This window comes from Cynocephalus volans, chromosome 2 (assembly GCF_027409185.1).
Source record: "Cynocephalus volans isolate mCynVol1 chromosome 2, mCynVol1.pri, whole genome shotgun sequence".
NCBI classification, from domain to species: Eukaryota; Metazoa; Chordata; class Mammalia; order Dermoptera; family Cynocephalidae; genus Cynocephalus; species Cynocephalus volans.
In genome coordinates, this window is record NC_084461.1 from 131622849 (window position 1) to 131767027 (window position 144179).

At 43.5% G+C, this 144179-nt stretch overlaps 1 protein-coding gene across 2 annotated transcripts; it reads left to right on the top strand.

Moving 5' to 3' along the window:
• Positions 1-9068: 9068 nt before the first annotated feature.
• Positions 9069-114036, top strand: ADRB2 (adrenoceptor beta 2). 2 transcript variants are annotated; one of them, XM_063086670.1, is made up of 2 exons: positions 9069-11161; positions 17250-17297. In XM_063086670.1, the coding sequence occupies exon 1, from the start codon at positions 9284-9286 to the stop codon at positions 10544-10546; it is 1263 nt and encodes a 420-aa protein (XP_062942740.1). In that variant the 5' UTR covers positions 9069-9283; the 3' UTR covers positions 10547-11161; positions 17250-17297. The 2 variants fall into 2 exon arrangements, with proteins under 2 accessions (XP_062942740.1, XP_062942739.1); XM_063086669.1 differs by lacking the exon at positions 17250-17297 and adding an exon at positions 114005-114036 and having other exon boundaries at positions 9186-11161.
• The last annotated feature ends 30143 nt before the right edge of the window (positions 114037-144179 follow it).

Here is a 144179-nt window from a genome sequence, read left to right on the forward strand (position 1 = left end):
TCATGTGACCGGAGCTGGTGGCTTTCTAAGAAAAGGATGAGACCTGAGCTAGCACATAAATACACTCTTGCTAACTTGGGGCTCTGCAGAGTCCCCACCAGCAAGGAGGCCCTCACCAGATGCACCCCCTCCACCTTGGCACCACGTTGAACTGCTAACTATGCCCCCTAGAGCTTATAGCAGGACCTGGAAGTGGTGGATTAATGGTGCCCCAAAACTCCAGTATAAATGTTTTGGGTTTTTTTTTAACATAACAAAAATGGAATCATTTTATACAATCTAGTACACAATTTGCTTTTTTATCTTAATGATAAAGTGAGAACAACTTCCTGAGTCAGTGCTTTTAGATCTATTTCATTCTTTTTAATAACTACACATCATAATATATGGGTTTCTTCTAATTTATTTAGCCATCTTCTCTTTCTGAACATAGTTTTTTATAATTTTTTCTTTATTACAAACAAAATTGAAACAATATCTTTACATATACACCTGACATTTAAGGAACAAGTTTCTAGCAATGGAATTTCTAGGTAAAAGAATATATATTCATACACTTCACATTTTAATAAATTCAGCCAAATTACTCTCCAAATAGCCATGCCAACATGTTTTCTTTTTAAAAATCCCACTAGTCTCTTGGCTGAAGACTCCTTGTTATCTGATGTTCACCTGCTCTTCTTGGAAGCCTTCCCCATGCCTCCTCCACAGTGTTTATGTGGGGAGGCGGGGTACTAAATTAATTCTCTGTCACCCATAAAATTAAGTTCCTAGTTCTATCATAGTATTTATTACATTACATAGAAGTCAAGTTTATGGACTAATCCCCACTACCAGCCTGTGAGTTTCATAAAAACAAGGACTTTGCCTCCTTGTTCATTTCTTTATATCCCTTAGCCTTTCACATAGTACTTTAAGAACATCTAGGTTACTCTGTGTGTGTGTGTGTGTGTGTGTGTGTGTGTGTGTGTGTGTGTGTGTGTGTGTGTGTTTGCATGCCCATGCATGTTTGGTATTTGCCTTGGTGTGTTGGGGAGATATAAAGATGAATAAAGTTGTGTTAACAAGCAAATTGGCGAATAATAATATAGGATAAGTGCTACTGTGAGGCCAGTGTATGGTGTGATATAAAAGCATACATAGGAGGCATCTAACCCAGCCTTATACTCAACAAGTCTTCCTGGAGGAGGCTGACCAAGGGTGAGTGCACACTTTCATGCATGTGTTTGTGTGTGCATGTGCATGTGTGTGGTGTATGCATGTGTGTGTCATGTGCACGCATGTGGGTGTGTGCGTGCATGTGGGTGTATGTGCATATGTATGAGTGTGTGTGCGTGTGTGTGAGTGTATGTGCATGTATGTGGGTATATTGAGGGTGGGGATCAGTGCAGGAGATGAGGGCAGAAGAAAAGGAGGTGAACTGCGGAGAGTGCTGTGAGCAGAGGAAAGGGCATGGGCAAAGCCAAGAGGATCATGGCCAATGACTTACAAGCTCAAATATCCTCCCTCTTTTTTTAGAAATCATGACCAGGGTGCTTTGCCCAAAATCTTGGTCATTTGGCCTTTTTCCCGTACGTGATTGGAAGCTGCCATCTCTTTGTTCCAGTAGTCTGGTAAAACTCAGCTGCAAGACCCTGACAACCAGGGCACCTCCTCCTCAGCAGCCTGAACATGCAGCCCTCATATTGAGCCTGGATTGTTGCATGTGAATCCTGTGTTAGTGGCTCAGAGTGAGGTTTTTGTTCAGATGCATCTAAGTCTGAAGCCCTTGTCCTCCAATTACCTACACTGTAACCTGGGACAGGCTGCTTAATCTCTTTATACCTAGCTTTTCTCATCTGTAAAATGGGGATAATCTCATAAGATTGTACAGAAATAAGAATAAAAGAAGAGAGAATGCATGTGAGGTGCCAGGCCCAGCTCCTGATATATAATACACGCATAATGAACAAAAGCTATACTCATTGTCTTTCAGATCACTTAACCACCAACAACTGACTACGATGTGCCAGGCACTGATCTTAAAGATCACTTGATTCAATTTTATCACTTTACATATGTGGAAACTGGGGTCTGGTGGCAGGGAGAGGGCAGTCACACAGGAGGTGGGAGGGCCAGGACAGGACTCGCCTTCCTCCATGCCCAGGGCACCTTCCACCACCCTACAGTGATTAGACTTAGCTGGGGCACCTTGACCTCGTCTCCTTGACCCAGTGAGCTCTTTCCCTCTGCGTCCCCCCAGCAGAAGGCACTGCTTTGGAGAGAGGCCTCCCTGTTTCCTTTGCTGAGCAGACTAAATGCTCTTCTTTTCCTTTGTCCTTCTTCAGCCATTGTCAGTTTCATCTTCTATTGTTTCCCCTTCAGCCCTGCTTCTTGTCCTCCCCTTCTCCAGCAGATACTGCTTGATCCCCACAACCATGTCACTTCTTTCCTCAAGGGCCCACAAGACACTGGGCACTTCCTTTTCTTATGCTGCAGCATGGGGAAGTTTGCACTTAGTGGTTCTTCAGGCCAAAAAGTTGCACAAACAATCTCTTCCTTGTGGGAGGTTTCCGGAGTGCTATGGCTAAGAGACCCTTCCACAGCTCCCCTAGGTTTAATATCAATAATTACTTGAGCACTGAGAACTATGTGCCAGGCCAGTTCTAACCACTCTATAGATGTTAACTCATTGGATCCTCATAGCAACCCCATGAGGTTGTGAGATAGTATCAGCAGCCCCAATTAACAGATAAGGAAAGTGATACACAGGAAGATTAAGGAACTTGTTCAGGGTTTTACAGCCAAGAATTGGAGGAGCAGCTGGCTCCAGAGCTGCTCTTAGGTCAGGCTATGCCGGGGCTTTGCCCTGCTTCTCCTACTCCCTGATTGGTTTCTCTTGGGAGCCTTTCCTTCCTCAACCACTTGCACACAAATCCTCATCTCAGAGGCAGCTACTAGGGAATATAACCTAAGACATGCCCCAAATCCACTTCAAAGGTTAACACTGTTAGTAATTTGATGTATACAAAGGATTTTTTTCCTTGTTGGAAAATGTATTTGTTCATTTAAAAGACTGCTTTTAGAAAAGACATTATAATTTCCTGAAATTGAAGCTGTCCTTGAAAATCCAAGATGATGATGATGAGGATGACAACAATGATAAACACTTTTTTTTTGAAACACTGTGCCAAGTTCCTTATATGCATTATTTCATTTAACCATCCAAAGCCTCCTCTGAGAATACTGCTACTCAGGGAATGCTTTCACCATAATGATGACCACCCACAGACACATCACTCCAAATCTATTTATCTCCTTACCATTAGGATATTTTTAGCGTCCATTTTGATGTCCAACCAAGACCTCAAATTTGATATAGTCATATCTGAATTCATCACCCATTCCTGTCCTATGGCCACACTCAGATCACCACTGTCCTCGTACCCTGTTTGGTAATAGCCCATGCCTTTGACTCCTCCCCCACAGCCCACAGCCAATCCAAGTTATGCTGATTTGTTCTGTTGTCATGTCTCTTGGTTCTTTTCCTTCCTTTCTAAACCTGATGTTTCATTCATTCTTTGCATTTCCTCAAAAATCATCCAAAGCATTTATCTTCATTTTATATATGAGCACTCTAAAGCCCAGAGGCTAAAGCATATTGCCGGAAGCCCACAGCTGATGAAGGGCAGAGTCAAAACTGGAGCTCAGATCCACCTGGCTCCAAAGCTCACGCTCTTTCTATCACAGAAGGGTGTCGCATTAGCACAAGTGCACGGCTGAGATACTTAAGTATAATAAGAGATTATTTTAAATAATTTAGTACATTAAATAACAGTGTACTACTTAGGAGTTATTCCCTTCTCAATTCTCTTTCAATGTTTTAAAATAGATGGAGAAAGTCCCATTTGGTACTATAATGCCATTAATATCTCTCTAGCATTTGCTATTCTTTCCTTTCAATAAAAAGAGAGGAGGCCTCAGGCTCATAACTTTGGCAGGCAATAAAGTCGAGCTTAAATTTGCTAACATTGTTTTGTTTTCATGGTTTCTTTCTATTTATGGCAAATGACATCAATGTTCCACATGTGGTAATAGCAGTAGTATAAAATTTTCTTTAAAAATAAATGTATTTGAGTTTTAAAAGTGAGTCATTAATTTAGAAAATCATAGTACACCTGCTACTCAGAATATCAGATCATGATGGTGAAATGTGAATAGTTGAAATATGAGGAAAAAAACCATGATCAAGTTGTTTTGCAAGACACTGGCAATTTTTGCTTGCTAACCTTACAGCAGCTCTTCAGAGTCAGAACTGACATCCTCAATGGCTCTCAAGGTGCTTCCTTCCTATTATGGGCTTATTTAGTTTAGGACAGAAAGGCCCTCAGATGTCACCAAGCCCAACCTACCATTTGACAGATGAAGATTGAGGTTCAAAGAAAGAAGGTGACTTATTTAAGGACAAGAACCTAGGTATCCTGGTCCCTCATCTGTGCTCTCTCTTCTGCACCAAACTGCTTCCATCACATGCAGACATCACATCACATACATTCATCATCTCACACTGTTCATTTCTGTACCAATAGGGATTGTTCAAGCAATCCCTCTTAGATGCAGCAACAGAATTAAGCACTGTGCTCCAAGACATTCATTATATTTCGTGTAATGACTTAATTTCTCTTTTATGTCCCTAGAAGAGTCATAACTATATACCATCCGTAAGACAATTGGGAATAACAGTCACTCAAATAACCCTTGCAAAATCCCAATTGGCAAAAGCTGCTAGAGTGTAGCACCTCTGAATGATTGATTCTCTTCAGGCCAAGGAGTTCTTTGTATGGCCAACTGAAGTCTCCCCTGCTTTAATTTAATGCCATCTCTCTTTGTTCGGTGCCCCTGAGATGTGGAGAATTTATTAGCATGTCTCTCATAAAACTCTAGCATAGCAGGAAATTAAATTCATCTGGTATAATCAGCTATTTGGAAAGCTTTGCTGGTTGCTCTGCTCTACTTTATGGTTGCCAAGGTGATTGCAAATGGATTGTTTGATAATTTGTTCTAGGATCTTTCCAGATATTGATGTTAAGTTTAGACATCAAGAAACCCAAGCATGAATAAAAGAGAACTTCCATAATGGTAAAGGGGACTCTAGACCCAAGGGTACAAGGAAAATTTAACCTGAAGTGCAGAAGGCTCAGGAGAACTTTAAGGGGTTCTCCCAAAAGCTCAAGTATAGTCTTAGAGAGGAGAGAGAAGACTTGTTTTGAGTAGCCTCAAGGGGGCAGACTTAAGAGCCATGGGTAGAAGTTGTAAGGAAATGGATTTCAGTTCACTATCTGGACAGTCAGAGAAATACACCTATGAGAGGGGCTGGTGAGCTTGCCCTCACTAGAGATGGATTGTGTAAGGAGCTGACTAGACTGTTGAAGCTTCATTCAAAAACCACTGACATCCATCTAGTTAAAGAACTCAATGATAATGGTAATCTTCAGAATCATTCTTCTAAGGAACCAAATTTTGTTCCTTTTTTTATTATTTTTTCATGGCAATTCACATAAAAAATAAATTACCCATTATCCACGCTCAAAGGGTCCTTTCAGACGATAATCTGATAGGAACAGCATGCATTCCATATACACATTTTCATTCAAAAATAAGAAAACAGTAACAGCTATCTCTTTTCTAAGGCAGCACGATAAGCACTTTACATGCATTCAATTTCATTTCATCTAAATTTAATGAGATAATGCTGTACAGAGATATTAAAGACAGACATTATGAACCGTCATTTAGAAAGAAATCTAAGGATGTTTCTCTGCTCAAGTATCATAAAGATGGAAGGATTCTTTTCTAAGCAAAGACACAGGATAAGATTTTCCTAAGCCATCCAGCTGTCAGTGGGACAGCATTCTCTGGCACCACAAAAGTTTACTTCCATTCCAGCATCCATCAGGTCAATCAAAATATGTGTTTGTGCGTGTGTGCGTGAGTGCGCGTGTTTCCCCATTTGGCAGGCAGGAAATGATAAATCAGGGTCTTAAGGGATTGACAAAATATTGAATTAGATGCTATCGATCACCATAAAACAGCCTGCTTTTTCTTCCATCAGATAAAGGTACATTTATTTTATTAAGAAGTTTCTAGTTCAACTGAAGCGTTAACTCTAAGGCCTCGAGCACAGGAAGCAGTGCTAGTCGAAGTCTCCTGCTTGGAAATGCAACAACACTGTTGGGCAGTGAAAATATGCAAGGCCATGGGGGCAGACCTGGACTCCTGGTTCTCCCTCCCGCCTGGGGCTGGACGCCTCTCATTTCCTCACTTCAGTTTCGTCATTTGCAAACTGGGGAGAATAAATTCAATGATGTCCTCAACTCTTTCCCATTTTAACTTTCTCTAATCCTAGAATTCTAAAAGGAGGTCAGGAGAAAAGAGTCTTGAAAAAGACAACATCTTGAAATTCCTACCAGCTTGGTGATGCAGTAGAGAAAGAGCTCTTGTCCATTTGTCAAGGCGTGGGGGCAAAGGCCTGGAACTTTCTAGTTGGCATAAGCAGTTTCCCTTCTTGATTTCGTGTTTGTGAGTTTTTTAAAAAAATACTGTTTCCCAAAATATTCAGTTAAACTTTTAAGTGACTAATACGTATATCTAAATAAATGATTAATTAAATTAATGTTTGTCCTTAAAAGGATTTTCTTTGTTCTTTTTTTGTTATGGGAAAGTTAAACAATAGGCTTACTTATTCTATAGCTTCACAAACAGGAAGGGGGTTTTAAATGGGTTAGTTCCACAATTCAGGGTAGATGTGTATTTAAAGAAACGTTGTTGCATAACAAACACTGCCTCTTCCTAAAATGTATCATACCAGAGCCAATTTTGGAAAACAGAAATATGAGGTGGGTATATTTTGAAAACTATGTGAACATAATAGATCCTTAATTAATACTTGTGGCTTGCATGGAAAATATTGTGTTTTTTAAGGCATCTGTCTTGCAAAAGGGCAAGTTACTGCTACTGAAGGAAGTTACAGGGCGTGTAGGTTAAATTTTGTTTCTGAGCTTTACTTCTAGAGTATACGCCCAACTTACTTTTGTCCTAAGTATTTTATTATTCTGGTAGAGAAGACTAATAATATGTTCTAAACTACTGAGTGATTTATATAAACTTCACTTACAACCCATATTTGTGTGACATTTATATGTGCAAAAACACTTTCACATTTACACCATTTGATTCTCACTCACTCCAATGAAAGTGACTTTATTATTCTCCCTTCAGAAGTGGAGGAAATTAAGATACCTCTTTCTGATTTGCCTAAGGAAAGTAAAATAGAAAGTTCCAAGTCAGGTAAGTCTGGAACCTGGCCACTTCAATTCCAGTTATAATGTGTCTTCTCTATCCCTTACTCTTTTCTGCAGGTAATGATACAGTACATTGAAAAGATTAAAAGCTGGGTCTTAAAGTCAGACAAACCTGGGTCCAAGTCCAAGTTCTGGCACTGCCTGGCCATTGCCGGTGGCTAAGCTATTTTCTTCTTTGAGCCCCCTGTGTGAATTAAGCTAAAAATAGTTCCCCCCACTCTGTGGGTCTGTGGGAAGGATGAAATGGACTAATGCATGAAAAGCACATAGCAAAATGTTCCATAAATGTTAGCCATTGTTATGTTGTTATGTAATCTGCAAAGTATGTTTGGTTACACCGCATGAAATACTTTCAGTTTTTCAAAGACACCACTATTTCATGTGAAATTAAACCCTGAATATTAATTTCTTTTTAGCAGTAGTCATATGATGCAAAAGATAGTATTTCATGGACAAAGAACTTAGTTCTAAGGCTTGGTCTAACATTTTTTATTGTTAAAGGAAGAATTATCTTGTGCTTTCTGCAGTTTCAAAATATTTTTAATATTAACATATTCTTAATACTCTGAACCAGATGAAGTTGCCATTTTTGTAGGTTAGAGGTGGTCAAACTGCGGCAATTTCATACAGCTCAACCCGATGGATAAACAATCCAGCAGATGAAAGGATTTTTGTTGTTGTTGCAGTGAGGTTACCAAAGAAATTGTGTTTGAGAGATTATTCCATTTTCAATGCATTTCCAGATAACACGCGAGTGATGCCACACTCCCAAGAATTAGAAAGAAAAGCATACAACTTTTTCTCTCCATCCCGAAATACATGCATGCATACCCCAGCTCCGAATGAAATTCGGAGGGTAATGCCTGTAAATTCCCAAAGAGGACACCAAAAGCAGTCGACAGCCAGTGTGCTGAGGAAATTGGCAGCTGTTTAAGTCACCTCCTGTGGTCTTGCCAAATGTTTGAAAGGGAATATACCAGGTGTCTTTTGGGGGAGGAAAGAGGGAGTGTCATTTGTGAGTGCTTGGGTGAGGGGGATTTGTGAGTACCTGGATGGGAACATCCGTGTCTGTGTCGCCCTGAATGCTCCAAGTGAGTGTTAGTGTGTGCGTCCATGCCTTTGTGCTTCTGGGTGTCTCTGGTTTTGTTTCTAGACGCGTCTCTGTGTCGGACGGGGGTGACTTTGTGCCTGTCGGCTTCTGGCTTCTGTGTGAGCGCGCGCGTGCATGTCGGCGCGCTGGGCGGGTGTGTCTCAGTGGCTGTGGCTGTGGCTGCGTATAAGTCTGAGCATGTCTGTCGGGGTGCATTTGTGCCTGTATGTGCGTGTCTCGTTGGGCACTCTCTTGTCTCTGTTTCCTAATGTGAGGGAGTGCCCGTGTGCTGCCCTCTGCCCTGAGACCTCAGGCCACAAAGGCGCCCAAGGCAAACAGGTAGCAGCCACAGAAGGGCCCACAGCTCCCGGGTTGGCTGGTAAGCACGCCAGCCCCAGCTTTAGCCCTCTGGGACCAGCCTGGGTAGCTGGGAGGGAGTGGTGGCCCGCCTCCCCGGGGAGCAGTTGGGCCCCGCCCGGGCCAGCTCCAAGAGGGGGCGGGTGAGGGGAGGGAAGTGTGCCTCGCCCCTTCGGGGCTGCGGGCGCGCCATTGGCCGAAAGTTACCGCACGTCACGGGGAGGGCAGTGCCCCTAAAGTCCTGTGCACATAACGGGCAGCCGGCACTCCGAGGAGGCTTCTCCAGAGCGCAGGCTGGAGCTGGCGGACACGGCGAGCCCAGAGCACCCCACAGGCTGAGTGTGCAGGACGCGCGCCCGCCGCACCCACCACACCCACCCAACGGCCGGTGAATGAGGCTTCCAGGCGTCCGCTCGCGGCCCGCGGCGCCCCGCCGGAGGTCCGCCCGCTGAGGCGCCTGCGGCAGCCGGTGCGCTCACCTGCCAGCCTGCGGGCCATGGGGCAACCCGGCAACAGCAGCGTCTTCTTCCTGGTGCCCAACGGGAGCCACGCTCCGGACCACGACGGCACGGAGGAACGGGACGAGGCGTGGGTGGTGGGCATGGGCATCTTCATGTCGCTCATTGTCCTGGCCATCGTGTTCGGTAACGTGCTGGTCATCACAGCCATCGCCAAGTTTGAGCGTCTGCAGACGGTCACCAACTACTTCATCACTTCGTTGGCCTGTGCTGACCTGGTCATGGGCCTGGCGGTGGTGCCCTTTGGAGCCAGCCACATCCTCATGAAAATGTGGACTTTTGGCAACTTCTGGTGCGAGTTTTGGACTTCCATTGATGTGTTGTGCGTCACGGCCAGCATTGAGACCCTGTGCGTGATCGCAGTGGATCGCTACTTGGCCATCACGTCACCCTTCAAGTACCAGAGGCTGCTGACCAAGAATAAGGCTCGGGTTGTCATTTTGATGGTGTGGATAGTGTCAGGCCTTACTTCCTTCTTGCCCATCCAGATGCACTGGTATCGGGCCACCCACCCGGAAGCCATCAGGTGCTATGCCAAGGAGACCTGCTGTGACTTCTTCACGAACCAACCCTATGCTATTGCTTCCTCCATCGTGTCCTTCTACTTGCCCCTGGTGGTCATGGTCTTCGTCTACTCCAGGGTCTTCCTGGTGGCCAAAAGGCAGCTCCAGAAGATTGACAAATCTGAGGGCCGCTTCCATGCCCCAAATCTCAGCCAGGTGGAGCAGGATGGGCGGAGCGGGCATGGGCATGGACTTCGCAGGGCCTCCAAATTCTGTTTGAAGGAACACAAAGCCATCAAGACATTAGGCATCATCATGGGCACTTTCACCCTCTGCTGGCTGCCCTTCTTCATCGTCAATATTGTGCATGTGATCAAGGATAACCTCATCCCTAAGGAAGTTTACATCTTCCTAAACTGGGTGGGCTATGTCAATTCTGGTTTCAATCCCCTTATCTACTGCCGGAGCCCAGATTTCAGGATTGCCTTCCAGGAGCTTCTGTGCCTGCGCAGGTCTTCTTTGAAGGCCTGTGGGAATGGCTACTCTAACAACAGCAATGGAAAAAGTGACCACACTGGGGAGCAGAGTGGATATCAACTGGAGCAGGAGAAAGAAAGCAAACTGATGTGTGAGGACCCCCCAGGCATGGAAGACTTTGTGAACTGTCAAGGTACTGTGCCTAACGATAGCATTGATTCACAAGGGAGGAACTGTAGTACAAATGACTCACTGCTGTAATGCAGTTTTTCTACTTTTTAAGATCCCCCCACCCCAACAGAACACTAAACAGACTATTTAACTTGAGTGTAATAAATTTAGAATAAAATTGTATAGAGATATGCAGGAGGAAGGGTATCCTTCTGCCATTTTTTTTCTATTTTTTTAAGCTGTAAAAAAAGAGAAAACCTATTTGAGTGATTATTTGTTTTTGTACAGTTCAGTTCCTCTTTGCACGGAACTTGTGAGTATATGTCTGAAGGGCTTTTGTCCTAGAGGACCTGGGTCTGCTATGTTTTGATGACTTTTTGTGTATCTACCTCATTAGTCAAGTATTAGGTGTAATATATTGCTGCTGGTAGTTTGTATCTGAAGGAGATTTTCCTTCCTGCACCTTCGGACTTAAGGAACTTAACTATCTCGGACCTTTCAGCTGTGAATAAGGACTCTCCCCCGCTCCTCTTATTGGCTGGAATGGAGTGTTGTAGGCAGGGATTTGAGGGGCAGCTTCAGTTGTTTTCCTGAGCAAAGTCTAAAGTTTACAGTAAATAAATTGTTTGACCACGACTTCATTGCACCTGTCTCTCCAAAACCCCTTGACTGGAGTGTCCTTGCCTCCCCCACTGGAAACCGCAGGTAACTATTTGTAATAACTGCCCAGTGACTTAATACAGAATGATACAAGAATGGCATGCACTGATTGCTTAACCCTTTCATTTCCCTTTGAATCTGCTGCTGCAAACCTGTATCTCTCCTAACACTTGTGCCCCAAGTCGGTTCTGCCTGCTCTCAGCGTAGCTCGGCTGGTAAGCCCTGACTCATAGAAATGGAGTATATGTTTTGTCCCTCTATGTGCCCCCACCACCCACCTTCCTGTTCTACTTGTTTAATAACTGCTTATATTTATATCTTTGCCATGTCTTATAGTGGAGCTCTTTGTACTGCATTAGGGCTTGGTATTTTAAGCATAGGGAAGATGTTCTTGTGAAAAAGCTACTCTACTCAAACATGGCCCCATAATTCCCAGGGAAAATAAAAGGGCATTGGTCACAGAGAGTAGAGCTGGAAAACACATAACTGATGAATACCTCATGACCTAGAAAGAGGATTTTAACCCCTCCTCCTTCTTTACTTCTGTCTCTTTTTTCCTCTCCCTTTTACTCTCTCCTCCCTTCAGTATAAATCAAGGTTTCTCAATCTCAGCTCTGTTAACATTTTGGACCAGGTAACTCTTTGCTGTGGAGGCTGTCCCCATGCATTGTCGGATATTTAGAAGCATCTCTCTGTCTATTAGATGCCACTAGCACCCCCAAGGGATGACTACCCAAAATGCCTACAGATGTTGCCAGATACCCTTTGAAGAGTGAAATAGCCCCTGGTTGATTGCTGCTGTCATAAACTTTAAAACTCTAAACAGATTTTTAGATTCTGTCTCATGCAAGCACTTTATTTTGCAGGGGCTCAGAGAGGGATTTTCACTGTTCACTCACGCAGTGAGGGACCCTAGGCTAGCACAGCACACTTTCTGCTCCATCATGCTGCCTCATAAACTTGCTTTCCAGCCAGCGCCCCGAGAGTGAGCGGGAGATGCGGGTAGGAAAGGCTTCAGGTCTGTTCATGCATTGTTTGGGAGGGCTTGTCAACGGAGGTGAGGCCGTGGGCTGGGCCGTTACTGCCTGTTTGTGGAGAGATTATAATACTGTTGAGAGGTGCAGGAGGGGAAATCACAAAAGTAAACACATTTCTTCTCCCAGCCCCTTTCTATTTTTGCCCGTGTGTCTGAGCCAGCGCTTGGCCCAGGTTTGGCTGAGCGTCTCATCCTCCTTGGCAGCGCCAGGCTGAGGCGGATCAGCCCTCAGGGTTCATTGCCATTTCACTCGCTCGTGAAGCTGACTCCACTCCTCTCTTCCCTTCTGTCCCAGCCAAGGTCCCCAACCAGAAAAGCATTGGCCTTCACTGCTTCCTGTCAGTTCGGGGATGGAGCATCTGGGCAAGCCACTGAGCTCAGAAGTATGTCAGGCGCCTGTGTTTTCGAAATGTGCTGTAGCAAATTGGAGAGTGGGTGACATTCGGTGCTTTTACTTTCTCTCCAAGGGTTTTCATACCTATTATCACATTCTCTTCCTACTGCTCTGGGCCCTATACCCAGAAATTTGGGCAACCTCTCCAGCTCATCTTCACAATCCTTGTAACCTCATGGGATCTCAGACTTGGAGGAGCGCATAGAAAGCATTTGACATCTGAAGAGATCGAAAGCCAGTGGGGGTGGGGGGTGGGATGACCTGGCCAAGGTAAGCTGCTGAGGATGCCGGAGCAGGGCTAAAGCCAGGGAACCACCTGCTGTTCCAGGAACTGCTGCATTCCCTCCACTACATTGTTGCTGAGTTCTCCTCTCACCATTCTGGGGCAGTAACATAGAATAATTTCAGCAGATGTTTTTATTTCTTTTGGGGTTTTAACACAAATGCAGGGAATAAACCAATAATCTGCAATAGGATCAAGAGAAAGAATTGCTCGTTTTACTCAGCAAGAGTCCACTAGGATATCCTCTGCATTTAGAGAAGCTGGGAAATTCCTTAACTCTTTATGACCTGCCAGGAATTTCAAACCCTTCCAGGTAGAGATTTCTAATAGTCTTGTTTCAAAAAAAAAAAAAAGGTTGGAAACTTGCCTGTCATCATTTCTAAGTCAATAAATATTATTCGTAAACAATGTCAATATTGTGTATACACTCGTTTAAAGGGACGCCTACTGTAATTTTAGTTAAAAATTCAACTGTAAATGTTAATTCAGATTCCCAGCTAAAAAGGGAGTTTAACTGTATTCAGATCTCTTTAGGAATATTTTATTTGTTTTTTTGGAGGCTGGCTGTTATGATCCAAACTGTTGGCCTTGGTGTTACAACACTGCACTCTAACCAACTGAGCCAACCAGCCAGCTCCTAGAAATACTTTAAATACAAGAATTTTCATCAGCTTTAAGGGTCTTGACAAACAAGAGCATTCTAGGCACATCTCGTTCTCTCGCTTTCTGCTTTCTCTGTTGTCGCTTTGTTTCTTTTGGGGGACAGGCTTTTTTCAGTGTCCCTCAGCTTATTGGCATCCTAGTTACATAAGGTTTGTGCTGGATTCATCGCCATAAAGTTTTCTTCGCCTGAACAACAAGTTCTTGGAATCTGTCAGATGAGAACTTTATCTGAGATGCAAGGTAACAGGTGTTAACAGTGGCAGGACAGTGTGGGCCTTTACACTGAGATAGTTATTGGAAGAACAAATCTGGGCAAAAGGGAACTTGGGAACAGGAACTGTTTTTACATGATGCTTAGAATGGTGAACCTACTGCCAAATGGAGCCTAGACCAGAATTCATCAAGGGGTATTTATTGAGCATCTGCTGTGTTCAGCATGAGAAAAGTATAGGTTTCAGCTTCTGCTGTCTGGTCCATAATATTGATAATACTAGACAGATACTTTTTATGGAATTTTATTAAATGTTAGGGACTGTATTAGACACCTGTTGCCCTGTGTCATCTTCCCAACCTTATGATATAGGTGGCATAATTGTCCTCATCTAACAAATGAGGGAACTGAGGTTCAGAGAGGTTAAGTAACTTTCCAAAGCCACACAACCAGCTAGTTGCAGAGTCAGGACTAGAACCCAGGCCTGTGTGATTCCAGCGCCCGTGGAGCGTAGCACCCATGCAAACCAGGAAGCAGCATGAGGCAGCTTACAATCTGTGCCAGCACAAGTGTAAGAACTGGAAATGCAATACCTTGTTGAGAAGAGAGGGAGATTGCTGTGGGTTGGGGCAGGGAGGAATGTTCTCTTTGAAGCATATGACTGCAGGGTTGCTGAGGATTGGGACAATCACTGAAGTGCCTAGTTTGCTACTCTGAGTCTTTGCTTTGTCTTTTCATCAGAGAATCAGGCCAAATGGGAAAGAGGATATGAAACTACAAAATGAGCAGTGTATGGTAAAGCAGAAACACAGGCTGTCTCACGTCCTGGCAAACTCATTCACAGTTCCAAAGTTGGGAAGGTCTCCCTCTAAATTCAGTGGGTAGCTGGACCTTATGGAAATTTGGCAGGCCTAGGTGTCCCTATAGGTGTGCTGATTATTTTGAACTAATGTTCTAGGGTAACGGAGATGATTTCCTGACAGGAGAGAGCAAAGAGGGTTAATCCCCTTTGAATGATACTTTTCATTGACAGTTTAACCTCTACTAAATTCAATTCTGTGCTATTCCCTGCTTCATTGGCAGCATAAATATAATTTGACAGAGGAATTTTTGACATACCTAAGAGAATAAACTTCCCAGGCACATTGAAGGACTTGAGAAATGCTGGTGTCTTAGGATTATTCCTAAGGAGGGCCAGGTAAGGTGAAAATAGCACTGGATAGACATTCCTACAATGAGGCTTCAGGTCTCAACTCGGCCTCTCTCCCTTTCTTTCTCTTCCTCTCTCTGAAATTGGGTAAGGCAATTTTCCTCAATGGGCCTCAGTTTGCTCATCTGTAAAATAATGAGGCCAATAAATTGGTGTCTAAGCTCCGATCAGCTTTGAATTTATACAAAGTTAATTCAGTGACTAATTAGAGACAGCTGTTTATATTTCTAATTAGAGTTGACGACATTTGTCATATAAATAATGGTTGAATATTCTAGGGATGGTTAACCTGCAGAAGAAAACACTGTGAAAGACTATTTGGTGCATGATAATTGCTTTCAAATATTTGTGGCCCATCTCAGGAAAAAGGAAATACCAGTTCTCTATGAATACCAGAGGGCAAGCAGGACCTTACAGAAAGGATGACTTTTCAAAGAGTGAAATAGATTATCAGAATAGTGAGCCTCCTGTCTTTGGAAGCATTCAAGAGAAGCCCAGATGAAGCACAGGGTCTCCTGCATTGAACAGGAGGATGGAATAGGCTCCTCCCAAACCTTTGATCCTATGTCCTTGAAAACAATAGACCTGAATGTCCTTAAAAAGTATTCACACTGTTCCCTAATTCCAGCTGGCCTTCTCCCCAATTCCTCTGAATTTCAGAGGTTTTATTTCATTCCTAAATGGGAAACCTCCCGGGGAAATCAGGATCTCAACAGTCCTTGGCCATGGGGGGAAATCCAGAAATAGAGCTATAAGGTTAAGCAGTTTTCCAGACTATTAGACCTTTTCATCAGCTGCTCTTCCCATGCCTTTTGCAAATGACCTACTAACTCCCAGAGAGAGGATAATGAGAGCTGCAAAGTCCTCTCTGCAAAGGCTATTACATCCTTCTCCACCCTTAGAATCGTTGCACTTCCTGTGGTCTTTCTGTCACCCTCACAGGACTGGAAGAAAGGGAGGCAGTTCCCTGTCCAGCACAGAACATTTCAGAGGCCTCTAGCCCCAAAGCCTGAAGACTTGGAGTATATTGTAGCCCAGCCACTAACAGTCTGAGTGACCTCATGCAGGCCACTTCCCTTCTCTAGACCTGTCTCATCATCTCTAAGGAGAGACACTTTGGTTTACATGAGTCCTATGTTTCTTTCTCCAAAATTCTGTAAGATTTCAGGAAGTCTTCAGTGCCGCGCATCTGGTTGCATTGCTTTTATTTTAAAAGCACATTTTTCTTCTCTTTAAATGAGTGATAGATGCTTTTACGGAACATTTAAAAGTATATGAAAGCACAATGTGAAATAAATTACACAACATTACCACCTAGAGACAACCATTGTTAAATTTGATGTATATGTTTCCAGTCTCTGATCTGCATGGCGTTCTGCGTGGCTATACAAATGTATATAAATATATTTTAAATAAATGTGGAATTATTCATATTGTTTTGGATCCACTGCTAATACTTTTACAAACAACCCCTTGAGTATATTTTTATGTATACTGTGATCCAGATATCATAATTACTGCTGGTCCTTTGGCCTGGTAATATAGAGTGTTTAGCAGTTCTCAAACTTTAGGGTGCAAAGAATCACTACTCCCAAGAGTATGAATCAGGAGGTCTCAGCTGGGGCCCAAAAATCTGCATTTTGGCAAGTTTCCCCAGGTTTTTCCCCCGAGGTTTTTTTCTTCAACTCACATTTTGAGGAATGAAGTTACAAAGATGCAAACTTTGTAAAGTAAACAGATTGCTCCCCTCTCTTGCTAGTGGATGAAAGAGATGTTTCTGTACTTGACTTGTTGAAATCATGCTTTCTGCACCTGGACTCTAATCTGCTTTCAGAGCATGGTAAACTAACCACTGAGCTCCCAGGACAGGGTTCTTTCAACATCGTTGAATGCCTTCACCCAAGCCTGTTGACTTGTGTTAAAATTCAAGTCTATTCAAGTGACCAATACCTACAACTCAAAAAGTGCAACAGGAGGTTTCTATTCCGATAGAGCACCTCTTATGATAATAGTAATGGCTAACAGCTACAGAGTGATTTCTTGAGCCAAGAACTGCATTGGGCAATTTTCATGCCTGGTCTCATTTAATACTCTCAGCAACCCTACAAAGTAGTACTATTATGTTTGTTGTCATTTTATAAGTAAGGAAACTGAGACTTGAAGAAGTTAATAACGAAGTTGCCCAAGATCACACAATGCATTGGAGTGAAACTCAGGTATCCTGAGCTCATGTACTTTGCTGCTAGGATAGGCTGTCTGTCTTTCCTTTATCAGGTAAGAGAGAAGGAGGGAGAAGATAATGGGAGGATGTTTTTAATGGGTGCATTTTGTTCTAGTTCTCCAGGAATTCTTTTCAGAAGGGCCTGATTAATTTCTGACGCTGGGAACTAGGAAGCCAGCCCATGCTATCTAGGTAAGTCGTGACTAAATGTAAACTGGGAGACCAGATTGCACTGGGAGTCAGCATCACTGTCTTTCACTATTCCTCAGGCACAGTTTGAGTGAGCTTCCCCTAACGGGTAGGAGAGCAGAGGGAGGCACCTGGTGGCAGCACACTGGTGTGCGCGACTCAAATTGCCACTTTCGGGTCAGGAAGCCCTTGACATCTGAAAACCAGGTGCTCTTCCCATTTCTCTGCCCAGGTCTGTGTCAGCATCTGAGGTTTCTCATCAGAGAACATCAGGGCCAGGCAGGGCATGACAGAGCCAATTAACCCTTTAGTGCCCTGGCTGCAAAACCCAGGCTCAAAGCAGCCAGATCAGCAGGCAAGGTGGTACAGGGGCTCATAGAGTACAGTCTCTCCTGGCTCGTTTTATTATTTTTTCTTCCAGTGCTTTGAGGGGAAGACTGGAGCTTCTAAATGTATTCATTTATCCAGGAAGTGAAAGCAGTTTTTAAAATCACAACAGCAACATCCATGACAAAGCAAAAGTGGGATCCTAGGGAACACCCACTTTCTTTTCAACCACACCATATTGGTTTTGCAGCCTAAGGCCTGTGCCCAAAAGCCGCAACTGCCTTTGTCTGGGGATTTTTCTTCACTATCCCAATTCTGTCTCTATTCTGCTGCCTTGTTTTCTCTTTATAAAAATCCTTTTAGATGTTTCTAAATATTGCAGACAACCCTATCTGTTGGAGAGTTGTGTTATTTTGTTTTGTTTGAGAGGTACTCACAGTTCTCATGATATGTATGTATTGCAACAAAAAGTATATTCTGCTCACAAACATTCAGACTCTGTTTCTTGTTTCATTTCCCGCAATGTCTCTCTGTAAATCCAAATGCTCACCCAGCATCCTCAACCTAAAAGAATGAAGGGTCAACCTCAAGAGCATCCATTAGTTTACCAGCCTTGGAATTCTGTTTTTACAGAATCGTGGAAGGGTTAGTGGTATCAGTTTAGGTATGAGTTTCTTGACATTATTTTATTTTATCGACTTGGGTCCCAAAACTTACAGAGCACAAAAATGATTTGGGGAACTTCTGAGAAATTACACATTCCTGACACCCATCCCTTAGATTCTGATCTAACAGAACTGTAGTTGGGGGCCAGAAATATGTATTTTGCCACAATTTCCCCAGAAGATTGTGAAGCAGGTTCTCCAAGGACCCCAGGTGGGGCTCTGGAGATCACACTGTCTTCTCCTCTTTCTTCTTGAGAGTGCAAAAGGTGGGCATGTAAACACTGATCCTGTACAACTGCATGCATTCACACAAATAGTCATTCTGTCAGATAAACAGAATCCTAATTTTCCTGTTATCCAATAAAACAATGTAGATAAAAAACAATTTATAAATGATAAAACATTACCATAAAAGAGAAAGGTGATAAAGTGCCTCAAGCAATTAGGCATTTGATTAGAAATGTGTTTCCATGGGAATCAATTTGCCTAATGTACATAAGCCCTCCTACTTAGAAATCTGAAGTTGGACCCACCCAGCTGCTGAGAAGAATATGACTCACATGTATACCTGCACCTCCACAGATGCACACACCCAAATAAACTCACACAAACTTTACATTGATGCCTACACCCATATCAACACAAATGCACACACATGCACTTTCACATAGGTATATGGACACATTTAGGTTCTTTTGTATATACTCCCATATGAATATGTACACACCTGTAGAACACAGACATACTCAGACCTAAACATTCTCCTGTAGATATATATACACACATATGGATTCCTAAGCATACTTGTGTGTGATCCAAGTGAGCAAATGCCCTGTCATGTAATCATGGTCACACTGACATCCAAGTACACACAGGTTCATATGCTGACCCCTTCTGTGTCAGTATTATATACACCTTGATTCGATACACATCTATTGAGTTGTTATGATGTGCCAGGAACTGTTAGGTACTGAAGGTCAGTGGGTGACCAAAACCAGTTTATCTTTGCCCTTACTAAGTTGGTGTGGAAAGGAAGAGATAAATTTTTCAAAATTGAGACAAAATTGCAACTGTTGTCGATGCTACGAAAGAGATAAAGGGTGTTTTGAGGGAGTACAACTGATTCTGAGAGGTCAGTAAGGGTTCCCCCAATGAAGTAAAGTTTTGGCTGAGAGCTGAGGGATAACTAGCTAATTCCTAGGAAACCTCAAGCATAAGAAAGACTGAGTGAAGTTCCTTGTAGCTGGTGAGTAGGAAGAGGGAGGGCACATTGGTGTGGAGAAAGAGCCTGCAAGAGGCAGGCAGTGGCCACACTATGATGAGCCTTTTAATCTGCACTAAGGATTTTGAAAGACATTGATGTATTTGCAGCAAAAATCAGATTTGTATTTTGAGAGAATATCTCTGAAGGTACGTTTATTTATGCAAAAGCAGTCTCATATAGATAAGTGCAGACGTATGGGTTCATGTGGACACTTGTGTGTTTTCTTGGAAATGTATGTTTTTCTGTATGTCTTCATGCATAAACTCTGCCTCTAGGAACACATGCCTGTGTATTTATATGCATGGCATAAATAATCCAGTGGGTGTTGGGAGGCAGGGAAACACCCTCCTCATTGGGCACCATCAGGCCTAAGCCAGTCCTTGGGGTCGGGACTAGGAAAATGGTGTGTCCAACCTGAACCCTCTACCTTTGGAGCTTCCTCCAGGTTTTGCTGCTTGGCCTCATGCATGTGCCACCAGCTCTGCTCCCCCTCCTCTTGGCTCAGAGCATCCAGTGGCAAGGTGTGGTTTCTTCCAGAACATGATCATTGACTATTCTTGGCCCGGGCAAAGATGGGAGGATGGGCAGATCAGGTTGCATAAAGATTGCCTTGTGCTCTCCCAGAATTGTAAGCAGAGCCTCTGCCCAGCTCCAAGCCTGGAGTACCCTTTGCATAGAGTCGGCAATACCAAGAAGTGAACATAAGTAACCATGGGGGAAATCAGAGGTCTTCAGAGCCTGGTGGGGACTGTGGTGAGACAAGTAGTGCGTCTCATAAGCAAACACTGCGTGTAATGTGACACTGGAGGAAGAAACAGACAAAGCCTGGTAGGAAAGCCTACTCAAGACAAGATGTCTGTCTGTGTTTCTTATTGCCTTGGCACAGTAAACACATGTGCACACATATTTACACATTAGCCAATTTTCCTCCAGTGGGTGGAGCATCTCACAGCAAAGGAAGTAACAAGTAATTTTTCAGCCACAACACCCTGCATTATTATCCCTCCAATGAAGTAGAACTATCCTTGTGTACATTTTGCTTCTCTTTAACAGCAAAGCCAGCAAGAGCCTTGACCAGAGCCAGTGACAGAGTCCAGGGAGGTAAATAGAAACATTTGTGCAGAATTGAAGGCTCACCTAGAGCCTTACATCTTCTGGCCATAAAGATGTTCCCAGTGTTTATATATATATATAGATAGATAGATAGATAGATAGATAGATAGATAGATAGATAGATAGATAGATATTCTAAACACTCCTACCCACTGAGATTTTGTTTTCCAACATGAGCTTGGAAAATGTTTTATTCCACAGTTAAAAGGAATTCTATAATGTAAGTCGAAGTTCTTTTCATCTTGCTTCTGTTTATGTAGGTGACATGCTTCTTTTACCCCAGTTTGGTATTCTTTTATGCTGTCCTGGCACAAGCTTCCAGATCCATCAAGCCACTGAAGACCAGTGTCGTAATAACAGTCCCTCATACTGATCCAGCAATTGGCACAAAGGGCTTTTCTATCTGCAACTGTGTCTCACCTCATCTTCTCAACAGCTCTGAGGGTAGCATGGTTGTCCCCATTTCACAGATACAAAGACTGAGGCTAACAAGGACATGGAGCTGATAATACATGGCAAGGTTGGGACTTAGATTCAGGTCTTCATGCTCATATTCAGAAAGCAACATGTTTACTGAACTCTGCTACCCTTCTAAGACCTGGGGCTCTTCTCACTAGATTTCTCTGCCTTCTGCTCCATTTTATCTTATAAAGTCAGGGTTCACACTCCCCACAGTGAAGCCACAGCTGCCAAACTGCAGATAAGCAATTGTCTGCTTCAGGGACAGTCCCTGGGATGCTTTCAATGCTGACAAGCCCCATGCTTTGGTGAGCTTGTGCTGGCAGTGGGCAGCAGCAAGCTCTATCAACATAGCTTAGAGCAAAAGCTCCAAGACTTTTGGGTTCCTTGTGCCGATCACCAGCTGCACCATCAGCAAGTCAAACTATGGGATCATGTGTCCTGCTTCCCATACCCATCCTGCTAACAGCTCAGGCTCTTCTGAGGCTGTCCTTGGTCACTTTGCTTAATTCCTCTTGCATCAGGATGTTTCTGTGGGAAGACCTGGTATGATTTGCCCCAATCCCATACCCATTGGACACTGCCCAGCCTGTTTTAAGGGCCAAGCTCCACACCTCAGTAAAAATTGCAGGCTCTGGGAAGTAATTCAATTTCTTGAAAACAACTTGTGTTTGGTAGAAATGTTTTATTTTAGTCATAGCAATTATATGTTCTTGTTTTGCACACACATACTCCAACTGGATTGCCTTCAGCACAGGTGATGAGCATGGAATGGTTTGGGGACAGCTTGGGATAGATGACAAATCCCAAGCACAAGGAAAGCTGTTGGAAATTTCTTCTCCTCTGTGTGTCACTTTATCTAGTGTACTTAGCTTTCCAAGCAGTGTTGTGATTTATTTACTCATTCATTAAAAATTTTTGAAACACTTGTATGTACCAGAACCTGTGCTAACTACCAGGGATATAGTGGTGACTGAGATAGACACGGTTAGTTCCTGTGTTTGAGTTTCTTACAGTCTAATGGAGAAGACAGACAATAAAAAGGGAATTATAAATAGTATTTGGATCTCGTTCCCTAATACTTTACATTCAGGGAAACTTAAATATGCTTTTGAACAGGGCAAGGCTTCTGGATTTTGATAGCAGATTCAAAAAGATATCTGGTATCTGTCAACCTCAAACTGGCCTCTAATCATCCATAAAAATATAATTATCTTCCCTTTAAAAATGCCTCAGGGAAGGTGCGCCCAAGGTTCTCAATGTCTCAGTCGTGGTCTGTCTCTGGAATATTGTATCCAGTTTTAAGGGTCTCATTTTTTAAGGGAAGGAGGCATTTGGGGCCCTTTATGATTGACAGATTTAATGAATAAAAATAAAGAGCACCCAGTTAAATTTAAATTTCAGATAAACAATATGCAATTGTTTGTATAATTATGTAACCATACAATATTTGGAGCACACTTACATGAAAAATGTATTTGTTGCTAACTTGAAATTCAAATTTAACTGGGAATTCTGTATTTTAATCTGATGGCCTTAGTAGAAAACTATAGCAGAGATAGTGAGAAAACCTCAATACCCTGTCTCAAAATGAATGATTAGAGGAGCTTGGCTTTTAAAGCTTGGAAACAATAATAGTAAAAAGCCTAGATCTGAGTGGGGAAGAATTTTCCGAACATTGCTTCTAATAGTATATACGGAAAATAGTAAAAGGTACACTGGAAAGGAAGAAAAGAAAAAAAAATGTTTTGAAGTCAAAAGTTTGGGAGGTCAAAAGTTTGGGAAACATTGCATATCCAGTATTTCCCTTTTGGAGTTCATGCTATGCAGTAGCACAGTAAGAGTTCTGAGAAGTCTCACAGGAAGCATACATACCTGGTTGACCTGGTTTAACCTGGCTTGCCCACAAAATGCTATTTATGGTTTTTTGTCTATTTGCTTTGGTATGTTTGTTTTATTAGGACACCTAGTAACATAGTGCAAACTTACTACTCTGCTCAGCACACTTTGGGGAACACTGGTATAAAAAAATAAAAGCTGTCTTCAAATATCCAGGGTCTGATGGCTTGGGAGGAAGTGGACTCAGTCTTTGTAAACCAAAGGGCAGATATGGACCTAAGGTATTGACATATCTGGGAGGCAGATTTTTGGCTTAATATGAAGACTAGAACTTTCTAACAATTACCATAGTCTAAAAGGTAATGAGCTCCCTGTTTCTAGAGACATTAAAATGGAAATGGAATGCCTTCAGGGACACTGGAGGAAATTCTTGCTATGTGTAGGAAGTTCTCTGGGTCTGCTGTGTAAAACACATTCATGTAAAACATGGAGGAGCCTCCACTGGCAAACTTTCTTTAAAACTATGCCCCATCTTCTATACCTTCTCTGTAGTCTAAGTCCATCTCTTCTACACCCACACTTAATATGTTCTCTTCACATGCCAAGTGTGTGTCTTTTACACCCCTCAAGGTGAGTAGTCCTCAAAAGTGAATCAGTTTTGCTCTGATCTGGACCTTTTTGTAGCCTAGTCCAGCTACCCTAGGTCACTCACCCTGAGCCTCTAGGAGGAGTTTATAAAACTTAGATGTAACTTAGAGCTCACAGCAGAACTTAGCAGCTCAAAAGAGCAAGGATCCAGAGAAACCAGGCCCCACTCTACTCTGGGCTTGTAAGACTGCCCCATGCAGTGTCCATGGCATACTGAGGCCCACGGCATAATGGAATCCATCAGAGTCAAATCCCAACTCTGCCCTTGTTAGAGTCTATGACCTGGAAAAAGTGTTTCAGCCTCTCCAAGCTTTATTTCCTTTTGTGAAAAACATGGGAATGATAATACGTGCATCATAGTGTTCTGAACATTAAAAAAGATTAAAAGTACATGAAGGACCCAGCAGAGTACCCAGTATATAGTAGACATTCAGTAAATGTGTACTTTATGGATGACTGTGATCGTCACCATCACCGTAGTAGCAAACTTCCAAAGAAGTCAAAGGACTTCTTTAGAAACATTAATCAGTGTGTCAAAATTTCAGGCCCCAGCCGAAGTAATAAGCTGGAAATTGTCTAGATCTCCAACACCTTCCTTTCAAGAATATGTGCTTGAAAACAGAAACTAGGCATCTGTATTAAACAACATGGTTTTCCTTCCTACAATCTAGAAAGAGCACTGGGATTAGGGGCAGGTTGCTTTGGCTCTTGGCTTAAGTTAATTTTGCAGCCTCATCCATTGTGAACTCCAGTCCTAATCTGTAAAATAAAAGGGTTGGACTAGGATTGCTTCTGTGTTCGGTGAGCTGTGCCTTTGATTTGCTGCGGTAAGTGCAGACATAGTGAAGAGAAGAGACCTCACCAAACCTAAAGCTGTGTGTGTGTGTGTGTGTGTGTGTGTGTGTGTGTGTGTGTGTGTGTGTGTGTGTGTGTGTGTGTGTGTGTGTGTGTGTGAAGATGCTTTGAAATCACTTTGATTTTCCCCTGCTCTTGGACCTGCTGTAGGTTTGGTAAATAAAGAGTTAGACTCAGAATTCGTGGTGAGGGAGTGAGAAGACCACTGACTCAGAACGGGGAGAGCTAGGTTCAAGTCCCAATTCTGAGTCTGCTGGCAAAGTTCGCTTTCCATCGCCAGGTTGGGACACTTGCATCCCTCCCTGCTCTTGCCTCCCCATCTTTCAGGAGGGGGGTTTGGTTCCAGAATCTCCAAGCTCTGTGTCTCTTGGGAAAGTGTCTGATCTATTTTTGTTTGGATTTGCATGCTCTCCACATGGATTATCATCTGGCTGACTCAAATTCTGCTTATTTCTTTTGTTTGAGCTGCTCTGGTTTCATAACAAAAGCTCTATAGCCAATTTTAGCCCTTCTTGGATTATAGGAGTGCCAAAATTAAGGGATTAGAGCATTTGTCACGGTTTCTGCCGAGGACATTTGTCCCCCACCCCCCACCCCCTGGTGTTCCTCTTCATCTGGCACAGGCAAAAACCCTCCCTCCCCCTAGATGACTCCCTAAGTGGAGTCTGGTTTTCACATTAGCCGAGAGAGGAGGCCCTGAAGTCAGAAATCCTCAGCATATGAGTCACTTTGTTTCTTTGTGCCTCATTTCCCCCAACTATAAATAGGTGGAGTCTCACACTTTCTCACCTCCCAGTGTTTCAGAGCCTGCCATGGAGGTGGTTTTGTGCAGATCAAGGGCTCCTTCCCCACTGGCAAGTCTCTGCTTTCTCAGGGATACTCTAATAAACAATGCGTCTTTCTGTCTCCCTGCTTCTACTCCTGGCCTCTTCCAGACTCCCCTTCTTTATTGCCTGCTTGAACTTTCTAAAAACCAAGTCAGCCTTCGCTAGAAAGCCTTTGGTGACTCCCTATTACCTTCAGGATAAAGTCCCCAGCAGGTGCGTCTGCAGGGAAGCACAGCCAGAACTCACCTTGAGGACCAATAGCACACAAACACATCCCAGCCAGCGTACAGCATACGTATCTGTTTGGACTTACAAGTGCAAGGCAGTGTGCTGGGGATAAAGCGAAGGGTAAGGCTTGGCTGCTTTGTTTGAGAAGCTTACATGCTTTTCGAAAAGGTAAACAAATGCACAAAAATAATAATGCTTTTATTTTTAAGGACTAGACAGGCCTCAAAAATCATTGGCCTTGCCCAAATACCTTATTTCACAGTTGTGAAAACTGAGGTAATGGAATTGACTGATTATTAGGAAAAATGTGTTTTCTAGTAGGTCCCCCTGCTTCCATTCTGCCTCTACCACCAGGAGCACCTCCCACCATACAGCCAGAGTCGCCCTTCTGAGAGGCACACTACCTTGTCACTCCCCACATTAAGCCGTTCTGTCCTCCCACTACATGTAGACAGAAGCCAAACTTCTTCCCCGGCCTTGCTTGCCCGGCGTGGTCAGCTCCCTGCAACCGCAGCTAGTCCTCCTCGCATGCTGCGCTTCAGCTACCTTGGCCTGCCTGCTGCATGAACTCACTGAGCCTTAAGCCTTGCCGTTCCCTCTGGCTGGAAAGCTCTGCTCCCAGATCTTCAGGCTTCCGTCTGTCTTCAGTGTCAACTCACAGGACACCTCCTCAGGGCTGCCCTCCCTGACAATACATCACCATCCATGGCAGATGAATGAGCCTCTTCACTCTTTCCCATCAACCTGATCAGATGCCTTCACTGCTTATTTATTCATTGTTCTTGTTTATTGTCTAAGTCCACTCACTAAGCAAAAACTACGGGAAGGCTGGGATTTGCCTCTATCTCCAGTGTCTAGAATGCAATTGGTTCACAGTTCATACATAAAAAATATTTGCTGAATGACTAAATAAATAAATGCATATATCTTGAAAGATTTGAAAATGCAGAACAGTATAAAGAAGCAAATAAAAATCACCCATACTTCCTCCTGGATATCACTTCTGTTCTCACTGTAGAGCATTTTTTTTTCAAGTCTTTTTTTCTTTTCTATGTGGATATATAGTGTATGTTTATATTTAATAAAATTGAGATTATGCTAAATTATGGTCTGTATCCTGCTTTTTTTTAACTTACCATTATATCAGATTTCCACTTGTTAGGAAATAGTCTTGAAAAATGCTATTTTGAAGACTGCAGAACATTTCATATGAATGTATCAAGATTAAGCATTTCCCTATTGTTGGGCACTGGTAACTTAATTTTTTTCTAACTGACCTACCCACTTGTGAAGGTTAATCCTAGGTGTCAACTTCATTAGATGAAGGAATGCCGAGAAACCTGGTAAAGCTATCTTTTTAGGTGTGTTCGTGAGGGTGTTTCCAGCAGAGTATTAGTCTGACAGTCTGAGTGGACTGGGTGGGAAAGTCCCACCCTCAGTGTGGACGGGAACCATCCAATCCATTGGGGACCTGGAGAGAACAAAAAAGAGAGAAAAAGGGTGAATCTCTGTCTTCGCTGGAACTGGAATACACTCTTCTCTCCAGTCCACGGACATCAGAACTTGATACTCTTCAGCTTTTGGGTTGCAGAGCTTACACCAAGGACACCATCAGTTTCCCTGGTTTTCAGGCCTTCAGAGTTGGACTGAGCCATGCTACCAGCATCAAGTTTGCAGACGGCCTATGGCGGGACTTCTCTTCACAACTGGATCAGCTAATTCGCCTAATAAATCCCCTCTCGTATATTTATAACATATCCTACTGATTCTGTCTCTCTGGAGAACCCTGACTAATACACCTCGGTTCAAACCGTTCTAATAGAACCTGGCTTTTAGAATGCTTGTGGTAACTGTTTCTAGCTGTGAGTAGTTGTGTAGAAGACGTTACTTTCTTTCCAGGAAATATCAACGGGCCCATCCTTAATTTTGTGTGTTTCCTGTGGCCTCTTTCAGTAGGAGATTGACTTAGCTGATGATCTAGTTAAGTCAAAGTTTTGTGGTTAGTAAAGGGTTGTGTTTCTAAAACTTTCTGGTTGAAAGATAAAACAACAAAAGTATTCATGGGGGAATGGGGGAAGAAAGAAGGGCCCTCCCCACATCTATTTTTTTAACCTTTTTTTTATTGTAACATAATTGAATGTACATATCTGTAGGTACAGAGTTGAATATCAATATCTGTGTGTAATATGTGATGCGCAAATCAGGAAAATATACACATTATAAATTTAATCAACATTATAAATGTAATCATTTTTTGTGGCCCTTTACCAATTCCTGCCCATATCTAATGCAAGCTTTTAACCCAGGAACGTTTCCTGTTGAAATTAATTAACACTTGGGAAGGAAGATTAAAGAGTTTCCAAATACTCATAGACTTGTAAAATCTTAGTAAACCAAAAGGAATATTAAAAATAACCATCTCCGTCTCTTTAAGAAGGGCACTGAGGCTCACAGAGGGGCACCTTTTTACTCAGGGTCCCATAGCAAATAATGGTGGAGCCCGAACCAGAAGAGCCAACACACCTCTTCCCACTCCAGGCCAGAGTAATTTCCATGCAGATAAACTGAGATCCTGCAGTATAATGAGTTTCATGCTGGAGGTGACCATGTTAAAAGACAGAGATTTGAATTATAATATTTTAGAGAAATCCATTAGGAAACCTCGTAGCTGATTGTCCAATTATTAAGCTCACTTAGCTGGGATACCCTAGATCTTAGTCTCCACACTTTTCTGAAGATAGACCCTTATCAGTAAAAATTTGTTAGCAAACCCCTAATATGTATATATGCATGTGCCCAGAATATACATACTACTATAATAATATACTATGCATATTTTAAAATATTCACAAGAAATAAACATTTTACCAGAATGAAAGAAAAACAATAAAAATAGTTGTTCTATTATTTTTCCCTTTATCTCAGTAAGTTGTCTTTTGTACTCTCTGAGGGGCCTACAGTACATTCTGGAAACCACTGCTCAACATCATTATTTTCCACACGAAGGAGCATGAATCAGTGAGTCAAGAGTCAATTCAGCAGTTTACAACTACCATGTCTTGAATAAACTGTAATACAACAGACAGAAAGTAGCGAGTGGATTGCAAGTGATAAGGGTTACTATTGCTTAGTGGAGAATTTTTTCAGTTATTTGTGTGAATAAATGTATGTGTGGTTTGGGTGGGGGGAGGTGGTGTACTGGGGGCTCTGTAAAGTGTGAACCCAACCAAATCAACAGTTTGATGTATATTAGAGCCATTCCCATATTACTTCCATAATCTGTAACCTCACCACCCATCATCAAATTGATCAGTTGTTACCAATATGACTACTCTTTATTAATCTACAGTTAAACAATAATCTGATTGCTTTTCTATTCAGATACCCACAATGGCTCTCCACTGCCTGCAGGGTGGAGTTCTGTCTTCTCAGGTCTGAGATCCTCCAAAATGGATCCTAAACTACCTTCCTAGTCCCTAGTCCAATCATCTCCCCACTTCCCTTCACAGGCCCTGGGCCTTAGTCACACTGACTGCTATTTCCATAATTTAATCAGAATCCTCCCCACCCCCATTTTGATCCACTGTGAATCTCCACACCTTATCCCTTCTCCACATTTTGAAATCCAACCCCTTCTTTCAGCTTCCCTCTACAATGTGGCCTTCTCTATGAAATCCCCAGTATCTTTCCATCCTTTGAATTAACTGCATGCACTAAAGAAAATCATTTTTTTTTCTATAACCTATAGCTACATGAACATGGTCTGATAAGGAACTACAAGAGAGAGAGAGGCCTAGAATCACACCCATTGGTTCCCAAAATTCTCTCTCGGATGCTCCCTCCTCAGCACTGGACACACACACATACCCCATTTTCATACTGAGATTCCAGATCCACTTCTGGGATATAAGGATATCATAACCCATTCAGATTCATAGAGAATATGTGAAGGAGCTCTTGGAGGTCAATTTATACAGTTCTTTCATTTCATTGATGCTGACAATAACAGTAGCAAAAATGCAAGTACCAGGCTGTGTGCTCAAATGTTTATGAGTATCTCATTTAATCCACGCAACATCCTTGTGATATAGATAGCATTACTCGCATTAGGAAGACGATCAAACTGGGGCAGAGAGAAGTTGAATAACTTGCCCATGTTTGTAAAGCTCAGTGCATCCAGGATTTAGAAAGCTGAATCCACAGCTGCTGCTGGACCACCATGAAAACTGCAGCTCACATAGCTGCAAAAGGGGTGCAGAGGAAAGTCTCAGTCACAGGCAGGGTCCCACCTGCCAATCAAGTTCATTAGTTCAGTCTTCTTTCCTTCCTGCCTTCTTTCCTGCTCTTGCTTGTCAACTTTCCTTTTTCCACCTCTTTCTTTCCCCTCCTTTTCTCCCTCTGTCCCTTCTTTCCTCCTTTCAGTATTAGTTTTTCATGAACTAGATTTCAGAAATGATTTCACAGAGCTGGAAGGGAACTTCAAGATGAACTTCTCCAACCTCTTGATTTTTAAAGATGAGAAAATGGAGGTCCAGACAGGGGGAGGGCATTATACCAGATACCACGAGCTTGTGGCAGGGCTGAGGTGAGAACCCACTTCCTCTTCCTCCTCATCCATCCGTCTTTCCACTGCCCCAGCATCATGGGGCCCTATAAACAGTCAACACTTAGCAGAGTCTGCCCTTGGGCTCTCTTTCCTTGAGTGCTAAGAAAAAGTCATGTTATTCCACATATTCCACATACAGAATTAAAGCCAACCAAACTTTGCAGAGTATTGTTGTGAGCATTACACCATGATAACACTGGTGATAAAACAATACGTGCACCTTAACATTCCTTTCTTGTCAATCCCCAGCCTCACCCTGCTTTATGCACCCTTGGAGCACATAGACCCCTCCTTCTTTGCCCTTACCACATTGACTTGTGTCATCTTCTGATTGCCAATCTCTCCCACTAGACTATAAGCTTCCTGAGAGCAGAAGCTCTTTTTCTTTCTTTGTTTTCTTAGCACTCTATACCCTATTGCATAAATCAGTGCCTGGTACATAATAGACGCTCCATAAATATTTGTTGAATGAATGAATGAATAAAAACATAGTCCCTGTATTATTAGTTTGCTAGGGCTGCCATAACATACCACAGATCGGGTGGCTTAAACAATGGAATTTTATTTTCTCACAGTTCAGGAGGGTGGAAATCGAAGGCCAAGGTGCCTGCAGGGTTGGTTTTCCCAGATCTCTCTCCTTGGCTTGCACATGGCAGCCCTCTTGCTGCCTCTTCACATGTTCTTTCCTCTGTGTGTGCACACTCCCGGTATCTCTCTGTATATCTGAATCTCCTCTTCCTGTAAGGACACAAGTCAGATTGATAGGGCCCACCCCAACAGCTTTGTTTTTACTTAATCACCTCTTTAAAGAACGTATCTCTAAATAAAGTCACATTCTGAAGTAGTGGGGTTAGGTGTTCAACATATGAATCTTGGGGAGCACAGTTTAGTTCATAACAGTGCCTTGCCCTTGACTAGCTCACAGTTTAAAGAAAGGGATGTATACACAAAAATGTAATGATAAAATGATATAATAACTGTGCTCATAGGTAAGTACAAAGCCTTGTGGAATATAGATAATGGTTAGTAATCATAATAGCTTCATCACCAAACATGGCATCTCTGTGTGCCATGTACTATTCCAGGTGCAGAATGTATTATCTAATTTAATCCTTGCCAGTATTAAATGTTGGAAAACATTATCAGTGCCTGCCATGTCAATCACCATGCAAGAGCATAGAGAGCCAAAATAGATACAAGCTTAGATCACAGTGGAAAGCATCTCACTGTTTAATAGGAAAATGAACACACACACAGTCACCCCACCCCCAAGTGGTGTGCCGTCTCTGTCCATTTCTACCGTGGCTCCCATAATAGTTATTCCCCAGCCATAATTCAGTCTATGCCCAACCATGAAAATGGGAACCATTCTAGGTCTTTCAACATAAGAAATTCATATAGGTGCTGTTATTTTTAACACTTTGCAGATGAAGAAACTGAGGCATAGCCACTAAGTCACATGCCTCATGTCACAAAGCTAGTAGATTGTGGTCCAGGGCTTAAACCCATCATTCTGGCTCCAAAGTCTAGCTCTTAACCAGCACCCCATACTGCCTCTCAATGACAAGAAGTCTTATTATTTTTATTTCAACAGGAGGGGAAATCGGAAACCACTGCAGAGAGGAAAGAAATTAAGCAGAGGCACACAGTTAGGTAAAGAGAGCAGAGAAAAGAAATAGAGAAAATGGGATTGCAAAGGTCATGGTTTGTAAGCAGCTGGCTTAGCAGGTGGTGAAGAGGAATGGTGAGTGAGGGGAGACTAAAAACTAAACTGGGGCTCGCCCAGTTAGGTGAGGTCTTCTTTGATGTAATAATAAAATTGGGCTCGATTCTCTAGATACTGACAAGTTATTAGATCTTTTGGCAGGTGATCATTTAATCTTGCCTTTTTATTTTACCAAGGAGGAAACTGAGAGCCAGAGAGAAGTGACTCACCCAAAGCCACACGGCAAGTTACTGGCAGAACTGAAGCCAGCAACCAAGTCTCCCAAGCCCAACCCACTGTCCGAATCTGTTAAGCTCTTCCTGTATCAGCATATGAAAACTGAAATAATTTAAAAGAATGCTTCTTTCCATGTTTTCCCATGCCTTTTATCTAGTTTTTACCAACTTTCTTTTTTTAGGTAGTTTAGGTACTTTTCCACAAGTTTCCGCTAATTAGTAACTTCTCATCTAAAATAACAACTCTGGTTCAAAGCCAGCATGATCTTCTAGAAATCACTAATGATGCGTTTTCCCTGTGTAGCTCTGTAGCATGTGTGGAATGGCTCACTGGTACATTTCATAGACTAGAAGGACCTGTATTTCTTATGTTTAAGTCTAATAGATACTTACAGATATAGACATAAAATAAACAGCCACTCTGGTTGGGTTTCATTTACCAAACAAATGTAGTAGGTCAGCAAACATTTGCTCGTTCCTGGTATGTGCCAGCCACTGTGCTAGAGCCTCATCTAGTATGCTGTCTTGGTCCATTTCTGCCATACTTATGACTCCTCATAGGAGCAATTTCCCAGCCAGGTGATTCAGTCTGGGTCCAACCAGGAAAATGTAAATAACTCTAGGTCTTACGACACACGAAACTGAATATAAAGAATTAGATGCTCAGGTGATGGAAAAACTGAGAAACCAAAAAGGGAATGGTGAAGTACCATAGAGATTAGCAACAGCAGGAAGATGCTACTGCTACTGAGCCTGGAGGGACACAGGAGAAGGTGTTGTTACTAGATCTGGGAAGCTAGGACATTTGGCAGGAGCTGGAGGCATCGAGCAGAGGAAGTCACTTCTGGAGATGTCACTGGAGGCAGAGAAAAGAAGAAACACTCGGCTTCTCCCTGCCTCCCCTCCAGTCTTCTATCATTGACTCCCATCAGCCAAACCTGCCTTGAAGCAACAGGGTAAGGGATCCTGGACTGTGTATGTCCCTGGGATGCTGAGCAGAGCAGGAAAAACACAGGACAGAAGCTGAGAGCAAAAGGCAGCTGACTGGCACCACAGATGACCTTGGGCAAATCACTTAGTCTCTCAGAGTCTTAGCTTCCTTGTTGGTAATTTGAGAAGAGTAACACCTCTCAGGTTTGTTGTAAGATTTACATGAAATAAAATATGTGAAAGCATTTTATAAGCTGCAAAAAACACGTATACAAAGGCTTTTACTCTTGGTTTGAATCCAATGTGTTTTGGATTTTAAGCTCTGGGGAAAGAAAAGAAGTGGGATGGCATTCAGGTGTCATCAAGAATTTCACAATGCCTAAATAATTACCTAAGGAAAGGGAAGTACCTTTTAATTTTACTACTTGTCATCTCATTCTGTCACTCTGGTCCCTCAGCCTTTGAAAACCACAGACTGATATTGAATCAATTGGCACATAACTGAAAGGATGTCACTGGCATGCTTTCAGTTCTATTTGGAGATCTGTCTGTGGTTTTGAATCTAAACGTGACAGATAAATAGAACTCTAGAAATTACTTCAAGATCATTTATTCCACCCTTTTTATTTTACAAAGAACAAGAGAGGGGAAAGGATTTGCACAATGTCACATGCCAAATTCTTGGCAGATAGGGACACAGAGCCCCGGAGGACCCTCACTCCTTCCTTGACGAATCCTCTCTTCCTTGGACCTTGGAGTTTCAAATTAGTTTCATAAAGCAGTTTGTACTTTCAACTTTTCTTTATTCTTATATCTTATCCTTATACCTCCTTTCTTTCCTTTTAGTCTTCTATCTCTTCTTTCTACTACTCTTTGATAACTCAGTTTTGCAGACTTTTTCCTCTATACTGTGCTGACTGACAATGAAAGCTTAGCATTAAGCCATTTGTATTTTAAGTTATAGGGTGTAAAATATTCCTAAATAACTCAATTCCCCTTTGACATCAGATGTAAGAAAGCATTACAAATTCTTTATGACCAGCTTTTCTACCATCCTCAGAGCTTACAGTGAAAATAATAAAGTATGATCCTCTCCCTTTCAACTGGCACAAAGTCCAGGCCATGGCCAGAACTTTTGACTATATGCCAGGATACTCATGAGAATAGCAGTGTTTCTACCAATGACACAAGGTGATTTGACCCTCTAGACAAGAGTGATGCTATCTTTTTTCACTTTTAATATGTTTCAGTGGCAATTGGTAAGTAAACAATAAAGGTAAAGGTGTGCTCCTTGCTTGTCAAATGAAGGGACTATGTTTTGATTGCCTTTAAGCTCCTTTCTAGCTCTGGCATTTAAAAAATCAGTGTCATTCCACCAAAGAAGGCCTATTATGGTCACAGAGGCACTAGAATAGTAATAATCCTTTGAATGACTCATGGAATTCCCAGTGGCCCACTGTGAATTGACATTTTATGGGTGCAGAGCCTGTGGCATCTCAAAATGTCAGAGCTGGAAGAATGACAGTCGTCGTCGTCTGCTCCAAGTGCATGGAGGAGTCTGGGACCTGAAGCATATCAGTATTCATTCACTGATTCCTTCAGCAGAGATTTATTGTGCTCATGCCACGTACCAAGCACTGAACTAGGTCCCGGGGACGGTAATGAATAAGACAAATGAGGTATTTGACCACACATATCCTAGTAGGGCAAGATGCATGATAACAAGAGAACTAACAAATAATCAAGATAATTACAGTTTGTAGTAACTACTTGGAAGGTATAAATAATAGAATGGATTTTTTCACTTTATTGATGGATATTGAATAACTTAGGGGGGTGACTATCTGCAGAAGTGGCACTTAAAATGAGATCTGAACCTTGAGAAGAAGCAGCTCTGGAAACCAGGGAATAAAAAAAAAATGATAGGCAGGAGGAATGGGATATGCAAAGGCTCTGAGGCAAAAAAGTATCTAGTGTATTTAAGGAGTGGAAAGGCAGACTGTCTGGAGGGAATGAAATAAGGAGAAAGTAGTATGAGGAATGAGTTGGCTGAGGCCAGATCAGCCTCGTGGGTAAAATCTAGTAAGCAGTTTGTGTTTTACTCTAAGAATGGGAAACCTTTGAATGCTCTTACACAGATGGCATGATCTGCCTTACATTTCTTAAAGACCCCTCTGACTGCCATAAGGAGAGTGAATTGTAGGAGAAAGAATGAGGCTATTGCAACAGTCCAGGCCAGAAAAAAAAGATAGAGAAAATTGGAATAAGTGTAGATTGAAGTGGAGGAGTTTGAGATATGTTTAGGAGGTAGAGCCTGTAGACATGCTGGAAACTTGGATATAAAACTGACAGAAACAGAGGAATCAAAGACAACTTACAGACTTTTGAACAACTGGGTGAAGGGATGTGCTATTATTGATACAGTAATGAACAACAGAGGTGGGTGGGATCAGAGGGACCTACTTACTGTAAAGGGAAATGGGGATCCTGGGGAATACAAGGCATGTTGGTGGCATAAGAACTAGAATATTAGCACATCTCATCTATGCCTTAAGAGAATGTGAGATCTTGAATTACGTCACAACAGTGATATTCAGTTGGTGTGATTTTGCCCCTAAGAGACACAGAGGCTAGAGATGCTGCTAAACATGCTCCAGTGCACAAGATAGCCCCAATGACAAAGAGTTCTCTGGGTGAAGATGTCAGTAGTACTGAAGCTGAGAACCCCTGCTTTACAGATGGCTTTTAGGCATTCATGCAAATGAATTTACATAAATGTTAGGCAGGAGCCTGGACTTGCTTCTGTGGCAGAGACTGATGGGAACTGGGAAATTACAGAGCTTTTGGAGTTCTCCTATAAGTGGGGCTGGGGCCCCAGGAGAAGGATCTGAGACTCTGAGGCTTGCTGAGAACAGAATATTGATTGAATCCAATTAGAAAGCACTGAACCCAGAGGGAGGCAAGGGGGATGTGCTGTCTAGTAAAAACTCACTAACTGAGCAGGTGAGAATGAGTCTGGGCAAAATCAGGGGTCTCCAGAGGAAAAGAAGGAGGCTGGAGATCCTAAGGGACATGAGGAGAGAGAGCAGGAGCTCCTCCATGAATTTGGGCTTCTTGGGGCAGGTTTTCAAACTAGAGTTCATTCAAAGTCTGCTGGGTCTCATGCCTGCCTACACAATAAAATATCCTGAGGAGATTTTTAAAAAATAATAACGCATAGGCTCTACCCTTAGAGACATTGATTAAATTAGTCTGGCTTAGGGCCACAGCACTGCAATTTTCAAAACTCCCCTGGGTATTCTGGGTTGAGAACTACTAATCTAATCCAAGCATTGCACACTCAAATGCCTACGGTGGCAGGCAAGTAACAGAAAAGAGAGGCAGGGCAGTCACCACCTAAGTGGGCAGCCTCAGCTCAGCTGTAGACCACCCTTGCCTTGTAGACATCTGGGCTCACAGTGTTGTCAGATCTTTTCATCCTCTCATTTTTCCCTTTTTTTTTTTTTTTTTTTTGAGAGGCCGAAAATCCATATTTTTAAATGTTAGCTCCAAATATCTTAAAATCCCATGCCAAGCAAAACATGTCTGCAGAGTGCGTTGGGCCTCTGGGCTGTCATTTAGCAACCTCTGATCTAGTCCAGTGGGTTTCACACTTTTTTTTAGCCACAGGATATTTTCTCTAAACAAGTTATTTTGTGGGACTGTTATAGATTAAATAAATCAAAGCAGAACTTTGGTCAGAGCAAGGCAGAGAGATACACTCTGACTCTCCTTCCAGCCCAAAGCAGTTCTTGAGGCTGCTCCTGAGGCCCTCAGTTCTGGAGAACCTCTCTGATCCATTTACCAGATGAGAGACCTGAAGCCTTCTGAACACAGTCCCAGAGTACAGCCTGCCCCACAGGGCCATTTGGAAATGTATGGGGATGTTTGGAGTTGTCACAGTGACAAAGTGGGCCAGGAATGCTAAACTTCCTATAATGCCCAGGGCAATAAAGAATTGCCCCCCACATAAATGCCAATAGCTCCCTGCTGGGAAACACCGCTTGAGGAAGCAAAGATGGGACATCAGCTGGCAGAATCATGGCAAGTGCTCCCTGGAACTTTGGCCTCTGCCCCCCAGGCTTGAGGACTTTTATCTGTACCCGTAAGGAGAGGTCAATGGCTGGGCTGGTTGGCCACACTCCAAAACACTGGCAGAAAGGGATATTTAAAAATGAAAGCCAAGTAACCTCTCAAGGTAGGACAACCACTACAGAAAACACTAAGGGCCAGGTTTTGTGACACAACTTGGAAAGGACATTGGGCTGCATATCTCTTCAGCCTGGGCTGGAGACCAGGGGTCAGTACCAGGAGGGGGCAGATCAGCTGCTGCAAGGAGCAGAGGTGCCGGGAAATGCCGGAGTCAGGGCCGTCGCACAGGTTGGTTGGCTTCACAGGTCATTTAATCCCTAGGCCAAAATATGCCAGATTCAAAAATAGGATATGGGCACAGAAGGAGAAAGGAGGGTGTTCCCCAGCCCTCCAAGGAAAGTAGAGCCAAAGGAGAAATCATCCTCCTATTTCTGTCATCACAATGACACACATTGTACCAAGTTTCACTGCTTATAAAATCATTACTACAGAATCACCTTCTTACTAACCACTAGGCCAGGGGAGAACTCTCCCCATTTTAGTCAAGGGAAAGGGGCCCCAGAGTCATGTATGTATGTGGTACCTACCCTTTCAAGATCTGGTTTTGTTTGTTAATTCTCATACTCATCCTCCTGAGGAAGGTCAAGGGAGGGATTCCTATTCCCAGTTTGTGGTTTAAATCAGCAATTCTCAAGTACTGGTGGGTATCAGAGTCACCTGGGAAACTTGAGGAAGACCCAATAGGTGCTGTCCAACAGGAAGGAGTCTGTGTCTTCCGCTCTCTATTAGCACTCCTGATTATTCTGATCACCACCAACACCCCGACTGGTCTAACCTGGGTCGACAACACAAGACCACATATCATGCGCTTGATTGCTGTGGCAAAACTAAAACTATGCAAGTTTCTAAGTGCTTATTCTCTCAGCTGGTGATAGAGATGAGAAAACATCCAGAGGTGAGCTAGTAAGCTGGCTGTCAATGAGAGAGAGTCCTTGATTTGCCATGTTTTTCTATTTCCATGGTGTAAATACTCATACCATGGCCAATTCAAAGTAGCAATGGAGTTGAGAAGAGGTACGCACAGACGGCTCTTTAGAGACACTGTGATCCAGCTCCAGAGCATGTCTTCTGTGTCCCATTCCAAAGGTGGGGATCTTTCCCTTAAAACATCCAAGAGGGGACATGGGACAGTCTCATGCGGAAAACAGAGAGTACATGTTCTGTAACAACATCATTTTCAAGGGTGAGCATCTGGATTACTACTACTCTACCATGGTCTTTGAAGAGTGATTGACATGACTTTGATTCCCAACTTCATGACTATAAGCTGTGTGGTCTTGATCAAGTCTCAAACCTCTCTGGGCCTCAGATTCCTCATATCCATACTAGAAATAATAATATGTTCCTCAAAGGGAAACTGTAAAAGCTAAAGGATATGCTATATGTAAAATACGTAAGACAGTACTTGGTAACTGGTTATACTCAGTAAAGGTTTGGGCTGTTCTCTTCCTCTCCCACATCCCTCACATTTTTCAACCTAGAAAGGACCTCATAATATTTCTGTCTAGATGCCTTGCTAGGGAATCAGAGACTCAAGGTAGGGTAATTGCTTTGCTCAACAAACCACGGGCAGTTGGCACAGACACCACCCTGCACCAAAAAATTTGTCACTAGACCATAGTCTCCTTTGCTCAGTTCAACCTGGAAGCCAGGCTGTGGAAATTCTGCATGTTTATATTGGAGGGATTTTGTCACAGTCACTCTGCGTGCAAAAGTTTTGACAGAGCAGAAGTCCGGAGGCATTTGGCTTAAGCAGCCTGAGCTTTGGAGTTGGGCTTGCCCTACAGAAGGTCGCTTTCACCTTTCTTCCACAGATGTCGGAAACATTTAAAGCTACGGATTGTGTCTCTGCATCCTCCTCCCTTCACACCAACTAATGTGTTTTTCATTTCTCTTGGCTGGCTCAGTTTCCCATGTGTTCTCCCAAGCTCTTCCTCTCAGCTCCCCCGGGCTTCCCACAACAAACCTGCGTGCTGTGGCGTCCTAGTAGGAGGGGCTGCTGAAACGCATACCGGATATGCCTTTGGCTGTGTTTATCAGCCCCAGCCCAGCTCCTGTGGCTGAAGGTGGCTGAAGCAGAGGGCCTGGGCTATTCTGGCAGCACAGCCTGCGTGCTGCACCCCATCCCTGAAAGCAACCTGCCCATCCGGCCCAATGAGACAGAAACTTCCAGCTCTATCACTGTTCATTATTCGGGACCTGGGCAAAGAACTTCCCCCTTATGCCTCAGTTTCCTCATCTCTGAGTATAACAGCAGTATGCACATCTTCATTTTATAGGGAACACTTTGCGTTTTACAATAGTCCCTTTATCTGTGGCTTCCTGTTTAACTTCCATTACAACCTGTGCAGTAGGGGATACCATAATAGGTAAACTGCAGAGCTAGGACCACAGCTGGGGTCTGCTCAAGCCAACAGTAAGCAGGACTTTTTGCCCTCCCTGCTTAGCTCTCTCTTTTATTTAAATGTGTGTGTGTGGTTCTATTTCCCTATGTAGGAACACCTTCATTTCCTTCCTCCTGGTCCTCACCTCTCTGTCCCTCTCTTCCTGTGAAAGTAGCTTTGCTCTCTCTGAGAGCGCTGGGGGTGGCAGGGCACAGCTTGCCTGCGAGCCTCCCAGAACAAACAGAGGGTTAGCTAGAAGACATTCACTCTCTAAACTCCCTGCTTGAGTTCCTGGTTAGAGGAGGCACCATGCATTTTCCTGCTCTTTTCTGTTCTTTTTCCACCTTTATATGTGTACTTGTGTCCTACTACTAAGTACTCCTTTTGGACACGGGATGTATTGGGGGGTTTTTTTGTTTGTTTGTTTTCTTTCTTTCCAGTTCCTTTTGATAGAAGAGTCAGGCAGAACATAAAGTATTTGCGGAATCCATGGGTTCCACAAACATCTAGGCTGAAGATGGACTCCAGAGAGAGCTTGCTTGTCCCATTTACCCATTGCTTAGGAAAGTAGAGAGGAGGGCATTTCGAATCCAGAAAGAATCTTAGGTGAGGTAGTTTCCCAGAATATCCTGGAATGCCACCACTCTGAATCTCACTTTTTCCACCAATAAGAGCCTTCTCTCCAGGTGGAATTCACTTCTTTCTTAATGCAAACCCTGCCTTGCATCCCAGAGGCCATGTTTCTGTTAAGCCCTTCATCCTTCTTTGTGTCACTCTCTCGGTGGATTGTAAATTCTTCTAATGTAAAGACCACTTCTTAATCTTCTTTTTTGTATTCACCAATGCAGCTCCCACCACTACCACCTAATAGTAACAGTAGCAGCTTTCATTCAAGCGCTTACTCTGTATCAGAGACTATTCGAACAATAACTTATTTAACCTTGCATCAGCCTATCGAGGTAAGTAGTATCACTATTTCCATTTAAGTAACTTTCCAAGAATTGCAGTATGTGGAAATAAGAGAAGGAGCTAGGATTTCCAACCCAGGTTTGTCAAGTTCTCTAATACTCAGGCTGGTGTTCCCAAGTTCTGTGATATCCCGCCTAGCACAGCGTCCAGGAGAATAGATTCTCCACGAGAGAATTCCAATCTTGCCTTACTAAGACTCAGCACTATCTAAACAGAAAGACTGCATACAGGTCATTTCATCCCCCCTCTTATCTCACCGATGAAGGAGTTAAAGCCACAGAAGGGAAAGTGAGTCAGCCTACGTTGCCTGCATAGTTGGTGGCACAGCACAATGGCCAGCCTCGTGCTATTTTCCTATTGTCTGCAACCCGTTGGCCTCTCGCTTTCCTAAAGAGTTTCCATAGGACAGAAATTGCTCTGTATTCGAAAGCTTAGGCAGGAAGAGGGTGTGGGCACAAGGTATGTCATACCTCATGATGACGCTGTGTAGGACACCAGGAACACCCCCAGCTTCCCTGAAGCTTTACTTTCCTGAAAAGTTGTGCGTAGATCAGATGCTTGCTTTCCCATTCCAGTAAGTCAGCCTCCGGGGGGTGAGTCAGTTTGGCTCGTGGCTGGGAGTCTGTGCCATGGCTTTGTCTTCATGCTAGTTGTCAGTTGATTGGATGAGTATGGACTTTAGGATGTATAAGATTATGCATACCTGTTATTGCTTACTGTTTAGCCTTCTGTCAACATTTTATAACAGATAATTCTTTGTTGTGGGGCCTACCCTGTGCATTGTAGGATACTCAGCAGCCTCCTTGGCTTCTACCCAGTAGATGCCAGTAGCACCTCCCTTCCCCTAGCTGTGACAACCAAAAATGTTTCTAGGCATTGCAAAATGTCCCCTGGGGGCGAAATCACCCTGGATGATTTAGTCTCCTGTTTCCTGGAGTCCTTTGGTGGGGAAGGAGGTGCTAATTGGTAAAGAGAGCAAATATACAAAACTCCAGCTAGAATCTATATCCCAAGGATGCTCTGACCTGAGGTTTCAAAATATTTTATGGTTTCCACATATTGCACGCTTGCTATGTGCCCAACAGTAGCTAAGTCATTTAACTCACTTATTCCTCATAAGACCCCCATGGGGGGGGCTATTATTGTTCGCATGTGTATTAGTCCAGGTTGTCCAGAAAAACAAAATCAATAGGTGTCTCAATAGGTGTGTTTGTGTTTGTGTTTGTGTGTGTGTGTGTGTGTGTGTGTCTAAAGAGATCTCAGAGATTTATTATAAGGAATTGGCTGATATGATTATGGAGACTAAAAGTGCCAAGGTCAGCAGTCAGTAAGCTGGAGACCCAGGAGAGGTGGCGGGATGTAGCTCCAGTCCAAAACCAGAAGGCTCAGGATCCAGGAAGAGTCAATGTTTCAGTTCAGTCTGAAGGCAGGAAAAAATCAATGTTCCAGCTCAAAAGCAGTCAAACGGAGGAGTTTCCTGTTATTGAGGGGGAAGTTAGCCTTTTTTCCCCCATTCAAGCCTCCAGTGGATTGGATGAGGGCCACTCACATTAGGGAATACAATCTTGTTTACTTAGTCTACTGACCCAAATGTTAATCTCATCATGCAAAAACATTCTCACAGACACACTCAGAGTAATACCTGACCAAATGACTGGGCACCCTATGACCCAGTCAAGTTGACACATAAAATTAACCATCATGTGACATTATGGATGAGAAAACTGAGTCTCAGTATAGCTTGTCCAAAGAGTCACACAGCTAGCAACTGGCAGTAGAAAATATCAAGATGAGGTTTGTGGTCTTAACCTGTATGGGAGTGTTTCCCCACCCAGTATGTTCATTCTGGGTGTGTGTTAAACTCTCTTGGGTGCATGAGACAGAAATAAAGCTTGAGAACTATTGCTCTGTGTGCTGCCCCTCAGAATCATCAAGTATTAGAGTTAGAAGAGTTCATCAGGATATTCTAATCCAGTGAGACATTAATCTGATGATCACACAAACAAAGAAGTCTTGCGACCACAGTGAGCACTCTGATGAAATGGTGCATGTTCTCTGGGGAGGAGGCCTGGCCTTGGGTCAGGGGAGTTTGCCCAGGGAATGCAAGAGTAGAGTTATGTGGGTAGAGAAAGTCAGAAGCCATTCAAAGCAGGGTGGCAGGGAAGGAGCAAATTGACCCAGGCTAGCTCTGCAGAGGGACACTGGATATGGGAACAGGGAAGTTCTGTAGGGGTGGGTTGAGGGTGAGGAAAAGTGACTGTCATAAAATCACAGAACCCCATCCAATCCCATCTCTCATTTTATAGGGGAGGAAACAGACGTGGAGAAGTTTCTTGTTCAAGGACACACACTAGGGCATTGCAGAGGTGGAGTGAGAACTCAGATCTGTCTCTATACTAATGATATCTCCAGGGACTATTTCACTTCCCTGTGTTCCTTGGAATTGCCTGACCCTTCCTCTACTCCAGAAGGAGTCCCCCAACTCTTGGAGCTTCAGAGTTGTCCCTGAGTCTCCTACTTGCCCTAAAGATGGTGAAAATACTCTCCTAAGTCCATGAGTATCCTGAACCCTGAGCACAGGGCCATGCCACAGGAACTGCCACGTAAGAGCTATATCAGCAGCTGGGAACACTGACATAACTCATGACCAACTGAGGAAGAAGTTACAACAGGGTAGTCCGGATCTAGCCCACAGATGTGTTTTATTTGGCCACACGATGTTTTCAAATGCTTTTGAAATGAATTGCCACCGTTTAAAAATCAGAAGATTGCGTGTTAAAAATCAGATTTCTAGCTTGCCTTCCTGCATGACAGCAACTCCCTAGAGCTCCTCACTTTCTCTAGGTACCCACCTGCCCACTGTTTGCAACCCCTGAGGTGGCAGGTGGCCTCTGCAACCTGGGGCTCTGCAGACAAGCAGCACGGCATGCCTGACCGGCCCTGCCCTGCCCTGCCCCACAACAGCCCTTCAGAGCTGCAAAGGGCGACCTTGGAATGGCTCCTCGAGTCTTCTGTCTGCAAGCTGGCCAGCGCCACTTCTTTAAACTGTTGCTCCCCAGATATGGGCTGCGTGTCCTTCCTGTCCTGTCACCCTCTTTCTGTGTCCCTGTCCCTCTGAAAGGGATGCATTCAGAATGAAGCACAGTGTTCTCCAGGTGGGCTGACCCACGTAGAGGATTTAAAGAACATCTTTATATTTTTATGCCATTAATTTTCAACATGGCAACCAGACCAGCAAGCACAATGTCAACCCAAATTGAAAGAAGCCTCATAACATAAAAAGTTGATTCTCTTTTATGATTCTAGCTAAATAGAATAAACTCCCAGAGGAGAACATCAAATCATTTCCTGAGACTATACACAGGCAGATCTCTAACAATGTGGGAGGAATGACAAGCATCTTGAATTTTTTTTTTTCCATTTATAAGTATAAGCAGTGAAAAGAGTCTAAGGAAAATACTTGTTAAAGTCCTTGTAAAATGACAGAGATCTAACTGGCTGTATAAAGTTACTGCTGGCTCTCTCTGTATGAACCCAGATGGACTCTTTGTTTTGTTTTGTTTCACCCTTAGAAACAAAACTGTACAGGTAGAAAACAAACAAACAAACAAACAAACAAAAAAAACCTTTGCTATAGAAAAGATGCTGGCTTAGGAATCTGGTATCCTGGGGACTACCCCTCAATCTGTCTCTGACTACTGAGAGGTCACTTAACATTCTGGACCTCAGTTTCCCCATTGTGCAGTACTATTGCTGAATCAGTTTAGAGATTCCACAAATGAGAGCAGTATGTCCAAAACATCAGTCACCTGTGTGTAAACTTTTCTGCAGATCCCCAGAATCATTGATCATTTACTTAATTCTTCTCTTAAGAAAGACTTCAGTTCTAGTCATACTGTTTTTAGTTTAGTTTTATCCCCAGCAGAAACATTTACAAGATCACAGGTACAATATGTTATTTATGACTTTAGTACATATTAAAATAGTCAGGAACTAAAATTTAAAACAGCATTTATCCATGTACAACCTAAAATCACCTTGCATGCCTATATCATTTTGAGTACACTGAACTTTGGGTTCATGGATGGACTTCAGGAGGTCCTTGAACACCATAAAATTATATACCAAGTTGCATGTGTGTGTGTGTGTGTGTGTATTTTTGAGAAATTAAATACATCGTGTGATTCTCAAAGGTCCTTTTCTTCCATTAAAGAGCTGAGAACAATTACCTCCAGTGGGATCTCTAAGATCCTGTCAGACCTTTCTTGGAAAGGGACTGGGCAAAGGAACAGCATTTTCTAAACAGACTGCCTGGGGCTCTTTTCAGCAAATTTCCTCCCATCCTCTTTTTTAAACATCTCCTAAATGGCTAAGGAAATACCGTACAGTTACTTGGTGGGTGGGAGTAGGAGAGGACTTCTCTTGGACTGAGCCTGGGGATTTGACAGGGCACAGCCTAATCTTGGCTCCTTCTGTGTCTGAGGCAGATTAGTCTTCGAGGCACTGGAATGGCAATACTCTGAGGAAAGGAGCAGGGTTTTACTTAAAGTGACCTCATAAACACTTGGCAAAAGCCTCAAACACCAGAATCATACAGAGCACAGCTTAAGCAGATTCCTTTCTCTTGGAAGGACTTGGAAGTCCAGCTCCGCAGGATTGTTACAGAGAGAGGGGCAAGAATTATAAACGTGCTATCTCCCTCCAGCACTGCTTTGCCTGGCGGAACTCCCTGCTATTTCTCCGCCTGCTTGTTTTGCAGCTTGCTGACTTTCCACATGTCTGACCTGAATTGGTAATGGCTTTGATGGTCTAGCTATAGGAGAAGACCTATGATATTCCTGAGCCCTGGAAGTGATGGAGGCTACTGTTTGCAAGCAGACGTAAATATGAACACATCAGATATATCACATGGTAGCCTTGATCATGCCTTGCAGTAACTAGACAGGGAGCTTCCCAATAGGAGAGGCAAAGTTACTCATCCCAGAGCCCAGTCCAGAGAAGTGCTCAAAGAGCAGGTAGTGGATATGTGATAAATGTTGAATGCATGGATGATAGTTTCTGATCAGGTCAGTTATATGGGCCATACCCCAGGAACGAAAAATATACTCAAGGATGCAAAAGATACTCAAGGGAAATTTCAGAGTAGAGATGATATTTGAACAAAGCCTTGATGTTGAGTATAATTTTAACAGTATAGGAGGCTATGCTATCATGTGATTAAATAAAGGGGCTCTGGAGTCTGGCATCTGATTGAGTTTGAATTCTGACAGCCCCATGTACTAGCTGTGCCTCTGTGCAAATATCTTAACTCCTGTAAATTTGAGAGTCCTCATCTACAAAATAAGGATAATGATAGTACCTGCCTCCAGGACTGTGTGTGAGCATAAAGTGAGAAAAGCCACATGAAGCACTCAGCACAGAGCCTCAGTGAATGTTCCTCATGGTCATCATTATCATCATCATCAGTGAAAGTGGGGAGGATATTCCACACGGAGGGACTTCAAAGAGTGGGGCACCAAGAGGGCAGCCAGCTTGCCTATAATTTCCACAGAATGATCAACTCACCTGAGCTATTCTCAGCTAAAGGCTGCAATCCTGCTAGCAGACTTCAAGGGGGCAGCAAGAAAGAAGGCTCACCCGTTGCCCTCCTCAGCAGGATCTGTTTTGACTGGCTGTGCTGCCCATGCTGCCCAGAGGTCTGGCTCTGCTTTTACACCTCCCGCTGTAGGGGTACTGGCTCTGGGACAGAACCTCCAGGGTGCGGCCACAGGAAGCTCCTACACCTGCAGGCCTTGGAAATAGATCCTTCTTGTGGCTCCTTTTCCCTTGGAGAGGGTTAAACAAGGAGGCCCAGCAGCCGCAGTGTCCATCAACATCAAAGAAGGAGTCAGGGTGCAGGAGGAGCCACAGAATTGCCAGAGGTGCTTGCCAGGGCACTTGCTGAACTTCCGCACCTAGCTGGGGCCAGCTGGGCCTGAACAGCTCTGGAGCAGATGTCCCTTGGTGCTGTAGGTGCTGGTGGGCCCTGTCCCTTCTTCAGGTTTTTATTACCACCTCCCGTGAATCAGATTGGATTGCTTTATGTTTTCTTCCTTGCCCTTATTACTACCTGATATCACATGATGGCAGTTAGTGTTGTATCTCTTGTACTGAGACAATGCCTGCCATGTAGTAACCACTTAGTATTTGCTGAAAGTTAGAAAATTTCATGAATGAGTGTCCATAGTGCCTGGCACATAATAGGTGTTTCATCAACACTTGTCTGATAGTGAGAGTTTGCCTCTCTGGCTGGGGAACAGAGATAAGGGTCTTGTGGGAGGGGGAGGATTATGTTTATGAAAGCCTTCTTGGAGGGAGCATTTGAGCTAGATCTTAAAAGATGGAGTGAAATTCCATGGAGTGAGTGGTGGAGCATTCCAAACACAAAGCATAAGTGTTTAAACATGGAAAGCCCTGGGAACATTTGAGAAATGAAGAATAGTTATGTTTAGCTGGAGGGGTGAAGACATAAAGAGGCATTACATGAAGTTATGTGGAGAAGCTTCCCAGTATTACAGATGGCCTGCAAGGCCATGCCCGAGAACAGGGGCCTGCCTCCATCAGGCAGTGGAGAGTCAGTGCTGGTCTTTAAGAAGGGGAGTACCATGATCTGACCAATGCTTTGAGAAGATTGATACAGCAATGCCTTGCAGAGTGGATCTGAGGTGGGAGGGAGACACAAAACAAAGACCTGAAGCAAGAAATGCAGAGAAAGTATAAACAGGTCTCAGTGTGTCGTTTGGATGTTGATTTAAAACATAAGCAGGAAAAGGGAGAGTCAGAGATGAAGTTGAAGTGCCTACAAGGGTGACTGAAGGAAGGGTAATGGCAACGAACAGAGAGGTCATGAGGAGGAGCGGAAGGGGTGGGGGGTACGGAAAAAAATAACAAGGCAAAGTCTGATCTTTTGACTCAGATTGCCTAGTTGGTGAATTCTTATGGACATACAAGTTGCGAAGTCCTACTGAATATTGGAAGCAGACATTGAAATTCCAAATGTCCATAAGGGCTAGAGAATTTTTGAAAGTCACCTCCATGGAAATCACCTTTATGAAAAGAGTCTACCTAGACCTCGGAGTCAGCATAGTTGCTGGAGTTGGGTAAATCTGTCTTCTGATCCTCACTCTGACTCTTCTTATGTGTGTGACCTTGGGTAATTCTTCTAACTCATCCAAGCCCCTGCTTTCCCATCTGTAAAATGGGAATGATAATAAATCTACCTCCTAGGATTTTTGTGAGAATGAACATACACATGTGAAGTCCTTAGCATGGTGTGTACTAGTGGTAGAACACTCAATATACATCAACAACTATGGCCAATTGGAAACAGAAATGAATTAAGCCAATTCCCTGCTTAAAGGAACAGCGGCTATTCACCTTCAACAAATTACTGCCACATGAGAATCTGGGTTGCCACGCCTTGCAATTTTTCAAAGGAAACTGGAAATCTGGACCTTTGGGGGATGAAATTTCCCATTCAAAAATGGTAACTCTAAATTTAAACTACAAGATAATATTGTGGCATCCGACAGTGCATGGATCGAACAAAATATGTCTGTGGGACTGGTGCAGCACAGGGCTGCCATCTGTTAAGTATTATTTGAGACAGACTTCCACTGGTGCAGAGATCCTGGGTGCCTCTTTGGAAGACAGAGCTGCTGCTTCCTTCTCCTGAGATATTAGGCTCCAACCTCTCCCACCCATAGAAAGATGGGCTTGCAGGGGATGACCTGATGCCTCCAGCTCTGTGGTGCCACGTCCTCTAGTGTCTGGCCTCAGCAGCATTGTGGAGATGAGTTTGGGAATGATGCAGAGCTGGATGAGCTGGCCAGGGAGAAGCCCGTGGTTATTTCCCTGCTGTGGAGAAAGACAAGCAAGAGAGATGGGGAGGCTAGCTAGAAAGGCAGAGTAGCTGGCCATCTGACCTATTAAAACCACTTTACTAAGAACTATAGTTGAACCAAACCAAGTCTGAATCTGAGTGTGCATGTGTGTCTGTGTGCCTACCCAGGGAGGCAGAGGGGGAGAACAGGCCTGGATGTCTATCTGCTTCATCTGTTTGCTTTTCTCAAGTTTGTTCCTGTGTGAACGGACCTTTCTAATCCCTGTACTCATAGAGAAGGAAATATCAGCTGTAGCTATTTCCAGAAACTTTCACAGCACCACCCCCACTCCACCTCACCCTTGAACACTTGCCCACTGGTCCCCAGGGTCAGAATCTGCAGCAGGCTTCTGGGTTCTAGAACCCAGAGTGGAGATGGAGAGAATCAGCCAAGCCGGAGTGTTAGTCAGAGCTGCCAGTGGCACAGATCCTCCTGCCAAGGGGTAGCTGGCACTACCAGGGCTGAGTTGCAAAGATGGGCAGGCCAATGCATGCCCAGCAGGGACAGAAGAAACACTGCCCCTGTCACAGCCGGTTGAGGTGGGGATGCTGGGAAGGCAGGGTCACCTTTCCACAATGTGCTTAGTTAGCCCCAGGTGAAGATTTGGTTTCCTCCTGTTTGCTGGGATATCTGACTTTGTATCAATGATCACTTTCTACCTCTAAGGAGATGTATCCTGTGGCTCTGTGACTCACAACATTTTAGAGAAAGAGATTTTCAGTCTTTATAGCAGCATATTTCTTTCTTTAAAATGACACCTTGCACTAAACCACAGTATTTAAAATATATTTTGTAAATGAGTAATTAGTTTCAAACTTTATTCTTGGTTGCAAAGACTATTACTTTCTTTTTTTCTTTTTTTTTTTTTTGGCTTTTTCGTGACCGGCACTCAGCCAGTGAGTGCACCGGGCATTCCTATATAGGATCCGAACCCTCAGCGGGAGCGTCGCCACGCTCCCAGCGCTGCACTCTCCCGAGTGCGCCACGGGCTCGGCCCAAAGACTATTACTTTCAAAGTCTCAGAAGTGCCCCACAGGAAACTTTAGGATTCTTTGGAGCATGCTGTGAAAGCCACTGAGATAGTCCCCCTTTTCTGGGGTGTTGGGATCTGAGTGATGAGAGGTCACCACCTCATCCTTCACAGAGTGAGATAAAGATACAAGGTTACCACCATTGTGTTTTGCAAAACAAAATGAAGATAATAGAAGGGAATCACAGCATTTCACAGCATTTTACTGATTAAATTTGAATAGGAGGTAACTAGCATGCTGGGGCTCTAGAAGATGTTGGCTCTAGTCTTTTGAGAGTCAGCACTCACCATGTGACATTGGAAAGGCCCTTCTTGTCCGTGGATACAGATTCTCCATTTGTGGCTATCACTTCACCTGAGGGTCTAGGATCTGTCGCTGCTTAATGTGTTTGACACAGAATGCCGCACTATCTCAAAACCATACAGGTGCACTCAGTGTGCCCTTAATAGACCCAGCCCCTCTACACACCCACATTTACATACTGACACTAAGTCTATAAGGTGATTTCATACAAAGAAATGGAAATGAACTGTTGGAAGGTTTCCAGTGGTTACATGAGGTGCGGAAAAGCAGCAAACAAGGCCACAGTTACAAGCACCAGCCCTGGAGCCAGCCCTAGACTTTAGCCTAACTATATCAATCACCGGCTGAGTGATCCTGGCCAGGCTACTTACCGTCTTGCTTTCCCCATCAATAAAATGGAAACAGCATGGTACTTCCCTCCCACGCTGGGTTGGTCAGTGTTGTACAGTACGGTGGGGAATCCCACAGGCTTTGAGTGCACCAGACCTCAACTCAAATTCATTCTCTTCTGCTAATAAGCAAAATGACTTTGTAAACTTCAATTTTCTCATTTGTCCAATAAGGATAACAATTAAGTCAGATCAGGTTTGTAAAACACTTTAGTTAGCACTATACTTGGAATATAGTAAACACCCAGGAAAAAAAAATTGGTGGCCAAGTGTAAGGAAACTTTGGAGGAAAAAATTCCAGCTACAGATAAAGATTGGGGGCAGTTATATGCTATGCCAAAAAGAGTCCACCCCTGGGAATGAGGACTGGGCTGTCACCTCCAAAAGTGCTCTTCTGTTTTTGGGACACAGTCTCCGCATCTGTGCAAGGACGATGTTGTACTCCACAGTTGGATTTCAATAGTCTCTGGCTTTATGATGCACTCCCTGCTTCCAGTTTTCCCCATGTAGGGACCTGGGATTCAGTGTCCTGCATCCCAACGCAAATGCCTTTAGGATCAAGCACACATCAGGCATGAGTAAAGTGAGCCATCTTGAGCTCTGTTTTTTTCAAGACAGTCACAAACTTGCCTATTAAGCATGAAGGAATTTTCTTCATAATCACAAAGAAATGTGCTCGCTCCCATTTTTCTTGAACCACTGACAGCCTCAAATTTGGAGAGACTAGCAGGAGAGAGGATCCCTGATGTAAATGGGGCACTCAAGCCCCATCTAATGCTGGCATCTGCTAGTCAGCAACAGCTGATGGTTGCCAAACAGAAATGAAGGACCAGCTAAAATCTCACAGATTTTCAAGAAATATTAGAAATCAGATTTTTTTTTTTTGCATGTATGAAATCTTCTGATCATTAAGAGTTGGCAAGTAATTTAAAATCTTAGAAAAAGCAATACTTCTGTAATCTGCAGATTCAGTTCACTGATGGCATTTTGCAATTTCGGGTGTAATTAGTTTCTAAAACATATCTTCAGCTATTGGCTGCTGTGGTCCAATGTTCCCTACCTCCACCCCCTAGAAAAGGAGGATTCACCAGGCAAGACCTTGGACCAAACAGAACACATGTTATGCATCCTCACCATGTTCAGTATTACCTGGGATGAGCATCTGACCCAACAGCAGGTCTCTATGGCCATTGTTTGCAAACTTAAAGATCCATAGAAGTCATTTTGGAATAAAATCACCTAGAGAGATTGGGCAAGATATCTCAGGCACCACCCACAGAAATTCTGATCCAGCAGATCTGAGGTGGGCCTCAAGAATCTGCCCAGATGGTTGTTCAGCCTCCCTTTGGGAAGCTGATCTCAGGTCTGGCTGGGGGCTGTGACTGTGGAGGTTCTGCCCACGTGGATGCTCAGTGCTGGCGGGTGGTCAGCGGTGTCCGTTGCTGCACTTGAAAGGAGAAAGACTGCAGAGAGTTGATTTGCCTCTTCCAGGGAGTAAAGACAGAGACCCACTCATGTTATTCATTTACTAGAAGTTTATTTTAAAAATTCATAGAGAAGTGAAGACCATCTGACCTATGGGGCCAAACCATGTGGAGACCAGAATATTGTTCAGTCACTGGAATGTTTTCACTCTTAACGACTGGGTTATCTCATCTGTCCATAAGCATTGGGCATCTGTTTCTGCCTCCTCTGATCATGAGTACTGTTCTGTGCCTTAACCCTATCTTTCTGCTCTCCAAGAGAAAAGGCCTTTTTGGGTCAGCTGGTAACCAGCCAGAGCACAGTGCTTCTGTTGGGTGGAGCATTCACACCTCACAGGCTACTGACCAGCCCATAGCTAGTAGTCTTTGGGTCAAGACATCATTTTGTATTACATCACCCATGCCAGGATGCCAATATTAGGCATATCAACCTATGTATCAGGAACTACCCAGAGAAGGGATGGCAGGCTCCTTGCATGGCCCACCTGCTATGATAACAGAGGTGAGGAAAAGTAACCAAAATGGCCAAAGAGATAGAAGCTCCACAAGTCTGAAGGGACAGACGCCCCAGTAGGAGTGTTCTACACCCTTGCTGGTGACAGATGCTAGGCATGGAGAGCAGACTAACTAATAAAGAGTCTACAGGCTCTGTGTTCTTATCCCTGTGCCACCATTCTCTGGCTACATGACCTTGGGTAAGTTACTTAACCTCTCTGACCTTAAGCTTCCCAGTCTTTCAATGTGATTATAATAATTCCTCACCAAGGGCTTGTGAGGGTTAAATGAAACACTGAGTGTAAAGCCTTTAGCACAGAGACTGGCATAGAGCAAAAGATAATATTTAGTGTAAAAGAAAAAAAGAAACCTACAGAGAGTTTCTCTTCTCAGAAAATGTCCTCAGAGAAGAACAGAACAACATTGCGAGAGGAAACCCAATCTGGGGAAACATGAGCTATTATTGTTATTCTCCGAGTATATAAAATGGATGTGGATTAAAGGTGGTGGTGCGGGGTTAGGAGGAGAGAGAGCACTGGATCAGTGGGACACCTGGGCATGGGCCCTCACTCTGCCATCTTTGTAACTAACTCTCTCAGCAGCTGTGAACAAGCCCCTTTCTACACCTGGGCTGTATTTTCCCCATTTCTGAAATGAGGGGATTGGGCCATCTGACCTCAGAGAGCACTTCCAACTCTAAAGCTCTGGAATCTTGTGAGGATCAAGAATAGCAGCAGAAGAAACAAAGACTTAGTCAACTAACCCCAGATTCTAGAAGGGCTGTTTTTGGTTTTGTTCTTGCTTTTTTAAGGTAAATTTACTCTGAAAGGTAACTTTAGGCTGGGGTAACAGTCAGACTTGCTGGGATAGGAAGGTTTAGTCAGGACCTAAGAATGGTCTTCAAGAGTGTGGGGAGGCCATCACATGGAGACAGGATTAAGCTGGTTTCGTGTGACCCAAGGTTGGAAGGCAGACCCCGCCACATTTTAGGGGGGACCATACTGACAAGTAGAGGTGTCTTCCCCCAGATGTCTTCAGGACACATCCTCTAACTTCATGTAGTCTCTATTCAAATATCACCTCCTCAGTCCTCTGCTCCTAACCCTAGCCCTACTGGAAGCCCGTCTCTGACTACCCCATCTAAGATGCCACTTGAGTTACTTTCTAGGCCTTAACCTGCACTTGCCTGACATCTCATTATACATTGTCCAACTCCCCCAAAAGAATGTCATAGCAGAGAATCTGTTTGCTCCTCTCACTGCTGAATCCCTGGCTCTCAAAACAGGACTTTGGCTGCTTCCAAGCAGAAGCTAGCCACTTCTCATAAGCACAGCCTTGACCTGCCCCACTCTGAGCTGAAGAAGGAACTGCCACCCAGAGAGGTCAGCCCTCTGGAGGTAGTTGGGACAGGGGTGTGTTATCTGGGAAGTGGGCACAACCAGAGAAGGGGGTGCTGCAGCCTGCTTTCATGTGGACCCTGGTACCCTCTGGCGGGACTGAGCTGAATAATGAGTCACTGCAGAAGCAAAAGTCTTCTTGAGGTAGACTCCTCAGAGGGTGACACCAATTAGGGGACAGCTTGGCACCTAACCCAGAAGTGGGTCAGAATCCACCCTCCATAGGAAGAAGAGAGGACCACAGGAGCTAGAGCCCAATGGTCCCAGGCCTATTGACGGGGATCACATTGGGGCTTTCCAGAATAGAAGGTCCCAGTGTCCCCCAGAGGAGGCTCGGAAGTCCACAAGTCTTTAAGGAGGCTGCCAGCTCTTCCTCACTGCCCCCACCCTGGGTAGATGTGGACCCACAGACCCCACCCCCCTGAAGGCTGCTGGAAGGCCCAGCAACACCACACCCAGACACTAACAGCACTTTGTCCCTGCTCTCCAGGACTCATGGCCCCCAATTGCCCTGCTGCCACCTCCACTTCTGGGATGCCAGGTGCATGGTCCTGGAAATTCCTTATTGAGGGTCCAGACAGGGCATACCCAAGCAGAAAGGCAGGTGGGCTAGCCAGCCCCCAGGATATGGAAACCACAACTCTAGCCTACACTAAGAATCTGTCTCCCAGAAAGGAGGGGAAATCTTGTCACCCAGGGCCCCTGGGCTGGCCCATCCACCTTGTGAGTTTCCCAGACAAAGCTGGCTATGGCAGCCTGAGTGTGCACAAGAAGAGAAAAAGGAGCCAGCCCTGAGCCCCTGGGCTGGCCCATCCACCTTGTGAGTTTCCCAGACAAAGCTGGCTATGGCAGCCTGAGTGTGCACAAGAAGAGAAAAAGGAGCCAGCCCTGAGCATCACCAAAGTGCCTGATGTCTCAGGTGACAGGAGACAGGATGTCCCATGCAGAGGCTGCCCCTTCACCCAGGAGCCTGGGCCCAGCCTGCTCTGGAGGAGCCAAGAACCAGGAGGCCATCAAAAGCATCAGGACTTAGCATTGACACCAGATGAGATTTTAAAGCAAGCATAATAGTTGTTTGCCATTTCTTGCACTCAAACCTATGTAATACACACTCCAGGAAACCAAAACAAACCAACCAACAAACAAGCAAAACCCAGGGCTTTGAATGTAGCAGATTCTCAATAAACATTTGTAGACAGAAAGAAAAAAAAAGTAGTCCTGCAATATAATGGTCTCTTTTGTCCTGGTGAATGAAATATGAAGTTAAAAAACTAATTCCTAATTGTTAAAACTCAGAACTCAGCCTGCTGAAGAGGAAAGGAACTAGGGGAACAAGATCTTCTTATTCCTGCAAATTTTCCCCTAAATGGTGCTCCATGTGAAAGACCAGTGGGGCACTGCCCTGGGCAAGGGGGACTACGTGAGGATTCTGAGGTAAGAACAGGCATTCTCATCTGCAGCAGACCTTACTTGGAAAGGATCCTCCCTTTTATTCTAGGGGCCATTTTCTGGCCTTGAGTGGGGCTTTGAAGGCCTGGACGTTCAGGAACTGTCCTGAAATTCCCCTATTCCGCATCCAGGAGGCTTGTAACTTTCAGGAACTGTCGATTGTCTGGGGAATATAAACAAAGGAACAAAGACCAAATCAACTCGTAGGAAGGGAAGGAATCTCAGATTGAAATGAACATAAAACCCACTTGAAATTTAAACACCTGAAGTGGTATGCAGAAAGAATATGATATAAACCTCAGGAGGGGTCCTGAGAAACCAAAGAAATTCCATCCTAGTTCTCAGTCCCTGTTCACAGAATTTCATAAATAGGGCACATTTCCCCAGAGCTTGAGTTTCACCTTGAGAAGCAACCCTGGCTGCCAGCTGCAACTCTGTCTGCTCTGAGAAATGGGAATGGAGACTCCAGGCAAACTGGCTTTGATTTATCCAAAAATGGTCTCTTTTCTGAGAGTGCTGTAAATCAAGCATTAGGGGTCTGGGGCCAGCACAGCATTTGGCATTTTTACTTAGAGGCTGCATGACTTTTGGTAAGTTCCTTTCCCTCTACAGGACTCGGTTTCTCCTTTTATAGGGAAAGAGATCCAGCTGCATTTGAGTTCTTTTTTCTCCATCTCCTCCAACCTCATTGACACACCTTCCAAGGCTTCGGTGTACTTTTCTGGCCTGTTCTTTCTGCCCCCGCCTCCATGCCTCCTTTTCTGTTGGCAGATAAACTGTTTCCGGCTTAATGAGGAACTGCATCTCCAGAATGGGGAACAGCTTCAAGTCTCAATCGCAGGCACTCAGCGCAAGGAGGGCCACACCAGTGCCGGATGTCAGGTCATCGTTCCTCCGTGACACCAGGGCTAACAGGCCCGCCCTTCCTCTTTCTCTCTTTTGATACCACTGCCTGTTTTGCAGAATTACCCTCCATGGCATGTGACAGCATGACACCCCAAGGAGGAAAAGCTGCCAAGAAGGGCCCTGAGTCCTTGGCATTGGGTGAGGTGAAGCTCTACCAGTATATGACTCTGGGGCTGCCAGGGATGTTTGTCTAAGTAACATCAGTTTCCTTACCTATGAAATGGAAATAAGGACTCTGACAGGCCATCTCAAGGACTTTTGTGAGAATTGGGTGAGAAAGCTGATTTGGGGGAAACCTTTGATTTGCTACTTAGGTCCTTGGGTCCAAGACAGCCACTGCTTTGACCTCCTGCCCCTCTAGCATGCTGTTTCTTCACTTCGCCCATCCTGTTCTCCTCTCCAGCAATAACAGAGCAGTTCAGAGCATGGGCTCTAAGTCAGACTGCTGTGAATTTCCTACTGCTCTATTATTTACCAGCTGTGTGATCTTAGGCATGCTAACGCACCTCTCTGATCCTCAGGTTCTTCATCTGAAAGTAGGGATAAAGCAGTACCTACTGCAAGGGTCTGTGAGATAATGTATGAAAAGCACCCGGAACAGCACCTAAGACCTGTTAGTTTCTGTTGCTATTAGTATTATCTCTTTGAAGACCCATAACCTGTTATCACTGATAGGATCAGCAGAAGACTCAATATATCTAACACAGGCATCCTGAAACTGGCAGTTTTCAAGGTGTGGTCCACAGACTTTAGGCAGTCCTCAAGATTGTTTCAAGAGGTCCATAAAGCCAAAACTGTTTTCAAAATAATACTACTTTGATTTTTTCACTGTATTGACATTTACACTGAGGGTGCAAAAGCAATGACAGGTAAAACTGCTCGCACCTTAGCATGAATCAAGACAGTGGCTCCCGACTGTACAAGTCACCATCATGTTCTTCACCACTAAGCACTCCCAGGAGGAAAACAAAGCCAGTTCCACTCTCCAACGTCTTTTATTAAGCAGTAAATATTGCTACTTTTATTAAATCTAGGTCCCATTTTTACTTGAAATGGTAACTGACTGACAGACTAATTACGGTTATTCAGATGTAGGCATTTGACAGACATTTTCTTAGAAATTAATGAAGTGAGACTGTCACTTCAATGAAAATCACTACCAATGTTTGTTGCCAATGATAAAATTCAAGCTTTTAAATGAATTCTGGAAAAACTTACATCTGCCACAATGAACTTGTCAGCTTCCCAATATTTAAAGATTTTTTAAAATGAAATTAATGATAATATTAATGAATGTGTGTATTTTTGTATCATAGAATGAAATGTGTCAACATTTGGAAGATATGCATAACTCAGTGAACTAATATTTTCCTAGTGACTAATGCATGGTGTTATAAAACCAAACAGGGGCACAGGATCCATTCAAAGTGTAATTTAGACCAATGAATTATGTGTAATAAAGTATAAAGTTTATTGATATGGTTCCAGATTTCACATTGCAACTAACCTTTCAGAAACTACCACTTGTCAATTTTTAATGTAATATCAAAGAACATTCACAACTATCTGAAAAGGCCATTAAAGTATTTCCCCCTTTTTTCCAACTATACCTCTGAGTGAGGCCAAATTTATTTACATACTTCAACAAAACAACACATTGCAACAGATTAAATGCAGAATCAGATATGAGAATCAAGCTGCCCTTTATTGAGCCAGACATTAAAGAGAAATGCAAAAATGTATATGAAAGTGCCATTTTCACACTAGTATTCTTTGTTTTGGAAATTTTTTCAGAAGAATACATTAATTATGTTAACATGCAATCGATTTATCTTTGTAATTTTTTTTTTTTTTTTTTTTTTTTTGTCTTTTTGTGACCGGTAAGGGGATCGCAACCCTTGGTGTGGTGTCGCCCGCACCGCGCTCAGCCAGTGAGCACACCGGCCATTCCTATATAGGATCCGAACCCGTGGCAGGAGCGCCGCTGCGCTCCCAAGCGCTGCACTCTCCCGAGTGCGCCACGGGGCCGGCCCTATCTTTGTAATTTTTAAATGAATTAAATCAATATTTTAAAATTTTATGTTTTCATTTCTTATGTGGTCAATATCACTAGATGTAATCATCTACATAAACAAAATCTATTTGAGGTCTTCGATCTTTTTTTATGACAATAAAGAGGCCCAAGGCCAAAAAGCTTTAGCACCGTTGCTGTAAGAGTTTGAGAGAGAGACCGACAGGGAGCAAAAGAGAGTGACGAGAAGATGCATGTGCCAGCACAGGCAGTGACAGTCCTCTGGGGTGCTCTGTTCATAGCCCACACTAGGAACACCCTGGAACACCCCATTCAACTCAGAGCATCATATTTTAATAGGGATACTGACAAACCGAACACTACCCCCAAAAGGTAACTAGGCTATTGAGGAGGATGAAAATTATGTCCCCCTAGCAATAACAGAAATAATCAGGTAAATTTACCCTGGAGAAAAGCAAAAATAAAATAAAAGCTATGTAATCGCAATAGCTTCTTCAAATCTCTGAAAGGTTGTCAGATAAAGTTTAAACCAAAGGTATGTGTAAAAATGGCCCCAAACATGTACCTTGCTAAGCCAAGATTTTTTTCTTCTCTTTTCTCCTCTCTCAGCCTCCAATTATTCTTCCTCTCTTATGATGTTGTTTCTGGTCTCTTCTCATTCTCTTCTCTTTTTCTCTGTCTTTTTCTAGCTTTTCTTCTTTCTTCTCCTCTCTGCCTTTCTCTCCTTCCCTTCTTTTCATTATATTTTTCCCTTTATTATCTACGATATATATAACAAATGTATTTTTGTTATTTTTTTCCAAGAGTTCTATGTTTTTTGTTTTTTGTTTTTTTCCTTCCTTAAAAAGTGACTGTGGGGAGGAGAAGAAGAAAAAGGAGGAAGAAGAGGAAGGAGAAAAAATAATCAGTGTTTGTCCCCTCTCTGTAACCTGATGGATGTGGTAGGACCAAGGTTTAGATATTGGTGGCTCCTAGTGTGGGAGCAAGAATATCTACTCCCAGCATGGAAGGCAGGAGCATGAGTAAGGCTGAGCCCTGGCTTCAGATATTGTCTATCCCAAGGTCATCTGAGAGGAAAAAAAGTCACAAAACGGTAAATATGAATGTCTTACAGGCAATATGAGAGAAATAGATTAGAGAATTCCGGAACATTTCCAAAAGAAGACTTGTAACAAGAACATCCTTCTTCTAGGAAAGGACCTTAAGAAAAAAATGTAAGATATAGGCATAAAATTATACACAAGAATGTTTGTCACAATATTATTTTAAATATTGATGAATTGACATACCCTAAATATCCAACAATGAATAGTTAAATAATTTCTGGGACATTTATGCACTAGGCTATTCAGTAACCAGTAAAAATAATGAATAGAGAAATAATGACATGGGAAAATATTCACAAGATATGGTTACCGTTAAAAATAATCAAAATGCCAAATATATTTAGCAGTTTATTCAATATCTTTTTACTGAGCTGCAATCTGCACAATAGCAAGTACTGGAGATTCAGTGGTGGGCATAGTCCATGCCTTTATACAGCTTAAACTGAAATAAGAAATATAGGTTTTTAAACAATTAATTATACAAATAATTAGTTACATGCCATATTATCCCTATTTCAATAAAGAAATATGAATTTATGAAAAACTACAAAGAAAGATAAAAAACGAGGGTACTTTAAAAAATTTGTGGAAAAATAAAATTCAAAGAATACGAATCCTTCTGCAAACTTTTTGAAGTACCCTGTATTAATGACAAATTTTTTCAGATGATAAAACTATAGGTGCTTTAGATAGTCTTTATAAGTTTTGCATTTTTCAAATTTCCTAGAATAAAAATATATTATTTTTTAAATCATTTAAAGTTTTTATGATAAATAGTTGAGAAAAAATTTCTAAGGAACATGCTCTTTCAAGTAATTTCTAACCCCCAGCCTCCCTTTCTTTCCCCTTTCCATCATTAAACAGGAATGATGCTTTCTGCCTTTATGATGTACCTAGAAAACCAAAATAGACAGAGGCCTTCATTCTCTCTCCAAAAAGTGCTGGACAGATGGAGTATGAGATGTCAGGTATACAACAAGGCACAAGACTGAGTGGCCCTGTTCTTGTGGAGCTTAAAGCTTGACAATAGAAACAGACAGGTAACAGTGCAACAGATGCTGGGAACTAAGCTAGGCATGTACTCTGTGTGCATCATCCCATTTATTTTTCACTACAAATCTATAAAATAGATTGTCTTATTAGACCCATTTTATAGAGGAGGAAACTGAGGCTCGCTGAGGTTAAATGATAGGTGGCAGCGCAGGAAATCAGACTTCCATGGCCTGACTCCAAAGCCCAAGCTCTAAATAAATCACCAGGAAGGGGACAGAGCTTTGAGAGGAACTGTCCAAAGCCCCACCTGGGAGAGGACCTAGCCTAGACATGAGTATGAGGGAAACCTTCCTAGAGGAAGCAACCTCTACCTGAAACCTGAACAGTTAGCTGTAGTTATTTGAAAAGAAGATTCCAGAGAAGGGTCTGAGGACCCATTGTGGGAATTGAAAGATCAGTAGAACTAGCATGCGGAATACTGCAGGGGGGTGGGGAAAGACAGAAGGGAGGCCAGAGGGTGAGCAAAGAACTAGTCCTTTTAGGGCCTTGGAAGCTCAGTTAGGACATTTAAACTTTTTCCTAAAAATATTGGAAATCACTGAAGTGTCTTAAGCAGGAAAGCATCAGGGTCAGTTTTCCATTCACAAAATATAATTCTGGCAGCTCAGTGGAGAATAAATAATTTGAATGCATCCAGACTGAAGGCCAGGAGACCAATTCGGAAGTACAGCAGTGAGTCAGCAGAAAGGTGATGGTGGCCTGAACTAGGAGAGAAGCAACATGGGGAGAGAAAAGATGTCTGGTCCCAGAGACATTTTGGAAGTAAAGCTGACAGATGTAGAGATTTAGTATAAGGAGGCAAAAGAAAGGCAGAAATAGGGTGATTCTCAAACATTGTGCCAATCGAGGTGCCAGTTGTTAAGAGAGGAAGCATGGAAGGGAGCTGTCATTTTGTGGAGGAAATAAGTTTACTTTAGGACAGGTTGGGTTTGAAACATCTTTGTGAAACTTAGGTGGTGACAGGCAGCAAAAAAGAAGGTAGATAGAACTTAGGAGTCAAACTCAAGAGAAGGAGCTGGACTATAGGTCTGTGTATCTGATGGTTGAGACTTGGGAATGAGGGAAATTCTCTTGAAAGAGATGTGTATGAGAAGACAAGAAGGTTTAGGCTAGAACCTGAAGAATGCCAACGTGTAATGGTTGGGCAAAAGAATAAGACTGAAAAAATATGTAAACTGGTGAAAGAGCAACAGCCAGAAGAAAGGAAAATACCTACAGAGGAAAAGTGTGGTGTCACGGAAGCCTGCAAAGAGAAAGAGTCCAGAAGGTGGGAAGTGCTCAGCAGGTAAAGAAATGGTAATTAGTCTTAGGAGTAAGGTGGTTGTTGGCCACCTTTAGGAAGCCAGATTCGGCAGCAAGGCAGGGGCAGAAGCCAGACTGTAGAGTGGCTGACCAGCAGGTGAGTGGGAAGGGAAGATATGGAGCTAGAACATGGAGGCAAAACAGACACCTGGCTGTAAAGGCAAGGAGAAAGGTGGAGTGGTGGCTGGTGGAGAACCCGGGCTAAATATTGATTTTTTCCCACTTGACAGTTATTGTGATTTGAACAGATGAAGTTGACCAATTTGTCCTCGCATGCACTAGAATTTACATATGATGTTACTATGAATCAGGAACCAATGAGCTTCTAAATCATCTGATTTCTCTAAGATGCCAAAAATAAATATTATGAAGAACCCCACAACAATTGATTTGGATGCCAAGGAGGCTACAATTAACCTTTTGATGCTACATAATAATAAAAATGATTATTGGTTTGATTATAATATCAGCTAACATTTGCTGATCACTATGTATCATGCACTATTCTAAAGACTACACATGTAACTAAGTTAATCCTCACAACAACTCCATGAAATAAATTATTATCCCCATTTAACAGATACAGAAATTGAGAGGCATAATGTTAAAATAATTTGTTCACATTCGCACAGCGGGTAAATATTGTAATCAGGATTCTTCAGGGGTGTTTCTCCCTGACTTGTCCCAGGGACAGAGCAGGAAAAGCAAATTGAAAGGGTCTGGTGCAGAAAATATGAAATGATTCTGAGGTTGCCAGGTATATTAGTCCGTTTTGTGTTGCTACAACAGAATACCTGAGACTGGGTAATTTATAAAGAACAGAGATTTATTTGGCTTATGATTCTGGGACAGCTGCATCTGGTGTGGGCCTCAGGCTGCTTCTACTCATGAAGGAAAGCAGCAAGCAGCCAGTGGGTACAAGCAGATCACATGGTGAGAGGAAGCAAGAGAGAGAGAGAGAGAGAGAGAGAGGAGGTGCCAGGGTCATTTAAACAACCAGCTCTTGTGGGAACTAACAGAGCAAGATTTCAATCAGGCCCCTCTCCCCCAGGGAGAGCTCTAATCCACTCATGAGGGATCCACCCCCATGACTCAAACAGCTCCCAACACCGCCACATTGGTGATCAGATTTCCACATGAGTTTTGGTGGGGACAACACATCCAAACTCTGTGATTCCTCCCCTGGCTCTCTAAAACTCATGTTCCTCTCACATACAAAATACAATCATTCCATCCCAACAGTCCCAAAAGTCTTAGCTTGTTCCAGCACCAACTTAAAAGTCCAAAGTCCAAAGTCTCATCTGAGACCAAGGGCAAAACTTCTAGCTGTGAACCTGTAAAAATCAAAATCAAAACCGAATTTATCTACTGCCAAGATATATGGGTGGAACAGACATTGGATATACATTCTCATTCCAAAAGGGGGGGAATATGTAAGAAAATAATCTAAGTGATTCATTTTCAGAGGGTGTTTTAACTGATTCTGGCCTAGCCCCAAATTTGTCTGACTGGCCCAGCCCATTCCCGGAGGGTCTCTGAACAGATAGAGCTCTCCTTGAGATGGTAATTAGTTACCAGTCCCCATTGTTTTCTTCATTCCCTGGTGTTTCTCCCTTCACAGGGCTTAAGCTGGCCTTTTTTTGTGGGCTTGTCCTGAGCTCCCAGACAAAGGAATTCCTTGCAAGGGAGTAATAAATTTTAGGTGTCAATCAGGAAGATTGTGAACCCTGTAGTACTCAGCTAATGAGAAAGTGGGGGGAGGGACTTAAGCACTAGGGAATAAATTGCTTGCTCCAGCCTTTTTCCATGTGCTTGTCCCATTCACAGACACCTGGACTTTCAAGGCTGCTATTAAAGTCTCGCTTCACTGTACCTCATGTCTCCATGTCCATCCTTTGGTATTGAACAGGTAAGGGCATTTCTCATAGAAAAGACCAGAAGAAAGGAGAAACCAGCCCCAAACAAGTCCAGTAGGGCAGACATTAAGTCTTAAAGCTCCAAAATAATCTTCTTTGACTCCAAGTCTTGCATCCTGGGCACAGTGGGGCCTCTGGTCCCCAAAGTGCCAGGAAGCCTCACTTCCACAGCTCTGCCAGTTGCAGCACACTGGGAAGTGCTGATGCCTGCAGCTTTTCCAGGCCTGCATTGCACATTGCCAGTGGCCTTACAGTTTTGGGGTCCTGGCGGCAGCCCTGCTGCCTTGGCTCTACTAGACATTTCCCTGGTGGGGGCTCTCTGTGGGTGCTCCAACCCCACTTTTCTGCCTGGAATTGCTCTAGTATATGGCCTCTGCAGTGACTCCACCCCAGGCTGTTCCATACAACCTCTGAAATCTGGGTAGAGGCTACTATGCCTCCACTGCTCTCATGCTCTGTCAGCCTGCAGACTTAACACAATATGGATGCCACCAAGGTTTCTAGCTTGTGCTCTCCAAAGCTGCTGCATGAACCACACTTGGGGCCACTTGAGGCAAGGCTGCTCCAGCCAGAGCAGCTAGGATGCAGGGAGCAGGTTCCTGAGGGCAGCTGCACCCCAGGTCTGTCCTTCAGGACAACTCAGTCTTTCTAGGCCTCCGGATCTGTGATGGTGGGGCACCCTTCCAGACTTCTCAAATGCCTTCAGGGCCTTTCTCCCATGGTCTTGGCTATTAGCATCTGGCTGCCTCATCACCAAGCTAATGTCTTTACCAACCAGTTTATCTGCTTCACCCTTGCATTTTTCTCCTGCTCTCTGCTTCTCTACCACATGGCCAGGCTGCAAATTTTCCAATTCTTTACACTCTACTTCCCTTTAAATTCTAGCTTTACATTATGCCTTTGCCACCATAACTCAGAGTAGGCTGTTAGAAGTAAACATGCAACTTTCTTAATGCTTTGCTACTTGGAAATTTCTTCCGCCAAACATTCTGGTTCACACCTCTTAAGCCCCACATTCCATGAAGTCCAAGGGCATGAAAACAATGCAGCCAATTTCCTTGCTATGGTGTAGCAAGGGTTATCTTTTGTCTTATTCCCAATAATTTCCTCATTTCTGTCTGAAACCTCATTATCAGCATGGCCTTTACTGTCCACATTTCTATTGACATTCTGGTCACAACCGTTTAACCATTTAACTCTAAAATGTTCCAAATTTTCTCACATCTTTTTGTCTTCTTCTAAGCCCACCAAACTCCTCCAACCTTTACCAATTACCCAGTTCAAACCTGCTTCCACATTTTCAGGTATCTGTATAGCAACACCCCACTCCTTGGTACCAATTTTCTGTATTAGTCTGTTTTGTGTTGCTACAACAGAATACCTGAGACTGAGTAATTTATAAAGAACAAAGGTTTATTTAGTTTACAATTCTGACAGCTCCATCTGACATGGGCTTTGGGCTGCTTCTACTCATGTTGAAAAGTGGCAGGCAACCAGTGGTTACAAGCAGATCACATGGTGAGAGGAAGAAAGAGAGAGAGAAAGGGAAGGTGCCATGATATTTTAAACAACCAGCTCTCAAGGGAACTAACAGAGCAAGATCTCACTCAGGTCCCCCTCCCCCAGGGAGACCATTAATCCATTCATGAGGGACCCACCTCTATGACTCAAACAGCTCCCAACACTGCCACACTGGTGATCAGATTTCCATGAGTTTCGGTGGGGACAACACATCCAAACTCTATCACCAGGACACTTCCATTCCAGAAAAGCCATGGAGTGAAAGGAGAACAAACTTGTCTACAGGTACTCTCAGTTCCTTTTCCCTAGTGGCTGAGCAGATATTGGTATTCCCTGAGCCCAATGATCTAGGCCCTGCTGGCATCAACCACATAAATAAGTTCTTTGAAATTCTAATTTTCTGAAAGCTGGAGCACAGAAGTGAATTAAATATCCTAGAGGACTACTAAAGAGCAGAAAGCAAAAAGTCCTTCTTATAAATGGTCTTCCCAATTTGATTCCATATCTACATAGCTTTATACCATTTACTGAGTGCCTCCATACTCATTATCTTATTTAATCTTTACAACAAGCCTAAGGTAGGCAAGGAGAAGTTGTGACCCCTAAATCGTTGCACATCCTATTCCCTCCTCTTAGAATATACTTTCTCCACTTCCCTTTTCTTATGTTATTGCTTAGTCATTTGGCTTATTGGTTCCTATGTTTTAATCTACTGTGTTAATGAGAAACAAAGTAGTCAGAGTCTCAAACAAATATCTTTATTTGGTTCTGAACTAAATGAGATGATAATTTATGTCTTCATATGGGTAACAAACACCAATATCAGCTCTTCCTTGGATGCCTGGACACACCAGAAATTCTTAAGGATAAGTAAAACTCAAACTACTTACAAGTTTATGAGCCTAGTATCAGTCATAGTCAGGGGCAGATTCACTATGATTGTTGTGGGATAAAAGAGTTATGATGAGAATTAAATATTACACGATTATGGGAGAAACTAGAAAAGTGAAATTCTGGAAAGGATATTTGAAAGATCAGAAAAGGAGTCACAATAAATCTGAAAGGTCATGCACAAACAGCCACCAAAGTGGGCTCACAAAGGAGAAGTGCATGAAAAAGAACCATTGGTCTTCACCCTAGTTAAGATCGTCATGTTTATCAGCCTTGTTCAGATTCTCCTTACCTCTTGTCTTAAAGATTGAATGGCTTTGAAGTCCTCTGCTCACCCCACTCTCTCTGGCCTATGCATCCTTTGTACTTGACATTTCTACTGCCTGGAATGTTCTTCTCCTGTTTTATACTTCAGGTCTCAGTTTAAATATTTGTGTCCTTCCAAAAATCTAAGTTAGGTACATCACAGATATGCCTCTCTATTCTAGGACTTATTATACTTCAGGTCTTATTTAATTATATCATTTCCTCTCTATCTTCTCCAACTAGTACCTGGCACATAGGGGCTCAATAATTGTTAGATGATTGACAGAATGAATGAATGAGTGGATGAGTGAACAAGTCTCTCCATTTTTAGAGTGTCTTCTCTCTAATATCTTCTATGTTCTACATTGAAATTTTATTTTTGAAAGCCTGATCTTCACCAGGTCCTTGTCATTGCCAGTGTGATAAAATGCAAAATCCTCATCTGTACATTCAAGAACCACCATATGGTCCCAGCCTATCTTTTCTAAACATCTCCCAGTATTTCTCTATATGTATCTACTACACACCAAACAAACTGACCAACAGTTTATTCCCTGAAGATTAATTATTTGTAATAATAATATTTTTTTAAAACTACTTTTATTTATTGAGTATGTATTATATGCTAGGCATTGTGGGACACATTTTATATATTTTATCTTATTGAATCATCCCAATATCCTTATAAGGTTCTCATCTCTTACCTTTATTTTCAGATGAGAAAACTGAAGTTCAGAAAGGGGAAGTCACTTACCCAAGGTCACACAGTTCGTAAATGATGAAACCAATATTTAACTCATGTATTATCAAACTGCAAAGTCAAGACAGTAACCACTTCACTGTACTACATCCTCCTGTAAAAAGGTCTCAATAACTGTTTAATTATTTAATTAATTTGGCTTGCTGTCCAATGTATTTCCATCACAAAATATGTCTCCTTCCCTGACCAAAAATGTATCCAAGGCCATGGCATCATGAGGCCGTGTCTTCCCCACTGGACAGCAGGGAGCATACCCAGCCTACTCAGTCTTTGCTCATACTCTACTCTCCACCTATTAAAATTCAATTTCAATCTGCTGTTCCTGAGGACATCTGTTTCCTATTTTGTGAGTCACAGAGACATCAAGCTTACCTTCCAGGAGCTTCATAACAAATATTGACATTCTTTATAGAAACACTGGAGCCATTTGACAAAGGTTCCATGAAAATAAGTTCTCAAGACTTTCCATTCATACAGATGCTGAAGCCCAGTGAGTCCTGAAATCTGAATGTTTAGTCTGGGTGGACCCTAGGGAAAACTGTCACCTTCCCGGATGAGGTAAAATTGCTGTATCCACCTGGAAACTGGAAGTTGAGGGGGGTGGGAGTACAGCACAAGAAGCCATGGAGATGGGAAAGAGGTTTCAGACTTAAGGGACAGTGAATTTCCTCATTCATTCAATCATTTCTTCTGTCAAATCGCATGTATGCTGCTCCTACTATGATCCAGGCTTCATATGAGAACGTAAAACAGAATGTCTAACCTAGTCTAGCACTGGAAGAGGCCTTTTCTGCTGAGATCTGAAGGTAAGAGACTGAGTAAAGACAGCAAAAGCATTTCAGGAAGGTGCAAATAGCAGCTACAACAGCCCTGAGGTGAGGGAGAACACATATATCAAAGGAACTGAAAGAAGGCCATCGTGCATAGGGAAATACTACCAGGAAATGGAATGATAGATTGGTTAACAGGTGCCAAATCTTGGAAAGCCTTTTAGTTCATTTTATGGATTTTTATAGTTAGAATATGGAAGTTTTAAAACTTGATCCGAAAGTTCTTTGATACTCCTTCCACTGAGAGGAGCTCTCTATCTCTCCTCTTCAGTCTGGGCACTATGATGTGTGCCAGTTTCTGGGCTCAGGTCTTAAGAAATGGCACCTTCTACTTCCCGTATTTTGGGACACTTTTGGAACCCAGCCACCACATTGTGAGGAAACCCAAACAGCCTGTGGAGAATCCCATATGGAGAGGCCATATGGACAGAAACTGAGGCCCCTGACTCTCAGCCCAGCTGAGCTTGCAGACAATAGCTGGCACTAACCTGTCAAACATATGTGTGAGCCATCTTGGAAGTGGCTTTCCATTGTCTACTCAAGTCACTCGAGAAGATGCTGCGAGGAAAAGTCATGAGCCTTCCCTGCTGAGCCCTGCCTAAACTGTAGCTTCTTAATGTAAATAAATGATTGCTATTTTTTTCAAGACAACAAAGTTTGGATTCATTTATTACACACTAATAGATATCAGGAATATAAGGAAATAAGCCATTGAATAATTTTTTGAGTATTAAGAAGTTTCTAATTATAGTTTCTCTTTTATATAATAAAGAATATCACCTTTTTACTCCATACAGTTGCTCTGAGAACTGAATGAGATTGTAAAAGTAAAATGCTTTGCACAGTGTTGGTTATTTAATAAGCCCTCAAGAAATGATACTTATTATGGCTATTTCTAGAGTTTAAAGAAAAGGATGGAAGAAATCTATATCGGGAGTCAAAGGATGAGTTAACGGCCACTTGGACTAGAATGGAATGGTGATGATAGTGGTAAAGTGGATAGATTAGGGAGCCATTTAGGATGTCATAACTGATGGCTGTGGAGGCTGAGGGAAAGGAAGACTCAAAATAACTTCAAGGTTTCTGGCCTTGGGAGTGGGTCAACAAGCATAGTAGACAACTGCTGAATTTGTTTCCCAGTATCTTTTCACCCTCCAGATAATTCTACTGCAATCTACTTCTGAGAAATCAACCTGCTTTCACTCTTAATCCATTTGGTGTGAGCAGGGCTGATCCATTCCACTACCTCCCTCAGGATAGACATATTATCCAGGCAATCCAATCTCCCAGGCAAGTGGTTCCAGGATTGGCATGTGACCCAAACAGGCTGAAGAGAGCCAATAAGACTCAATTTGGGGGCTTTTTACTTAAAACTATAAAACTGGAGCTATTGCAGCCATCTTTCTTACACGTAAACTTAGCACCAACATGGTGCATGGAAGGAGAAGAACCTAAAGTAATGACATTGTTTGCACTCTGAGTCCAGCTATGCCTGAGATATATACCACAAGACCTCTTAGTTATGTGAGCTAAGATTTCTTTCTTTCTTTCTTTCTTTCTTTTTTTGCTGGATTTATGGACACTTGCATCTGAAGAAGCCCAAACTGATACACTAGTGATGTTAGAGAAAACTGAAAGAGGACAGGTACTGTGTTACAGTTGACTGGGATATTGGTGACTTTAGAGAGAGCAATATTAGTGGGTAAATTAGGGTTGAGCATAAATTGGAGAAAATTAAAGGGCAATTGGAAGGGGGAAAAATGCAGATGAAAAGACTAGACTGGTCAGAATGTGTGATTATTCCCCACTTTAATAGTCTTCAGAGAATGCAAATTACATTATGTGATACTGTCACACATCCACCAGAATGACTAAAACAAAATCAAAAAATAGACAATTTCAAATGTTGGCAAGGATATGGATCAATTGGAACTTGCATATGCTGCTGGCAATAATGTAAATCTATACAACCATTTTTGAAAACTGATTTGCAGTATTAGTTTACTATTCAAGCCGAATGTATGCATACCCTATGATCCTGCACATACTTGGGTACTTCAAAAAGTTCATGAAAAGATTTGTATTATCTTTTGATTCTATTTTTCTACTAACTTTTTGAAGTACCTTATATACATACGTATAAGCACCATAAGACATATACAGAAATGTTTGTGGCAGCTCTGTTTGTAATAGTTTCAAACTGGAAACTACCCAAATCCCCTTTAGCCACAGAAAAAAAAATCATGGTGTATTCTCCCAATGAAATGCTATATGACAATGAAAATTAAGGAACCACAATGCTTGAAACCAGGCAGAACAAATCTATGGTCCTATAAGTCAGGATATTGATCCATCTTGGGGAGGGTAGTTACTGGAAGGAGCAATGGAGGACTTCTGAGATGCTGGTAATATTCTATTTCTTAATTTGAGTTCTGGTTACACAAGTGTGATTACTTTGTAGAATTTCACTTAATTTCTGCACTTTTCTATATATTTTCTACATTACACTAAAATTCAAAAAGTAAAAGTGTAGGTATGAAGACCCATAAAGCAATGGAATAAAGTTGGAAAGGAGGCTGGAGATCTGAAAGAGGGTGAAATTATTGGTTTTGTGTCTAGTATCTCCAAATCTTGGAATCCCAGAAATGGGAGAGACTAAATTAACCTAGAAATGCGTGATCTTGATTTATTAACAGATGCCAGTTCTGGGTGGTGGGGAGCTCAATATTAAGCCTTCCCCAATAGGGTGAAGCAAGATCAATCCAGTGGAGCCACCCACTGCCCTAAGAGTCAGACCATTGTCCTATAGTTGGGAACTGTAGAAGCTGCAGGAGTGCCCTTTCAGCCTTGGCAATCTGATAGGCTAGGATCCCTGCTAGGAATGGAGATTGCTGTTTGGGATTTTTTCAGTGAACTTAGGAGGTTAGGTTTTGCTGGGAAAAAGAGAAAGGCACCGGTATCTTCTGACCTTGGGCTTGAAAGCTCTCCAATCAAATCTCACTGTCTTTCAAGAATAAGGAGCTTCACTTAATCTCCTATGGAACTGATAGTCTGAAGGAAGCAGAGAGGGCCATGCATATTCCAAAATGGACTCTTACTTCCAATTTCTTCGCATTGTCTTCAGCGCCTCTATCTCCCTTGTAGAATCCATTCAGACTTTCCTCCCCTCTCTCCTGGAGTCGCAGGAGTTCCTAGCTCCCCAGCTTCAAGCCTTGCAACTCTCCTTCCTTGGACCAGTCAAAGGGATCCTTCCAACATGCAAATCTTACCATGCCACTCTCCTGCCTATAACCTTTAATCCATCCTCTGTCTCGGGTTTTGGTCCAAACTTCTCCCCAAAGCACAAGGCCCCATGACCTGGCCCTTGACTGCCTTATCCAATATCACCTCTGGCCTTCACAATCCAGACACGTCAGCCACATCAAATATCTCAGACAGCATGTAGGGTGCAGAATATGACACCTGTTTCACACCTCCAGCTCAAACACCCTTCCTACTTGGTCTATCAAATACTAATTTATGTTTCAAAACGATGCCCAGCATCACTTCTTCAGGGAAGCCTCCCCTAAGAGCCCCCACTCCTTCCTCTTGTTCTGGTTTTGTACTTCCTTTCACTATACATGTTACAAGATGCTGTCTTTATCCACTGTGTGTGTGTGTCTTCCCTATTAAAAGTTCAGATGCTGGGATTATGTCTTATTTATCTCTATCCTCGTTCTTATAATTGCATTTGGCATGTGGTAGGTTCCCAGTAATGTTTTGATAAACAGACCCTTTAAAATGTAGCTCTATGTGTTGTCATTGAACTATAACTTTCAGGAGATATTCTTATCATTATTATTGTTTATGTGCCTACGTGATTTAGCCAACCGTAATGATAAGTATAACTAAAACTCTACAACTGCTTTATGAAGGATGTAATCCCGCTTGACCTTTGCGACACGGAGCCTGATAAATGGCCTCTCTCCAGGTCCTTGTTCTACCCAGAGACCTGCACAGAAGTCTCCAAAACAAAGAGGAAATATTAGAGCTCAACTTCTCAGAATTTATATCTTATATGTTTTATAATACACTTAATATCATTAGTGCATGTATGCATTTTATAAGTGAATAAATAAATGTTGTGGAGGAGTGCTTAAAATTATCTTACTGATAAAGTGCATGATCAAAAAGTTTGGAGACACTGTATCGGAGAACACCCGAGGCTCCATGTTCTAGCACTTGAGCAAGGAAGGCGATGTGTTCTGCTAGCCAAGTTGTAGGCTGCCTAGTTTATCATTTGGTGACATTTCTCTGGCTGAGTTATGTGCCTAAGCTCAATTCTTGTCTCCCCACTTTTTCTATTTTTGTTTCCCAATTACTGGTAGTGGCAGTAGTAATAATTAACATGCATTGAGTGCTCACTGTGTACCAAGTGCTATGCTAAACATTTCTATGCATTATCTCTTTGAATGCTCATAACAACCCTATGAGGAAGGTACTATTATCCCTGATTTATAAATGAGGAAACTAAAATGAAATAATTTGCCCAAGGTCCCAGAGCTACAAGTGGTGGAGCTGGGATTCAGTCCTGCCCCGTATATGAACTCCTGAATAAGCAGGATGAAGTTAAAGAGTAATTCTGGATTCAAACATACACTTTGTCATTCAGTAGGAGGGCTGTACAACAGTATTGCCACTACTTGAGAACTGACACGTTGCTCGGCTTGAGATACTGACACATAATGCATATGGAATACTGCATTTCTGAAGGATGTCGCATGCCTCACAGTACCAACTGGAAACCACTCTTATAAATAGCATAATTTTTCACTATCACTGCCCCCCACCACAACCCCCATCATGGCAAGATGCCCCAAATCATTAGTCAGTAAATACATCAGTTAAAAGCACAGCAAACCAGTGCGCCTTGCCTTCTGATGGCATGACCTCACTGAATTGTTTACTTGAAGCCAGCAGCTGGAAGAAGGCAGGCTGGGGTGAAAGATTTCCCAAAGCAGGCAGCGAGACAAACACCAGAGCTGCAGAGAATGGCTCTCACTCCCTGCAGGCATTGCTTCACATGACCCAGTGCATCTAACCTTGCCTGGAGTCCTGGTGGGGCTGGGAAGCCCACCAGTCTATGAGGCAGCCCATCCATTTTTCTTTCTTCCAGACACCTCCTACTCACACCTGCCCAGGGCTCTTGTCCTCAAGCGTCCAAACTCCTTGTCCTGCTCACATGTCTGTTCGTGATATGGTCCTGCCTGTCTCTCCAGCCTCACCTCTTCCCACTCCTTACATTCCACATTCCAGCCACACCAAATGTCCTCCAGATCCTCATTATACTGGACTCTTGTCTCCATGGCCTTGCATATGTGACCTTTCCATCCAGAGTGCTCTTACCCACCCACCCTTGGCCCACATAATTCCTACTTAACCTTTGGTCCTATCTTCAATGCTATATTTTGGGGAAATTTTAGTAGTTCCTTTCCCCCCACAAAATCTAGATTAAATGCCTCTCCTATGTTTTCAATTATACTCCATAGCTCTCCCATCTTAACAAGTACTTGTCTGTTTATAGCTATGTGCAGGCAAGGATCATTGCCTGTGTTGTTCACTGTAGAGTACCTGGTGTATTCCAGTGGCTTCAGAATGAATGATGAAGCACCTGTCACACAGCAGGCATTCATTCATTATTTCTTGTTTTCGCACAGAATTAGGTGTTCAGAGGCCTAGGATAGTTCTCAGGTCTATCATTAGCTCTGGGATTACTGGTGATAAGAAAGTCACCTCCCTTTCTTGAGCCAGTTTCTCTGTCTGTAAAAGAAAAGCAACGGGCTAGCTCCCAAAAGGCCCTTCCTGCTTTCCTTTCTGCCCTTCTGCACTAGGGAGTGCTAGCATCAGCGAGGCTCTCTGCAGCAAGGCTGAGAGAGCCCCAGATCTCTGTGCCGTGGTGCTGGGTTGGCAGTACTGGTAGACCAGCTGCCAGCCTCTCTCTGTGAGCCCACTGTCTGCCCAGCTAGGAAACTTGCTGGTAACTTGAAGGAACATTCTGAGGAAATGCAAACTTCACTCTTCAGCAACAGGGAGCCTGTATGAAGAGAGGCGTGGGGTGTTGCCTGGGGATATGTGCCTGAAGCCAAGTCCCAGATAAATAAGGCTTCAGTCCTCTGGGCCTGTGGTGCCTATTCTTCCCAAGGAGAGGCCCAGTGTCTTAAATGCACAGCCACTTAAGCACAGCATTTCCTAAACCCTTTGGGATTCCGTTTCATCTGTGCTTGGCCTCACAGTGCCTAAGCAAGTGTAGAATAAGCTGTCTGCCTGCAGGCCTAGAACTTTAGACAGGCTGAATGGTGTGTTGGGTGGAAGTGCATCATGCTGGGATACACGAGACCCAAGTCCTACGCCCGTCTCTGCAAACAACTAACTCACAGTGTGACTCTGAGGATGGCCCTGCTGCACCCTCCAGCTCTCAGTTTCCACCCCTGTGAAATAGAGGTGTTCTCCAGTAGCCCTCTGGCTCTACCATTCTTGGATTCTCTGACAATGCTGAAAGATGCTAACCACCCGAAGGCATCGTGATGCAGTGGCATGTCCGTCCCCACCTTGCACTGCTGTTACTTCACAGAGCTCTCTCACCACTGTCTGAGCTGAGCCTCCAAACAGCCCTGTGAGATCGATGAGGGGACACAGAATGAACCACTTAATTTCTGTTTTTACAAGGATATAAAACATTTGGCCCGCAAGCTTTTAAGACAGGGTCAGGGAGCATAAAATTGTATTTAATAAGTACAATGTACTAAAAATATCCTTTACTGAGACAGATTGGCAAAACTAAATGGGCTCCAGCTTAAGGATCAAGAAGCCGGGCACTGGTCCCTGCTTAGCCCCAGCCTCAATCATGTGGCCTTGGGCAGGCACCTCTCCAACTTGACCTCAGTTGTGCCATCTGTACAATGGTATCTCTGAGTTGTTCTTGGCTCTGCTGTTCTGGAATTCTCTTGTGTAGAATAAGTACACCCAAAGCTATGTGGGACTTTTCGCTGGTAGATTTAAGTGAGGTTTTGTTTGTTTTATTTTTGTTTTGTTTTGTTGTTTGCTTATCCTGCTACTGCCAGTGCATTCAACACTACATGAAGATAATAAGCCACGAAATCTCTCTCGCCAGTTGCTCAGAAGCTCATGTCTCCCTAGGCAGGTCAGGGGCTTTCTTGTATTAGGAGCTCAGGAGGCCAAGGCTGAGGAAGGCTGGCAGAGTGGTCTGAACCCCTGTTACTGCACCCCCGAGGTCAGGACACAGTTTCAACATCCTGCTCACATCTTCTGACTCATGGCCAGTTCCATCTTCCAAACTGGAGATGAACCCCATGGGTAGTCTGAGACCTAGACGGCTTCCCCCAAAAGCTTACTAGGAAAGTCACTGATTATTGCTCCACTTCCTAAATCAAACAAGTGGAAAATAGACCCAGAGGCATGTGGGCTGTTGTGGGGTTGAACACACCAGATTCTCAGGTTTGCAGGCCTTGGACGCAGGCCCCTGACAAGTGAGGCTGAGCGATTACACATGTGCCCTACACCCTGAGAATGAGGGTTCAGTGTCAAGGTCACTTACAAGGCAGTTTTAAAAAGAGGAGGCTGATTGGAGAAAAAGCAGGGAAGAAAGTAAGGAGGTAGAAGGGCAATAAAAGAACTAGAGGTAGAGCATGTGCCATGAAACACTAAGAATACCTCTGGAAAAAGGGAAAAAAGGGTTCAGTGTCCAAATAATTTTGAACAGTGCTGACTACTGTATCTCCCCTCTTGGAGATTTATAGTCTGCAATAGCTTATTAAAAATCCTTGTAAAGTTCTTCGATTAAAAAAAAAAAAAACCTGTTTAAGTTTAACCTAGTCTTAGCCAAACTTTTTGATCACAGAATCCTGTGTTCTTGGTATGCTACTTAACATTCCTGGAACACATAGTCAGAAAAACTGATCTAAAGGAAGCTGGTGAAGAGGTGTGAAGGGGGAACTGGTTCCTGTTTTTAAGGAGCTTTTAAAAGAGTGGGATAACACTTGCCTAGGTGCAGGATTTTACAAGATTTAAAGAACAGTTGAAGAGAAGGGGACAGAGTCATTATTCTCCAGGTAAATGGTAGAGACAGAACGTATTAGGCATCTATTGATTTATCCACAGGTTTCTGGGGCACCTACTGCATACCCACACCATGCTGGGCCCTGGGATAACCTGGTGAGCAAGGCAGACCAGCCTCTACATCTCTGTAGATTAACTTCTAGTGGGGAGAGAGAGAGAGAAAAAAAGTGTACATGTAAGTAAATATAGAATTACAAGTTGTGACGAGTACCCTGAGGGAAATGAGCAGGGTTCTCTGATAAAGTAATGGGGATACCTGCTTGCTCTGGGGTCAGCAGTGATGGCATGTCCAAGGAAGAGCATTTAAGTTTCAGTTTAAACAATGAGAAGCAAGCCAAGCATGATGCAGATGGTGAGAAAGGGTGAAAACACATTCCATGGAACAAGTTGGGGGTATAGGCTGGCCTCAGAGCATGAGTCGGTTTAGAGAAGGAGAAAAGGATATTCAGTCATGTCTTTTTTTCTTCTTTTTTTGATTAGCTACTCATAACTATTTTTTCTTCTTTTTTGACTCATCTTAATTTAAGCAATGTGGTATAGAGCCTCTAACCTGAGCCACTCAGCTAAGGATGCCTCAGTAAGCAAGCTGACAGGTCTTGACTTTTCTAGAACACTCTAGTGGGGAAGACACAGAAGCAGCATGAGCAAAGTAAAGGAATAAGGTAATTTCAGATAGTGAACAATGCTATGAAGAATATAAAGCAGGGTGATGTGACAGAGAGTGGGCTGGGGGTGTGGGGAAGAGACAGTATTAGAAAAGTTTATCAGAGAAGGCCTCTGTGAACATTTGATAGTTGTCTGAGAGCTCGAAGACAAAAAGGAAAGGACTGCATGAAAAACTGTTTGGAGAAATCATATCCCAGAGAGAAAGTGGCAAGAACCCTGAGGTGTGAGTGAACCCATGTTCCAGGACCCCAAAGAAGGTTTCTAAGTGAAAGGAGCAACAAGACAAATGAGAGGGAGAGAACAAAGTTCAGGTTTCTTTAAGGCACCCTTTGTCTGAAACAGAGCCCGGAAGTACAGAAGGTGAAAAGTTTGGAAAAGTAGTCTGTGGCCATGATGTAGGGAACATGAATGTGAGGGTAGAGAGTTGAGACAAGATCTCAACCTGTTTTCCAATGCCAAGTTCAAGACATTTTTCCTAGGTACAGCACAGTCCTACTGGCCCAGCCACCAAAATGCTGCAGGGTGATAGCTTGTGAATAACTATTAATAACACTTCAGCAATGGTAAATGTGGCAGAAATTGCTTCTTGTCCCCCAATATCCATTCTTCTCTCCTTCCTTAGTAAGATGGCTGCCAATTTTAGGTCACAACATGACTCCATTTCCCAGGATTCCTTGTAGCTAGGCTCAGCCATGAGACTAAGTTCTGGCCAATGGGATAAAAGCAAAAGTAGTAAAGTCAAGTTCTGGGTTGTGTCCTTAAGGGAGAGGGTGTGTCGTTTCTTCCCCTCTCTCTCCCCACTGCTGTCTGGATTGTGGATCTGATGGTTGGATTCCCATCCTGGATGGTGAGGACATGGGCCACCCCTAGAGATGGTGGACAGAGAGCTGGAAGAAGCCTGAGTCCCAGATGACTGTGGCAGCTTCATACCAGCCATAAACTGCCTCCAAGGAGAGTTTTACATGGCAGAGAAACAGACTTCCCTCTTGTTTAAGATACTGTTCTTCTGGGTGTTATTCACTCCCAACTAAAGCTGGATGCTAAGTGATACAGCCACTTACTATAAGTTGCGGTAATGGATAAGATAAGCCTGTTGGAATGGAAGTGAATGAGAGTGTGTGTACCATACATACATAGAAAGATAGATAGCCTTGAACCCATTTTGCATGTGCATTTATATTTTGAGGCAAATCTGTCACAATCAGTACTTTTACATATTCCTTTTTGTCACTGATTACTTGCAACACAACTCACAACAGATCATAACATCATTCGTGTCATGACGTTGAGGTAGAAATCACCAGGTAAAATTTGATTTGGTGAGCCCCTGGAGCAGGGGACAACAGCCATTCTTCAGAGCAGCTGGAGCTGGGATCCAATTAGAAATCATGTGATTCCCATTGTATTAGTCCATTTCTGTTGCTTATAACAAAATACCTGGAATGGGGTAATTTATAAGAAAATGAAATTTATTGCTTACAGTTTCAGAGTCTGGGAAGTCCAAAGTCCAGGGAACACATTTGGTGAAGGCCTTAGTGGTGGTGTCAGTGACCTAGGGGTCTCACATGGCAGAAAATGGTGGAGCAGAGAGACTAACCTCATTCACCTCTTTCTAGCCCTCAGAGCCATGCCCATGGACACCATTATGAATTCATTCATTACACTACAACATGATCCTGCAATCTAACCACCTCTTCAAGGCCCCACCTTTCAAATACCATGATAGGATTTCCCACCCTCTCAACACCATCACAGTGGGAATTAAGCTTCTGATATATGAATTTGGGGGGATACAATTCAATCAATCCATAGCATCCATCAAAAGTGGCCTGTGGATTAATGCTGGTTTTTTATATAGTAAAAGATAATCTTCACCATATGACCCAGCAATTCCACTGTTAAGTATTTGCCCAAGGGAAATGAAAATATTTGTCCAAACAAAGACTTGTCCATGAATGTTCAGAGAACTTAACATTAAGTAGCCAAAAACTGGAAACAGCCCAGATGTCTATCAACAGGAGAACAGATAAACAAATGGAAATACATGCAATGGAATGCTTCTCAGCATTAAAAGGCTTGAGCTATTGATACATACAATATTGTGGATGAATCTCAAAAACATTATGGTAAGCAAAAGCAGCCAAGTGTCAAAGAGTGCATTATGGATAAACCCATTTATAGGATAGTCTAGAAGAAGCCAAACTCCTCTATAGTAACAGAAAGCAGATCAGTTGTTGCACGTGGCTGCAGGAGGAGGTGGGGATTGAACACAGAGGGGCACAAGGAAACTTTCTAGAGTGATGGAATTATTCTATATCTTAATTGGGGTGATGATTTAATAAGTGTATACCCGATCAAAACTCATCAAAACCATACAATGAAAGTAAGTGTACCTTATTGTACATAATTTATATTTCAATCAAGTTTATTTTTAAAGTTTTCTAGAAAAAGTATCAAACTAAACAGGAAAAAAATGCTTTAGAGGAAGAACATAACAAGTGATTTAAAATGAGTCCCAATTTAATGTCAAAGGGCAGATGTTCTGAATTGCAGGTATATTTTTAAAGCAAGCTGCTTCTCACATGAACACGCTGAATATCTGTGCTCCAGGAAGAGAAGCAATAAGGATTGATTTCCTGAAAAAGCTCCTAGAGCTGCCAGTGGGTAACAGGAAGCTGACAAAGAGTACATGGAGAAGGCAGGCTTGATTGTGCCTCAAACACCATAAGGCAGTGCCTCTCAAGTGATCTGCGAAGGTCCAGGTGCTTTGTTGTTGCTGCTTGTTTATATGTTCTGTAAATTAAAAAAAAAAAAATCACATCTGCTAGCGGTCACAGAAATGTCAGATTGCTACAAAAGTTTGACTTATTCTCAATGTCTATGTTGATCTCGTTGCCGACTGTTGGCAAAATGCATACAGATAGGTGCTCGTGCACAGAGCGCTTTCAGCAGCAATGCCCTAGGGATTCCCGGAAGAGACTGAGCAGACAGAGGCAGAAGCCAAAGACAACTGGGTCATGACTATGAGTGTGGCACTGTGTGTGCACAGTGGACGGTGAGGTCTGAGGAAATGTGTCCAATGTGCTCACAAAGGTTTCAGAACAGGTGCATGAGGTCAACAAGACACTGTTTTGGAAAGATTCATCTGGCAGCACACACAGGATGGTGAGGAACAGAGAGACCTGAATCCCGGGGGCTGATGAGGAGGGTGTTGCAACCAACCAAGTGGGAGAAGCTGATGGGATGGGAAGCGGATGGAAGCTGTGGGGCTGGAAAAGAGGGAATGGAAAGCAGAGGACAAGGAAAGGAAGGACCAACAATGACTGATGACTTATTGGTGAGGGGCCTGGAGGATGGAGTCGGGGTCAGAGCTGGGCCTTTCACACGGGAGGAGGCGGGAACTCTGTGGAATGAGAAGGCAAGGGAAGAAGCTTGTGTCTGGGGCCATCGGCTGCTCTGGGAAATAGAAAATAGGCTCTTGGGTGTGCCAGTGCTCCCTTGGCCTGGCAGGCTCCTGAGGGCTGACTCTGCTGTCTTGGCCTCCTGCCCAGCAACCCCTGACCCACTGCTGCCCACAGTACCACCCACAATGGATGGCAAATAGAGAGGGTGCCTTTGTGCATGCCATTTCCTGTGCCTGGCTTCCTCCACCCATACTCCACCTATAACTTCTCCTCACCTTCCAGGCCCAGCCTAGATGTCTCCCTAGGCAGAAGGAATCAACTCTGTGCTGCCACAGCACTCAGATGTGTGACAGCACACACGTCGCATCACAGGGCAGCTGTGCATGTACCAATCTGCCCCCACACACTGCAGGATCACCATCGGAGCTGGATCCAACTTCTATTTCACCAACCTTTAGCACAGTGCCTGATGCAAGTCATGGTGCTCAGGATGCAACTTAAACAAATGAGGAGAGAGCACAGGGAACGAAGGACAGAGGCAGGCAGGGAAGTTGTGGGAAATGGGCTCAGCAGGTGTGGCAGTGAGTGGAAACCAGAGTTCACATGAGTTTTCCTTTCCGCTGCCCTGTGAGACATGTATGTTAACCGTTATTTGAAACTCTGAACTTCCTTAATCCCATACAATTTAGGGATTTTTCTCTACATTAAAAAAAAAAAAATTGACAGCCCATCAGGGCAGAAATTACTGTCTGGATTTAGTCAGCATTAGCCTGAGCAGTCTCACCTTTAAAAGCCCTAAGAAACTTGACTGAGGCTGGAACTGCCCAGTAAACTGGAGAGTCACCACCTTCAGTCTGAGAACAAGAATCATAAGAGAACCTGGGAAATCCTTCAGCTGTACTGGTGCTGAAGTCATTGGCATTACTATAGAAAAAGGTGGAATTACCACAGACCTGGAGGTCGGAGTCCAGTTTCAATGTGGGGCTGCCCACTCCTGGGTGTGGAGAGTAGCCAGCCGGAATGGTCTGGGGTTTATGTCCTGGTCTGTTCTGATGGATTTGTGTCCTTACCATAGAGAATGTTAAATGTTGTGACTATCACCTCTGCCCGCAACCCTTTAGCAGAAGGAGTTATCACAATGATTTCCTAATCCAGAGAAAAGCCTTCTGCAGTACGGAGAGGAAAGGGATTGAGGTCCCAGAGGAAAGTTACTAGAACAATCAGGAGGGGAAATTTTCTATTGGAAGCAAGGATTCCTGGACTTCACACTTTCAGTACTAACACCAGGAAAGTCATGGGCAAACTGGGATGGTTGGTCAGCCTCATTGGAAGAAACTTTAGAGATCATTGCTCAACTCCCTTTTTCATAAAATATAGTCCCAGAGAGGGCAAACTTTCCCAGGTTCACATGCAAGCCAGTGGCAGGGCTGCGACTGGAGCCCAGGTCACCAACTCGCCCTGCAGGGCCTTTTCACTGATGGCATTTTCTTTCAGCTTCTTTTGGACATTTGCCTTCTCCATTTCCAAAACTCCAAACTACTTTTTTGGTACCACTCAAGCAGGGGAACTTCCAATAGCTAATTGTTAGATAGGAGGGATGTCAATGTCACCATACTCCTGTTAACCAGGTAAGGAGACCCTGAAGAGAACCATTGTTTGCACCGCGTCCCTCCTGTCCTGCCCGAGGCAGGCAATGCCTCTAACTCTTAACTTACTCTCAGGCAGCCTCTGCAGTTGAAGTAAAGGAGTGCCCTCACCTTAAACCTGACCAGTGACTCTGCTTCTGTCTTTTCCTCTTGGGCCTTACACAGACACAATAAAGCCCCAAAAGGAATAAAAGTCTCTTTCTGTGCCACCGTTAACACAACTGGATGAGAGAGGAGAGAACAAATACTCACGTGAGAAAACTCGGGGACAAATCCTGCAGAGCTCCGCCATCCACCTGCAGATGGCACCTCGGGTTTTCCTCTCCCTCATTCCTGAGAGGACCCAGTGGTTAAGTCAGTCAGCAGCTCCTGAGAGTGAGAGGCACTGGGTTGAGGTCGTCTGCAGGCGTGTGGAAATGCATGCTTCCAAAGGAAGATAAGATCGGGTGACAGATGGGTAGCTACACCTCCACAAGCTTTCAAAACAAGTGCACATGAAAGGAGCAACGTCTCCTGTCTCCTGAACCTCAGGCTGTCTGTTTACAAATGTTCTTTTTTCTCATGCCTGAATCTGTTCAGGAATGTCATCTTCCAGCCTTTCTGGGATGACCACATGTTTCAGTGGCAGACACTGTAATGTCTCACATGCCCGAATGTGGCATCTCTGAACGAGTCAGGCAGATGTGCTGGATGTTACAGAGCAAAATCCACCTATGCTGCTTCATCATGGGATCACAGGGCTTGGACTATTGGACAGTGTATTTTAGAATTCTTGAAGGCAACCTGCAATTTTCTGTCCAGTGTGGTAAAGGAGAAAAACATAGAAGTACAACCACAATAGCAATGATGCCACTTTCGTCACTTTCTAATTTATAAAGGCCTTTCATAGCCATACTCTCTATTGATTCTTACAATAAATTTCCTGGAAGGAAAGAAAGGCTTGTAAAGTTCAGAGTGGAAATGCCTAAAGTCATGAGCCTGGTGGGGGCAGGCAGGACCAGAAGCTGAGATGTTGGAGTCATACATACTTCAGGGCTTTTCCCACTACACTGTACAATGTCTGTGCACTCCATCCCTCCTTCAGAAGTGGACACACTGGTTAATCCATAACATGGACTGACACACTTGCAGGGGCTTTTCTGAACATCTGAGTCAAGGCATTGCACAGAGCAGTCAGGGGCACAGATGTAGGGGTCGAGTCCCAGCTCTGCCATCAGTGACCTTGACCAAGTGATGCCACTTAAACTCTCAGACCCTCAATACCTAGTTATAAAGTAGGTACAATAGTGCCTACTTTATAGGCACTATTTTTTAAATAAGGATTAAGTAAAATAAGGTCTGGGAGGCAATAGAGTATAGAGGCAGAGAACCATGGCTTTGGAGTCAGTAAACCTGAATTCAAGCCCCAGGTTTGCCACCTGCTATCTATGTGACCTTGGATAAGTCACATCACCTCTCTGAGTTTCAGTTTCTTCATCTGTGAAATTTAGATAAAATTCTTACTTCATAGTGCTGTGAGGACTAAATGCAATAATATATGCAAAGTAGCTTAGTGCAGTGCCTGGCACAAAATAGGTACTTGATAAGTATTTGCTGAATGATGAACTGAAATGATTGGCAAGGTTGGAACATAAAAGAAGGACCACCTAACTCCTGAGCCAGGGCTCTTAACTTTTGTGAAATGCTGGTTCCCAAACATGCAAAGCACCCTCCACCAGACAATTGGGATAAGAGACATTCTTGAAATAGCTGGGTGATTCTCCAATTCTCAAGCATCCAAGCCACTCACCTACTTTCTTGGATGCATTCCAAAGGCCTTCAAAGAGGAGGAACTTGGGAAGGGAACATAACCTCCACAGCAGAGCTATGTCTCCACCCAAGGGAAGAAGTGGGTTAGCAAAAAATCTTGGGTAGATCTTGCCCTGTTCTACAACCAAGATGAGACATTTCTGTCTTCAGGGCTTAGAGTCATGCACAAGGTAGGAAGAGATCACAGAGAGATGCTGCTTTATGAACATTGAGGCCCAAAGAAGTGAAGCAACCTGCTCAATGCTGCACAGCCAGGTGGAGGCAAAGCCAGAGCTGGAAACCAAGTCTCCTGATTTGCAGCCTCAGGCTCCCTACCGCTGCCTCCATTTCACAGATGAGGAAAATGAAACTCAGAGAGGCAATGTGATTTATCCAAAGTCACAAAGGTAGAAAGTGGCAAACCTGGGGGCCTGAGCTCACAACTCTTCAGGCTCCTTGCCACATCCTCCCTAATTACATGGGCTTTCAAAATCATTAGGGCACAGAATTAGTTCAGCACTAAGCTTTCAAAATCCGCCTGGACCCTCCCACAGTTCCTCTTGAGGACAAAATCACTCAGGGAGAAAAATGTCTTAAGAAGTCATTTGAAATGGCAGAGGAGGGTGTTCCCTCAGACAAGAGCTCCTCGGCACTGTACTGATTGGATCAGCAGATCATCTGGGCTCCAGCTCTTGTGCAATTTTTATCTTTCGGTATTAGGATGGTGGAAGTGTCAGGTTTACTGGCCCGATGCTCTCTGATAAGTGCATTCTAAATGTCTCTACAGCACTGCCAAAGGAGTAACAGGCCTCACCAACCCTCATCGGAGGTTTGGAGAACAGGTTGCTCCAATCCCCTGTCAAGTTTATTAGGAGGCACCCCACCCACCCCACTTTTGAATTCCAAACAACGGCTCCGTTCTGTTCTCTCTGTCCTTCACAACTAGGTCACTGGCCTGTCTGGACAATGGATTCTAGAATTCCAGAATGTCAGAGCTGGGTGGTGGCTCACACATACCCTGATGAAACTCCTTACCTCTTGACTGAGGAAACTGAGGCCCAGGGAGGGGAAGGGGCCTGTCCAAGTTCACACTGTGGGGTTAAAGTGAGAGTTTTGGCTCTTTGGTCCACAATCTCCTCTGACCCTAGAGCAGTGGCCTAAGCAGTTTAGATAACAGAGCATCTAACCAAGAAGCCAGAGTTCCAGGGCAGCAAGGAGAGAGAAGCAGCACCCAGCAGTCCTCTAGCGACTGAAGTTCTGGGAGCGCTTGGCATCCAGGAGTCCCTGTCCCCTGACAGTGCGGGTGTCCTGGTGCATGCAGCCAGGTGCTTACATAACATAAAGCCACACCTATTTCAGATACACACTTACCAAAAAGAGAAGGGAGCCTTTCTCTCCTTTATACATCCCAGCATCTGAAGCTGGATTTCCTGCACAGATATGTCAGCTGGAAAAAGAACATCTTAATTTCCAATAGAAGACATGTAAATTACACGCAAGGAAAGACAATCCCTATCTTCAGAGCACAGTGGCATTACAAACGAATTTCCTTCTTTTGTGGTAATTTCATTAAAGGCTAGGCATGGTTCTTTGAGAATATATAGTTCCAGAATTGAACAAGGAAACTTTCTGGACTTAATCCTTAATCTATAAATCTGTACATAGATTCATAGATTAATCTATACATAGATTTATAGATTAAGTACAGGAAGTTTGCTTGTACCCAAGTCATTTGCTTTCATTTGGATTTGAGTTTGAGGTGAGGGATTTTCTTGTTCATTTGTTTTTGTTTGTGTTGGCAGGAGTGGGATCCTACCCTAATATAGTCCTTGGAAAGAACCAGTTAAGCACAAAACAAACAACCTCCACTCCACCCCCCAAAAATTAATACTAGGCTGTGAGTACAAACTGTGCACAGAATAACAAAGCAAATGCTGTTTCCTAAAGTCACCTCCAGGAGCTGCCTATATAGGAAAGCTTTTGTCTCAAAGAACAAAGAGAGCAGGGGCACCTCTAGGAATTAGATTCCCCTAGCCATTTCTTCATGCATCAAGGCACAAAGCCTTCTGACTTTTGTAAGAAAATGTTGTTCTAAAACAAATCCTTGAAGTTTGAAAAGAAAAATGGAGGTACGTTTTTCAGAGAATCATGTAATGTTCTAAATTGCAAAAGGCAGGAAAATGTTACCCTCCCACGGCTCTAACCTGAGTCATGCTTAGTCTTCCTATTGTAGACTCTCCTGACCAGTGAAGGGCCAACCAGACACTGCAAGGAAAGAGTCTGGTACACAGAAGGCACTCAATAAGTGTTTGTTTTACAAATAAGGGCCAAAAAGAAAAAAACCTTTTGTGGAAATTTAAAATAAAAATGAAATCATCCTAGCCAAAGTTTTGGAGAGTGGTAATGGGAATAAATGCCTGTTCTAAATTGGCTTTGAACAAAGTTTGAAAGTAGCTACTACTGATCCTGAGGACAATAATGCCACTATCATTTATTGAGTGCCTTCTGCATGCCACTGTGCTAAGCGCTTCATCTTGGCTACCTCATTTAATCCTCAGGATACCTCTATCAGCAGGTAATTGTCATTAACTCCATAATACTAGTGAGGGGATTAAGAATTATGGAACTTGAATAACTTGCCTAATGAGTGGCAGAGCTGGGATCAGATGATCAGTGATTTAGTTATTTAGGGCCCTGGAAAAAGGGAGTATTTTATTTTTATGAATTAGCAGGAAATAAACTTTGAACACAGCATGTATTACTGAGTGATGAAGTTTGTCTCTTATTCTGGTTCGGGAAGTGCCAGGATTCTTTATTCAGCAAACATAGGTTCATTCATTCAAATCCATATCAGCACCCAGCATACGAGAGGGTCAGGGCTAAATACAGGAAATGTGGAAAGAAAGACACAGGGTCTTCCCTCAGGAAGTTCCCAGTCCAGTGAAGGGAAGCAGACTTGTTAGTAACTTACCACTCTTCAATTTTGTAGGGGCGGGGGCAAGTGCACAGGCAAGGTCCCATGAGTACCACAGAACTAAAGGAGCAATGCAATGTTGTGTTTAGTAGATTCATGGGTTACACAGTAAGACAGGCCTGAGACTGAATCCTGGCTTCTTCATTTAACTAGCTGGGTGACCTTCATTTAACTAGCTCCCTAATTTTCCAAGCTTCAGTTTTTATCACTTTTAAAATGCTGACAGCAATATGGTCTATACCTCACCCCACTGTTACAGGGTGAAATGATACAATGTCTGCTCTAGCACATGGCCTAGCACATAGTAAGTGCTACATAAATGGAAGCCATTAGCAAAGACCGGTCTGGGGAATCAGAGATGGTTCTACATAGGACTTCAGCAGAAAGGTGGGTAGGAAGTTGTCGTTTCAGGAGGAGACACTTTGGACAGAAGCTAGAAGGGGTGAATGTATGCCTGTGTGTGCTCATGGAAGAGAGTGGTTTGCTGTGGCAGAAGAGAATCAAGAAAGAAGTTGCAGATGTAAAAAGTGTCAAAAAAAAAAGGGTGATTAACAGTGTTCCTCACTCTAAGTATGCAAAGATATATGTGCAAGGAATTCGTGGCTTGCGATAGAAATGAATGAATATATGAATAAGTATACAAATAGATAGGAAGAACTTCAATATCCATCAAAAGGAGATTGGCTAAATAAATTATGATACAACCATATAATTGAATACTATTTGGATTTTATTTTAATGAGGTATAAACGTACAGACTTACATGGAACTGTATCTGTAACATAGTGCTAAATGAAAATGCCAGTTGAGAAGGGTATGTTAAAATGATCCCAAACTTGTAAATTCAAAAGCGCAGAGGAATTTTTTACCAAAGTATTTATAGTGGTTACCTCTGGGGAGTGGCATTGCAGGGGGAGGGGGAAGTTGGTGATATTTCACTTTTCACTCTATACACTTCTTCAATGTTTGAATTCTTTATAATAAGCAGCATTTTTGTATTATTTTTACAATAAAATTTAATAAATTTTAATGCTCCAGAGGAGTTGAATAGAATATAAATAAGAAGCTACCATGGGGTCATTGGTCACCTATCAAAAAGAAGGGTCAGTGGCAGAGTGGCCATGAGGAGATGAACAACCAGGTAAGGTGCAAGTGGAGTCACAAGTGGCCACTCTTCTGCACCTGTCAGAGGCAAAAGAGCAAGAGAAAAGAAGAAATTGCGGTGAGGAGGACTGAGAAAACCCTTGAAGGGAGGTCCAGGGAGGGCTAAGGGAAGAATAAAACCAATCCAGTGGGAGGGACACATTTAACAGGAAAAGAAGGAAGACATAGGAAGGAAGGGAGAGAAGGAAGGAGGGAGGGAGGAGATGGTGGTTGATAATCATGAGAGTTCTGAGAAAATGGCAGGTGGTCCTGCACTTATCTGTCAAGTGGGCAGGAGGTGGTTTCCTGGAGTGGGCTTGTGGTGAGCTTGGGTTGAAGGCTGGAGCAGATCATAGGACCTCCTCTCTGATTGACCTACCTCAGAAGCGGTGTAAGGGAGTGCTCCTCCTCACTGGCCCCCAGTGAAGGCCCTTCCACCTAGCAGAACCTGCGGCTCTGCATTCCTGGGCTCCCCGCTCCAGGTTTCCAGGCTCCTTTGTGCCAGCCACCCTTGGCTCTCTCCAGCCACAACTCTTTGTTTTCTGTAGCTTCCCTGGGGAAGTAAAGGTGAGGAAGGGCAGGAGGGTGGGTAGCCTGTGGCTGCAGCTACTAACAATGCTGCTTCCGGGTATTTTGTCCCTGGTGGGACAGGATTTTTTTTGTTAAGGGAGGGAGAATGGGTGAGGCTCAGTAGAGTGTACTAGAAGTGCCCGAAGGACCTCAGAGCCTTTCTTTCCTGACACCCTGGGTCAGCTGGGGATTATCAGACCATGTGTCCTGCTTTTTCTGTCTGAAAATAACCAGCAACTCACTAGTATTGATGATTTCATTACTGCCGAAATTATCCTCAGCAATTGGAACTTGGAACATGGAGGGAGAAAAGGAAGAGAAAGGGCAGGAGGGTGAGGGGATAAAAAATGAGAAGGGGGGAGGGGAAGGGAGTCCCCACATCTCAAGAGGTAGAGAAAGGTGGGAGATCAAGAAGAAGGGGTACCCCAGAGCCAATTGGGAGGGTTTAGACTCCCGGGAAAAGCTTCATCTTCATTAGACAATGACAAGTGGTAGGAGCCTAAGGTTTCCACTGCTGGGGACCTGTCTTCCTCTTCTTGTCCTTGGAGGCTGGCTCAGAAGAATGACTGAGACAGAGTTCCTACCCCACTGCAGCCCAACCTTCTAAGGTAGACTTGTTCAAAAGGAGTGCCCACCCCTATTTGGGGGAGTGAGGCAGGATAGCCCTGCTGGGTGGACTAAGGTGAGGTCTACACCGATGGAATCCATCAGGAGCAGATCAGCTGACAGTCATCCAGCACCCTATGATGGTGACACTGGACCTTCTCTACCGCTGTTTTGAGAATCAGAAGGCTCTGGGCCAACTGCAGCAAGAAAAAATGACCCTGAAGGCTTAGAATCTAAGAACACCAGAGCTAGAAGGAACCCAAAAGGTAGTTGAGACAAAATATATCACTTCATGCTCTGTGTCACTGGAGCACATTTTGCAAATAGCATGCTGTATTGTAATTTAAAGTCATGCATCTATCAAACAATCATATTGTGTCTATCCACTGTTACTTTGTTAAAGCATGGCATCAAGCACACAATAGATTCAGTGAATTTTATGTTAGTCACACCTCATCTTACCCCCTCATTTTACCAGTGAGGAAAAAAATAGTCCAAAAAACTGAAGAGACATCCCAAGCTGCTAACTTGCTCGGGCTCATGATACACTGGCCAGAGGTTTAGCTCAGCCTGTAGCATCCCCGTTAAAACATGAAGGCTTTCCATGGTATCCAGTAAGATCGAGAGAAATCACTTCCAACACAGTGTGTCCTGTGCTGGACAACCTGAAAGCTATATTTCAGAAACAACCTGGTAAGCAAAAGAGATTTACAAGAGTTCTGACTAAGGAGGCCAAGTCCCAGAAAGATGTTCTAACCCCAAGATAGAGTGTATGAGTTACTATTTTTCCTTTTTGCATTTAAGAAATGCTCCCATCTCCTCCCTAAGGAGAGTCATGGGCCCATTGAGCCTTCTTGGATGTGTTAAAGCATCTTAAGTAAGGTGAGGTGTCCAGTGAGTGACTGAGTTTATATTTGAGACTAGGAAGAGTGAATCTTTGGATTCTGCCTTTATATAACAGTCTCTGGACTTTCCTCAGACAGAGAGAAAGTGAAATCCTTCTGGAACAGTATTTGCCAAAGTGTTTCCTCAGAACACTCATCAACATAAATGTTCTTGGAAAGAAAAACATGGCTCTGTGGCCAAGAAAGATGGATGAAAGCTACATTCTAAACCTTCTTTAGGGGACTCACCATATGCATTAGCACAATAAAGGCACAGAGAAATCCTGCAGTGAGGAAAAAGGCTGAACTTTGTTCAATCCAGTATTGCACAAAGTTATGTCACTGAGGAATGCTTTGTTCCATGTCACACTTGGGACAATGGCTCTCAGACATTTTTTTTCACAGTACACTTTCAAATTCTGGAATTTGGGGCAGCACACTTCATATCAGTAATACATACAATTTTCTCAGGTCTGCTGTTTAACTGCATGGTTTACTCAGTGCCCTTCAGTGCTTGTTGAAGGTTGACTAGAACCTGGCTCTGCCCTGACCATGCTTTCTTATGAACGCCCCAAACCAAGTTGCCATCTGTTCCAGAAAAGTCTCCTCTTCCTTGGAATGCTTTGGCATCACCCCACATCTCTTTACAGTCAGTAGATTCCACTCTGCACAACATCATGCCATCCACTCAGTTCAGAGTTCTCCCCAACAGGCATCGCTGCAGTAGTGTGATCTGCAGCTGAAGCAAAACTAAATTTTGAGCACATTGAACACAGTGTGGCAAATAATCTGTAAATGATTTAAACCACACAGGTTGGGAGTGCTGGTCCTGGAACTGGTATTCCAAGGCATAAACTGGGGGGACTGTTGAGAAGAGGCATTTGTACGAGGTTATCTTAGGGCCAGCCCTTGCTTCTCAAGCTGCATGGAGGAAGAGGGAAGTAGGATGCAGGGCTGCTGGACCCCCGGAAACAAATGTGCAAAGTCCTCTGAAACACAGAGCTAGAAAGTAGCTTACAAATCCCACTCTCCTGTTTTCAATTATTTAAACAACAAATTTCATTGAAAGAGGAAAGTATTTATTTACTCATATGCTTGTTTTTTTAAACCCTTTATTGATGTATAATTAACATAGCTGTACATATTTAATGTATGAAACTTGATGAGTTTGGAGATAAGCATTCTCTGTGAACCCATCACTACAATCTATACCATAAATCTATCCATCACTCCCAAAAGTTTCCTTCTGACCTATCGTGTGTGTGTGTGTGTGTGTGTGTGTGTGTGTGTGTGTGTGTGTGTGTGAGATAAGCACACTTGACCATAAGCTCTATCTTGTTAGCAAATTTTTAACTATACAATTGTATAGTTAAAGTATTGTTAGTTATAGTCACTATGCTGTATAGCACATCTCTAGGATTTATTCTTCATGTATAACCAAAATATTGCACCCATTAACTAAAACCCTCCCATTTCCCCTTTCCTCCAGACCCTGGCAAACACCATTTCATTCTCTGCTTCTATAAGTTGGACTGTTAGATGCGTTACATAAGCGGTAACATACAGTATTTATCTTTCTGTGTCTGGCTAATGTCCTCCTGGTTCATCCATATTGTCACAAATGGCAGGATTTCCTTCTTATTTAAGGCTGGAAAATATTCCATTGCGTGTACTTACCACACTTTCTTTATTCATTCTTCAATGGACATTTTTGTTGCTTTCATGTCCTGGCTGTTGTGAATAGTGCTGCAATGAACATGAGAGTAAAGATAATCTCTTAAAGATTCTGATTTTAATCCCTTGGGATATATACCCAGAAATGGGATTGCTGGATGATATGGTTGTTCTACTTTTAATTTTTTGAGGAACCTCCATACCATTTTCTTTACTGGATGCACCAATTTACATTCCTACCAGCAGTGTACAACTGTCCCCCTTTCTCCACACCCTTATCAACATTTGTTATATTTTGATTCTCCTTTTGATAACAGCCATCATAACAGGTATAAGATAATATCTTACTGTGGTTTTGATTTGCATTTCCCTGGTGATTAGGGCTGTTGAGCACCTTTTCATATACCTGTTGGCCATTTTTATGTCTTCTTTGGAGAAATGTCTATTCAGTTCCTTTGCCATTCTTTAATCAGATTATTTGGTTTTTTGCTATTGAGTTGTAGGAGCTCTTTATATTTCTTGAATATTAACTCTTCGTCATATATATGGTTAGCAAATACTTTCTCCCATTACATAGGTTGCTTCCTCATTTTGTCGATTGTTCTCTTGGCTGTGCAGAACTTTTTAGTCTAATGTAGTACTGCTTGTCTATTTTTGCTTTTGTTGCCTGTGCTTTTGGTGTCATATCCAAGAAATCACTTGTTATTTTTTAAAGGCATTTGTTATTTTTTAAAGCAATCTACCAGAAAAATAAGATGATCCTTAATTAATGTGCATTAGAGAAATTATGATGAGTGAAAGGGCATCACCTGATGTACACAAATACCCTTGGATCCTCTTCCTGGCTGTGCCACTAGATGAGCCCTGAGACTCAATTTCCTTAGCAGTAAAAAAAAAGGGGGGGGGGTGGATTTGGAAACTTCTAGAACACTTTCAATGCTTATATTATTCTGTTTCTAACGGATACAAGAAATAGTCCTAAAATTAATACATAAAAAAGAAATGAAAGATTATGAGCAAAATAATTATTTAATAATTATTTATTTACCATTAACATTTATTGGCTATGTAACAATGTGCCAGGCATTGTTTAAGCGCTTTGTGTGTGTTTTCTATTTAGTCTTCCAGCATCCCTACAAGCTAGGTATTATTACTGCCTTGTTTTAGAGATAAGGACACCAAGGCTTACAGAGATTAAGAGGCTTGGCCAGGACAGCATTGATAGTAAGTAACACAGCTGGGATTTGAATCCAGCAACCTGACACTAGAGCCACTATGCTGCTGATTTTCCAAAATATTAAACTTAAAAGTTTTGTAACAGATGCTGCTGTGTGTGTTTTTTAAGGTATGAAATGTGTGTGTAATACAAATCTAGGAAAGAAAACACAAATGCCTGACAGGGGAAGATTTCTAAAAAGAGCTGGTATAATAACAAATCTGTAGGGTCTCACCAGAACACAGACTGGAATCTATTTCATACGTGCGGCAGCAGCCTATCATTTCAGTCCCAGGGTTGGTAAGTTGGCACAGCAAGCTTCCGGAGCTGGGTTCAGGAAGGAGTGAGGTAAGGGGCAGAGGGAGCCCCAGAGGGAGGAAGCTGGCCAGCGTCCAAGGGAAGGTGGTGTGAGCCTGGCCACGGAAACTGGAAATCCTTGCGTCTCTAAGCTACCAGGAAGGCTAGAGGTCAACCCATCAAAGCTCCCACCCAAAGCAAGCATTCTCTTTATTACACCCTTGTGGCTATTTATCCAGCCTGTGCCTGCGAATTCCCAGAGATAGAGTTAGCTCTACTTATAAGATAGCCTGTTCTATTGCTGGACACCCAAAGATATTAGAAAGCTTTGTTCCTTTTAATGAGAAAAAATATGCCTTATGGTGATTTCTACCATGGGCCTGGTTCTACAGCCAAGGATCCCCAAAATGGCATTTCATCCCACTTCCTATGACAGGCTTCAGAAAGTAGAAGACTTACTGAGTCTTTTCCCACCAAGCTAAATAGCCTGGCTCCTGCAAACATCCCTCATGGGATACCGTCACAGCCACTGCCCTCTTGGTATTATCAGCCTGACCAAGGCTCACAACTTACTCACCATGGTGTCCTTTATAGGACCTAACCCAGGGTCTGCCACACAGTAGTAAGCACAATGGGATTCTTTGAAATTGAATTCACCAAAAAACTGTGAGAGGAAAATATGGCAAAAATTGAGAGCCTGGGCCCTTGGCAGCATTGCTTATACATCATCTAGATCCATCTGTTCATCTGGAGTCCTTTCCCCGAACTTCCTTAGAAGGGACTGTTTTCCTCACATGCTATAGTTGGGGTCTGAGGACACTAATCCCTGCCCAATACTTGAAAGAGGAGTTTTGAGGATCAGCATTGTGACCTCAGTGCCTAGCCAGGGCCTGGCCCACAGTAGCTACCAGATAAACACTGATCAAATGAATGCGCAGTAGTTGCTTATTATGAACCTACTATGTGCTGAGTAATTAAGTGTGTTCCACATATTGCCTTATTCAAATCTTACAACTGGGATTAAAATACGAATACACCCATGTTACAGATGAGGTAAAAGAATCTGAGAGGTTAAGAAACTTGCCCAGTGTGACTCAGTAAGTGGAAAAGCCATGACTCAAACCCAAACTTGCCTTCCTCTAAAGCCCACGTTTTCAACTGTATCATATTCCCAGCTGAAGGAAAAGGGGAAAGGCAGACAGACAGGGAGGCAGATGGAAAGACAGACAGGAAAAAGAAAGAGCATGTAAGACACCTACCTTTATGAACGGCACCTTTCTGTTAGAGGGAGCATTGGGGCTATGCGCAAAAAGGGCCTCTCTAGACAGTCACATGCAGGCACCCCGTCTTCTTGGCATCCCCTCCTCCCTCCCAGGCATTTCTCCCAGGTCCTGCCAGCTACCACTGTGTCTTTGGAACATTAGCAAGAACATCATTGTCTGGCTTTTGCCCCAATTCAGGCCACAAGGGCTTTACAGGACATGTGTCCTGTGCCCAGTTTGTACTTAACACCTACCCTAAAAGAAGTCACAGCTGGAATCCAATATTCCAAGTGTGCATATATTCATGGGGGACAACGAGCCACAGAGGCCACTTTGGACAGAGTAAGGAGCCAGTGTCTATATCAGACCTGCACTCTCCAGCCTGTTCTCTTCAATGCAGCCAGAGACATCCTGCTTGAAAAGCAAACCAAATTGAATCACTTTCCTGTTCTTCTGCTTGAAACTCTCATGGCTTTCCACACCATCTAGAATACAATGTAAACTCCTGCAAGGCCTACCAGATCTCCTGCCCACCTCCCCAGCTTCATTCACTTCATGCCCCCTCTTTCGCATTGGCTGATTTTCAGAGCCTCACACCCCTGCTCCTCCCTCAGTATGCTGGTCCCTCTGCCTAGAACCCATGTGCTGTCTCCCGCTGCTCCATGAACCAACTCTTCCTCCTCCTTCAAGTTTCCATCTAAGCCTCGTGCCCACAGGCAAGCCACCCCTCAATGCCAGGCCAGATTGTGCCCCTTGTTATAAGCTCCAAAAGGATCTCTATTCAGTCACTGTACATTTTTACTTATTTGTTTAAATCAATCTTCCCTGATAGAATCTAAACTCCACAAAGGCATGGACTATATCTGAGGTACAACCATTTTCTCCCCAGAGCTAGAGTAATCATGGAAGAAGTACTTGAGGCTTATGTAGGTGTTCCAACCCAGACACGGGCTCTAGTCAGCTGTGTGCCCCAGGCAACTTTTCCTGATCTGCAGGCCTCAGTTTCCCCAACTGTAAAATGAGGCAGCTGGGCTGGGTAACCTTCAAGGTCCCTTGTGACTCTAATGTTCTAGGTTCAGCAACTTGAAAACACTTAGAGTGTAGCTTTAGCCCAAAGCAAAATAATTTTAGAGCAATACCACCCACAAAGGAAGACCCCAGGAATGTAACTCCCTCCCTTGGTGTGGGCTGTGTTTATAAAACAAATCTAAGAAATCATCATAAATCATTCCAAGTGGAGCTGCCAGGGTTGAAGCAACAAGACAAAAATACCTCCAGGCACAGCTCCTCTAGGCCCCCACCCAGCTTAAGAAAAACAGGGCCAGACAGCACTGTGCCCTTCGAAGAGTTAGTTGCCAGAATTTTCTTTCTGGATTGGGCCCCTCAATGGGGACTTCCCTCCTACCCTTCAGACTTTCTACACTTGATCTTAGCCAAAAGGCAGAGAAGCTACCCTTCAGACTTTCTAATCCCTTCTAGTGTCTTCCAGTTTTCTAGTGCCTTACAAAGAGGAAATGATCCAAGAAAATAAGAGATTGAGTTCTAGGTCAGCTGAATGTGTGTGATTTTTTCTTCATTCTGATCAATATTCCCATCCCATAGAGGTTATAGCATGTGCTTTAATGACCTTGAAAAAGCACACAGGGAAAACATTTCTAAAACCTCAAAAGACTATACAAATGCAGGGATTACTTTTGGCCATCTTTTCCTACTCGTTCACTGACTGAACCTCACCCCAAAGGGTTACTCAAGGGCCACCTAGAGTCTCAACATCTTATCTCTAACTGGAGTGTAGGAAGCTTGGTCCCCAGGTCAAAGAATCTCAGGCATCTGAGGAGCAGGTGGTTGACTGCTCAGCGTGCTCTAAAGGTAGATCTAATTCAAGCCTACTACAGTGCCCCTGAATTGGAGTCAGGGGCCCTAGTCTAAGGCAGACCTAGTCCCAAGAGCTGCTGCTGGATGCAAGAAAACCTGGGTCCCTGTGACCCTGGAGACTTTGAAGTCACAATGCAGTAACATGGTTCAGAGTGTGTACTTTGATGTCAGACAGGCCTTGGTTGAGTCTCTCTCTGCCACGTACCAGCTGTGTGAGTTCCTGTTTCCTCTTCAGAGAAATGGGGACAGTCGACTGACCTCAATATTAAAAGTTATAATGTATGTAAAGTTTTAGCTTAGTGTACATGTTGCCTGATGGGCAGCAAAAAATAATGTTGTTATTGCTGTTGTCAACAACAATAAAGTCTAAGGAAAACTGAGCATGGCTTTCAGTATGGTCCACAGAAAAGAGCTAAAGAAGCCTGCCTACCTTGGCATAACCCCCCATCCAGCCTAGTCTTGTCCAAATTCCCTAAATACAACTTTTACTTCCTACCTTATCTAACCTTTGCCTTGCCATATCTGTTTTCCTCTCTCTAACAACCATATAAGACAAGTACTTCTAAATTTATGTTATAATTTACCTTTTTTTACTCCATATTGCTCAGGTCATACCTGTGGAAACAAAAGTTCTGGACAAAGAAGTCTCTTGGTCACCAAGTTCCTTTTTGTTACTTGTAATAGAATACCTGAAACTGGGTAATTTATAAAGGAATGAAATTTATTTCTTATAGTTCAGAGGCTGGGAAGTTCAAAGTACAGAGAACACATCTGGTGAGGGCCTTCTTCTGGGTGGTAACTCTGTATAGGGTCCCATGGTGACCAGGGTGTCACATAGCAAGAATGGGCTGAGCAAGTGAAAGCTAACTTCCTAACTTGTCTTCCTTATAAAGTCATCAGAACTATGCTCAATACTCTGAGAATAGATCAATTCATTCATGAGGTCACAGTCCTCGCAATCTAATCAGGCCCCATCTTTCAAATTACCATAATTGGATTTCCCAACCTCTTAGCACTGTTACGATGGGGGTCAAGCTTCAATGAGTTTTGGGGGAACATTCAGTCCACAGAATTCCATCCCTAGCTCCCCCAAACTCATGTCCTTCTTATATACAAATACATTCACTTTAACCCCATAGCCCTGAAGTCTTAACTTGTCTGAGCACCAACTCAGAAAGTCCAAAGTCTCATCTGTGAAATTAAAACAAGTTATCTACTTCTAAGATATAATGGTGGGTGAAGCACAGGGTAGATATTCTCATTCAAAAGGAGAAATAGGTCAAAAGAAAGAGGTATCATGTCCCATGGATGTCTGAAACCCAGCAGGGCAGGTGCTGTAGACTTGATGCCCCCACCCCTGCCCCCAATCTCATTGAAGGTTAAATTCTCACTGTAACTGTTGAGGGTGGGAAATCCTATTATGATAGTTGACAGGTGGGGCCTTGAAGAGGTGATTAGATTACAGAACTATGCTGTAGTGAATGGATTAATAATGGTGGTCACAGTTGTGGTTCTGAGGGCTTTAAAAGGAGAGTGCATGAGGAACTATCACTCTCTCTGCTCCACCATATTCACTATGTGACACCCTGAGTTGCTGCAGTTACCACCAGGACAAGAACCTCACCAGATGTGTTCCCTGGGCTTTGGACTTCCCAGCCTCTGAAACTGTACAATAAAATTTTGTTTTCTTATAAATCACCCAGTTCCAGCCATTTTGTTATAAGCAACAGAAGGGGACTAATATAGCAGGTGTTAAATCTTAGAGCTGGAGAAAAATGTCCCTTGACTCCATGTCTGGCATCCTCTGCACACTGGTGTGGGTGTTGGGGCCTCCATGTCCTCAGGCAGCCTCACTCCTGTGGCTTCCCTCAGCTCAGCCTGCACCTCAGCTCTTCTGGGCTGGTGTTGCACACTGGTAGCTCTACAGTTATGGGGTCTTAATGGTGGCCCTACTCTCATGGCTCCACTAGGAATGGCCCTGGTGGGGTTTCTCTGCTGCAGCTCCAACCCCACATTTCTACAGAGCATTGCTCTATGAAGGCTCTCTGCAGTGACCCCACCCCTGCGACAAATCTCTTCCTGGGCCCCCAGGCTTTTCCATACATCCTTTAAAATCGAGGATTTCAAAGCCTCCCATGCCTCCACAGCTCTTGCATTCTGTGAGCTTGCAGACTTAACACTGTGTGGACACTGCCAAGTCTTCTGGCTCATATCTTCTGAAGCTCTGGGCCCAGCCACACCTGGGGCCAATTTAGCCATGACTGGAGCAGCTGCAGCAGTTAGGGTGCAAAGAGTAGCATCCAAGGCAGCCCTAGGCATTGAGCCCATGGAGGGCATCCCAAGCCTGTTCCTTAAAACTTTTCTGTCTTCCTAGACCTCTGGGCCTGCAATGGCAGCAGCAGCCTCAAAGATCTCTGAAATGCCTTCAAGGTTTTCTTCCATTCTCTTGGGGATGCCTTCCTTCTGTCCTGATATCCTTAGCTGGGCTGCACCCTTGGTTTCCCCTCTTGAACACATTTTTTCACTCTATGTGACCAGGTTGAGATTTCTCCAATTTTTTACCCTCTGCTTCCCTTTTAATTATAAATTCTGCCCTTATGTCAGGCCTTTGCTGCCATAACTCAGCACAGGCTGATAGAAGTATCCACACAACTTCCTGAATGCTTTGCTGCTTAGAAATTTCTTCTGCCAAATACCCTTGTTCATCACTTTTTAAGTTCCACCTTCCACAAAACCCTTTGGGATTAACAGAATGCAGCCAAGTTCTTTGAAGCTCTACAACAAGGGTGACTTTTGCTCCAGTTTCCAATAAGCTTTTCCTCATCTGCATCTGAGACCACCTCATAATGGCCATTACTCCCCCTATTTCTATGAGCCACCACTTAACCAATCTCTAAGAAATTCCAAACTTTCCCTGGTCTTGTCTTCTAAGCCCTCACCAGAATCTAGCCTTTTTCTAGCCGGCTCCTCCAAATTCTTCCAGCCTCTGTCAATCACCCAGTTCCAAAGCTGCTTCCATGTTTTCAAGTATTTGTTATTAGCAACACTCCACTTCTCAGTACAAATTTTCTGTATTAGTTCATTTCTCTTGTTTATAACAGAATACCTGAAACTCGGTAATTTATAAAGGAATGAAATTTACTTCTTACAGTTTCAGAGGCTGGAAAGTTTGGAGTCCAGAGATCACATCTGGTGAGGCCCTTCTTCTGGGTGGGGACTCTCTACAGGGTCCCATGGTGACCAGGGTGTCACATGGTGAGAATGGGCTAAGCAAGAGTAAGCTAACCTTCTCAATCGCCCACCTTATTAATCCACCAGAACCATGCGCTTTTCTCCATGAATGGATCAATCCATTCAACAGGGCGCAATCTTCACAATCTAATCAGGCCCCACCTTTCAAATACCATAATCAGAAATCCCCCACTCTTAGCATTGCTACGGTGGAGGTCAAGCTCAATAAGTTTAGGGGGACATTCAATCCACAGCAACAAGTATATCAAATTCAAGTGCCATTATGGACAGCCTTGGGCATCCAGGCAACATGGCCTAAGAAATAGATGCCTGGACTATTTGGAGTTGAGATTTTTAGACCTGCCTTTGCCACTGATGACAATTGCTGAGGTATTTAACATCCCAAAACCTTAGTCTTCCTAGCTGGAGAGCTAAAGCATCATTTTTTTTTTTAATCCTTTTACTCTAGCTAGAAAAAAATCCTTTTCTCTAATAAATCTTTTGCAGAAGCCCAATATGTAAAACATTTAACAGAACACTGCACTGGATATGAGGGCTGAGGGGAGGACAGGCTCTTACCTGAAGAAGATTAACTTCACTTAATCTTTCCCCTTCCCCTTGCCCCAGAGCACAGAGAATAAGATGAGATTTCAGCAGAGTTGGATTCAAAACAGGAGCAAGGGTGTAACCCCAGGTAAGGTGGGGCTAAAGAGAACAGTATGTACAAAATTATCCATCCAAGAACGCTACTATTTGCTTCTATTAATTTGCTCCTGGCAAAACAAATACTAATTTAGGAGTAATCAACTTTTTTTTTTTAATAAGCTTTTCTATAAACAATTATTGGAGGGACATTTGGCATAAGCAAGACTTAAACTGATTCTAGAATTACTCTTCGCTTTATGATTAATAGGCAGTGTCTTATTTCATGGAACTTTTCAATTTGAAAAGTTAATTTGAAAAAATTTATTTCATCTAAGGGAAACTGAACATGACTTTCAATATGGAACTTAGGAAAGAGCTAGTAATTTGGAGTAAGAAGACCCGAGTCTGAATATTAATTTTTACTAATCAAACTTCCTCTCTTGAGTTGGTTTCTCTTTGGTAAAATGGGTAGTCTGACACCCACAAAATAGAAATATCACACGAGATAACAGATGGGAACCCACCTGTAGATGTTAAAGCATAAAGAAGCCATCTGTATTTACTTTAATAACTTTCTTTGTTCCTTTCTTTTCCTTGCCCTGAAGCATAATGAAATGGCAGTAATTGGATCATTTTTGCAACTCATCTTTGTTTTGTTTTAAGAAGGAAGGATAAATATTTAACAATGGCATTGCAGTTCTCTTAGAGCTCACAGTGTCACCAAGGAATCTCCAATAAAGTTTGTCAGCGAAGCCCATTTAAGCAAAGAGATTCCTTCAGCTGCTGTAAGATCCCAAGTGAGCCGTAAGATCCCAGGAGCTCGCCTCTGCCATTCTGAGCTAGAGTCCAGCCTGCAGGCTACTGTCTGCCCCCAGACACCCAGGAACTTTGAGTTTATTCATGTAGGTTCCATGATAGACCCCAGCTCTGTCCTTCTTCCCACTGTCCTTTCCTCCACCCCACCTCATCCTTTTGTCACATCTGAATCCACCACTTACTGCCTGTACATTTTTAGACAGGTTGCTTAAGATCTCTGTGACTTGGGTTTTTTCTTTTTAATCCATAAAAAGAGCACCTAAAGGAATCTACCCCAGAGGATTGTTTTCAAGATTAAAGGAGATTATTCATTAGAAGGACTTTGCACAATTTGAGGCAATTATAAATGCTCAGAAATTATCTTCTATTGTTACTATTAACCATATTCTCTTCCTTCCTCCCTTCCTCCTTCCTTTCTTCCTCTTTCCTTCTCTTCCACCATCTTCCCCCCTTCCTTCTCTCTCTCCCTTCCTCCCTCCTTCCATCCCTCTTTTTCTCCCTTCTTCCCTCTCTTGCTTCCTTCCCCCGGGTTCTGTCAATAACCCATATTTCCTCCTCCCCTTCCATTCCCCCTTCCTTCTGTCTTCCCCTCCCTCCCTGCCTTTGCCCTCCTATACTTCGGCCCCTGCCTTCCCTCACCCTGACAGCTTCCCCAGCCCTGTGTCATGGGAGTCTGCTCCCAGCTGGCTCCTGAAAGGCAGGCTCAGGTTGGCAGGCTGCAGAGGCAGACACAGGACCTGGAGCAGGATGCTCCTTCTGCCAGGGCCAGGATCTGCCAGATGGAACTGACCTGGTACTTGACTTTAGGGTACTTCTTAGACTTGAATTTGCATTTGTGGAACCACTGGCCATTATTTTGGGGAATTATAAGAGGCCCAAAGTTCCCAAGGATGGGGAGAAGATAAATGTTGTATTGCCCATCTTTGCTAAAAAAGGAAGAAAGATTGATTCTGGTCATTTTAAGCCATTCTTTTAATATCTGGGCAATCCTCCACTAAGTCCTCTCTTGATTTGCAAGCTCTGTGACTTGGCTGAGTCCTGAGATTCTTCCCATCCTTCTTTTGTCCCTTGTTTCTTTCCCAATCTGAGTCTGGTATTGCGCTGACACCTACTGACTTTCTCCCTTCTCTGCTGGACTCTGAGCTCTTAGAGGACATGGACAGGGGCCTGTTCACTCTGCCCAATGACTCTGAATTGTCTCATCCCTGTGACGGGGGTTAGGAGCACAGGATTTAGATTCAGGCAGACCTAGGATGCAACCCTGTCTTTGCCACTTTGTTCTAGTGACCTTGCACAGCTTGCTTAATTTCTCTACATCCATTTTCCCATTTACTCATTCAGCAGATACTCACTGAGCACTGACTATATCCCACGTGCTGGAGATGGAGTGGTGAACAAGGCGGGCACAGCTTTGGCCCCACCCAACCTACAGTGGGGGAGGTAGCTACCCTCAGAGGACACAAGCAAACAGACAAAAAAAAGAGCTGTAATGAGCACTATAAATAAAACATTCAGGAGCTGAACTAAGCAACAACAAGGTGGGGAAAGTAGAGAGACCTATTTCAATGCAGTGAACAGAGATGGCTTAGAACAGCATCTTTCAACCACAACACTGGGCATTTTAGGCCTAATACTGTCGGGCAGGTGGCTGTCTTGTGCATTGCATGACGTTTAACAGCATCCCTGACCTCTGACTACTGGATGCCAGTAGCCACTCCCACCCCACATTGTGACAACCAGAAATGTCTCCAAGTCATTGTTAATGTCCCCTGGGGGTTGGGGGTGGGGAGGGCTAAATTACCCCCAGTTGAAAACCATTGACTTAGAGTATAGGCTTTGTAGTCACGCAGATTTGGGCTTGAGTCTCCCTTCTATCATTTATTTACTTGCTATGGTGACTTTGAATAGGTAACTATGCTCTCTGAGCCTCAGTTTCTTCATGGGTGAAATGAGGATATTATCTTGTAGTGTCGCTAGGAACAATAAATGATACCACCACCAGTCTATAGTAAGCCCTCAGTAATGTAATTATTCCTGATACCATTATCATTACATATTTGTCTCTCCAACTGGCCATTGGCTTCTGGCCCCTTGGAGACAGTAGCTGGCTTGTAGTCACATCTGCACCCCCAGTGCACAGCACAGAAGCCGAGACTCCTTAAAAACCTGGTGGACTTCTGTGCAAAAATCTGAGAAGTCCCCACACACAGACAGGATGGACAGAGAAGACAATCAATACCAAGTAAATGACTGTGGCTTTGATTTGACCCAGGTAATCCCAGTCTTCGAAGAGGTGACATCTGATTAGAATGAGGCTTTTCTGGTGAAGAAAGAGGCAGCTCCTCCCTGCCCTGCTAAGAGGAGGCTGTATGAAAGCTCACCCCTGCAGGCAGTGACTGATGAAAGACAGCACTGCCTTCAGTCTACCTCTTCTCCCTTGAATAGTTGAAGGGGACTTTCCCCTTCCCATCTGGCTGGTTTGAAGCCCCCGATTCTCTTTTGCATCTCAAACCTCACCTCTGTGCAGCCTTTGTGGTACAGCCAGCAAACCCGGGGCATTTGTTTTCAAATTTCCATGCCGATCTGGGGTGAACAGGTTGGCACCTTGTTGCCTCTCTGGTTCTTACTGAGCACTTTGTGGGACTAGTTTCTATCCCCACAGAACTGGGTTTAAGGGGAACAACAGTGTCCAATTTTCTCCAGCTTCCCTGTTCCTCCTCCTCCCTGCCCATACCTACCTTGTCCCCCTCAAAGTCCTTACAGGTTGATAATTCCTCCATGGAACAGATAAAAGCAAATCACAAAGGACCTCTATGTTAGCAGCTTCCTTTCCTAAGAAATTATTTCAAATACCTTGAAGACCTTGCTTGCCCCTGTGCCTGGCAATACCTGCTTGAATCCCCTACTGCCTCCAGATCCTGCACTGAAGCAATTTTGGCAAGAGAAGATAGGCTCTGATTTAAAAAACAGTATTTCCTGAGAAAGTGTAATGTACAAGATTCTGTTCTAGGCACTCTGGTGGCCACAGAAACAAACAAGGCCCACTCCTCTGTGAGTTCCTGTAGCACTGGCACAAAGAGCGCAATAAATGTTTGTTGAATGAGGATGTGGCTTTAATTGGGGATGAGAGGACAAACATCTGTCGAACACCTGCTGTGTACCAGGACCATATTAAGCAGTTCAGGTACAAAGGTGAACAAGATACAATCCTGTAGACAAACTGTGACTGACAGGTCTATGCACAGAAAATGTGATGTCATTAGGTAAGTGCTGAGACAATGCTATATGTATGCAAAGGGGTGGTACTTAACCCAGCCTGGGATTCAGGGAAATCTTCCTAAATGAGATGATGCCCAAGCTGAGTCATAAAAAATGAGCATGAGTTAGCAGAAAGGATATTCCAGACAACATCCAGGGGCATGACAAGGCTTGAGATCTGCTGGGAACCACACGCAATGAGTATGACTAAAATGTCAAGGAAAAGGTAGGAAGTGGCAGGGGATGGGACAGCAGACCCAGACAGGGGCTGGAAAACGGGGGGCCCTGGCTACAGACCGGGAGAGGAGCTGCCCTGCTCCTGCTGCCCAGCATCAGCTCCTCCAGGGTCTGCCTCAGCTGCAGGGAGCCACCTGGCCTGGCCTGAGTCCCTGCCAGTGACTGCAGGAGGCAGCATCACGAAGGCCTGGCCAGTGGGCGACACTGAAGGGCAACACTCACTCCCCACTGGGTTGTCTGGGGGTTTCTTGGCCCTACTCCAATTTCTTCCTCTGCCTAATTCTGTGTCCTCCTCTTTCCTTTCACAGATATTGATCCATATAAACATCTTACACCCCAAACCCATCATATGTCTGGTGCTGATAAACACAGCCTATGCCAGCCTTGGATGCCAAACTGGAACTTGGGCTCTGTTCTGTCACCAACAGTGTTCAATCATTTTTCTTTTGCATTGCAGACATTCCGGATGTGGTTCACCCAGATTTTAACATTCGGCAATATACGTAGGCTACCTGGACCACACAGGCCATCGACTGTGAACAATTCCCAGAGAACTGGCTGTAAGCAGTTATATGTTCTTTCACTCCTTTCTTGCTCTTTCAGAATCTCTTCTTCATTACCCACATTTCACCTGTAAGAACTTCATCTAGAAAACACTTCTGACATCTCTCTTCCAATAGCCCTCTTCACAAGAGGAGGAGGGATTTATCTGACTTGTCAGTTTAAGAAAAGAGATTCGAGGTTCTGGGCTCACCCTTTCTTCTCTCAGGATGGGCAACCATCATCTGCTCTATGCTCAGGGCCATGCAAGAAGCCTGTTGGAGCCAATTCTGTGTCTCCTGGAAGCCTTTGGTGACCCTGCCTTCCAGGGACTGGGTGAGAAGCACATGCAGCCCATTCAGCACCATAGCTAAGCAACCTCCCCTAATCTAGCTTTAATCAGTAAGAATGATGACATTTCATCTTCGTCTTTTTGACTCCACTACTTGACTCTCAGTTTGTTCTGAACTTGGGCAGGGAAAAGGGATGTTATTTTTAAGCCCCCTATAACACCACAACACTCGCAATCCAACAGCTTAAAATGTCTTAATGTATCAATTTCTCAGTACTCAAAGAATATCAGTAATTACTGTTGAATAAATAAATGATCAAATAAATGCATGTTGCTGTAGCAAAAGGATGTAATCCCGCTAACAGGAATTACGTCTGTATAATCCTATGGAGAACTTCATTCGAGCTTAGCAGGGTCAAGGGCAAAAGCCATGGGCATGAGTCTGTAGACACAGTGATTAAATAACTGCTTTCAGCTGCCTGAAAGAATATCGCCTTCGTGGTGAGCCATGGCACGTTTACACAAAGAGGAAGCTGTGGAACTTAACCTCAGAGTATTTTGCATTAGGAATTCAGCTGAGTATTTTTATAGTGTGAGGACTACAAGGCATTTCTAAAAAGATTAAGGGATCTCATTCTCTAATGTAGGTTTGTAAAAAGTCAGATGAACATCTTTCTTGGATCATATACTAGAAGTTAAATAAAGTGATAGGGTGTCATAGCTTAAAGAGTCGTAGGTCTTGTTCCTGACCCTATTTACCAGCACTGACTGGCTAGATGACCTCACTCCAGTCATTTTAACTCTCTCAGCTTCAGCTTCCACATCTGTCAACTGGCTATGCTAATACCTGGTATACCCTCCTCACAAGGAGTCTCATGAGGATCTAGTATGAATTTTTTTATTATAAATCATAATAAGCAATATCATTTACTGTTGCTGTGTCCTGAAAACATTGCTAAGCACTTTTTATGGATTTTTGCACTTAATCTTTCACCCTATGAGGCTGATACTATTTTCTCCATTTAACACATGAGGAAACTGAGGTACATAGAGTTTAAGTAAATTTCCCAGGTTCCCACAGCTAGTAAGGGTGAGCTAGACCTTGAATTCAGATCCTCAACCTATCTGACCCCAAAGCCCATGCTTTTAACCACTCTGCAGTAGGCCTTGCATACTGAAAACAGTGTGATAGAGTGGAAAGAATGCTGAGCATTACACGTAGTCCTAGCCCTGCCACAGATGAGTCATTAACATTCCCTGGGATCCTGTGTGTGGAAGTTAGAATAATGGTCCCCAAAGATATCCATGTCCTAATCTCTGGAACCCGTGAATATGGTATGGTACGTGCCAAAGAGGAATTAAGATTGCAGATGAAATTAAGGTTGCTAATCAGCTGACCTTAACACAGGGAGAGTATCCTGGATTATCCAGGTGGGCCCGAAGTAATCATAAGGGCCCTCAAAGGTGGAAGAGGGAGGCAGAAGAGAGGTCACAGGGATGTGATGTGACAAAGACTCAACCTGCATTCCTGGCTTTGAAGATGGAAAAAGGGGCCATGAGCCAAGGAATGAGGGCAGCCACTAGAGAGGAATGCAGCCCTGCTGGCATCTTGATTTTAGTCCAATTAGACCCATGTTGGATTTCTAACCTACAGAGCTGCAAGGTAATAAATTTGTGTTGTTTCTGGCCATTATTTTGTGGCAATGTGTTACAGCAGCAATAGAAAGAATACACCATGCACCTGTTTGAAAAATGGAGGGGGTGGGCTGGATGCTGATTTCTATGGCTTTTCTTCCTCCAATATCCTCTGAGTCTGTACTCATAAATGGTTTCTTCTAAAGCATGGGAAGGAGCACAGAAATGAATGACATGAAGTCACTTGTCCCTGGAATATAACCAACACAGAGCCAGAACTCAGCTCATGCCTACCCCCACCCAAACAAAACTGCCTCCACCACCTCAGCTCCCCCATGAGCAGCCACCTCCTCCAGGCTCCTCTCCTCAGGCTGAGTGGGGGCACAGTGGGTCTAGAGCCAAGAGCAGACTGGCAGAGCTTTGAGCTGAACACCTTTAGTCGCTGCAAAGCTGCCTTTTCATACTTCTTGACAGACATCGGTCCAAAGTAGCCATTTATTGTAAAATGAGAGAAATGGGAAGAAACACGAAGCACTGAGATCAAGAAGCAGGGCCCCCTTCTCTGTCATTCCCTCTTTCTCTCTTCTTCTTTCTCTGCACCCCACCCCTCCATCCTACTCTGCAGCTGCTGCACATTCTGGATGCATTCCAGAACAACACACGAACCTCCCCTGTCCAAAGCATGGTTCCATATCATATTTTCAGGAGCCGTGGGAGACATAGGGGAAGGAGCCAGCCAGCTGTGGAGGCTGCTGGTGACTAGCAAGAGGTCATTACTTGGGGGACAAAAGCATTTAATTGTCCTTTGCTTTTTCTCCAGAGTCTTAAGATGGACAACTGGAGGAAGGCTCTAGGGAGGGAGATGGGAAACTGAAGTTTCTGAGCAGAGAAGTGGGGTGGGGATAGGAGGCCACGTCCTCCCAGCTGGACCTGCTGAAAGCGTGGGCAGGAGTGCCTGGCAGCAGCTCTGGGCTTGCAGATCTCTGCAGGGTGATTCCTATAGTCTCAGTCACTGGATATGACGGTCAACAGGAGCACAGATTGGCAGACGTTGCGGGCTGCCTGTTTTCACACCACCTTCTCTGTTTTTGCCATAAGCATATACCCTCTCCTCCATTCTTTACATTAAACATTTCTTTAAGTGACTTTTGGCTTTAAGAAATTTATTTTCTAAAGGAAATTTTTAATAAATACCTGTGGTTAAAATTTCTAGTTTTAGATTAGATTTCTAGTGCTCCCCCTTTTTTGGTCCTCCTGTCTCTCCAGGCATGTGGGAGGATTATAATCCCTTGCACCTCCCACCCCCCACCACACACAGCCTTGAGTTGGGCAGAGCCTTGGGAACTTGTTAGAAATGCAATTTCTGGGCCGACCCCGTGGCTCACTAAGGAGAGTGCGGCGCTGGGAGCGCAGCAGCGCTCCCGCCACAGGTTCGGATCCTATATAGGGATGGCCGGTTCACTCACTGGCTAAGCGTGGTCACAAAAAAGGACAAAAAGAAAAAAAAAAAAAAAGAAATGCAGTTTCTGTGGCCCCACCCCAGATCTACTGAGTCGTAAATTCTAGAGGTGAGGCTCAGCAATCTGCGTTTGAAGAAGACCTACAGGGGATTCTGGTGAAAGCAAAAGTTTAAGAATCAGTGTTCTACACTTTCTAAGGCCTGTAAAATCACCTGGACCCACAGCAGACTTTGCATGAGCAACAAAAATCTTTGTTGTATTAAGCCACTGAAATAGTTGGGTTATTTGTTACCAAAATGTAACTTAGCTTGTCCTGACTGATACACTACTAAAGATTTATTAACATCAAACTGAAACTCTTTCCTTGAGGAAGAACTGACTCGGAATTGAAAAGGGAATACTTCTGACTCTGCAATTCAGTATTATGTAATGACTTGCCATTTTACTACCTGAAATCATCTCATTTATGACTAATGGTAGGTGACACACCCTTTGGGAAACACTGATTGATCAACCTCTTTGTTTTAAAGATGTGACTAGAAATGTGAATGTCCTTGCTGGAGCACACATAGCAAATTAGAGGCAGAACAGAAACTGTAATCCAGGTCTCCCACACCCCTCATGCTGGGCACTTCTCTTCCCAGCACCTAACAACCTTCAGTCCTTAAGTAGCCATAGAACATGCATCCCCAACTCAGCTCCTGGTCTTACCACAGAGACCCAGGCTGCTAATGTGAAATGCAGTGCATTTCTGAAATGAAAGGTCTGGGCTGGAGCCTGAGGTCAGGGGAGCCAAAGACAAATTCAAAGCCCACTCGAGGACCATGGGAGTAAAGAGTTAAGCTAGTGCAGCGAATGAAAAACTAGGAGACAGAGACTGTATCAGCTTCTTGTGGCTGCTGTAACGTATTACCACAAATTAAGTGGCTTAAAACAGTAGAAGTTTATTCCCTCACAGTTTTGGAGGCCAGAAATTTAAAATCAGTATCACTGGGCCCAAACTAAGGTGTCTGCAGGGCCGCACATCCTCCAGAGGCTCTAAGGGACAATCTGTTTCTTTCCTCTCCCAGCTTCTGCGGGCAGCCGGCATTCCTCGATTTGTGTCTGCTGCATTCCAACCTCCGCTTCTGTAACCACATTGCCTGCTCCTCTTTTGTCTGTAATCTCTCTCTGCCTCTCTTTTATAAGGACACTTGGGATAGCATCGAAGTCCCACCCGGATAATCTAAAATAATCTCCTCTTCCCCAAATCCTTAATTTAATCACATCTGGGCCTGGGATGCTTGGGTTATTGGCTGTGTGGAGGGAGAGCAAATGTAGATGCCAATCCTATTGGCAGAAAGGAGGGCCTCTGTTAACACTTAGTGTGGGCAAGGGTATTGGAAAATGGGTACACTTATACAATGCTAGTGGGAATGCACATTTGTACCATCACTTGGAAGAGCGATTTGGCAGCATGTATTAAAATAAAAAAGTACGTGAGCCTTAGGATTCAGTAATTTCACTTCTTGGTACCTGTACTAGAAAACACAGACAATTGTAGAAGGAGGTCTGCATGATGTATCTGTTGCCAATTTGCTCTCCAGTGCATTCCCTGCTCTGTTCTATCGTGGGGAACTATGCTGCGTGGGGTTCCTTGCCCACTGGCTTCTGTGTAGATTTGGCCAATGGGAGGTGCTGGTGGAAAACCAGAGGCAGGAAAAGAGAAGCTCAGGAGTTTCTCCCCTTCTCTCCCAGAGCACCCCTCCATGATCCCAGCTCCCAACGTGGGGCCCTGACTTCTGTGCTCTGCTCACAACACTGCCTCTGTGCCCTCAGTGGGACGGTGGTGGCATCTTCCTGTTGTTCCCAGTGTCACCTTCCTGCTTGGCTTCTCAAGTCTCTCATCTCCTTGGTGATCAATTGCCTGTATTCAATCCCCTCTAATTCCAGTAACTAAGGAGATTTTCTGTTTGCCTGACTGGACCCTGACCAATGACAGTGTTTTTTGCAGCATTATTTGTAAGAGCAGAAAGTTAGAAATGCCTTAAATATTTACCATCTGGGAAATAGTACACAGTACTATGCAGCAGTTTTTTAAATGGATGTAAATCTGTAGTTGCCAACATGGAAAACATATCATTGATGGAAAAAAGGAAGTCACAGAACAATATGTATGGTGGGATTTGACTTATGTTTATTAGAAAAAGAAAAAAACACAAAATAATTCTATATATTTTCATAGTTTTATCCAATCTTTAGCTTTATATGTAAATCTATACATTTATAGATCCGGAAGGATTCACAGCAAATTGACTACATTATTACTTCTAGGAAGCACCTGAGATAAAAGAAGGGAGGTCGGGGACAGTGGTAAAAAAAGAAAATTTAAATTTACCATATCATTTTAAGATTTGAAAAGGAAAACATATTTATATATTATTGTGTAAGGAAAAATTAATTTTAAGGTAGACAGCCAAACAAACAAAAAAAGAAATAAAAATAGAAAGTTGGCCATGTCAGCCTTTCCCATTCTCAGGAATATGCCAAGTTCTGGGGCCTCAAGGTTTTCATACATACTGTTCCTTATTCCTGTTATACCTTTCTTCCCTCCCTTCCATATATCAGTGTTCAACTTAAATATGTATTGCCAGCTCAGTGAGGCCTTTCCTGGCCTGCCCTTCTAAGTGGCTCTCTTACCCCCTGTGTGTTTCTCTTTCAAAGCATCCCGTTGGCTTTTTCAGAACACTTGTTGCAATCTGTAATCAAGTCCGTGGGTTTTTTTTTTTTTATTTACCTGTGTATTATTTTTCTTCCCTGCTCACAAGTATATAAACTTCATGAAGGCAAGGACAGAATGTGTAGAGTTCATTGCTGTTTGCTCAATGCCTGGTAGTTTCTGACAGAAAGTAGAGCTAGAAGTAGCAATAACAGTAATAATAATGATAACAGCAATAGCTACTATTTATTGAGCACTTACTATGTGCAGACTTTTTTATGTGTTGTACATATATTAACTCATTCAAACATCTTAATAACCCCCTTTAAGTGAGCAGAAATGTTATCTCCATTTACAAAAGAAGAAACTGAGGCATAAGAGAGACTAAGAAACTTGACCAAGGTCACACAGTCAGAGCTGGATTCCACCCATTAGTACACTATGAACACCGATTGAATGATGAATTAATTATTAATACAATGCTAGTGTGTGCTATTCCTGATGTCCTCATGCTCCAATTAATCCCATAAATAGTGCAATTGATTTTAGAATACATGGGAATGATTAGCCTAATGGATAGAGTGTCCCTAGGGAGTTTGTAGCCCTGAGGAGGAGAAGGCAGCTATTTTCTATTGAGAGGCAGTAAATGGAGTTTCATATAACAGGGCTGGTGGTGGGGTTGCAAGCAAGGAGCAGAGGGTGCTGGCAGAGATGTGGGAAACTCACTGGCTCCATATCACATTACCTGAGTCTTTAGAGACCGCTCTCTGCCAACCCCAGTCACAGCCAGAGCTCCAAGAAAGGAGCTCTGGGAGCCGTGGAAAACTGTCTGCCCTGAGGAGGATGCCAAAGAAGCAAGAAAAACCAGCCTCTGACTCAGGCCAGGGAGATTTCTCTTTAGTCCTGGGCTTTAGAGGCAAGACCTTCCGGGAAACCACACCTTCCCCTGAGTCCTTGTTAGGTGAATCCCGACAAGCTGCCAGCCATGACTCTGTGTATGCAGACATCCAGAGGAAAATAATTATAATAGAAGGCAGCTAAATTCACCATGTTCTCATCACATGCCATGCACTGTGTGAGGGGTCATACATAAATGGTCTCCTTTAATTCTCATAACATCCCTGGGGGTTCCTTGAACATTCATCTGGCCAAAAAATATTTACCAGGCACCCACTGTGTTGATGGGGTAAGTACTATTTTTAACTCTGTTCTACAGATGAGGGAAAAAAGACTTAGGAAGATTAAGCAATTTGCCCAAATTAGCCATTGGCAACGTTAGGACTTGAACTCAAGTCTGCCTGATGCCAAATCCCCCTTCTGTACCTCTCATTTGAATTGCCTTCTAAATCTGAAACCACTGTTTATTTCTATTTATATGTCAGGTACTGTACTGTAACCATAATTAGGAATTACTCAATGAGATAATGGTGCCTGGCTCATAATAAATGCTCAGTAAAGATTAGTTTGTGTTATTCTATAAACGGTTATACGTTGTGATGGCTAATTTTATGTGTCAACTTGTACCCAGATATTTGGTCAGATACATCTGGATGTTGCTTTGAAGGTATTCTTTAGATGAGATTAATGTTTAAATCAGTAGACTTGGAGTAAAGCAGAATACCATTAGTAATGTGGATGGGCCTTAAGAGAAAAATGCTGAGGTCTCTCCAAAAAGGGAGAATTCCGCCAGCAGACTGACTTCAGATTCAAACTGCAATATGGTCTTCTCTCTGGGTCTCCAGTCTGCCAGCATACCCTAAGATTTTGGATTTGCCAACTTCACAATCACATGAATCAATTCCTTAAAATCTCTCTCTATATATAGATATAGATAGATAGAGATATCACTCTATGGATATATATCCTGTTGGTCTGTAGTCAGAAGCTTGGCTATTACAGATATATACTCATCATAATACTAACAATAATTGGATGAGCAGATAGAAGCTAGGGGAGGTCTACATTAGAGGCAAAGAATGTAAACTGCCTGAGTTTTTCTAGAAATTCGGCTCCTAATGAAGAATATTGCCCATAACCATCACAAACACCTTCACTTGAATGAAAAGAGCTGATTTTCCTAATTTGGTTAGCATGTCCAAAAAGATCATACACCATGATAGAGTGGGATTCATCCCAGGGATGCAAGGATGGTTCAACACACACAAATCAATAAATGTGACACATCACATCAACAAAATGAAGGACAAAAACCATATGATCATCTCAATAGATGAAGAAAAAGCATTTAACAGAATTCAACCTCTCTTCATGATAAAAATTCTCAACAAATTAGGTATAGAAGGAAAGTATCTCAACATAATAAAGGCCATATATGGCAAACCCACAGCTAACATCATCCTGAAGAGGGAAAAGTTGAAAGTTTTTCCTCTAAGAACAGGAATAAGACAAGGATGCTCACTCTCACCACTCCTATTTAACATAGTACTGGAAGTTCTACCCAGAGCAATTAGGCAAGAGAAAGGAATAAAGGACATCCAAATTGGAAAAGAGGAAGTCAAACTGTCCCTGTGTGCAAATGACAATGAGTTAGATCTTAAATTTAGAAAAACCTAGACTCCACCAAAAAACTCTGAGGGCTGATAGTAGAAGACCCTAATCCTAGCTGTGCCCATTCTCTTCTCCCTTCATGTCTGTTTCCCTATGCGTAAAATAAGGACACATGAGCATGACATTTGCACAGCAGATGCAGGAGTGAAGGGGTGGCCCACTGAGAGTCAGAGTCCTCCTTTCCTATGCCCTTAGCTCTAGTGGGACAGTGGGACTGCTGGTGGCAGTGGAGGTGCTGAGGGAAGATCCCCTGTCTGGAAGCCAGAAATCCTGCAGTCTAGTCCCAGTGTCACCACTCACCAGCTGGGTGACCTGAGGCCGATCTCCTTCACAGGTCTAGGCTTTAGTTTCCCTCTAACTAAGAGTTATGACAATAATTATTCTGGTGATTATTGTAAAAATCAAAATGAAATCCCACCTGCACTATTATTTTATGAGTGTCAGTTTTTTACTTTAAGAAAGGGCAGTCCAGGCTGTTGAGTAAACATTTCTGGGCTCAGCATCAGAGCAGGATCAGCCCTTGGTAGCGCCCTGGAGTCAGCGCCCTGGTGTCAGGGTGGTTTACGGTCACCGCTCCAGTGCCTCCTTGCTGCTGACAGGGAGAGCATTAATCTGATAACAGTCCCTTTAGTGGCAGAGTCTTTTCAGCTTCTAAAGTGCTCAGTCTCACTTTCTCTTTGTAATAGCCACATAAGGTAGGCAGCCCAGGGAGAAAGGGGTTATTTGTGGCCACACAATGAGTTAGAGGCAGAGCAGAGCCCTTTCTGGTCTTAAATTGTGTCTGTCCTTCTCACCACCAGGTAAAGTCAGCTGACTCTCAGACTTAATCTCTAATCCCACAGCCAGGAGGGCAAAATGACAGCAGTCACAAACCCTCCCTCCTCAGCTGAGTCCTGCTCACCATGGCAGGGGAACTGGAGACAGACGAAGACTGGAAAGAGAAACTGGAAAAAACAGGAAGCATCAGTAAGATTCTAATCAGAGAATCATCCGGCTGCCAGCAGAACCGTGAGTCATTTATCAAACGCCTCCTGGAATTCCAACTAAATGGATCAATTTTCCCATTATCTTAAAATCTGGGGGAAATGACATACATTTTCGTATGACTTAACTCAGCCACCAACTCACTATGATATTGAGCAAGTCATTGAGTCTCTCTGAGTCTCTGTGTTCTCTTCCACAAAATAACAAAGTTGTACAAAAATCAGTTTCCTAAATTTCAGGCATTAGATTTCTGGGGTCATGATTTTGCCATACATAAGCCCCCTAGCTGCTATTATTAATCTAATATTGCTCTTTACCTGTATTTATTTATTTAAAAAAGAAATGCTCTGTGACCTCATAAATGTAAGAACACAGCCTTTTTTGTTAATAATTTATGGTGAATCCATAGTTATTAAGATTGAAAACACATGCATGCCAGGCTCCTACAAGCATCTCTCTGACTATTCTTGGAAAACACTGGCCAAGATGATCTCTAAAGGCCGTCCAGCCCCGGCATTCCACCGTGAAAAGCCCTGATCCCTGGCAGCATGGCTAACTCTTGGGGAAGCCTTCCAACCCCTACATCGGCCTGGTTCCCTCTGCACATCCCTATTTATTGTGCTTTCCTATAAGCCTAGTAAAGTCTGTCTTCTTTGCTAAAGGCAGCAGCTGAGCATGTTGCGTTTGTGTAACTCGGTTACCGGGTTTGTGTAATGATTCCAGCACTGCCAGCTGTATACACTTGGTCACGTTACTTAAAAACATTACTTCACATCTCCAAGGCTCAGTTCGTTCGTCCACAAAATGAGGTTAATTCTCCTTTTGGTAAATGGAATCTGAAAAAAAAAAAAAAAAGTCAAAAGTAATTCAGATGGAGAAGGCAGGAGAGACATAAGATGATGGCTCAGAAGAGTTGAAGTCAAAGAAAGAACCTGCCAAGTGGAGGAGAGGAGCGTATTTAAAAGCAAAAGGAAAGAAGCCAGTCTATCCATGGTACTCCATATGATTATAATGACCATGACTGGTACTTATTTCGTGGTTACTACTGTGTGTTAAGTGCTTTTTAAGCACGATTTCATTTCATTCTCATGACCTTTATTATTCCCCCTTTACACATGAAGGAATTAAGGTTCAGTGAGATGATGTATCTTGTCCAAGAACACAGCTAAAAAAGTGGCAGAGTGGTGACATGAATTCATCATATCTGTCTGACTCCAGAGCCCATGTTCTCATCCCCAGTGGCAGAGGTTCCTAAACTGGGTACTATGGTCACTGTCCCTGCAGGCCCGGAGCTAACTGCCCACTCTACTCCACAGGCTCAACAGCTTGTCCTGTGACCAACTGAACAAGATTCCTGATAACGGGTCCTCTATCTCTTGCAACTGTCATCTTCCTTTGAGTTGTTCCCCTCCTATCTTTTTCTTTCTGATCCTTCCTGCATGCATCACCAGATTAGAGTAGCTTGAGCACAGCCTTTATCTAGTTGCAGGAAGCCAGTGCTACTTTTCCTTCCCAGGAATGGCAGTGGCTCTGGGTGACTATGCCACAAAGCACCAAACTTGATGGCTTCTAAATGGAGTTCCACAGTGGGGCCTTAAGGAGAGAGCACTGGCAAGTAGGCAGGTCAGCTTCATCCTTAGTAAACAGTTGCTCCCTGCATAAAATGTCATTTGAGCAAAGCTAAACTTGGACAACTTACTAATGGAAATGCATTAGGCACAGAGTTCGAAGACCCACTCTTTCTCCTGTTCATGCCATTAGGCAGGTTTCACTGGGCCTCAGTCTCCTCATTGGCAGTATGGAAATGTCCAGCCGGTATTACAGCTCTGGTGGGGATCAAAGGAGAGAACGTGAATAATGGTCGTGTACACATATGAAGAATACATGAAGTATACATGTCAACAAAACTCATGTGCATGTATGAAGAATTATATTAAAAGCAGTGCCTCTCTCGCCAGCATGTGTAACAACCTCTTTCCCTTCTCTTCCATGAATCCTGCTTCCATTAACATTGATCTCCTGTTTCTGCTGTTTTCATTTTGTCCTCTATATTAGTCCATTTCTGATGCTTATAACAAAATACACGGAGCTGGGTAATATGTAAGAAAACAAAATGTATTGCTTACAGTTTCTGAGGCTGGGAATTCCAAAGTCCAGTGAACACAGCTGGTGAAGGCCTTGGTAGTAGTGACAGTGACAGCAGGGTATCACATTGTAGATAATGGAGGAACCGAGACAGCAGAGCAGAGAGAGAGTTCCTCATGCACTCTTTCCAAAGCCCTCAGAACCACGCCCCTGACTGCCGTTATTAATCCATTCACTATGGCATGGTCCTACAGAATCTAATCACCTCTTCAAGGCCCCACCTTTCATTTACCAAAATAGGATTTCCCACCCTCAGCAGTTAACAGTGAGAATTAAGCCTCAATGAGGTGGGGGGAGGGGGGCATCTAGTCTACAGCATCCTCCCTGTCCCTCCAAATGCCATCTCCTCCCCCTCCACCAATACAAATATAGAGAGTCTTTAGGTCCTTGTTCCAGTTGATTGTCCTCTCCAATCCAACAGCCAGGGCCACTGATTTGGCAGGACTTGAAGCAGCCACTTAAAGAAATCTGTGGCTTTTGTGCTTGTTCATCTTGCCTTGGTCAAGACCTGGTCCTCATTACCTCCCTGTCCGTTCTCCAAAGATCTTTGACCATCCTGGGACAGGCGAAACCTGAATAGGTTGACAGCTCCATTGTTAGTCTTTTCTGCTCTCAAGCTCTCTGACCAGGCATCCACATAAAGGTGGCCGCAGCTCGGAGGACTGCTGTCCCCCACTGGGTCTGCTCTGGGCCAGCCTGGTTACCTGCTGCAACAGCTCCACAGATGAGAAAATGATGGAAAAGCCAGAAGACTGGAGAAACATGGGTCAGGGAAATAAGGGTCCTGAATGAAGTATTCCTTGCCAAGGGCCAAGACATTTCTGCCTGAGCCCTATTACAGCCCAGAACGAGGGGGACTGGAACTATTCCCAGCCCCACGAATGATCATCCTGGGCAGGAGTGATGTGATTGCAGCCTCCTCAGCAGTGGCAAATTCAAGGGCATTGAGATTTTAGCTGCATTCAGGGGACACTGGGCCAGGGCTCACCTGTCCCAGGTGGGCAGTGATTATAAATCTGACAATAAATAAATGCCTTAACCTGGAGGAGCTTAACTCTGGGCTTTGAAATTTGATTCTTAGTAGCTCCTGCCTCAAGTCTTCCTAATTTCCCCACTCTCTGGAAATGAAGACAGTAGATTTTCCACAAAGCTGAATTCTAGGTGTCATTACTTAATTAATTAGTCTATGAAGCATAAATACTTAGGTGTGCCCTCACTTAGGAAAATTAACACACAAAGAAGAACTCCACTGGTGTAGAAGTTCACATTATGGACAGGGCCTCTTTAAAGTGAGATCCCTAAGTATATTTAAGATATGATTTGCATTACAAAATATTTAGTTCAGCCATAACTTTTCTGGAACACACATAGGAGGGTACTTCAAAAAGTTCATGGAAAGATTCATATTATCTTCTAATTCAATTTTTCCATGAACTTTCTGAAGTCGCCTCATAGAACATACATGAAGGCCAATTCAAAGCCTGGGTGTTACAAATCCTTTCTACAGAAAGATCCAGGGTAATAATTCCCAGACCTCAATGTGCATCAGAGTCACCTGGGGAGCTCATTAGTACATAGATTCCTGGGCCCCCCTTCAGTGCTACCTTGTGGGGGTGGGGCCCAGGATATCTATTCTTAACCACCCTCCACCCCCCATCCCCCCGTGATTGGATAGAGACAGGCCAAGAGCCATACGGTGGGAGCTATACTGTCTACCAGGTCTTAAAGCTGCAGCATTCCTATGCCTAAAACAAAGCTGCCCTCCATCTCCTTAAAGCTTGGAGATTCTGCTCCTGGATCACTGCCCCTTTTACCCAAGGGTTGGACCCCAGATTTCTGTGACACTGTGAACCCCACATACCAATAACTTCAGATACCTAAGGTACGAGCACCTCATAATCAAAAGCTCAGACTTAAAATGTTTGCACAATTATACAGAGGGTAAAACAGAAGGCCAAAGAGGAGATAGAACTTACCCAACAGCAGTGGGCAATCCAAATGGGCATGTCGGGCAGAAGGCCTGGCCTCTGATCTCTCTGCAAGCCTGCTCCTCTGCTAACTGGTGCTTCCTCCAAGAATGAGCATGAGAGTGATGCAGGTGTCCCTGTGATAGCCTGTCCCCAGCCTCTGCCTTTCTCCTTCACATTACCCACAGTTGTACTGTATGTTATTTTTTTAATGTTTGTCTTCCCAACTAGATGACAGACTACTTGAGAGAGAAGCCTGCTTTGTACACCAGAATTGCTAGCAGGAATTGCTAGCAATTGCCAGCACATAGTAGAAAGTCAATAAATATGTACTGGATAAACAGACAGACAGAAGTTACGCTGGTCTCTCCCATGTAATAGAAAAGAGGAATGTTGAAAAAGAGGTGTTTGCCCACCACTGGGAACACGTCTGTGCTGTGAGCTCAGTGGAGATGGAGGGAACTCATGCTTTCTTGGGCCTCGGTGTCCAGGATTGGACTAAAAAGGCTCTGGTAAGCCTTCCAATTCATAAGTCTCTATATTTTAAAATTTTGATCAGTGAATCTAGAGAACAGATAGAATAGAAGGTGACTGAACATTAGACTTCCACCTCTCGAAAGGGGCTGAAGTCCTTGAAGCCACCCAACTTAATGGTTTCAGATCGCCCTCTAGTGGCCAGAGAGATGTGTCACTATAATTTTATGATGGTCTCTGTTTGTTAAACTGAGCTTAATTAAATTATTTAACTGAGTTAATAACTGAGTGTTATTAAACTGAGCTTAAATGAGTTTATAGGTCTGGCTTGAGTGTAATTGATAACATATATGTATGTAATGTTAAATTCATTGATATAGTCATTTATTAATTCAACAACTAATGACCTACTAACTAATAGTCCTACTTATCTGTGGATTTTGTATCTGTGCATTCCACATCCGTAGAGTTGACCGACTGTGGATCAAAAATAGTCAGAAAAAAAAAACTATGTCTGTACTGAACATGTACAGACTTTCTCTTTTGTCATTATTTCCTAAACAATACAGTAGAACAACTACTTACATAGCATTTATTGTTTTAGGTAATAGAAGTAATCTAGAGATTATTTAAAGTATATGGGAAAATGTGCATAGATTATATGCAAATTCTACACTTTTTCATAGCAGGGACTTGAGCATCCTTGGGTTTTTGTATCCACAGGAGGTCTTGGACCCAATCCCCCACAGATACTGAAGGAAGCCAGTATATGCTGGGACAGTGCCAGGTGAGAGGGCATAGCAATGAGCATGTCAGCTATATCCCCTGTGCATGGGGCTTACGTCCTAGGGGGGGTATGGGGCATTCAGTAATCACACAAAAGTGAGTCAACGCCCACCATGAGGAGTGTTAGGGAGGAAGTATACAGAGCGTTAATGCAGAGTACAACCAGTGATGGGCCCTCTGTAGGAAGGCTTCTCTGAAGACATAATGCTCAAGCTTGGGTTTGAAAGATGAGGAAGAATTAGCAAGGCAAAAGTGGGGCAAGCGTCAGAAGGAAGGAAAAAGCAAAGTGCTCTAGGCAAGAAAGAGCTCTGTGAGCTTGTGGTAGAGAGAGCAGGCGAGGGTTGCCTGGGTGGAGCATGGTACAAGGTGAGGCTGAAGGAGCAGGGGGTATTGTCCCCATTGGTTCCCATTAATGTGGAAACTGAGATTCAGAGATGTAACATGAGTTGGTCATAGTGACAGTAGTTTCTGGGCAGTGATGGGGTGCTCAGTGTAGACACCCCAGGAAGGAAAGAGCTGGGGGTAGGGCACAGAGGGGCAGAGTGGCCTGTGGGACACAGGGAAGCACCCAGCTCATCCAGCCTGAGGACAACTCGGACAGCAGGAACCGAAGGTGCTCAACAAGTCACCTCCGCCTCCCCGGCCATTTGACAGGTGAGTTGTAGCCAGTGCATGGCAAGCTCCTTCCACATCATATATCCCCAGGTCTGCAGAAGCTGGTCCTCCTCACTGCTCCCCAGAGATGCGCAGCTGCATACAAAGCTCCAGTTCCTATAAGCAACTCCACCTCTCATGAAAACTGTTTCTCTCAGCCTGTGGATACCTCAATCTTAGGATCTATTGCTATCACCCAGGGGGCCTTGGGGTCTATAGGGATGATCGTGGCACCCACTGGACCCCACCCTCCATGCCCCCACCTCCACCCCACAGCTGCCATCCTGAACTGCTGCCATGTCTCCTAGGTGGTGTGCCCTCTCTCCCTTTGGGGCCTGCCCACTAACTGTTCTCTTCCCTCAGACCACTCCCTCCACCCCAGCCTGGCTAACTACTGCCCATCCTCCAGGTCTTAGCTTAGACATTCTCTCTTCCAAGAGCTATCCCACCCTCCCCAGGAGCTCCTCCCCTGAAGGTCCCCATGGAACACTCATCACACTGCATGATGATTGCCTACTTCCTTGTCCACCTCTCCAGCTAGACTTGAGCACCTGAAGGTCAAGGACTGTGTCTATCTTGTTTTCTCCCATATCTCCAACAGCTAATGCAGCACCTGGCACTTAGTGCCCAGAACTATTTCTTAAATAATTGAGTGAATGGAAATAAATGGCTCTAACGCTAGCCACCTGCTTTTTACCACCACGCATTTTGTTTTTCATGTCCATCTGCCCATTACCTTCTGCCCTCTTTATGTCTAACAGGGGCCTGCTTACTGCTGTAAGAGAAAGAAAACAGTCCATCCCAGCCCAGACAGTGGCTCGCCAATCTTATTAGTCATGGCAGCTGCTGGTGTCCCCTAACCTTCCAGGGGAAAGTGAAAGTGAGAAGCAATGAGGAGCTGTCTGCATTTCAGACTTAGAAACTCTCTCCACCAAAACTTGTTTTCCTGATGACTAGAAATGCACTTGAATGTTGGATTTTCTTTCTTACCAATTTCTACAGCATTCTGAGGCTTGGCTCTCTCTGGGTGAGCCTACAAACCATCACAGATCCCACAGCCAGAAGGCATTGTGCAGGATAACCCCAGTAGGAATCAGCTTATTCCCCAGCTTGTATGAAAAGGGATCTTGCTGATTCTATTCAATCCGTGCATGTATCTATTGAAGACGTACTGTGTGCCAGGCTGTGTTAGCAGATTTTGATCAGTGGAAAATGGTTCAGCTTGTCCCTGCCCTCCACAGAACTAACATCCTAGCAGAAAATGCAGAATTAAGCAACTTATTACAATTATTCAATGACTTATGAGATGCAATCTGAGGAGGAAAAGTGCAAGGTGCTAAGAGAGATCAGCTAAGGTGGCCTTGCCTCACCTGGGAGGTCATCATGGCTACCCTGAGGCTGTGACCTTTAGGCTGAGAGCTGAAGGATGAGTAGGTGTCAACTAGGCTAAGGAGGGGAGGGAGTGTGTACACAGGCAATGCGTGTGCGTGCATGTGTGCACGCATATGAGCAATGTATGTGATACAAGTGTATTGCATGTTCATGGTTTTGCATGCATGCGTGCATATGCACGTATGCACATGCATATGCTACAAGTGTATTGTTTGTAGGTGCAAGTATGTGTGTGCATCTCAAGTACATGTCTCTTGTAGGGTTTCATGTGCTCTTCAGTCTCTGAGTCTCCTTCCTATGTCAGTCATTATGAAGTAGATTTCAAGGCTTCTCTATATGGAGCAGTGGTTCTCAAGCTTCTTTTGGCTCATGATCATTTCAGTAACAATAACAACAGCTACCCCATCTTAACTGTGTGGCAGTCATTGTACCAGGCATTTAATGTATGTTCTCTCTTTTACCTCTCCAGCAGCCCCAGGAGGCGCAGGCATGGTTATTGTACCATTTTGCAGAAGAGAAAACAGGCTCGGGAAGCGGAAGGCTTTTTTCTAAGGTCGCCCAGCAGGTTAGTTTGGGGTCTATGATTTGAACACAGGTCTATGACTCTAAAGCATATGTTCTAATCCGCTGAGCTCTTTCCTGTCACTGAGGCAAGGGACATGGCAGATTGGCTGTACGGCAAGTCCCTCACCTACCTGGGTGCCTACTATTATGGCAACAACACCCTCCCTGCAGTGAATGAAAAGTCTTCAGTGAAGCCCTGTCCCAGTTTAACCACCAATTCACTGTGTGACCTTGGTAAAGTCTCTCCCCTTTGTTGCCCTGGAGAGTTTCCTGAGCTCTGTCATTCTATATGAATAGCTTAGCTCCACCACCCACAAACTGCAGGCAGGTTATATAATCTCACAAAAGCTCTGTTTCCTCATCTCTAAAATAGAGCTAAAAATGGTACTGTGATAGTACTGTGTAGGGATTAACTGAGCTCATGCATGAAGAATGCCCAGCCCAGTGACTGACTGCCTCGTAACGCATGCTCAATAAATTGTAGCTGTCACCGATGCTGAGGACATGGGACAGCCAGAGAGCTGAGAGCACCAGCTTGGGAATCTGGGACCAAATGCCCACTTTGCCTTCTAATGGCAGGGTGACCTTAGCAAAAGTTACCTAGCTGTCAAATTTCCTCACTTGTAAAATGGAAATTAAAATAGCACCTACTTCATAGGTTTGTTTGAGGAAAAAATGAGATAATATACTTAGCACAAAGTGATCATCCTACAAATGTTAGCTAACATTATTACTATTTGTATATATTAAGCAATATCATAAAGAAGAATTATTTGGGGTCTAATTTTGTTCCAGTCAAGGTTTTAAAAAAAAACGAAAGGAAGCATCTGGTTTGATCAGGTTTACTAGATATTGAATTGTACGTGAAAATTTTTTAAAAGAATAAAAAACAGAGCTGGCTCATGGGTCAATGGAAAGTCAATTTTCCTCTGGCTCTGAGGCCAGCAGTCCCGGGCAGTTTATTCTGGTGCTGGCCCATGGTTTAGTTAGGTTCAAGGCCATGACTATAGTAAGTGATCCACTCATGTCAAAAACTATAATCGTGGTCATATTCTAAATGTTTATACTACAGGAAACCAAACCTGCCCGACCTTCAGGAGTCACAGGCACCACTCCCTCACTCGGTGGACTTCATTCATTCTTCCAGCTCAGGATTATTGACCGTCCACCTCATGCCAGGCACCAGGTCAAACTGGTAGCTGAAGGGATGGAAACCTGTGGGCAGCTTTGGCCGATTTGGGAGAAACAAATGAATCAGGGCCCTCAGGGATAGTGGCCGTTCCTGGGTTGCACAGTCCTAGAGAGAACGCAGGCTCACATGCCTGCTGCATATCAGAGTGAGGGCCGTCCCATCTGGGAAAGGCCCTCAGGGATCATCTCAGGCTGCACACACATGTTACTGGCAGGGACACAGAAGCCCAAAGAGAGAAAGGTAGCCACTGAGATCACAAAGCCAGGACAGAGTCTTGTTCTGCTGACTCCTAGGTGCTGAGTCCCCCAGCAATCCCTCTGCCTTACTCCTAGATGCCCAAAATTTTGTCCACTTCATACAGAGCAGCTGGTTCTTCAGACATTTGAGCCCACAAACCACCTTAAACATAGTGGTAGTAAGAATAAAAAAGCAAATCTCTAATAACAGTATTTATCATTCAGTGGGTGATTTGCTGGTGCTAGGTACTTTGTTGAACATTTTATAAGCATATCTCATTTAATATTCAAAACAATCTCACTGGGTAGGTCATTATTGTCCCATTTTATAGAAGAGAACACTGAGGCTCAGAAAGGGGTAGGGATTTTCCCATGGTTACAAAGCTAGAAGTTGCAGAGCCAGAATTGAACTTAACTCTGCCTGACTACAAATCTAGTGCATGTGACCACCACACACTATCTCCTCAGTAGGATACTGAGCACAGGGGACCAGCCCTCCTATATCCTCCTCCCGAGCTTGCCTGGCCAGCAATGATTTGATGCCTGCAGCCAGGAGTGAGGGAGAAAGAGCAGCAGGTAGGCAGCAAAGAGGCTTCAAATCTAGTCCTTGGCTTGAGCACCCACTAAAATTAGCCTGTGACAAGCTCAAGGGTGATGAAGACAGATAGCAGTGAAGAGCTCACTGTCTGGTGTGGAGGCAGACAGGTGACAGACCACTCCAGTGCCTGTCCCACACAAAGAGTGGCACCAGGTGCCATAAGAATACCTGGTGTCATGTGACATGGGACAAACCATTTCCTTTCTACTAGAGAGGGAGCATGGCAATTAAGCCCATGGCCTCTGCAGCCAGACTGCCCCAGGTTAAATCTAACTCTGTGTCTTACTAGGTATGTGACTTCATACAGTATCAGATTTACTGGGTGTCAGCTTCCTCTTCTGTAAAATGAGCATCAAATAATACCTATTTCATGGTATTATTATGAGAACTAAATGAGCTAACATGTGGAAAGCACTCAGAATAGTACCTAACACATAATAAGAACTATATGCATTTTTGCTAAATTTTTAAAAATTATGTAAACTTAAGGTAATAGCACCTAATTCTTGAATTAGGATAATTTTGACTACAAAGTAAAAAATACCTGATCCAAAGTGGCTGTAACAAGAAGCTGTTATTAGTATCTCCCATAATGCGAGCCATCTGAACAGAAATGGTTCCAAGCTCAGGGATGTTCCCAGGAACCCAAGATCTTCTCATCCTTTCTCCTGCCATCCTCCACATATCCTTGATGTCTCCCCTCATGTCCCAAGATTGCTGCAGCAGCTCCAAGCATCACATCCTCACAAAGACACACTCAGAAACAGCAAAGAAAGGACAGGGGAATCTTTCTTGCACCTATTGCTCTCTTATGAGGAAGAAAATGTTTCCTAGAAGGCTCTCAGAAGACTCCCTTTTTCTGTCATTTGCCAGAACAGGCTTATATGACTACCTCTTACCACTGTAGAAGTCTAGAAAAGCAAGATCCTGGCATTTTCTGGCATTATCTAGAGAAGGGCTCCAAAGCAAAGAAGACAGAAGAACGGTTGGGGGGTGATCAGCTTGTCTTGCAGGGTAGTCTTGAAAGAGAAATGTGAGAAAAGCTGTAGGAACACTGTGAAAGAGTTAAGCACTCTTGCTACACCTATGTAAGATAGCATTCTCCTAAATAAGAATATCAATAACAATGCTAATTCCCATGGGTTAGAGGTAGAGTGCCAGAAATGCAGGGTGCCAGTAATGCCAGGTCATCCTATCATTTCCCCATGGATATGGAAAGCAAGGGAAAAATAAAAGGAAACCAACTTCCTCATGGCCCTGACCACTCAAACTGATATTGTACGGCCTCATAATAACCCAGGCCCGGAAAACAATCGGTCACCAACTTCCCCTGTCATTTTAGGGGGCTGTAAATAAAGCCTGGAGGGAATGAAATGAAATTCATCAAGAGCAATGGTAGAATTCCTCTGAGAGGAGAAAAATATTTTGATTAGAAAATACCTCGAAGGGCTATTCTGTAGTGAAAAGTCAGTTCTCTGGCCATGGTCTGGATCAGGAATGAGCAAACATTTTCTGTAAGGGAGTAAATATTTTAGGATTTTCAGGCAATATGGTCCCTGTCACACTACACACTCTGAGTAGAATGAAAGCAGCCAGAGACAATGTGTCAACAGTTGAGTGTGCTTGTGTTCCAATAAAACTTTATTTATTCAAATAGGTAGATGGCCAGATTTGGTCCACAGGCAGTAATTTGCCAACCCCCGTTCTACATGGCAAGTTACATAAGACAACAACCTAGGCCGCAGGACTCAAAATCTACTGCCTGCAAGGCTTGACAGGTAATGTAAAGAAGTGGAGCAGGCTGGGTGGGGACTGTGGCATGTGGAGAACACATGACTCATGGAAAGGAGTCAGTTGCAAAACCAATGTTGTCAGATCCTCCAGTTTTTCAAAAAAAAAAGGAAATGCAGATTTTATGGCATCTTCTAATTTTTAAATGTTGGTAACCAATTCAAAATTTTAAACCTGGCACAGGCCAAATAAAAAACATCTGGGAGCCAGCACAGCTTGGGGGCAGCCAGTTTGTACCTATGGCCAAGAAGATGATCCTTCCTGAGCAACATGCTATGACAACAGAGTACACATGACCCATTTGAGTGGCATGATCCAGGAAACTTAGCACAAAACCAGTCTGACCTACTGCTAATGGAATGCATATTGGCTGCTGACCTACCTGATGGCCAGGCACATGTGGGGGGCTGTTCACAGAAACAATCGCAATCGCCTCATGTGCACACCCACACCACTTCTGTTCCAGATTTCTCTCCTGCCTGTCTAGTGCTCTGCTGTCTGCAAGCAATGGTGGCATCAGCAGTGCTCTGAGACATCAGGTGCAGTGTAATATTCTTCATATGGACCTTCCTAACATACCTCAGAGGAGCAATGAGATCACATGTAGAAAGGTACTTTGCAAACCATAAAACTAAGTAAACATCAACTTGACCGGTTTCTGGCTTCCCTGACCCCAAACACTAACTCAAAGGCTCCAATAATGAGTATATTTGTTAGAGAGAGGTCAAAAAACCCCTATCAGCATAGCAAGCAGGACAGACACACAGCAAAACATCCCTTAGGCAGATTTGCTCCCAGCACAGAGGCCCTTAAGCTGTGTCCACACTGCTCTGAGGAAGCCCAGGCGCCACCTAAATGTCCAGGCAGACAGCTCGGCGTGTAACACCCTGCCTTTGGCTGTCTCTCATCTGGTATCTTCACCTGTTTGCTGATTTCTTTGCCCCTCCCACCAGTTCCTGTAAATTGACAGCCTCTCATCCCAAGTACATGCCCAGAGCTCCTCTCTGGCCCAGCTCAGTTCTCCCTCTTCCTGCCTTCGGCCCTGATATTTGCCTGGATCCTCAGCTTTCGCAGATGCAATGACCTGCCCTTTCTGATCTCTCTGGACATGCTGTATCTTCAGATCCTTGGCTCTGCTAGACCACCTGCATCTGGCTCCAGCTCACCTTGTGCACAGCCTCACCCTCCTTAGCCAGATTGCTGTCTGGTCCTCTGGCCAAGAACTAGAAGCCCAAGTGTGTGACTTGCTGGTGAAGACACCTACCTGGGTGCCACCCATTTTAGCCACAAAGATTCCTTCTCATCTAGCCATTGAAGATCACTGAAAACCACCCTTTTGATTCCCTCAGCCATATTTGGGAGGGCGGGGGAGATGAGAGAAAGAGAGAGAACAATGCAAACTTTCTGCCATAGATTGTCCATCTAAATGTCCATTGAATCCAATTCAGTTAAAATCAGGTGCTGGGCCAACAGTTTTCCAATGATCCCTCAAATCCTGTGATTCTTCCTAGCTGTTTCAGGGACCCAGGAAGGAGGATTAAGGGAGAAGCTTCACCTTATCAGTTTTGTATATTATAGTCCTGCTTAAAACTATGTTTGAACAAAATAATTCCATTGCTAAAGAAAAAAGTTTGAAAACTCCTCTGCTAGCTGCTGTGACTAGGTACAGATGGAGGAAGGCAGCTCTCACACTGAAGAAGTCTATAGGATGGCTTGAGGTAAGCCATATTTTAAGCAAAGGGGAATTCGAAAAATCACGGACTAAATTTTTGTTCCCAATTTAAAAAAAAAAAAAAAGCTTTACTGAGTCTAGTATTAGAAGTGTTTGTTCACACAATTTAAACTATGTACTTTGTTGAATGGGAGAATAACATCGAGGAAATAAGTGCTACTATTTAGCTGCTTTAATGTAAATATCTGTTTCTATTTACCTAATGCTGATAGGGAGGAATATTTCTAATCTTTCAGTGTGAAATTGGATGGTGAAGCATTTCTCAAAACTGTCAGGAGGCCCCGCTCATCACTTGTATAGTGCATAGACCCTGGGACCACCTCCAGGGGATTGTCACTGGGACAAAAACTCTTAAAGAGGCATCCCAGCTCCCGTTTCTTCACCTCATTGTACAAGTTCAGGTTTCTCCCATGTGGTCTGTAGATGTCTCCCAGGGGAAGATAAGCCCAATAGGCATTACACACAAGTGAGCAGACTAGGCTGGCAGGGGTGGGAGGATGCAGAGCTGGCGGGGAGAGCCTGGGAGTGGTGAAGGGTCATGTTCTGTCAGCTGAACTCAAGTCTAAACATCCTCGCACACCCTACTGCTGACTCAGTCCACAGCTCAGGCAGCTAATCTGGGAGGGAGATTTGCAGATGTGAACACTGATCAGCTCTGAGAGAATAGAAACGGAATTAATTATATCATTTTAGAATCATACATTCTCAGGCTCTCAGAATCAGAGCATTTTAGAACCTCAGGCCTGGGAGGAAACAAAGAGGCTCCCAAAACATGTAATGCTTAAGTTCATAGTCTTTGGAGTCAGACAGACCTGAACTGGAGACCACTTAAAAACGCTGGCTAAAAGGAAATTTATTGGAGGGCAAGGGACAGCTCATTAAAGAGAAGAGAAGGCTTAAAACAAACTCGAAGCAGGCAGCAGAAGTTGCCCAGCAATCTAGCCTAGGAATCAGGGCTGTAATCAATAAATCCTGAGGATTTCTTCTGCTCTTGCATGATAAACTCAGGATTCCAAGTTCTGAGAGAAAGACTCCAATTAGACTTCCCCTTGCCTCCATAGGGTGGTTTGAAGAAAGCTTTGGGCACCACAGTGGGAGGGGAACACATCTAGTTCATCATGCCTACAAAACCATAAACACGGAGAGTGAGACTTTCAAAGGGAGCCAGGGGCTGTGGGAGGTGCGGATGGCTGTCTGGCGCTATAAACAACAGATGTCTACTACCAAGCACCTGTAGTAGGACCTCAGAGAGCTGTCAGAGATAACCCACATCACAGCCTTCTTAGCACGTCGTCTGGCACATGGGAAGCCCTCCACAAACATTACCGCCTTTGATCAGAACTCATGCTCCTGCGTGGAGCTAGAGCCCCTCCACAGCATGCTTGTTGAATCAATTACATCTATGTAAGACTCCTTCCCCTTTGTGATCATGGCTTCTAAGATACCCTGAATGCAGAGACCACTTGCCATCAGATCAGGAGATTTTACTAGTCACATGTACAGTCTCTGCCATTGGGAGCCCAACAATAACTATCTGGGACCAAGCCTGGTTCAGAGACTTTCTCATGCATTATGCATTTTCTTTACTTCCCTATTTTAGTATCCTAAGTGGTTTCCCCTTTTAATATCATCAGACTGAATAAAGTCTTGGGTCTGGCAGTTTAGCTTCACCCGTACTCTTGGCCAGAAGAAGAAAGGGAAAAGACACAGCCTCTGAGACCTTATCTCTTCTTAATACTCCACTAGGTCAGGAGCAGGCTCCTTGGACCCTCGTGCCAAACATCAAAAACTCTGAAAATGTGGGGTGCCCACCTCTTCACCACCCCCAACTATGGCCATATTAAAGGGCCCCTGCAAAAATTTGGGTTCTGAAAGCATGTTTGCCTGATTTGAGGCATCTTCTAACTTCAAAATCAATTATGCAGAAAGGAGAGGGTCAATGGGAAATTAGTCTGCAGCTGGCTGGCTGGTCAAAGCCACCCTGCTCTGAGGACATCGTTTGGGCTGATAGGGGCAAATCTAAAGCATTGTCTGAGCTCATTTCCCTGTGTGTTTTGATAGCAGATGGTAGTACCAATAGCTTAGTTCAATAGCACTCTGGATGAGGTTCAAGAATGGCTCCGCCCAAGCCCAGCAGTCTCCCCTGGACCTGAGGAGACTGCCTGGCCCATCAGATGCGCCTGCAAGGGCAGGGATTCTTGGGCCAGGGCATTGTTTCTGTGGCATCTTCCCACTGATGAGACTCCCTGCAGGACCAGCCGTTTGGCTGTGTTTAAACTGGCACTCAGCCAAGGCAGTTTGGTGGCACGCCCCGACTCCAACCCAGCAAGCACACCAGGTCTGTAGCCCGCGCCAAAACTTGTTTTAAAACATCATTTGAACCAAACGGCCAGTCAATTTAAACATAATTCAAGCAGAGAGCCAATAAGATTCAAAAACAAGAAACCTGAAAATAAAAGATAAATATGAGGGTACATTAAAAAGTTCATGGAAAAATAGAATCAAAAGATAATACAAATCTTTCCCTGAACTTTTTGAAGTACCCTCAAACATTAATTTATTTCTTCAGTCATTTGTTTATTATTTAAATGTAGGCTTTTTCTAGAAAGAATCTAAGATGTCAAGAGCCAACTTATTTTTTAAAAAAAACAAAAACCAGCATTACATATGTTCTATAAATTTCAATGATATCACAAAAATTCAACTTGGGTTAACATTCAAAACATAAAATGTGTGTGTGATCATGTGCGTGCGTGTGTGTGTGTGTGTGCGTGTGCGTGTGCGTGTGCGTGTGCGTGTGCGTGTGCGTGCGTGCGTGCGTGTGCGTGTGCGTGTGCGCGTGTGCGTGTGCGTGTGCGTGTGCGTGCGTGCGTGCGTGCGTGTGTGTGTGTGTGTGTGTGTGTGTGTGCACGCATTTGGCTTAACAGATGGGAAAACTGAAGCTTGCGGAGGTTCCGATCCTTTCCAGGGTCACAGAACAGTGAATGGTAGCACAAGACTGCCCTGAGCCTCTGCTGCACATTCGTGTGCTTGCATGTGTGTGTATGCATGTGTGCCATATGTACCTGATCAGGTTCTACTCCACAGGACCTGAAATGTAGGGGTTTCCTTCTCTTTTACTTAAAAAAAAAAAAAGTCACAACCCAATATTTACCACTTGAATCACTCATTTGTTCTTCCAGAATCATTTGTTGAAGTCCAGCCATGAACCAGACATTTTGAATACAGTGGCCAGAAGGCCACATACAATCATTGTGCATATAATGCTTACATTTCAGACAGCTTGGAAGCCAGCTCTGTGTGTGTTTTGTGCTGAAACTGGGGCATTCATACTCACAGTCCTGAGCCAGAAAGGCACTTAGAGATCACCTAGACCAGGATTTTCCAAAGCCCAGTCATTTATGTACCAACCTCACAGTTTTTGACATATGCCAATATCACCTTCATATATTTCTTTAAATGTTCTCATCCACATAAAAACATTTATTTTAAGAGAAAACCCTACATCACTGCCATAAAGAAAAAATTAGAAAAACTAAAAATCACTCATCATAAATAAAAGGTAACCATAAAAATAAATGCAATAAAAACAAAACAATACAATTAAATTCTCATCTAGATAGATACTTATAACCTAAGAAAGACTCTGAGCCTGAAACCTGTTCTCATTTTGTAAGAAAGTAAGATCAGGAGGTGTTAAAAAGGTGTTAAAGATACATTAACTGAGACTTTCCCCTTTCCTTAACCAGGAGGATTAAGGGAAAATTTAATCAGGCACAATTTTCTACTATGTGATTTAATTGTTTTTGTGTTGTTTTAAACACTCTTCAGATTTAGGAAATCATGATCTAATTTAATGCTCTCATTTTTCAAAGGAGGCTGGAGCCCAGAGACAGGCAGCAACTTGACCAAGGTCACACAGGAAGTCAGAGGCAGAAAAATACCCAGTCTCTGTGTTTCCACCAGACGAATTCTGCTACGGTAAGCTCTCATTAGCAAAGAGGAAAATTTTCCATCTTTTGTTTTCTTTATCCATTGTTATAGAAGGTCTTGTAACAGAAATATCCACTGAGATCTCAAATAAAACTTAGAAAGTTTGTGAAGACTTCTGAACATCCCAAAGTTTAAATAACTCCTTATATAACCTGCTGTGATATGAAATTCAGGAGGGAAAAATATTCAGCCCCACCCCATAAGGACTCTCCATCCTATAAAATCCTCAGTGTGTGCATCCTGCACTCACCAACCCTCTCCACACATCAAGTATAACTCTTTAAGGCAGGCCTAGAAGACAGAGCCCACTGAGGTCCCCTGCAATTTGCCTGCCCCCAATCCATCTCAGAGGTCAGCTCTCAGCAATGTTCCCCAGGAAATAATTGGATGTCAGAGCACACAGAAGCCACCAGTCTCTACAGGAGGGTGCATTCCAGTGTCCTTGCTCTGCTTCTTTTCTGGGAAGGTGAAGCCAGGGTTTCAATGTTCCTGCCCCAGGTCAGAAGGGAGGACAAGATTGGGAGTGGGGGGATGACAGTGAATGAAATGTGGCCACTTCTCTCTTTTTTCCTTTGGAGCTGACACAGGAACATTTTAGGGCTCCTCAGAGGGACTGAAATCCATGCTTTATGGCAGCAGCTCTCAAATTCAGCTTTTTCCTGCCTGAGGGAAGGAAGCCTGCTTAACCTCAGCTGCACCGATCTACCTTCTCTGAGCAGTAGAATAACCCTGTGTCCTCCAGGGCTGGTGTCGTGTGAGCACCCAAAAGCAGAGAGAAATGACCCTTGTCCCTAATGTAGAAAGAGCAGGACTTCCTATGATGCAGCTGGTGTTTCCTGAAATAGAACAGGATTTGAGCAAACGGTTTTCACTAGGTGGGCAGGAAAAGCTGAGTGTGGCTTGATGTTTCCTTAGCGGTGACTCACACCCTCACTCCTGGCCACCAGCTCTTCCTGGTTGAGTCTGACTTTTTTCCAGTTATCATGCTCAGCCATCAGCTTCCCTTTTCCAGGGCCCTCTTTGCCAATGCTCATTGTCCCACCAGCCTATTCTAGTTCTGGGGAGACCACGCCTCTGTCGTTCCTCTTATGTCATTTACACTCAGCTTCAGTTTCTATTTTGAAATTGATTAGGTCTAGATCGCTGGCTCACGTTCATTTCTAGAACACCTCCTTTCTGACTCTGCCTCCATCTGGGATGGAAGATCATTCACGTTTGTCTTAGGCAGAGACAACTCTTCTTCTGAAACTGTTTTCATACTGTGAGCACATGCCTAGTTACTACCAGAATTAGTTGGAGAAAAGTGTATTGAGTGTGCAAAGACTGCCTTAGACATGCTGCATCTCCCAGAATCCATTCCCAAACTCTCCATCCCTGTCTCAAATTAGATCTTATTACACCAGCATTTAGTGAGTCCTATGAACCTCGCCCTGTGCTTGGGCTACAGACACGAAAAAGCCTGGCCCCTGATGTCCTGATTATACTCTAAAATGGAAAGGACTGCAACAGAGTAATTCTCAAAGCACTGGGGGTGTCCAAGGGAGGCAGGCATGACTAGCCCCCGCCTGCCCTCCCGCTTGGTGCTCAACATTCATACCCACCTCACTCTGCTTTGGCATCGCTGCCCTTCCTTCTGTTCCTGGTCTCCCTTCTCCTCCCTCTGCCTGGAACGATTTTTCCCGTCTCTTCCTTGGCTAGCTCCTTCTCATCAGTCAGTCTCAGCATATGCCCCCTTCTCAGAACAGTCTTCCCCAATCATTTCATCTCCTATAGCTTCCCCCCACACACCCCTGTTGTCCTAATCACATTCCCTCTTTTCCCCCAGAAGTATTTTTTCACTGACATCACCTTGTTTATATATTTGTGTGTTGCATATTGTCTGTTTCCCCAAAATAAACTGTAATCTCCACAGGGCAGGGACTTTGAACCAGGGTTCATTGCTATATTCTCTATGCCTAGAACAGGCTTGGCACTTAGTAGAGGTGCCAGCAGTAGGTACTTGATGATTGATGAATGAATATTCTATGTGGGAAGATCAGGAAAGACTTCTGAAAGGAGGTGGCTTTGGAAAGTTTCCAGGCGAACAGTTATACAGGTGAGCTTCTCCTGTACTAAGGCATGAGGCATTAGGGGGATGGTGGGCAGGTAGTGACGTGCAGGATAGAGAAATCTAAATGGAGCTGAACGAGCAGGTGGCTTCTGTGGTGATAATCTTGGATGCCAGTCTCCGGATCTCTTATTTTTTTCCTCTAGGGCAGTGACAAGGTCACTTATCACTTAAACTTGAAGGAGGCAGCTAATCATATTTCACAGTGGGGTCTTCCATCTACACCCAAGGAAACCAGAGTTCACACTGCGAATTTTCCCCAGCTCTATGCCCTTATTAATACTATCACCACCACTTAGCAAATGCTCTCCATATGTCAAGCACATCACAGGCACCATCTTACTTAATCCTCACAACTTCCTTAGGAGAGATCTTATCTCCCCTGCTTGGAAGATGAAGAATGGAGATAGGAAGAGGAGTGATTTGCTTAGAATCTGCTAAGCGGCAGAGCTGGGATTTGAACCCGGGCATTCTGACACCAGAGCCTGTGCCCCACTGCCTTCCATTCCCTGGGACTGGGGAGAGCTTTCTGATTTTGCAGGAAAGAGTGGTGAAGACTGAGTATTCAGATTCTTTGTTGTCCTCATTTTCAGGCATAGGCCCTGATGCCCCTAAAATAAGCCATCCACCATCCTGCCTGTTTAGAATGTTGGCATTTTGCCTTCAACTGCCTGCTGCCTACATTTACAGATAATCTTTGAGGGTGGCATGTGTGGTTGGGGTCTTCACTGAGTCACCCAACTCAAATTTAATTTCTTTGGGTATCACTCCACTAAAGACCTGATCTCTACCTTCACAGATGTCCCAGGGAAGTAGGAGAATAAGGTAAGGATAAAAAGACAGGCTAGGCTTAGTGCTAAGGAAGTTTCTATGCAGAACACACAATTTCAAACACTTCAGCTGGCTGGCCAGTACTCTTAGGGTAAAAACAAAGGTCCTTGTCAGGGCCCCGACTAGTCATCCTTCATATCCCAGCTCAGTGGCTTCAGGGAAGTCTTCTCTTTTAAGTACAATCCCTCTCTATCAGGCTCTCAAGGCAACATTACCTTTCATTCATGGCTTTTATCACAGCATCACCGTTGCATTTATCTGCATGATTATTTGTTTAACATCAGTCTTCGTCACTAGAATGTGAGCTTCATGAAGGCAAGAACTGTTTTCCTCAATCTTGTATTCCCAGGGCCCAGCACAGTGCCTGTTCATTTTGGCTGCTCAGTAAATGTAGGTCAATAAATGAACTCAGGCTTGGAAGGCAGTTACTACATGAGCAATAAAGAACAAGTTACTCAATCTCTTTAATTTTCTCATTTGCAAATTAAATAATATCTCTTCTATGTTTTTTCATGGCCATGCAATAAAATTAAGTGCTTTATAAATTATTAAGTGCTGTACAGATTATTTCTATTAATGAAATACAGACTGAGCATATTCCCAGGATTTAGAGCACTTTCAGAAATGTCAGCATGTAAAACTGAAGCTAGTTAGTGAATGGAAGCATGACATGCTCTCCCAGAGATGCAGTCTTTGTTTAAATGGAGATGGCCACAGGGACTTGTAAATTCAGTCATCACTATGTCACCTGAGGCTTTCAAGTGGGGATCTGGGCAGCTCTTCAAGAACCCATGCCTGGAATAGCACAGGGAGATGTGGTCTTTGAAACTGAACTCTGTTGGGTCTGAGGTTATGGTTGTTGTCAGAACAGATAGGCTGTGTGAGCATGTGGTCTAGAGAGGGAAAAGAAGAGACCAGAGTCACATCTGTGAGTCTTCTGCAGAGTCGAGGAAGGGGGAAGCTTGGATGGGTAACCAGCTCCAAGTACACAAATATACTCAGAGCTGGAGAAGTGAACTTATCACACTTCCCAGGGAACTCTACCAGCTGACTCTGCCCATATTTAGTTATTGCTAAATATTTTCATTCCTAACCTCATCTTCTAGTAGAGCTGATCTCTGGTTTCTACTAACCTGATGGAGAGAACTCCTGCTTCAGAGGCTGAAAACCTAGACTCAGCTGTGAGAAAATAAAAAATGCTACCAGATATTGAGTCCTTGCTGTGTGCCAGGCACTGTGCAAAGCACATAATGAGCTTTGCTTTATTTATTCTTCTGAGCAGTCCTCTAATGCAGGCAACAGTACCATCATCCCCATTACAGATAAGGAACGGAGCCTAGGTGCCTGCCCAAGGTCACACATCTCAGATTTAAGCTCTGAAGTCTGTTTCCTGATCCACATAATATGAATAAGCATCTCACAACAGGGCAACTGTGAAAAGCAAGTGGGGGTGAGTGTCATGTAAGGCTTAAATCCTTGGACCAGCTGCATCAGCATCACCTTAAATCTTGTGAGAAATGCAGAATTTGGGGTCCCATTCCAAACCTGTTGAACCAGAATCTGCATTTTAACAAGATTCCCAGGAGCATTTTAACAAGATTCCCAGGTGAGGAGGGAGTTAAAGCATAATGCCCTCCAAATTGAGAAGCTGCTCTGAGACTAAAGAAGAAAGTGTGCATGTCCATTTGGTAATCAGAGATATTTATTAATTTGGGTGACTTACAGAGAGGAAAACTGGATTCAGTGAAGAATCAAATGTCAGCAGATGAGAGCTCTGACTCTTTGAGGTTAGTCACTGTTTGTGTAGCAAAGTCCCTGTTATTAGAAATAACTTCAAGAAAACATCTTCAGAAAAATAAGTTGACAACTTTATTTGCCAGGTGTCGTTGTCAGACCACTGACACCACCTGCTGTAATAAATCATTCATTCCCTGAAACCTATGCTTCTTTTGCAGCTTGATCTAAGGTTAAGGAGTAACTGGTCAGTGAAGCAAAGGAATGAGGTTGAGCAGGAGTCAACATGGCAGGCAGGGCACAAAATGGCATTGGTTTTGTTCACTGTCTAACACCAGGTGATGTGTTTGGAAGTTTGAGAAAGCTCTGATGTAAAAAGGTATCAGCCCCCACTGTAAATTGTTGATCTAGCATCTGACTCATGACTGTCCTCTCAGTTTGGTTAGTGAGGGTCTGTTACTCTATATTTTGATTACTTCTCAATCTTTAATGTGAATACAAATCTGTTGGGGAGTTTGATGAAATACAGATTCTTATTCAGCAGGTCTGGGGCTGACCCCAAAGTCTGCATTTCTAATAGCTCCCAGGTGATGTGATGCAGCAGGGATCATGGACCACACTCTCCATAACATGGGGTTAGAGGAACCTGACAGACCAAACGTCTGCTTCTACAAAGCAGAACACCAGTCCTGGCACTTGGATGACTTCATTCAGGGGAAGGCAACTCCACTGGTGCAAACACTTCTAGAGGGCAAGGAGTACCTCTAGTCCTCTGTGTTCTCAGCATCTAGCTCCCTGCCTGTCACAGAAGAGGCATGTGTCATCACTGGATGAATGAAGGGACATCAGTCAGTGCTCACCACTCCCTTGCTTGACACTGTCCAGTGGTGTCATGTATATGCAAACTCCATGCTTCTCACAACGGTGTGCAAATCCCCATCTGACCTGGCCCCTGCCTGCCTCCCTGACCCCTTTTTACCTCTCCCCCTCTACTGAATCCCCACCACCTCAGCTGTCTTCCTGCTTCTCAAACACACCAAGCTTTTTCCTGCTTCAGGGTCTTGGCACCTGCTCTCCCCTTGACCTGGAATGCCCTTCCTCCAGCTCTTTCCATAGCTAGCTCTTTCTCATTATTCATCCCTCAGCTCAAATTTCGCCTCCTCAGCGAGGCTGTCCCTGACTGACCTGTCTAACCTGATGTACCCATACCCCACCCAAAAACTCTCTATCATGTGTTTTTATTCTTAACCCTTATCAACCTGAAAATGCTTCATTTGTTTATTTACTTATTGGTTGTTATTTTTCTCCTCCTGATTCCTTATGAAAGCAGAGATTTTTTCTACAACCCCTGGTGCATAGTAGGTGCACAATAAATAGTTGTGCAATGAATGGATGAATGATCTAACACATCTTAAGGAACCCATTGTTTGCTTCTGTCAATGTAACAACTGGAGGAGGGGGTTGGGGACAGAGTACTGTGGGAAGACAGAAGATGTAGTGGTCATTTCTCCTGGGTGAGGACATGGTGGTAATAATCATGGCAGGCTCCATGAAGGAAGTGGTGTTTAAGCTTCACCTTGAAGGGTGGAAAAGATGTTGACAGACAATGATAGGTGGAGACAGTCACCCTGGGCAGAAAGAACAGCTTGGGCAGAGGCACAGAGGCTGGCAAGTGCAGGAGGGCTCAGGGAACAGAGCATACAGCAGATGGGTGGAGACTCAGTACCTGCCTTGTTTATGCCCATGGCTCCAAGTGGAGACATCCCTCTCTTGTAGGTGTGATAGAGCCTGGCAGTGTTCCTGAAGCCCATCAGCTGAGGCCACTGCCTTCCCTCTGCCAAGATGAGGGAGCCCAGCCTCCTGAGGAGGCAAGACAAGGCATTAGAAGGGGGCAGGTGAGCCTGGGGGTCAGGACCCACCTCCATCCCACTCCCTGCTTCACCCCAGCAGGTGGCTCTGAGGCCCATCTGGCTCCTGTCCTCTTGTCTCCATTGTACCTTTAGTTTAATGGTAGACAAACTTTTTCTGTAAAAGGCCAGATAGTAAATATTTCAGGCTCGTGGACAAGATAGTCTCTGTTGCAATGACTTAACTCTGCTGTTGTGACGTGAAAGCAGCCATAAACAGTACATAAGCAAATGAGTATTCCAATAAACATTGATTTACTAAAACAAGTAGTGGGCCTGTTTTAGTTTATAGATCTCCTGCCACTTTGAGACCCTAAGGGCCCTGCATCATCTGGCCTATTTCCAACTCTGAAGTCTCCTCTCACTTCCCCCTTGGTTCTTTCCAAGCCCAAGGCACTCTGGATCTTTAAGGGCTTCTGCAAACAGGTAGTTCTCTCTCTCACTCACCTGTGCCCCCTCCCACCTGGCTTCCTGTGCTCCCTCCCACCTGGTTCCTGTGCTCCCTCCCACCTGGCTTCCTGCTTCTTGTAGAGCTCCTCTCTGGTGCCTTGGTAAGCCCAACTCCTCTTCACATAATAGACACACTGTCAGAGAAAAACGTATGGATCCTCCAGGTGAGGTCCCAGACCTTCTTATGTAACTCTATGTTCCCCCTTCACAGGGTTTTGCATTCTGCAATTATTTCATTAACCCTTTGTGATAATTTGCCTCAGGTCCCCACTTACCTCTAAGTTCCAAATAGGAAGTAACCACATTGGCCAGCATAATTCACTCTTCTATTCCCAGAGCCAAGGACAGGGAGCCAAGCACATGAAAGTTTCCCGATAAACATTTGTTGACTGTTATTAGGTCATGGCCCAGAAGACTCATTCATTCATTTACCACTGTCGATCAAGTACCTACTGTGTGCCAGGCATTGCATTACACAGTGAAGATACAAGAGTGACACATGACATGGAAGATCTCTGTCCTCTCAAGGAACTCTCATTGTGTTTGGGAGCAACACATTCTAGAAACTAAATTCTGTCAGTTTCATTGTGTGACCTTAAGAAGCCACTTAACTTTCTGAGCTGCCTAGAAAATAAAAGAGACAGACTAAATCACCTAATTTAGAGTTTTGAACTAAATTTTGAGGAATCCTAGGGTTCTTTAGTGCTTCCTAGGTTTAGCAAACAATGATGTATTTCTCTCAAGGAAGATTTAAATAGCCTGAGTAAGCTATTTGTTATTGGTCGTTGTGGTGGTGTTCCTGTTTTCTGTCCTGAGATTCCAACTGAAAAGTAAGTTTGCATGTAGAGTAAGTTCCACGGTTAAAGAAAAAGTTGGAAGCCACTTGTCGAATCAAGCCTCACTCCAGCCATGGTATGGGCCAGAGTAACAGAAGGTAGAAACTAGACATGGCTCCAAGTTTGGGCAGGAGAAGCAGGCCACCTGTAGGTTTTGGAAGAACACTCTGGGAAACACAAGGCAGTGTATGAGAGAATGCAGTGATGGGTGTCAGCCAGAGAAAGGGAGCAGCCTGAGAAAACCCAGCAAGATGAGATGGACACAGGCACTCCCTGGGCCTTAGGGACATGTAACTCCAGGCCTGGTACCTAGCCGTGGTCAGAGGCACAGGCAGGCAAAACAAAGTTTCTGGGAGGTCTGAGAGCAGGTAATAGGGCCAGAGTCTCAGGGAGCAATCAGCAAGAGGTAAGTGAGGTCCAAGTCCTGAAGAAGATGGGACTTAAATGAAAAGAGACAAGACATACCAAAACTGAAGTCCAAGCTTGGGGTCTGGGTGGTTTCTGAAAGGGGAGCCATGATCCACAAGTCAGGTCAGAGTCAGAACTGCAGCAAGCTGACTTTCTGCTTCTAATCAGGCTACCTGTCCGTAAGTCTACATCTCTCACTAAGCCTTATTCAATGCCACAAGGACAGCAAGAGTAAGAATTAGAAATGCTACTCCCTTTACCTGATCCTTTGAGCAGTGCTCTTCTCATTACTAACCCACGTTTAGCAAACTAGGCTAGATTGCAAATCCAAATGGCATTTTCTAAACCTGCAATAGATAATGCATTGTTTATTGAGTGCTTAGTGAAAGAGAAAAGATAATTTACTCTTAACTGAGTTATGGCCAGCGTCCTTGGGAATTAGAATGACATTTGTGTTTTTAGCACCAGCCCATTAGAGGAACTGGAATGGCTTTTCTGTCTCTAGCTGAGCATCCCTGGAGCATTCTAAATGGTGATCTTAAAGTTCTTATCCACATAATACTAAAGCAACAAGTCAGTTCAGGCCAAAAATAATATATAAAAAATTACAACTGTTAACAGTAAGTTTGTGAGAGTGTGTCGCTTGCTTTACACATCATTTCATTTCTCCTAACAATCTTAGATCTTGGGGAGGAAGGAAGAGGGACAGGTAATTTTGCCCCCACCTCAGTCTCCTCTCCTGCCTCACCCTATGTTATGCTTCAAGGTACTTGACACTCTTTTAAATGATCAACTATTTGTTTTTCTAATTTTAAATGCCTTTTCAACTAGAATATAAGTCCCACAAGACAGGAAATGTGTTTATCTTGTTTAGGGTTTTGTCTCCAAGGCCTAAAATCTGATAAATGCTCAGGAAATAGCTATTGTATGAATGAATGAGGCAGATCTATATGTTCTGAATAATATCAATGATGTATTTTGAGTGGGAAAAAAAGTTCAAATATATCTGATGATAGTGATATCATCAGACATATGATAATAGAAATTATCCTGGAAACAGGATTCAGAAGAAATGAAGATGGGAGATTCAGTTATTAATTGTTTGTATTTCTATAGTTTGAATTGAAAAACATTGAGATACCATCTCACTACTATCAAATATGCAAAGATATGAAATTTGGTAACAGGCTGTGCTGGGGATGACCTGAAGAAACTCTCAAATATTGTAGGAGTGTACATTGATATGAATATCATGGAAAGAATTCATCAACTTCTGTCAAAACAAAAAAGGCATATACCCTCAGGATTCTGCTATTTCACTTTTGTGGAATTTATCTTACATTTATAATCATAAACATGTGAAATGAAATACGTGTCAAATTATTTATTGCACTATTGTTTATAATAACAAAGTACCAGAAATAATCAAAACTGCTACCCCCAAAGACCAGCTAAATAAACTATGATTCCCATGATGCAATGGAAAAGCACAGCTATAAAAATGAATGAAGATGCTTATTGTATATTCATATGGAAAGCTTTCCAGGATACATACTTGAGTGAAAAAAGCAAGGCACAAAGCATAGTGTATAGTATGCTATAATATTAAAAATGGTGGGAGAGTACACCATTAAATAATTTGTATATACACAAAATATCCCTGGAGGAATACACAAGAAACTAATTTTTATAAGTGCTGCCTATGTTAGGAAAAAACGGGGATGAGGGAGGAAGGCAGCCTTTTTCTGCCATTCTCTATTTAACTTTTGATTTGGGAATCATGAGAATTAATTATCTGTTCATATGGATTCCTTAAAAATACTTTTAAAATAAAAATAAGCTGTTCCAACATGTGTAGACGCTGTGAAAAATCATTTTAGGAGATTGAAACAGCAGAGGCATCATGTCTGGACACAGAAGATGTTGGTCCTAGGCCCAGTTCTGACATTGACATTAACACCGACACTGATGTTAACATTGGGTTAAGTCATTCCCTTTCCTGGGCCTCAGTGTAGGATAATGAAGGTGAACTAGCATAGTTTTAAAATGTCACTTGTTTCTCTGACCTCTGAGATTTAATCTGTGGTTTGGCTTCACTTAATTTGATTTAAACTCAATACTCTATAAAATATGTCCTGTTAAGACATTTTAAGTAGTGCATTTTATGTTATTTTGCTTCATTTGTTTCTTTTTTTAAATTGTCACTTACTTTTTCTAGTAAGAATTCCTTTTAAAAAGCTCCCACCTAGTCTCTTCTGAAGAGGGGCACCTGGATCATGAAAACACCTGTACTCTGGAATACAGTGGTGGAGGAATAGGCCAGGTCCTTAGTGGAGGAGGATGACCCAAAAAAAGACAAAGAGCAAAGGGCACCAAGAAATAAATACACTGGGGGTGGAGTTCTCAGATGCATGCTGAATCCTTGCACTCAGTTTACCCAGCTGGATGTTCCAAGAAACCAAGTGCAGTTTCCTTCATCACACTTCTGAATACCTGGGAGTTGAATGGCTCTGAGTAATCAGATTTTAGATGAGGCAAGACACATTGGTTTCATTTTGCTGAAGTAAACGTTCCCCTTTCAGTAATAACATTCTAGTTTTCTGTTTGAGGGGTTTCTGTGCCTTCCAACTGGCCCCTGTCTGTGTACTGCCTCTGTGGGTCTAAATACCTTGGGCTGGCCAAACATCAGAATTCCACCTCCCTGTCATAATGATAATCAGGTACAAAGCATTTGTCCAAAATTCTGGAGAATAAAATATTCTCTTTTCTGTTTTTGTCAAACCTGGGGGAGGAGGGTTGTAAGATGTGGAGCTAAAGCTGATGGTCACCACCCTGAAACTGCATGGAGCTTAGGGATGAAGAAGGAAAACAGAACCAAGAGATGGTGACATCTTTGAGGTACAATCAACCTGCTCCTGAAAACAGCTTGGTTTTTAAGTCACATGAACCAATACATTTCTTTTTACAATTGCTTAAGCCAGTTTGGGTTTCAACTTTTGTTTCCTGAAATCAAAATAACTTGCATACAGCTTCTTGTACCTGAATGTTCATATCTCTCCCCAGGTTTGGGAAGTTTTCAGTCATTATTTCTTTAAATAGTCTTTCTGTCCCTTTCTCTCTCTTTTTCTTCTGAAACATGTATTATGTGAATGTTAGCTCTCTTGATGTTGTTCTCTAGATCCCATAGGCTTTCTTCATTCTTTTTTTTTTTTTTGTTCCTCTGCCTGGATAATTTTCCAAATGTCTTGTCTTTGAGCTCACTGATTCTTTCTTCTGCTTGATTGAGTCTGCTGTTGAAGCTTTCTATTGAATTTTTTAGTTCAGCCATTGTATCTCACAAATACATGTAATTATTATTTCTCTATTAAAAATAAATAAGAAAGAAACTACATATCAACTCCAGTTGGCTGATAGTGATTTCCTGAAGAACTATATTGAAAAGAACCCTAAGGCCTTATCTGGACTCGTGACTCATGAAGAAGGTATGCCAAAAGAGGGAAAATAATTTTTGAAAATGGTTCATGCCTTGGCTAAGATGAAACTCCTGACTCAATCCTCTGCCTCACTCTTGACTGGGCAGCATTTCATATCTTTCCAAGACTTAGTCTTTCAGGTTGGGCTATTGGAAGGAATTTGTCAGCATGTTTCCCAGAAGGGTAAATGTCCACATTTGCTTAGAGGTTTATGGGGTGTTTCAGCTCTTAAAGAGCTGTGCTTGGTGCCATAAGAAAGTTGGTTCCAAGTGCATGACCCCAAAGCACTTACATTCTGAAGGAAAATCTGCTTCCTGTGTGACTTGAATGCTTTGTGCTTAGAGAAGTTGTGCATTCACTTCTCTAATTTCAAACAGTTTGCAATCTGTGAATAGTCAAAGTGAGCGATGATACTAAAAGTATAATGGATTACAGAGGTGCCATTTTAAAAGCCTGCAAAACAGATGCTAGGAAGTGAATCTTAGGAACTGAAGCAATGGAAGGTTACTCTGATTACTAATTACCTGATTTTCATTACTGCTTCAACTTGGGCAAGCTGATCTGGTTAACTGAAGTTCTTTTGATTAGATTTTTATTGGTTCTTATCCCTTATGACATCCTCTGTAAATAAATACTGAATAAGAAGGGGGTACTTTTCTGAAAAAAAAAAACTATTTGCTCAAAACATTTTAAAGTCAAAACATATGCAAATATATATTACTACTTTTTTTGAAGAAATCATGTTATAAAAGTATATATATTT

Coding starts and splice junctions, on each gene's coding strand:
- ADRB2 (XM_063086670.1), top strand. CDS start 9,284: ATGGGGCAACCCGGCAACAGCAGCGTCTTCTTCCTGGTGCCCAACGGG.